This window comes from Coffea eugenioides, chromosome 2 (assembly GCF_003713205.1).
Source record: "Coffea eugenioides isolate CCC68of chromosome 2, Ceug_1.0, whole genome shotgun sequence".
NCBI lineage: Eukaryota > Viridiplantae > Streptophyta > Magnoliopsida > Gentianales > Rubiaceae > Coffea > Coffea eugenioides.
Genome location: NC_040036.1, coordinates 30,406,133 through 30,549,921, shown reverse-complemented (window position 1 = coordinate 30,549,921; position 143,789 = coordinate 30,406,133). Strand labels below are relative to the sequence as shown.

The 143,789-nt window shown below is 34.9% G+C and overlaps 11 protein-coding genes across 14 annotated transcripts in view; 5 read left to right on the top strand and 6 right to left on the bottom strand.

Annotated features, from left to right (window-relative positions):
• Window positions 1-4,756, bottom strand: part of LOC113763700 (beta-glucosidase 13-like) — a 7,061-nt gene extending 2,305 nt beyond the window's left edge. The window contains exons 1-8 of the mRNA XM_027307600.1: window positions 4,538-4,756; window positions 4,195-4,264; window positions 1,735-1,793; window positions 1,361-1,436; window positions 974-1,051; window positions 779-866; window positions 331-583; window positions 1-111 (exon numbers count right to left, since the gene is read on the bottom strand). The exon at window positions 1-111 is cut by the window's left edge and continues 5 nt beyond it. Coding sequence (XP_027163401.1) covers window positions 1-111; window positions 331-583; window positions 779-866; window positions 974-1,051; window positions 1,361-1,436; window positions 1,735-1,793; window positions 4,195-4,264; window positions 4,538-4,690 — 888 coding nt within the window. The 5' untranslated portion in view covers window positions 4,691-4,756. The remainder of the gene's footprint in view (window positions 112-330; window positions 584-778; window positions 867-973; window positions 1,052-1,360; window positions 1,437-1,734; window positions 1,794-4,194; window positions 4,265-4,537) is intronic.
• Window positions 4,757-15,462: 10,706 nt separating this feature from the next.
• Window positions 15,463-21,447, bottom strand: LOC113762269 (box C/D snoRNA protein 1-like). Its single transcript, XM_027305645.1, has 5 exons — window positions 21,104-21,447; window positions 19,900-20,101; window positions 17,652-17,720; window positions 17,387-17,519; window positions 15,463-16,290 (listed from the first exon to the last, which is right to left on the bottom strand). The coding sequence occupies exons 1-5, from the start codon at window positions 21,339-21,341 to the stop codon at window positions 15,979-15,981; spliced, it is 954 nt and encodes a 317-aa protein (XP_027161446.1). The 5' UTR covers window positions 21,342-21,447; the 3' UTR covers window positions 15,463-15,978.
• Window positions 21,448-24,837: 3,390 nt separating this feature from the next.
• LOC113763722 (probable serine/threonine-protein kinase DDB_G0280111) lies at window positions 24,838-30,480 on the top strand. Its single transcript, XM_027307628.1, has 8 exons — window positions 24,838-25,126; window positions 27,022-27,512; window positions 27,798-27,963; window positions 28,049-28,099; window positions 28,200-28,382; window positions 28,519-28,618; window positions 28,746-29,509; window positions 29,594-30,480. Exons 2-8 carry the CDS (start codon window positions 27,049-27,051, stop codon window positions 29,951-29,953), a joined length of 2,088 nt encoding a protein of 695 aa, XP_027163429.1. The 5' UTR covers window positions 24,838-25,126; window positions 27,022-27,048; the 3' UTR covers window positions 29,954-30,480.
• A 5,316-nt stretch (window positions 30,481-35,796) lies between these two features.
• Window positions 35,797-38,214, top strand: LOC113759452 (G-type lectin S-receptor-like serine/threonine-protein kinase LECRK3). The gene has a single exon (XM_027302028.1). The coding sequence runs from the start codon at window positions 35,797-35,799 to the stop codon at window positions 38,212-38,214; it is 2,418 nt and encodes an 805-aa protein (XP_027157829.1).
• A 22,329-nt stretch (window positions 38,215-60,543) lies between these two features.
• LOC113762847 (protein EMSY-LIKE 3-like) lies at window positions 60,544-67,012 on the top strand. Its single transcript, XM_027306464.1, has 10 exons — window positions 60,544-60,822; window positions 63,166-63,380; window positions 63,475-63,584; window positions 63,705-63,957; window positions 64,042-64,263; window positions 64,340-64,408; window positions 65,449-65,691; window positions 65,770-65,838; window positions 65,922-65,985; window positions 66,616-67,012. The coding sequence occupies exons 1-10, from the start codon at window positions 60,795-60,797 to the stop codon at window positions 66,657-66,659; spliced, it is 1,317 nt and encodes a 438-aa protein (XP_027162265.1). The 5' UTR covers window positions 60,544-60,794; the 3' UTR covers window positions 66,660-67,012.
• Window positions 67,013-71,795: 4,783 nt separating this feature from the next.
• Window positions 71,796-78,138, bottom strand: LOC113759511. Its single transcript, XM_027302087.1, has 3 exons — window positions 77,433-78,138; window positions 76,616-77,294; window positions 71,796-73,063 (listed from the first exon to the last, which is right to left on the bottom strand). Exons 1-3 carry the CDS (start codon window positions 77,963-77,965, stop codon window positions 72,020-72,022), a joined length of 2,256 nt encoding a protein of 751 aa, XP_027157888.1. The 5' UTR covers window positions 77,966-78,138; the 3' UTR covers window positions 71,796-72,019.
• Window positions 78,139-87,262: 9,124 nt separating this feature from the next.
• LOC113762299 (zinc finger CCCH domain-containing protein 14-like) lies at window positions 87,263-91,109 on the top strand. The gene is made up of 3 exons (XM_027305687.1): window positions 87,263-87,583; window positions 88,567-88,627; window positions 90,053-91,109. The coding sequence occupies exons 1-3, from the start codon at window positions 87,505-87,507 to the stop codon at window positions 90,795-90,797; spliced, it is 885 nt and encodes a 294-aa protein (XP_027161488.1). The 5' UTR covers window positions 87,263-87,504; the 3' UTR covers window positions 90,798-91,109.
• Window positions 91,110-91,657: 548 nt separating this feature from the next.
• Window positions 91,658-99,890, bottom strand: LOC113759602 (protein N-terminal asparagine amidohydrolase). Of its 2 annotated transcripts, XM_027302181.1 has the most exons (10): window positions 99,675-99,890; window positions 99,404-99,507; window positions 96,963-97,148; window positions 95,922-95,986; window positions 95,722-95,821; window positions 95,579-95,617; window positions 95,298-95,483; window positions 93,493-93,671; window positions 93,276-93,395; window positions 91,658-92,181 (listed from the first exon to the last, which is right to left on the bottom strand). In XM_027302181.1, exons 2-10 carry the CDS (start codon window positions 99,455-99,457, stop codon window positions 92,031-92,033), a joined length of 1,080 nt encoding a protein of 359 aa, XP_027157982.1. In that variant the 5' UTR covers window positions 99,458-99,507; window positions 99,675-99,890; the 3' UTR covers window positions 91,658-92,030. The 2 variants fall into 2 exon arrangements, with proteins under 2 accessions (XP_027157982.1, XP_027157981.1); XM_027302180.1 differs by having other exon boundaries at window positions 99,404-99,890.
• A 3,126-nt stretch (window positions 99,891-103,016) lies between these two features.
• Window positions 103,017-106,955, bottom strand: LOC113763587 (vacuolar protein sorting-associated protein 51 homolog). Of its 2 annotated transcripts, XM_027307431.1 has the most exons (7): window positions 106,797-106,955; window positions 106,667-106,706; window positions 104,532-104,798; window positions 104,301-104,417; window positions 103,818-103,889; window positions 103,672-103,722; window positions 103,017-103,384 (listed from the first exon to the last, which is right to left on the bottom strand). In XM_027307431.1, exons 3-7 carry the CDS (start codon window positions 104,610-104,612, stop codon window positions 103,145-103,147), a joined length of 561 nt encoding a protein of 186 aa, XP_027163232.1. In that variant the 5' UTR covers window positions 104,613-104,798; window positions 106,667-106,706; window positions 106,797-106,955; the 3' UTR covers window positions 103,017-103,144. The 2 variants fall into 2 exon arrangements, with proteins under 2 accessions (XP_027163232.1, XP_027163233.1); XM_027307432.1 differs by lacking the exons at window positions 106,667-106,706; window positions 106,797-106,955 and having other exon boundaries at window positions 104,532-104,668; window positions 104,755-105,609.
• A 1,849-nt stretch (window positions 106,956-108,804) lies between these two features.
• LOC113761974 (formin-like protein 7) lies at window positions 108,805-119,485 on the top strand. Of its 2 annotated transcripts, none has more exons than XM_027305188.1 (7): window positions 108,805-109,497; window positions 113,996-114,048; window positions 114,154-114,208; window positions 114,897-114,974; window positions 116,254-116,358; window positions 117,519-117,598; window positions 118,733-119,485. In XM_027305188.1, the coding sequence occupies exons 1-7, from the start codon at window positions 108,850-108,852 to the stop codon at window positions 118,842-118,844; spliced, it is 1,131 nt and encodes a 376-aa protein (XP_027160989.1). In that variant the 5' UTR covers window positions 108,805-108,849; the 3' UTR covers window positions 118,845-119,485. The 2 variants fall into 2 exon arrangements, with proteins under 2 accessions (XP_027160989.1, XP_027160990.1); XM_027305189.1 differs by having other exon boundaries at window positions 114,163-114,208; window positions 118,733-119,484.
• An 8,546-nt stretch (window positions 119,486-128,031) lies between these two features.
• Window positions 128,032-130,325, bottom strand: LOC113762506 (homeobox-leucine zipper protein HOX11-like). Its single transcript, XM_027305979.1, has 4 exons — window positions 129,784-130,325; window positions 129,274-129,629; window positions 129,047-129,126; window positions 128,032-128,893 (listed from the first exon to the last, which is right to left on the bottom strand). The coding sequence occupies exons 1-4, from the start codon at window positions 130,202-130,204 to the stop codon at window positions 128,452-128,454; spliced, it is 1,299 nt and encodes a 432-aa protein (XP_027161780.1). The 5' UTR covers window positions 130,205-130,325; the 3' UTR covers window positions 128,032-128,451.
• Window positions 130,326-143,789: the final 13,464 nt, after the last annotated feature.

Here is a 143,789-nt window from a genome sequence, read left to right as displayed (position 1 = left end):
TAACATGAAATCAAGGGCCCTATATGGGGCCTTGAGGCCTTCTGGTGTCTTAATCTTTGGCAAAAACCAATGAGTTGCATAGGTGACTCCAATCTGTCCTTTTTGAGACTTCTGAAAACATGCATACATAGGTGAAAATGAATAGCTAATATAGGTTTTTGCAGTTTTTTTATGATTTTTCTTTTAATTTTTTTTTTCAGCAGGGGAGGAATGGGACTTAAGAAGCGGGGAGAGGCAGGGGAGATTTTGCAATTGGGTGAATTTTTTTTTTTTTTTTTTTTTTTGGGTAAGTAGTTGCGTGAAGATTTTGGTTAATATAGAATTTCTAACCTGATAGTTTTCCTTGTACAATTTAGCTGCAGTAGCATGAGCAAGAAGTAAGTGGTGTGCTACAATATAAGGCTCTTTTCCAGAATTTCCATTTGTGCAATTTCCTGCATAAACCGAGCATCGACCAGGTGCATATGTCCCTGTTGTATATGCATACATGCTAAAAGATATTGGCTCATTCAAGGTAATCCAATGCTTCACTCGATCGCCAAATTCTTTGAAGCAGATGTCTACGTAGTCTTTATAATCCTCCCTGAAAATTAAAATGGTCCCCAAATAAATCAATGTATAAATCCATAATAAGTAGTCCCCGTACATGGTCCCAATTAGTACTGATAAGCATCTATTGCTGTTTTCAACCAGAAATGGTCCCTGTACTATGCACATTGCAGATTCTGATAATGGCTTTAATGTTTGAGGCTCCTATAACTATAACATCAGAACTTACACAATGTGGGGATGTAGCCATCCTTTATATTCATCTTCAAGACCTTGGGGAGTATCCCAATGAAAAAGTGTGACAAAGGGTTTTAATCCTGCACATTGAATAGATGGTATGATCGATTGGTTATATTGTAGGTTATTCCACTAGGTAAAAGCAAAATACAAGAGAAAATCGTACAGGCTAAGTAAAAATGATTACCCAGTGCGATAACTTCATTAATCACGTTATTGTAGAACTTGATACCTTCTTGATTCACGCCTTCGCTTATCTTCCCAGCTACAAGAGAAACAATTTAACTTGGTTTGAGACCAAGAAACCAAAGATTAATTAATTATCTTCCCAGCTCATGGGATTTTCTTGTAATAGCATTTCTACTTGCTTCATATTTTTATGTGTAGTACAAGAGTTTGGGAACAGCGAAAGGTGATAATGATTAATTGTTGTTTCAACTGAAATGTCTCTCTTCTACTTCTCATTAAAAACTTTTTTCTTGTCTGCAGATTTTGTAATTGACTGGTTTCTTCACAGTGTGCAAGGACTGATAGGGTTAAAAAAATATAATTATGCATGAAAGGTAATTCTTACTTGGTACAATTCTGGTCCACGCGAGGGAAAATCTAAAAGCGTCCATGCCCATATTCTTGACTAGACGGATGTCTTCCTGGAATATTACCATATGATTTATTTCGTTAAAAAAAATGGAAAAGTATAGAGATAGAAACAAAAAAAAAATTGTAAAGAAAAAAAGTGCTGCACAAACATTTAGTTTCTGTTAATAGCTGCATTTCTGTTTGAATATCCTTTTTTAAGTAAGTGCAGCTGTGCTCCTGGTGTGTATCTCACTGCTAATCCATTAGAAAAAAGAAACAGATTTTTTTTCTTTTTTCCTTCCTCTTTTTGAGCAACAATAAGAGAAGAGTTTAAAAAAAAAAAAAAAAGAGTAAGAAATAAGTACTCACCTTATAGCGGTGATAAAAATCGATAGCTACATCTCCATTGGAATGATCCCATATTTTCTCTGTAAATGTTTAAGAAAATTGACAAATAAAAAAATTGATTGTCAAATGTCACCAATAAAAGGCTGGTCAAAAAGAAAGGAAATTTGACAGTCTAGACCTTTTAAGAATGTCTCTATTGCTGTAATTATAAGAATTCAATCTTTTGATTGTGACAAGAAACATAGCTAGTTGCAAGAAAAAATTATGGTCATGACAAACTATTAAGGTAACTCATTCTTTAATTTCTTCTAAGAGTTGATGTGCCAATCAGACTTACATTAGATTTCTATACTAGATTTTATAGGGATAATTCTGGTAGGAAACAAAGGACTGCTTCTATCATCAATCTTGTAATAATTATTTTTTTCCTAGTATTGAAAAAGAAAAAATTAATCTTTCTTAGCATGAATTAGTGATTTGTAAACAAGCACAAAGGGAGCTGGCTGGTGGGCTCAGGATTTATTGTTTTGTAGCTAATATATGTAGCTATCGAAGTATATGGGAAATTTAAACCAAAAAAAAAAAAGTGATGTCCTAACAGAGGACAATCTTGACTGAATAGTGAAATATCATCCAGCCGGGTCGAGCACTTTTAAAATGAGAATTTTTTGGCCCGGCTGGCATTGTTAAGGTTAAGGTATGGTCTCAATCTGACAATTTTCTTGCCTAAAAATTTTGCTAAAATGCACAATTTTTTTTGTTCAGATAATTTTTTAAAAAAGAAAGTTCGTGTCGATCAGTTTATCCGATTTTCATCTACGTAGAAAACCATTTTGTAAGGGAAAAATTTCTTGTTATACTGATTCGTCAGATGCTAATACAAGTATCAAAAGTTGATGCTAGTTCTTCAAGATCAAACATTTTACATTTGTTTTTGCAAGTTTGTTTTTGAGTTAATAATCTTTAAAAAATAATTTAAGTATTATAAAACAACTGAATAAGGATTATGTACGTGGGCACTGCCGCTCCTTTCAAAAAACCGTTCTTGATGCTGGCAATATTGACTATTGAATCAGCTGTAAAAGCTTTTAAATAAGGGATAATTTCAGATACTTACCTTGATGTTTCTGACAATTGCACTTAAATATCCTCTAAAATTAAAAATTACACTCACCTCCCTTTGACGGACATATTTGATAAATATTGCACCCCCTGTCACTAAAAGAAAGTTTAAAAAGTGGAAAAAATGTATTGACATACAAGTTTTTGCCAACTTTACCCTCTTTATATTCTGAACGAAACATTTACCACTTTGTTTATAAAAATTAATTAAAAAAGAGCAAAAAATATGAAAATAGTAGGGATCCTGTCAGTACAACAAAGAATATATATACAATTCTGCACTTTTGACTGTTAAAAGCAAGAAGAGTTGGACAAGTTGCAACGGCTTTATTTTGGCAGTATATAAGATGGATAAAGTGTAAAAAAAAATGAATGCTATTTTTAACTCTTGGCATTCTTCCTCCCTATGGCAGTTGAGGAATAATAAAATCAATTTTGCTTCTCAACATAACAGTTGAGAAATGACAAAATCAAATTTTTTTTTTGCAGATGCTTGCGCCAAGAAGCAAATAAAAAAAATATTATTGTTGTAGGCAATTTTTTTTCTCACATTTTTGCAATAATATTAGCCACAACATTTTCAAGGCAAGTTGGTCATTAGGAGGCTTTTGGAGCTAACATGTTGTTACATCTATCACATAGGGGAGGTAAGTGTATTTTTTAATTTTAGAGGGAATTTAAGTGTAATTGTTAGAAACCTCAAGGGAGGTATCTGAAATTATCCCTTTAAATAATTTCCTATCTGCTAAAAAGAGTCAATTGATTTTCAACAAGAAAGGTAGAAATCAAGGGAGTAGTACTCGTATTGGCCTTTCCATTGCTAGCAAAATAGTCACAATCACTAAGTATGACGGTGATAAAGATGGCAATCATGGCACGTGAAATTTTGCTTCAGAATTAACTATGCAGAACAGTTAATTAATGTCAGTTATCATTTGTTATAATTAATTAGACTTACCATGATAGGTAAACTATTCTTTACATGCTATTGCACCAGTAATTTTTCGGAAGAAATTGGCAATAAATGTTACGGGCGAGAGACAAGAGTTGCAAATTTCTTGGTGATTATTTGTGGTTGGTGACCATGATTAATCGATTACCATCAAACAGTTGGGATTTTTTTTTCTTTTAAGTGGAATTGTGGTAAAAGTTAAATGCAAATTAGTCTATTCCTTGTCATTTTCTATATTTTCTAGTTTGCTTCCAAGGGTCATTCATGCCTTTGTTAAGCTATATGACTTAACATTCTTGTGTTCTTGACGAATTACCTGTTCAATGAACAAGTAACTTGGGGCTTCATGGTAATTTTAAAAACTAGATTGATGAATGCAGGAAAAATTAGATGGATGTTGATTTAACCTGGATGCGTGTGAGTAAAATTGTCCCATATACTAGGTCCCTTCCCTCCTTCATAAGCTCCTCCCTCAATCTGATTAAAAAAAAAAAACAAGATTTAAACAAAAACAAAGAATTTGACAAGTTTGTATAACTTATTAGAACACAAAATTCAAATTATAGCCAGTAGCCATCAAGAAAACCCTGCTTCTGTTTTGTCAAAGAAGAAAAGAAAATTTATGAAGGATTAATCTTAGAAACAGAACCCAAGGGCAAAAGGGTCGGGAAAATTTGGTTTCTTGAATAGGCATTTCTACCATAATAAATGCATTTTACTTTCCAAGCGTCTAGGTTAACCAGTGTATACCTGATAAGCAGCAGTAGCTGCTCCAAAAAGAAAGTCATCTGGGAAACTACTTCTGTTGAATGGAGGTCTGGAATAATGACTTGGTGTTGCTGCATAGCTATGACCTAAATAATGAGCAAGGAGGAAGACGAAGAGGAGGCTTCTTGCAACCATTGCTGCTAAATTAATGTTTCTATGCACCCTATCTATACTGCACTATAGCAACATGCGAGTTCTCTATTTATAGAAGAGAATTGCTAGCAGAAAAATCTTTTTCTTATTGTCTAAAAGCATTATTGAATACTCCCAATAACTATGAAAATGACTGTTGGGAATCTGTATTGCTCTCAAAGTCTTATCTTGAGGATTAGTCAAAAAATGAGACTTCACGTGTTAAATATGATGAAAATGATAAAATCACATTGCAGAATTTATTTCTGATGAAATTGTCATTTGAGAAGTGTATCCATCACCCATAGGTATTAATTACACGGGATTTTTTTTAATTACATGCGATTTTAGATGGCTGTGGACATTAAATCTGGCTAATCAAAGTGTATGAGTATAACATGGTGTTGCCACTTGCTTTAAGAAAAATGTACTGTCTCACCATTAAATCAATCAATATATTTCTTGATTTCCATTCCACAAGTTTCTCTTTCTCGTCATTAATCTTACGGACACTAGGCATCTGTATCCACAAGGTCATTAATTATCCCATACTTAAACATTTCAATTTGCAGACGCTGAAGATGCAAAACTTATAGATAGATATTTTTTTCTTGTTTTGTTTTTGTTAACATCCTAATAGGATATTATTATTGTGAGCCTATATTAATTTCTTAATAGTGATTCCATGTCAATTATGTTAAATTCTTTTCTTCTTGTTTTTCTCTTTTTTTTTTTTAATCTGAACCTTCTAAAATTTTTTAGGTTCTCGGATAAAGAGGATGAGAATAATTTGTTAAAAATGTCATAGTATTTACATTCATGAAATTGACCACTAGATCTAGTAGGCAGCTTGCTTGTATACCTGCTTCATGATTCTGATCGATAAAGTCCAATAAACTCTTCATTTAGACAACAGAAGTTGAAGTGCAAATGCCTTAGGGCAAAATGAAGCAGCATTTAAAGTCACTAAAACACTAACGGATACCTAATGCAAAAAGGAAAAGAAATAAATTTAGTAGTCTTGTAATACAAAGATGATGTGAAAACTGGAAAGCTTGAACAAAAATGAGTGATGTACAAGACGTATTCTTTTCGTGTTCGAATACACAAAATACTGGAATAAAACTCGTGTTTTGCATGGGCGATTTAAACATTTTTACCTTCATATACATTGTGTTACTTCATCAAGAAAATTATTGTCAGGAGTGAGAATAAGTTTAATGCTGCGGTGCAGTTTTCTTGTCAAGCACAGTTACAATGGTACTTGTCTGATGTCTCTAACACTTTTATAAATGCAAAACTAATTTCTTTTACTTTAATTACGAAAAGAATTAATTCTACGTACTTACATCATGCATCTGAAGAGGTTTACTGGCAGTTCCTACTTTACCAAGAATAAACTTTTCAACCAATTGAATTATTGGATTCTACTTGGCCAGTTTGACAGTGGAATCATGCACAGATTAACATACATGTGGAAGAAGGTGGATTGTCAATAATAGTTTACACAAAATTGTAGATGTCCTGGTCAAGTAATTGACTGCAGATATGGTAGGATTTTGCTATTCATTCTCTCAATTATTAGATGAATCATGAATGGCCTCTTAAGGACTTGCTGTAAAAAGTACAAAATCAGCTAGCTAGTATGGTACACCATTTTCTGCTCTCTCTCTCTATATATATATATATATATATATACACACACACACAGGTACTGCTTGATTCCTACTTCCTTGGGCAGGCAACATTTCTTTCTTGCTTTTTGTTTGCTTTCTAAGAGTTACCAATCCCACTTTTTTCCTTTGTCTTTAAATCACAAAACTCCAATATTGTTTGTCCCTTCTACTTGGCAGATCCAGTTTTACTTTTTCTACACCACAATAGGCCAATACTTGCCAGTTTGTGTTTTTCAATTACGAGGACCTAGAAATTTCCTTCATTAACTGGAAAAACTTGGCATGGAAAGTGTTAGGTAAAATAAACGCTGAGATGTACATTTTGTCAAACTTCACTCTCTAGCTCATTAGCTGAATAAAGAAAAACATGTAGATTACCAATGGAAGAAGATGCATTGCTATTAACTACAAACTCTGAAATGTACAATCTTCTGTAACCCCAATTCTAGGTCACAAGCTGAATAATCTAAAATATCTAAGTACCATTCAATTCTGGTCCTCATATTTCATGCTCAAAATTCAAAGGGACGTATAATTGAAGAGAGAGGGAGAGAAAATGATAAGGCATTGCATCACATCTATACAGCTGCAACTTCTCTTGAATGCTATAGATTGAGCAAGATCCTTGGCAAATTGCTTTACCAGAACATCTAGAAAGCAAAACATAAAATACGACATAATATTGTGTAGAAGATATTGACTTGAATGCAATTGATGTGGAACTCGTGTAAATAATATCCTTTAGGATATGTATGCTTAGAAACTGAGAAGAAGAACGAAATATCTCTCAAGCATCATGCAGGAAATTGAAACAATTTAATGAGTTTTAAAAGCACACCGAGAGATGGGTCTCCACAACTAAAAGCTCAGTTGAGATTGATGCTTGCTGTATGCTTGGCCATGCTCTTAATTAATAGATGCAACTCTCTTCCAAGCAGATGATGATAAGAAAAAATATATGGATATTTCGAAATATTAGGTTCATGAGCAAACGATTATACCCCACATTGGTTCAAGAGATGAAGAAAGAGCAGTTAATATGTAAGTAAGGGTCCAAGACCTAATGATTTAAGTTTTTGGATTAGAGTTGAATTTCTAACTTACATATTAGACTATTTGGTGGACTCTTTCGAAGTGTTTCTTCCTATCATGAAACCTGATAGCTGACAGTCGATGTGAATACATCAACAGAAAATAGTCTATCAACCGACGAAACCAGTTAAAGACTGTTATAACCGAGGATATTAAATAGACAGGAAATGAAACACCTTGTTAGTGATCCTTGCGTAATCTTTTTTTCTTATCAATGAAAATTAACTGTTGCTTAAAAAAAGTTTATAGCAGTAATTTTTATTTATTACATTTTTTTCCACTTTAGCTAGTAGTTTGCCATTATTATGGTAGCAACAAGGTAACAGAGTTGGCAGTAGTGGTGTTGGTGGCGGTACCACCTACTCGACAGGCATTACAGTAGGTTATTTTTTTCACCTCTTTCGTTCCTTTTTAGCAAAAGGGTAGTTTTGGTATTATAATTAAAATTACTGCTATTTATTAGGTTTCGTTACCGAAACAACAAAAATAGGGGAGGTCTGTGCAATATTCAAAACAAGAGGAGTGCTAGATAAAATTGTTCTGATCTTCAAGGGAAATATGATTCCAGTTGATTTTAAATCATAAGAGCTATTGAGTTTCAATGATTGCTTGCTTTTTATAGCTTCTTATTGTACTAAAATAGAAGCTAAGATTTTCATCATGCATTTGGTGCATATTTAAATCTGATAAATAAGCTTGCCTGGAATTTATTAAGTTCTCATTCTTGTAATAATTCCACTGATGAATAAAGTGACCAAATCCCTTGTTGTAGCTGTTGACGGGATTTTTATATCAATGCAAGTTTATTTCTGAATTTTACCCGTTGAACTGCAAGTATACAGGTCACTTAGTAGTTTTGGGCAAATATCAGGTCGATCCCACAAGGAGCAATTTAAACAAGTACTAGGCTCTTATTTTCTCTATTATTTAGACTTACGATAAATCTGAGCAAGAAGATTATAATGCTATTGTCTACAAATCTGGTTTAATAAATTGAAATGGAGATTTCTTTACTAAAGACTTAAATTTAGGGATATAGATTCCACATAAACAACACAAATGAATAGATTTACCTCTTGTTATTATTCTTGTTAAACCAGGGATTTATTTCCAAATATTACCAAATCTCATTCTCATGATAAAATGCCTAGAGTAGTTCAGTTTTCCCTATCTTCATGGTGAAATACTAGTTCTACTCTGTTTTTCTTCATGAAATGCTAAGTAATCCACTTAAGTGTACCTCTATTTTCATGAACATACAACTTAAACTCTACTCATGTGTTTCCATTATTACTACCAATTCTCATTGAATAATAACAACTATAAACATGCTATTGGTGATCAAACAATAACAAGTAATTACAACTACACAAATAGACAAGTTAATACAAGATACAACAAGTGTAAATCACATTCAATTCATATCATTTAGCCATAAGTTTCATCTACTCCCTAGATAAAGAAGTTTAGCTACTCATGAATGATATAACAATCAAACTCACAAGTTTATTAATGCAAAACATCATAAAGTACAAGTACAAGAAAAATAAAGGAAAGCTTAGCCAAGTAATGGTGAAGCTCTCAAATTTCTGCTATGTCTTGTTCAAGATGATTACAAGTGAAGTCTCCAAGTGCTTCCTCAAGAACTTCTAGCTAGAGAGAAAAAAATGTTACAAGAAGAAAAACGAGCTACGTATGGTCCTCCTTGGCTTCTCCTTGTTTCTCTGCATAAAAGGTGGTAGAAAGGCACTTTTTTTCTCCTTCATGATTTTAACCACTCAGATTTTGTAGAGGAAGTCAAAAGATATGTTGTTTTGACTTGTCAATAACTCATTTTGTCTTCCTTTTTGTTGCAGAAGCATGTGCCACCGTATTCTCTCACCCAAGATAGCTGGAAAGTTGTGTGAAAAATGAGAAAAAATGGCTGTGCCACTTGCAGAAGAAAGAGGCAGATCCGAGGGGTGAAGAAGGATTCGAGCTCGGATCATGGCGGATCCGAGGCCTTTCTCTTATGGATCCGAGCTCGGATCGTATGTCCTCGAATGCACTGCTCCAGAAGTACAAACGAGGGCTCGGATCACCGTTTGTTCACACGGATCTGAGCTCGGATCCGTGCTGGTTAATTTCCAGTTTTTTACTTCTTTCCTTTTTCTTCATTTTTGCTCCTAGTATCCTTGTATTTTATCCTCCAGATGATCCTTACATTTTTCGTCATCTCGTGCATGAATTCCATCTATCAATATCCTTCAAAATTTCACAAAATTAATGCGTTAATCCACTCATTTATCAAGTTTTGAACACTTAAACAATATTTAAGCAATTATCACCAAAAGAGTTCAAATATGACTTTAATCTTCTCAAAACATACCAAAAGTTCATGCCAAATTTGTACAAAATGTACGTTAAATATTCATTTATCAGCTGTGTCTTGGTGTTGAAAGAGTCCTCCTTCAGCTTCTTACCAAATCTTTTCCTTCAGCAAATCGATACTTTGAGGCCAACATCTGGTATGTAGTGTTAACTGCTTTAGAGTAATTTCACTAATTACAAAGCCTTGCTACGTGTTTATGTCTCAAAAATCCAAACAATAATGTTGGTGTAGAATTCACAATGCAGGTAGTTTGGTTGCCGTAATACTTACTAGCTTTGATTTGTTTTTTTTTTTTGTAAGTGGAAAGTTTTGAACGCCAAATTTTTCGTTTATACTTCTTTTCCTGTATCACCTAATCCATCCCTTCCCTTTTACTGGCTTCGATTGTTTAGCTGTATAGCTGCAATTGCACTTTACTGCTACAAATTGAGCAAGATCCTTGGCAAATTGCTTAACCAGAACATCAAAAGAAACAAAGTAAGAATAAGCTATGAGATTGTATTTATTTTGACTTGAATGGACATCATCCTGTGATACTCATGTGTAAATGATATCGTTTAGAATATGGCTATCATTTATGAGCTCAGAAGAAGAACGAAAATTCATTCAATCATCAAAGCAGGAAGTTGTAACACTTAAATGATAATTAAAACCACATAGAGAGATGGGTCTCGGCAACTAAAAGTGCAGAACTGTCCACATCAATCATAAATCATCGATGCCTAGATGTTCTTTCGATTCATTCCAAACAAGAAATTAAGAATCTGGCACTGTTTAATGTTGGTAGGATGCTGTACATGGAACCGGTTACCAGACATGAATTCTCCCCCAATCCTTATCAATCATTTATTGCTGGACGATTTCCAGCAATTTTAGTAATAAAATTACTGTTTTTATACAAAAAGAAAAAGACATGAATGGGCATTTCTTTTATATATTAATGATCGCCATACCAACTCTACAAAAAGCGCGCCTTCTTAGAAATAGCACATTTTATGCATCTTTGTATAATCGCAAAGTATTAAGGATTGTTCTTGATAACTTATAATGAGCTACAAGCATCAAAAGTTAATTTTGAAAATCAAATATGAAAAATAAGCACATGTTCTCCGATTTCTTCCTCAAGTTTCATACTTAATTATTGAACTTATTTTACATCAATTGTGAAAGAGGTAAGATACTTGGTTATGAGTGTAAGAAAAGGTTTCACTCTTTGAGCTAGTTTTTCGGGCTAAAAAACCCAATACTGGAATCAAAATAAGAGAGATTGTTGAATTTATTCCACATTAATTGCACGTACAAGGGGCAGCATGCTTAGTTATAAATGCGAGAAAAATCCTCACTTATGAGCTAGGTTTTGAGTGGGCCTTTGTCACTCCTTATAATTTTATTTGTTCTTAAACTATTCTTCTTTAATATTGCAACTGACGCACAATAGCAAATGAGTTATTCTTATATCTCAACCCCATTACGTGCCACCGACAAACAGTGAAATAAACACTAACACATAGCTACATAAACCCCACATATCTTGCCGATAAAAGGATGAAGATTTCTCTATTCACAATTCAATTGTCATACTTTATCAAGTTGTAATGACCACGTTTTCGAGATAATCTGAAAAGTGCTTCAAGAATATTAAAAAAAAATTGAAGTGTAAATTAGATGTAATTGACATCTAAGATGGGAAAGGTGAGTTCAAAAGAATGAAATTGGAATGTTTGGACAATGAATATCCCAGAGCTAGTAGGAACAAGAGAGAGAACAATTGAACAATGAAATTGGAAGATTGGTAATCTGCTACACATCATTAGCCCAAACTATTTAGCAGTTAAAGACTTTTATAAATGCATCTGAATCCGTCGGAAAAAATAATATGTATTGCAACATTAAAGATTCATCTTTCCCCCTGTCCCTATCTTGAATCATACAGGCGAGACAAGGTGAATAGCCATGCATGTATTGCACCTTTTTTCTTCCAGACAACAAATTTGCAATATATGTAACTTCACTTCTAAAAACCATTTTCCTTTTTTCTTTTTTCATTTTCCATGAAATTCTGTTCTCTAAACTTTGCTTCTAGAAAATTATTCAGAAAAAATAGCCACCGAATGAGTTACCTATAATATAGCGGAATATCGCTGGAAGCAATTTTGGAGGCTAAAAAAAATGTTCAGACAGATTGTCAAAAACATTTCCTAAATTTGTGTCAAGCCTCATTAAACTCGCATCCATATCCAATAATACCAAGAACCCTTGTCCTATTAGTATAAATATACATCTGAGAAACATGTATTCACCAGCTAGAACAATTACTAGTCCATTGCATAAAAGGTACGCACATAAATATCGATTGAAATGGCTCATGAGTTGAGATTGACGATTGCTGTATTCTTGGCAATGCTCTTGTTTAGTGCAACTTTCTCCAAAGCTAATGATGAGGAAAAACCTATGCCTTATCCGCCGCTGCAGAAACCTGATGGTACTCGATGTGAATACATCAATCAGAAGATAGTCTGCCATCCCACAGAACCAGTAAAAGGTGGTTATAACAGAGGGTGCAACGCGATCACACGATGCCGAAATGGCTGAATATTCTTGACATTGTTCCATTTTTGCAAAAAGACAGAAATTTGTCAAACATCTGTATTTAATTATCTGTGCATTAATCTGATCTGATTTCTACTAAAGCAGATTTGTTTCTGTGAAGAGATATATATATATATATATATCCACGTTGTAAAGTCAAAAACTTAAATGAAGTTGTTTACTTGTATATGTTCCTTAACTAAAAGTTTAATTCCCAGTTTTACATCTCTAAAATCATGTCTCCAAGTTGTATACTTGTGTATATATGTTCCTTCTTTCTTATCTCTTCCAATTTGCTAGAACTATTAGCTTTGCGAGCAGTCATGAGAACACACCATCCAAACGGGCTCATAGTATCGTGCACCATCATTCAAATTATTCAACTAATCTAGTTTTGGAAAAAATGAAATAAAATGTACTAGTCTGTTTACTATTATCAACTTTACAATGAAAGATTTTCTACCTACCCAAAACAAAAGATTGTCTATCAATTTTACAATGAAGTGATCTGTTTATTTTTATCATACTAAAATATTTAGAATTTTCAAACTTATATATTGTGCATGTTTTTGTCATATAAATAGTAGAAATTTGGAAAAACACTAGCCACATGCGATTAATTCCAAAGCTAGTTAAACAAAAAGGAGATGGAAGAAGGAAATAATTAAACTATTTTTAAGATTAGAGTAGAAGTGCAATTATTTTTCACATGGTTTGCACGTAGAAAGCACATGAAACTCATGCTTAACAATATAAGAAAATATTATACTTCTTCCTTCAAAAAAAGAAAGAAAATATTATACTTCTTGTACAAAAAGATCATTTATGAAATTTATGCAAATACAATACTACACTAAAGTTATAGTATTTCAATGCAGTGTTCAAATTTAGCTGATTTTTCAGAAAAATTAATATGGCTTTATGAATTCTGCAAGTTATAACTTCAGCATCTACACTTCAATTTTTAAATTTTATCAAATGACTCCCAAATCACCTACCTCTCTCTCTTAACGTAATGTGCGTCGAATTTTGCATCATTAAACTACAAAGGCCATGGCAAACTGAGGTTGGAGCCCGGTTTCTTCTAGACGATGAATTCACAATATGCAACTTCAGCTCTAGGAACATTTTCTTTCTTTTTTCTTATGAAATACATTTTTAGAAACTTTGCTCATAATAATGAATGACCAATCTATGATAATATGTTGGAGGTCAAAAAAAAAGTCCAAGATATTATCAAAGACTTCTCCTAGTCTCACGTCCAGCCTCAAATTACTCTTCAACCTTAAAAAACTCACAATCTAATCCATGGTTTAAACCTTGTGTCCCGGTTGTGTATGTTCCTTCTTCCTCGTCTCTTCATATTTTACCAGAATTATTACCTGTGTGGGCAGAAGAAAGTGTCCAAGACCGTCCAACGTGGTAAACAAATTTTTATCTTGCACCCTTAGAGGTTTTTCTTCAATTTTCTATTGGGTTTTTTTCCCTTTCTTTCTTTCTCTTGTGATAAAAATCGGAAAAAAAAAATCGCTAGGTTTCAGCATGAATCCTTAGAAAAATTTTTTAAGAAAAAAAAGGATGCAACTTTAATTTTGAACTAATGATTCAAAGTCTCGCAATGGTGGTCAACTAGTCATTGACAAGGAACAACAATATTGCACAAAAATATGAAAGCTTAATTAGCAGATGATTTATGATTTTCACGTGAACAAACCCCAGATTCTACAATTAATAATCTAATTGCCCAGATTTAAACTTGACCTTAATTCCATGCACAGAGCAAACGCCTTCAACAATCCTTACTTTGCAACCTTTTTGGTACGTAGCAGCACATATTAATTCCCTTTGTTGACAAGAGAACCCGCAGTCGTTACCCGAAAGTATACATTGAGTAAACTCTGTCTCATATAATAGCCCGCCAACCATTCGGAGGGGTAAAACGCACTAGACAAACCCTGTACGATAGGCAGATGTCACATTTAATTCCTCTGCAATACTACCACATAAGAAGGAACAAAATGAAGACGAAGGATAGGATGGACAAAGGTACAAATGAGCATGGTACAGCTACCACTGCAGGAAGTTCTGGGGGCAAATATCTCCCAAATATGACCAAGATTGAAAGCACTGCGAGTAAAAATAGGGCAAAAACTTGATTTTCCTTGGACATTTTTTCTTCTCTTTTTCGAGCAAATTTTAACACCCAAATTTGAGAAAATGAGAAGAGCAATAATGACATAAACAAACCAAAACCTTGGCCGTGGCTTTTTATTTCACGCTAGATGCTTTTTTTTTTATTCTCTGACCTATAATCCCGTAGCATCAAAACTTTATATACTACATGTTTCCCTGAATTATCCATTTATAGAAAGACGAGACTGCAAGAAAGATAGTTTGGATGGTCAAAAAGGATTTGATTCGATTGAAGAATTTTTTGAAAATTTTTTAAAGATAATATTGCAGCACTTTTTGATATGTAATGCACGTAAGATAAAAATATGGTTAAAAATTTTTGTAAAAAAAAAATCAAAAAATGTGTTTATAATGTAACAAAACATTTCAAAAAAAAAAAAATCTCAATCCAACTGTTTCCTAATTCCCGGTTGGTTAAATCCTAGGATAGCTAGCGCAATTTCTAGTTCGTTTTGGGGTGGTTCTTTTCTCTAGCTTGTGCTTTGCAAACCCCGATTTAGCGTTGGATCTGGGACTCAACAGTCGCTATAAATTATTCGTGGCCCAGGTTGGCTTACAAAAGTTCGGCCTAATCTAACAAATCACGAATCACTTTATCAACCCAACTTTTATTTTCTATTATTATTTTTTGGTCAAATCCATACTTTAATGTCCCCTTTACATATTTCACCTTGCTCAGTATTGGTCCAAACGAAATATCTACTGTCTAAATCTCATCATAAAAAGAATTCTGACAAATTTGTCACGTCGGGGGAAGGTTTTAGATGTGCAATGAAAGTCTTCTCTCTTTAATTTCTTCTTCTTCTTCTTCTTCTTCTTCTTCTTTTTTTGAGTGTTTCTATTACATAAATGAAATGAGCAAAATATGGAGATTTGTATTTGGAGGTTCCTTGAAACACAATTGTCTGACTCATATTTTACATCCTAGACTAACAGGTATAGTAATTGCAGAAGCTTTCTAATGTAACCATCTCCACTATTCCAATGCTCCTCCACTTGAATCCTGCCTTATCAAATGCGTAATCAGTAAGGCAATCATGATATCTCCCCTTCCTCTAGTCCTTCCTCTATAGGGTTGGAATCTGCATGACCACAACTTCCGAGTAGACCTCCATTGCCATTCACAACGCCATCAATCTCCAGAAAGTCACCCCTTTTAGTATGTGCAATTAAGTCTGAGGGAGCGGGAGCATCAACCAGTCCTTGCTCAAAACCAGTGACTGCATTATCACATATAGCAGACTTCTCTTTATTCTTGACCTCTTCAGGATTACAATTGCAGGCATTGCTGGTTAAGTATGACATGGGCCCTTTATTTGCCTTTGCCAAGCATGTCCTTCCAAATGACTTGGTGGGTTTTTTATCCCTTCTCATTTTCTGCCTGTGAGTCTTGATTTTGCGAGTGTATTGTTACTCGCAAGATCCGAAACTTGGGTATCCCAAGAGCCATCTTCTTCTATTTCTTCTTCTTTGAAGGTAACTCCGTTTTGATTAACATCATCAGTGCTAACAGATTCCTTTACTCTGGCTTTTTGAGGAATGACATCCTTGATAACTTCAAAATCATAGCTTTGAGAAGGAAGAAAAACATGGATGACAGGATACTCGAGAATAACTAAATTGGCTAGTTGTTCACGGATTGGGGCATTGATGTCCAACTGACGAAAAGGTGATCTGGAGCCCTGCATAAAGAAAAACACTTAGCCCCTTATTCAAATAAGAAATTTGAAGCAGGAGGACAACCCCCAAAAAAAAAAAAAAAATTTGAAGAAGTTCTAAAGTAATTACAGTCTCGGTGCTGTACAGGTTGTCTAAATGGTTGGGCATGAGTTGATGTTTTCACTTGAACGTGGTTCCTCATATTTTCATTTGGAATAGAAGAGCAGAATAAACTTATTTTTCCTGTCTAATTTTACATTTCTCACTTTTTTCTTCATATCACTTTGGTCCTGAGTATTAACTGTGCAACTATACAACATCCATCAGTTTGCCTTGGAACTACCTAGTACTATAACCTTTTCGCCAAAAATTCAATATACTGAAATAACCACTCTACTAGCTTTTGGTTGATATGCCATCCCACAGTTCCACTGGTTAAGAGCCTAATGCAGAGGGGTAAACAGAAAAGTATAGAAACAAGCATGAAGAAAGTGCAGACATACCAAAAAGTGGTTTGTTACACGTACAATGTAGGTAAGAGAAAGCAAATAAGCCTACTGCAGTCAGCCAGAACTCCAGCCCAATGTGCCCGACCAATATGTTCTCGCTATTGTCTAAATACCAAAACTCTTGGAATAAACTCATGCCAACTATTTACATACTATCTTGCCACACTACACGTACATTTTGTATGAAATTTTCAAGAGTAAAGGACAAAGATGGGAATGCATATCCTCAAAGAAGTTTAAGTTGGAATGATGAATATATAATTAGAGTTACTCAGTTCAGTGCAAACAGACTCAAATAAAGGTCTATAAATGGCATAATGTTTTAATAGATTTGCCTACAGTACTATATTCAGGCAAAATTTATTTGGATTTTGACTGCAAGGCAAATGGATTCCACAAGTCCAACTAAAGATGGCTTGATAGAATCCAGATGGAGGATTCATATTCAACCAGATAATTATTTGGTGCGCTCTCAAAAAAGTGGTAGGCTACATACCACCATCCAGTGAGAAGTAATCATCCAAGTAATTATCCACGTATACTCAAGACAAGCATGTAGGTCCCATGGCAAAAACTAACATGAAAACATCTAAAGGGAAACTGGGGGTACCTTTGGATACTTGCGGATGAAAAATTTAAGAGAATCGAGTGACTCCTCACGGAATCGCTTTAACTGATGTTTCCACGGACCAAGTTGCAAATGATTTTCAATCACGGAGTAAAGGGTTCTGTTTTCATGTATGCTATCACAAAAAACATAACATCAGCGAAAGCTTATATGGCAGACCAGCGTCGATGAAATAGCATCTCAAGAGCGACACCTAAACTACATAATTAGAAAGGTTAGCAAGACAATTGTGCTGACGATTACTCACCCATGATCCAGTAATACCACATTAGTTGAGTTAAATCGCCATTCAATGGTCCAAGATATATACTTCCTCCTGGAGAACAAAATTAACAGAATAAACAATTCATTAGAACTTCACTCTGGTATGACCAAATGCATGAGATTAAAAAATTGAAGGCGGGTACAGTAGCAGATGGAACAAACAAGATAACAATAACACATCCTCGGAAAAATATAATAAGTAAAGAAAAGACTTGTACAAGCTTTTGCAGACTCTTAATAATCAGTTAGCCATTTTTAACCATCATATTCAGGTCAATGTAAGCATTTCTTAAACTTAAGGGAATAACAGAATGCAATTACTATTAGCCTTCTGTGAATCTCAAATGCAGGAGTTCTACAAAACACCAAAGCTTTCAATCATCAAACTAGTGACCTCACTACCACCCTACCAATCGACCCTTCCCCAGTAAAAGAGAAATGAACCAAAATAAATAATTAAAATGTTCACAGGAAAACTTCTAAATCAAAAATCACCAAAAAAAAAATATATATATAAGATAATACACTAGAAAGAATAAGAAAAGTTGACCTTACAAAGGATATGCAACTCTCAAAGAAGATCATTACATACTAAAATACTCCACCAGACTCAGTTTTGCATGCTTAACACACATTCAAGTGTCTAGTGTATGTAAACACCTAGATGGAATCGCTCCTCATATCTAAGCTAATTGAGGTAACAAATACACTACATTGAGAAGTTCTAACAATGTTAACCAAGACTCAAGCTATTTGAGAATGATTTTTTTTAATCAACCGTGAATGGCGTAATAAGTATATGGAAACACATTCATGAGAACTCTGCAATCATAATTAATACAAGGATATGGAGGAAAATACAATACAACAGAAGTATTAACTGCAGACAAGCAGTTGTAAGACACATCCAAACACACTGTGCAAGCCTCTGAAGATTGGTAGTCAAGAGCACCACTGGCTCTTGGAAAAGGAGATAAGGGTCTTGCTTGTAATACTCTTAAAAGCAAGAGAATTGAAACCGATAATGCAAATGTTTTGAAGGCTATCTCAATGAGCAGAAACGTAAAAATGAAAAATCTTGTCCCAGACATACGGCTTCCACAAAGCAAGATAAAGAAAGCCAACTAAAATACATTTTAAAATCTTATGCTCAGTCAGCAATCACAGTCAACAAATTAGTGACATGGAGAAAGTAGATAAAAGCCATGCACGGTCAGATTTTGAAAGACTGGAGAAGATCACTGTGGTATAAGAATCTCAAGCAGAAGTACACAACCAGCTAATCAAAGATGAACTTGAAGGAAAGTTGGCACCCTAGAGTTTTATGCAGTTGATTGATCATGCCACAACTAAGAGAAAACAGATTGGAGGCACAAAGAAAAGAGAGCTACCAAGATCTTGCCACATTGGTGAAACAATTATATGAAGGCACAAAGAAAGGAGTGCCAGTACACCTAAAAGAAAGCTATTACAAGAAAATTTCTTAATTTCCTTCTCTAGATTCTGGACTGAGAAAGAGCTGAATGAAATGAAAAGAAAACCCATGGATTTCTAGTGGAACTTTGCTCACTCAAATGTGCTTCTACATTCTCCTTTCTGACCACTTTGAAGTTGAAGACGTGGATTATTTAGGATAAGAACCTTATTCGGTAAAGAGAGCTCAAAGTTAGAAAGTTTGTAGAAAAAGGTGGAAGAAACATCAGCAAATTTATGCTCATTGTTCATATAAAACTATTCTCTGGTCTAGATATATATCGATATAGAACTACCTGTCAGTGCAATTGCCATCTAAAGTTTATGCACTATATGTGATGTGACCTGTCCTTTCTGTGTCTATGGATCAAAAAGAAAAGGTTGCCTAATGCATAAAGCTTCAAAAAAATTAAGTTTATGTAGCACTTTTCATGAGCAAGTAGGAAAGAAAAACTGCAACAAAAGTGTTTCTTGAACCTCAGAGAATGCAAATATATCACAAAAATATAGTCATAACAACAAGCTCCTATTATGACAGCCATTTCTTAGTAAAACAATGCAAGCATGATTTCAGCAATTAAAAGATTAACAAAGGTCATAAGTTCTCAATTCAAAGAATAATAAAACTGGATAAGTATATGACGAATAATTTGGACAAATTTTCATATGATAATTGTCAAAAACATTGTATGGCATGCCAGACAAAGAACACACAAAGCCTATCAGACAGCTAAAGAGTTTCTAGGATTGACAATTACCTATAATTGTAATAGGTTTTATTTTTTTCTCTTTTGGACATTCCAGTTGAAAAAAAGAGGAGTTTTGTCCTGCGGCTTGCTGCAGCACTTCGAAGACTTTTAAGAGGTAAAGGCAGTCGAAAATGAGAATAGCCACACATCTTGATTCTCATCCTCTGAGCAGATTCGGCAACTCTCTTCACACCCTCAAGCATATTATAATCTGAAAAGTTAGGATAACTTTCAGCAACATTAAGAAAAAAAAAAATCTAGTATCTTACTGGGGATGAACAAAATCGAAAACAAAAAGGAAAAAAAAAAAGGAATTAGTGCTAATACAGCAGGAAAAAGGATTGATACCTTAAAGGATCAACTATGTATGATAAAGCAACTTTTTTTCCTTCTTGAGAATGTTTTGAACAAAAAAGGACTCCAACTTTTCATAATTGATGCTCGAAAGAATGAAATTACTAAATTAAGCACATGAAGATACTACAGTTCGAAATTTCCACCCGCCTAGAAAAATATGCAGACAGGGACAGACACCAAATTGAAGAGCAAAGAAAAGAAGAAAGGCAAGATTTAACATAAGAGATACTTTATGCAATCGGCATTATTTAAAACTAAAAAGTGTAAATCACCTAGATTCCATCAGTTTGAAAGAATTTCAGTATTTGGATACAGGAAAAACTTACATTGTCAAACACTAGCTCATCAATGAATCACATTTGCACTAAATGAAGTGGATAAGTTCTTAAAATTAGCTATAGGACAACCCCCCCCCCCCCCCCTCTCTCTCTCTCTCTCTCTCTCGACACTGGTAAAATTGCATACCAACGCAATTTGGAAATTCCAACAAGAAACTCCCAAATTATCAAAATCTCTTAAACACAAAAAGGAAAGAAACGAACTCCAAGATTCATGCTTTTCGCAAATTGAAATGCAAAGCCATTAACAAATTAGCTAATTCACGAGAAAAAGGAAAGAACAATTGACAATTAAAGTCAGTAAGCAACTTAAAAGAAACCATACACTAATCTTGCAATAAACACCAATGATAAATAATTGAAAAAAAGGGACAAAAACACCAAAAAAATTTCCAGGAACCAAATACGACAAAGCCCATGATTCAGAATTGCAAAAAAGAAAAATGAGAAATAACAAAATGTCCAAAAGATTTGCGGAACAATAGGATAAAAAATTTGACAAGTATTTCAGATTAGACCTGACAAAAGAAGGTTATCGTCGAATTCAGAGAGGGGAACGACGTCCTTGTACTGCTTTTTACCGGTGCAGGAAGTTCTTTGCTTGTGAGCTTTGACACAAGGGAGGCTACAAGAGCGGATTGAGCAACCTGGGCACTTGTATTTTGCTGGATTATGTTTGCACTCTTCGCATAAAGGTGGTTGTTTTGGAGATGGGTTTGTTATTGGAGCTGCTGCTGATTCTTCTTGAACTTCCATTTTTTGATAGAAACAGCAAGGGCTTTGGCAGAGAGGGGAACAGTAGGGGTTATCGAAGGGTTTAGGAGGAGGAGCTTCCTAAGGGACTGCTAAAGTACGAGGTGAATCGGGCACCTCAAAGCGCGTGGTTCCCTTTCTGTCCTACTGCTAATGGTGGAATTTACATACTTTTTATTTTGGGAAAATTTCAGAACCCTCCCTTGAGGTTTCTAACAATTTCACTCGGTTCCACTCAGGTTTAAAAAATTATACTTACCTCCCTTGACATAGTAAAATTCCTATAATCTCCCCCATTTGATAGACAATTTTAAATTTAAGGCAATAAATTTACAAAATCCAAAAATTTTCTATTTTTTTGTCTCTTGTCTATTTTTGCTTCTCTCTTTTCTAATTAATACTCCCTCCGTCCCACTTTGATAGTCCTGTTTCTTTTTTCACACAGTTTAAGAAAAAGTAGTTAACTTTGTTGGAAAAGTAAATTTAGATTGCTATTTTCCTAAAATACCCTCACATTAAATATGATACAACTTTATGGGGAACTTGAATTGACGGTAAAAAAAAAAATCAACTCTCATTAAATGGGGTAGATTTATAGTAACAACTACTTACATTGAATAAGGGTATTTTAGGAAAATTAAAATATAACTACATTCTTCAATTGGAAAGTGGACTACAATTTGGTACAGATGAAAAATGAATACAGGACTATCAAAGTGAGACAGAGGGAGTATAATCTCTTTTTATTATTTTCAATTTTGTGGATATTAGCAAATTGAAATTTACAAAAGCAACAAAGAGCAGATTATATGTCAAATTAGAAGGAAATGAAGAGACTCGCAGTGATAAAGAAATAAATAATGAAATTGATGATTGAAATAGGAAGAATAGCTAAAAATGTGAAAATTGTCATATTTTGTTTATTGTCAAAAATACTTTTATAAAATGACAATAATTATATATGGATTTCTTTCATTGGATTAGATTTTTTATTATGATTTTATTATGGAGGTAGAATTTATTCTCTATTTTTGAGATATTAATATTTTTAAAACCATGGGAAGGTTGTAATGACGATTTTAGATTAAATTAGCTTGTATTGAAAAAGTATTTGAGTATTGATATTTAATTTTTGGTACAACTAATTGTCAATTGGGTTTGTGTGCGTGTTTTTCTTTCTTTTTTTTTTAGTGGCAAGTATTGATATTTTATATGTAATTTTAGATTTTTTGAACGGCTACTTAATTTTAGAACTTATCCTTCGATGGTTGTTAGGGATTAAACTTGTTAATTTATGTAAAGTGTGAAAGAAAATGATTGAGTATACTATATTTTCTTTCTTAATTTTGTACAAAAGGGCAATTTAGGATTTTTGTGAGAAAATCTATTTTGTTGGAGTTACTGTAATTGTTACTAAACATTAAAAGTAAAAGAGGTATATGTAATTTTTAAAACCTAAAGGGAGCTCTTTGTAATTATTAAAAATCTCAGGGGAGGTTTGTGAAATTATCCCTTTCTTTTTTCTGTTAAAAAAAATAAAAATGGTCCTATTTGTTTCTAGGAGTGTATATGTGGATGTGTACAAATCTAATCAAATTGAACACGTTAGTGTTTAAACTTATTTCATTATTTTAATAAATTTAAATTTTTGTTCAAATTTAATTTATTTATTATCAAAATAAAATTGAATGAATTTTATTTTTCAAATTTGAAAGTTTTCGAATATTCAAATTTAGGTAGTCTAGTTCATCTTTTTAGTCCTATTCATTTTTCTTTCTTTTTTCTTTTTTTTTCATTTTTCACTCCACCCCACTCTCTTTGTATATGTTGATTCAAGGAAAGAATATCGCACGAACTTGAATATTATCAAATATTTGAATTTAATTTGAGTAATTGATGAACCAAGCTCGAAAACTCTTAACAAATTGAAATTGAATTAGATTCGAGCATGAGGTCGTGTGTCATCTTTTAGCCTTAATTGCTTCTCTCTCTTCCTTTTTTTTCTTTTTTCACTCCACCCCACTATCTCCGTGTATGCTGACTCAAGGAAAGAATCTCGCACGAGAGCTTAACAAGAGAAAGCTCGTTAATGTCCCTCCGTAGTTGATCCTCAACTAAGAGCTCAAATGGTCTGAGTCACAACCTTGCCAAGGAGTTGGTCCAACCGAGAAATTTTCAATTGTGAATTTCAGAGATCTAAATAAGTTATAGTTTGAACCTCGAAGCCCCTTGGTTTTTGGTTTGTTTTCAATTGGGAGCCATAGGTTCAGCTTTCGTTACATTTGATAGATTTTCATACAATCTTTAGATCAGAATATAAGGAACCTTGTAATCTATTGAGGAAAACTTTTGCTTATGAACACGCAAATAGCAAGATTATAAAGGTTTAATATAACAAAATCACTCATTGTAAATTGAAGTGGAATTGGCCAAAAACATTAGGAGTTGATTATATGGACATTGAACGAAACACTATTGAGGGGTGTTCAGGTGGAATTGCGGCCAAAAACATTAGCGGGAGAACTTGTGATTCATGAGAGGCGCTGCCGCTAGACATTGAACGAAACACTACTTAGATGTAGCAATAAATTTGTTCTTTTTTCTTTTATGAATCGATCATAATATACATTTTTTCTCTTTTGAACAATAGAATGGCAATACTGACTGTGACATTTTTTTTTCAGAGACGATAACTGTTGTATAATCTAATTTATCATACACTTGGGGGAGGGAGCGAATCTAAGGAGGTCCAGGGATAATCCGGAGGGAATTGAACTACCACTGGACTAAATGAGTACACTACGCACCCACCTAGATTTTTTTAAACAAAGCCACTTTTTAATGTGTTAATTGGTGGGAGGCAAGGGTCCTCCCATCCCACAAGTTTTAATGCTTTGATTGTGACCACCAGTCCAAAGGCTATGACATGTAGGTTAGAAGTCTTAGTACAAGATAAGTTGGCACATTACTCTTTTTCTTTCTCTCTATTGACTAGACATGAGAGAAAATTTTTCAAGACAATTGGTAATTGATTTCTTCGATAAAGTTGAATTGCCTTCTTCACAAACTCCTCATTTATATTTACACAACTGAAAATGAACTATGGTAAAGAAATACATGTTCTTGATTTCTCCACTTAATTATAAACACGAATTTTACAACTCAATCCTTAACACAAAAGAAATTAATATGTAGATGATTCACAACTATTAATTTCAAAAAATGTCTTATTAAAAAACATAAATTATCAGTGTAATACACAAATATTGGAGCCAAAAACAATTCTCCCTTGTTTACTCCTTTCAATAAAAAGACAGAAAAAATTAAACAAACAAAAAGTTGAAGAATACAAATCACAATGGTGGAGTGATCAATCAAGAATCAACCTCCCCAACAACCTAATGGGATAACTCAGTCATTGCAGATTGGAGTCTAGTGTTAGCACAAATTATACATTGTGGCCTTAGGAGAGGAGGTCCACTAGACCCGCTTTCGACGATCTCTCCTTTTTGCTGCTCCCCCTGCCCATCCCATCCCAATCCAAGCCAGCCCCAGTTCTTTTTTTCTTGCTAACAGTTTTCAATCAAAAGAAACAAAATTTCAATACCACTTTGGGTTCATTTTTGCTACCCCTTTTGCAGATCTATCATCCCCAATCCAAGCAGAAGTCCTAGTACCATCTATATTTTGTCTTTTCCTTAATTCTTCCAATCACAAAATCTCAGATCAAAGCTGCGGAACCTTAACCCCATTTGCTCCTGTGGTGTCCTTGGTTATTGTTCCTACAGGTATAAAGCCTTTATTTGTTTCTCTACAGTTTTAGCTTTCTGAGTACTATATTATTTAAAGTCCTTGGTCGGTTATAGATCAATTGGAATCTTGCAGATTTAACTAAATTTAAACAAGTTGAAGAAGAAAATCCTAAAAATGAGATCTTGAACTTGCATTGCTTAGTATTGGCATATTTGTTTTTTGGTTTCTACTTTCTTTCTTCGATTCTAACTGTTGGATATGTTGATTGTGTAATTGGTTAATAGGGGTTCTGATTCATTCATTGATTGGAATCGCTGTACTTCCCTTTTGTTTTATTTGCTGTTGTCTTTTTACTCGATAGTGTACTTGCATTTCTTTATTTTTAGTTGAACTGTTTCGGGCTGTTGCAAAAGATTGTACTTTGATTTTGTGTTTTATGGAACTGACAGAAATCCCCCTCAAGGGCTGTAGATTGTGGTTGTGTATGATTATTGTGCTAAGTTGATCTGCTGGCTTAGAGTAATTGATGATGATTAGATGGATAAATTTGAACTTTTTTGGACCGGGATCATTAGATATCTAGATTAGTCATTTCATATGATTCTTTGGGTCGATAAACCTAATTGAAAATATTCATTTGGCTTGAATGATTAAAATTTAAAATATTCATTTGACTTGTATGATCAAAATGCAAAATCGTGGTCTCATTTTGGGTATAAGGAAGACAACTTTCTTGTAATTTTACTTTGCGGTACCTCTATGTCCAATGAACAGCCCCGCCAACTCTTGTTGGGATTTAGTTAGTTTCCAAATATAAAATGCATACTAGTAGAAAGTCTACTGCTTTTGAGGTTTGTTGATTGGAGCTTAGATAATGGATGGGGAAGAATTTTGATGAAGAAAGAATTTGCTTATGTGATTGCACATGGACAATTGTCTCATGGAAAAAGTCTAAGAAAAGCTAAGTTTGATGGAATTTTAGCCATGTCTGTGGAATATTAGTGAAGTTATTTGGATGAGAATGTTGTGATATTTTCCCTTGAAACTGAAGCTTCCACAATTCCCCTTTAGTTGTTCACTTCAGGTTCAAGCTCTTTTACGTTTAAGTAAATTGCTAGAATGTAGGGAATTACGTTGGGCAAACATTACTCTGAAGGGTGAATTTATTTCCTTGTATTATCCTGTGAAGCAACATCATGGAATTCACGAATTCAGAAATATGCAATGTAAGAGTTTCTTTGGTTTCTTTTGTGGATTAGTTATCTCCATTTGCAGAAAATGGTAGAAGAAGGTGCAATTCAACAAATTGCAGGGTAATTCCGTGATGTATAGAAAACCTACTAAAAAAAAATTTGTATCTTTAGGTTTCTTTGACAAGTAATAACACATAGAGGATTTGGCTACTTGACCCTATCCAAGAGCAGAGTTTGCAAGTATATATATGAGAAACAAAATGTATGGCAAGCCCAAAGCCCAGTATGTAGCTAAATGTGGAAACCTTTATATGTTAGGAAGGTAAGTGAAGGGAGAAAAAAAAAAGAAGAAATTGCTGCTTTTTTTTATGCTTGTTTCTAAAAGATGCATACTAAATTACTTCCTGCAACATTTCATACCTTCAATGAGTTGGTTCTGTATTGCTGGAATTTGAAGAAGCATCTACCTAAGACAATACAGTCTCTAGTTAACTTTCTAGTCCTAGGAATTATCTGCCGCAATGTCCTTGGAAGCTATTGTACTTACTTAGATTGACTGAGAAGTTTGTTGATTTGCTAAACTCAACTCAATGGTTGTGCAAGAAGGGGTGAGCAACAATAATGTTGTTTATTATTGTTGCATTGTGTATGAATGTCCTGCCTTTTTGAAAAACCAGTTATTTTGATTGCGTCTGTGTTCCTCATATTTGGCTTATAGATTTCACTGATATTTGCAGAAGTTCAATTGAATCTACACATCAATTATGTGGAGATTCAAGCCCTTCATGCCCAAGGAACAGGCTGGGCTTGAAGGTCGCACTATTGACATAGGTAACCTCAAAATTCAAGTTCGCAACGCCATCGCAGAGGGTGGGTTTTCTTGTGTTTACTTAGCACGAGATGCTATACATGGTACAAAGCAGTATGCTCTAAAGCACATTATATGCAATGATGAAGAATCTCTTGAACTAGTGATGAGAGAAATTTCTGTCATGAAATTGCTCAAGGGACATCCTAACGTCGTTCCACTTTGTGCGCATACCATCTTTGATATGGGCCGCACAAAGGAAGCTCTTCTTGTCATGGATTATTGTGAGAAGTCTCTGGTGACCATGCTGGATAATAGGGGAGCAGGTTTCTTGGAGGAGAAACAGATTTTTACGATTTTCAGAGATGTGTGCAATGCTGTCTTTGCAATGCACTGCCAGTCTCCACCTATTGCTCACAGGTGAGGATAAATTTTCTTTTTTTTTTTTAAAAGCTTGTTGACTTCAGGACCTAGTTTGAAAATTGTTGCTACAATATTGTTGGATATTCTTAGTTGAGAATTCTTGATAGAGTTTGTCTTCTGCTCCCCCCCTTTCCCCTTCTTTAGTTTTCTAAGTTTGATTTGGTATAGCTACTCTCAAAGATTTGGGATCGTAGCATTGTCCTTTTCATTATCATTCATGTCTGCATCTTTGAAGTGACCAATCATCTTCACTGGTATGCCATTCTGCTTTGCATTCTGTAGAGACTTGAAGGCTGAGAATCTTTTGCTGGGACCTGATGGATTATGGAAGTTGTGTGATTTTGGTAGTACGTCTACTAATCACAAGCGCTTTGAGAAGCCAGAGGAAATGGGAATTGAGGAAGACAATATAAGGAAACATACAACACCTGCCTATAGGGCCCCTGAGGTTGAATGAGGACTTACTCTTGATAAGTTACTGTTATCATTGGTGGTATTATGGTTGACTTCTGTCCCTTCTTTTCTTGGCTTAGATGTGGGATTTATTTCGGAGAGATATTATCAGTGAGAAGGTTGATATATGGGTGAGTATGATGATCTTAAAAAAAAAAAAGAAATTGATATTACTTAGGATCTTGTCAACTAGGGCTATTTGAGTCCTTATCTTAATTCTGCTATTTGCAGGCTCTTGGGTGTCTATTATACCGCATATGCTATTTGAAGTCAGCTTTTGATGGGGAATCCAAGCTACAAGTCTTAAATGGAAATTATCGCATCCCAGAATTACCAAAATACTGCACTTCTTTGACAGACCTTATCAGAGATATGCTTCAATCATCACCAGATTCCAGACCAGATATAACACAGGCAAGCACTTTTCTTGATTGGCTTCTTCTTCTTGGATTTTGATTAGTCTTAGATTGTCTTTGCACATGCCTATCACAATGGCTGAGCACGTGTCTATGTTTACTTGTATCCTTTTGGTTGACTTCTTCCATTACAGGTCTGGTTTCGTGTCAATAGCTTGTTACCTGAAGGTTTGCAAAAGTCATTGCCTGACAGACCTCCAGAAATGGATCAGCGGGCTACCGAGGGTCATGAAGGTCTGTACTTGTTAAAGTTCATGTTATTTGTTCTGAAAGTCAATGGAATGAAAAAGATGAATCTTTAATTTTGGATTTGATTTTCAATTGGAAAGCTTGGACATGCTATATCAATTGTGGTTTGCAGGAATTCCAAAACCTACTGCCAAGACCCATCCTATGCCACGTAGAAATCCACCACCTCCTCCCTCAGCAGCTGAACCTGCTAGGAATTCGCAAACAACACACAATTCCAGGCCAGCTGGAAGTGCGGGTCCTTTAGGAGCCTTCTGGTCCTCTCAACACGCAAAGGATTCATACCTTTCTGAGGACAATACCAGACCTAAATTTGATGAAGAGTTAACTAGCCATTTTTCATCAAGAAATGATATTAATCGGTTGGAACAAATTCCAGTTTCCAAACGAGCTAGTACTCCTGAAAACATCAATATCTCAAACTATCCTGTCCAAAAGAATGTGCCTGAAAAAGTAGCAAGCAGGTCAGGGGATGGTTCTTCAAACGACTTTGAGATCAATCTGTTCAACGATAATTTGGGCCGTAGTACCGAAGGGGTAAAAGCACCAAAGTCAGAGAGTACAGCTGGCTTTCCAGCATTCACTGCTTTTGTAGCTGAATTTGGTGATAAGTTGACCCCTCAAAGTAACAGTAGGAACTTAGCGAAGGAAGAGTTGTTACAAGCTGAAATAGAAAAGCTAAAGGAGCAGGTGACGCAAATAAATGTGGAAAAGGCGGAAATAACCTCCAAATATGAAAAGCTATCAGCAATATGCCGATCACAGCGACAGGAGATACATGAGCTTAAACAAGCTCTTGCCGCAAGAACTCCTTCACCGAAAAGAGAATCCTTCAAAACTCAAGCGTCTTTTGCAAGTCATCCATCTACTGCACCGGTACCTCCATTTTGCAATTTGTATGTTTTCCTTATTGTGGTACTTTATATTTGATATTGATTTTCTTCCTTATCATTGCTGCAGAAAGAAAAGATTGAAGGAACGGTCTGGGAACTACAACAAGGATTACTTGACCAGAGTTCTACAAGCCCTGATCCTAGGGCTTGGCAGGCTTTTGCTGATGATCCTCCACCACTGACATCTGTAAACAGCAATTCCAGATCTGTTAGAACAAGAAATGGGCGCCAAACCAATCATGTTTCTGAAGTTAACTCAGGTGCCAATACATGGGGATTTGGAACAGATAATTTCAAGGCAGCTCCTGCTGCCAGCTCTCATATAAATGCACACACTGTTGAAGCAACTAATTCTCAGCGTTTCAGTGAAAGAAAGGATATAGAAAGCAGTCAAACTTCCCAGCCTGCAGGATGGGCTGGTTTTTAGTCTAGATATTTGCAACATGTTTGTCAAATGTTGGGAGAATGAAGATACAAAGTTAAAAAGAGTCCAAAATAGAAGAAATGTCGTTACCTGCAGTTGTTTGTGACATTGAAATGGCTTGTCATGCAGATTTTGCTTGTGGATTCAACTATCTGATATCCCATGTCCTTCCAAAGGATGAGGAGATTGTAGAGTGTAAACCTTATACTTTTTGCGGAAACAAATAACCATAGATTCTTCACTTGGAAGCTGCTGCTTCTTTTAGAACATGATGGTGAACCACCATGATGCAAGAGCTGGCAACTTGTAGACTTCTGTAACTCTCCGAGTGCGAGAAGCTTGTTTGTATTTTTACTTCAACTCCCATGATAATATCTGAAAACCAAGCGCTATAGCCAGTTTCTTGCCAGTCAGCTTCCCACAGATGCTAGACTAATGACAAGACTCAGGCAATCCACCGTTGTAATCAATCTTTCAGCCAGCTTCTACAGGAGCAAGTATACTACCACTTGTGTTGGCATGACAGTTCAGCCTGGGTTTTTTTTTTTTTTTTCTGCAACGGTAGTTTTTGTATTGATTGGCAAAAAATGTACACTTATATGAGCAAAAGCTCAAGAAGTTCTATACAAAAGTGTTAGACACATTGAGGGTTGATTCATTCCTCATCTCAAGAAGTTCAGCCTGGGTTTGGATCGAGGGATTTGACAAAGGATTGGAAATCCTCTCAAATTTTTCTCTGTGTTTAGATTACTTAGGAGGTATCTAGATTTGTAAATCATCAATTTTTCTAGTATTTAATCTATATTTTAATAATTAGTGAATTATAAACCCAAATGCCTTTTAAGCAATTCAAAAAACTAGAGCAATTTGGTCGGGTTTCAAATCCTAACTGCATTTGGATTGAGGAATTTGACAGAGGATTTGAAATCCTCTCAATTCACTCTAATTGTTTAAATTATTTAAGAGGTAGTATATGAATTTGTATAATCACTAATTATTGTAGTACTTAAAATGTATTTTAATAATTGGTGAATTGCACATTCAAATACCCCTTAAGTAATTCAAACAATTAGAGCGATTTGAATAGAGTTTAAATCCTTCATCAAATTCCTTAAATTGGAAACTAATTTGGAACATTAAAAGAATACAGGAAAATGACACAAATATTCCCTTGCATATTGCATTTATAGTTATTTAGTCCCTCACTTTTAAAATGATAGTACAAACTACCACGTGATAATTTTTTTAGGGGCAAAATAGACATCACATACCCAATCCCAGACAAAAACACCACATTTTAATCTGTTTGCTTAAGCACTATTAGAATTACATGATTGAATAATTAACAAACACTTTTCTTTCAAGAAAATAAAAAATTAATTAGCATACAAATCCTCTATTCTGCATAAAATAATCTAACAAAGAGACTCGCAAATTTTTCCAAACATATTTAAACTCAAAATCATGTTAATTAATAACAACAGTAACCAATTGGACTACATCAATAGGGAAACAAAGGAGGAAAAAATAAAATACAAAAATACAAAAAAAAAAGTGATGAAAAATTACGAGTATGTAACACTTTCTCTCACCCCGACATTGTAATCATGTGATAGCCACGGGATGTTTTCAAACCAAAAACTCGCCTGAAATGGGTTTTAGGAGTAACTATAAAATAACTATAAATGCAATATGTAAATTACTATTTGTGTTGTTTTCCTATAAAAAAATAAAAAGGCTTATCACACATACAACTACTTTCAATGGAAAGTCTGACTCGTAATTACATTGGTGTAAATTGAAACTAGCTAGTACACATCTGCTGTCAATTGGAACCGGGGAAAGGAAAACCAGTGATAAAATTTCTTGTCAAAGTAAACTCTTATTTTGTGTCAGTTGAAATGATAACCTTACTCCCATGCAACACTCTTAAAAGGAAAAACGTAACGACCAGAGACGTTTGAATTGACCAGTTCAATCATAAAAAACCTTAACAAGTGACGCACGGTTTATCTGCACGCAAAAGCTTTTATGTGACCACGTCCATCGGCCAACCACCCAAAGGTGTAGTCAACATGGAAGAACAATTCTCAAACAGTTGACTCGAAACTGAAGTGAAGTTTACCCCTATACTCCGAAAAGCTGGAGAATTGGCATTCCTTGGTCTTGGCAAAAGATGGAGTGGAGAACACGAAGTTGTTGGAGAACACGAAAGGGGGAGCATGCAAATTTTGCAAGAAGAAACCACTGACTTAAAATCCTAACAAATTAAGCAATGCCATAATTGATTTGTCCAGCATTGTGAACACATAATCCAAACTGGGGAGAGCAAGATTTTTCAAGGGAAAAATGCTTCGGAAAAAAGATCTTATCTGCACATTGATCGTTAATATTTTTATTCAATGAAATTTTAAAACTGGTTCGAAAAACCACATTTACCATTTTATGACACACTTTGTCCACCCCATAATCTCAAAGGCCTTTGCATTATCAACTTGAGGGGATACGGACTCAGAACAATTGTATTGTGTATAATTTCGTTCGATCATTATACATGTTCAAAGTTTGAGTGTACGAATATATCGTAACATTATACTCCCTTCGTCCCACTTTGATAGTCCTGTTTCTTTTTTCACACAGTTTAAGAAAAAGTAGTTAATTTTGTTGGAAAAGTAAATTTAGATTGCTATTTTTCTAAAATACCCTCACATTAAATAGAGTACAACTTTATGGAAACTTGAATTGATGGTAAAAAAAGAATCAACTCTCATTAAATGGGGTAGGTTTATAGTAACACCAACTTACATGAATAAGGGCATTTTAGGAAAATTAAAATACAACTACATTCTTCAATTAGAAAGTGGACTACAATTTGGGACAGACGAAAAAGAAAAACAGGATTATCAAAGTGGGACGGAGGGAGTATTGAATATATATTAAATATTTTATTCATGCAAGTCATTTTTACTTCGAATATATAATAATGTGATAGAATGGTATACCTAATAACATGAAACGTACAATAATTGGACTGAACCGTATCATACGCAACTGCACTTAGGCCGCTCTCAACTTGTGGAGACGGTAAAGAAGATACGTGTATCTTAAGAATCCAACAAACGGACTTTAATTCGGTCCAAGTCCAACTGCCAGGTCTTGATGTGAGTGAAAGCAAAAAGTAAACATCAGCGGCCATGGTCTATGATAAGGTTTCTTTTCTCTACAATGAACTAACGAGCAACTAAAACATAAGGAAAAATTTTTTTTTTATTCTTTAATATAAGCAAAGGATTTCGAATTTAAAACCTCTCGTTACATCCCTTTCAATTCATGCCTCGCCCTTTAAAAAAGTGTGTTAAATCTCATCATTGCAATACAAATGAAAAAAAGGACGAAATGCAAATAAAGTCTAAACGATTCTAAGCAAACACTCTCTTTTTTAAAATGCCTGAGGATGCAATGGAGTGGTCAAAGGGTACGGCAGTAGGATTGTAACAGTGGCCATGGATGGATGGGTGGGTTGTGGAGGAGGAGGAGGAGGAGGAGAAGGAGAAGATACTGCTAGGGGTGGCCTTTTCTTATTCATCACATTTACCTCCCATGAAGTTTGGCCAAAGTGTGGATTAACCCCTAAAGTTTGGTGTCTCTTTAAAAAAATTTGTTTCTATCAGAATAGGACATTTTAACCATTTGTCAACGTATAATAGCCGGTCAAATTTGCGTTTTTTTCAATTGGTTTACTGGCGGAATCGGTTAAAACAATCCTAAAGGCACGTTTTATGGAGTTAGGTGACATTTTTGGTCAAAAAAAAATGTATGATAATCAACTCATGTCATTTTCAATAGTTTGATGACTATTTCAGCCATTGACTCCCAAAAAAATTATACTAAATCTTGTAAAAATTACATTAATCTTGACAACTTAATCAGAGAAGTTCGACAAATGGACTGATACTCTTTCAACGACTTCAAGTAAGGGTGTCCAAACGACCAAAGATGGCTGCAGTAGAGGTATCTGGATTCTGGAAACAACTGCCATCATCAAGAATAGTAGTAATTCTCAAAAAATTTCAAATCAAAATTAAACTTCACTGGAGAGACTCGGTTGTCTCATGGATAAGGATGAGAGGTGGCAAGTTACAAACCACTGCTCCTGTACTCAGGAAAAACCGGAGAGTTGGCACTTCTTGGTCGTGGCAGCAGTTTAGCCTTCTTGTTTAGTGTAAAAGTGACTTGAAGTCTACTGACTCGTACTTCTGTGAAAGGAGGAGGGGCAGGAATGATTCTAGAAATCATTCCTAAAGGTTCATGTCCAAGATTTGGCCAAAAAAATTATATAAGATCCAAATTGCATCTTGTATATCATTTTTCACATTATATGTGGGACTTATGAAATTTTGTTCTATAGTTACACATTATTGAAAGTGAATTACATACACCGTGTGTGTACAAAGTTACATTTTATGCATTTTGCACAAAATTGGTTCACACACCGTTCGACCTGTCCTCTGTGAAAGGACTTCCGTTCAATGGGGCTCATTTTCAAGACCAATGTATTCCAATTTTAAGAAACAGATGTCAAAAATGATTCGAGTGGCTTGAAGTCTACGCTGTGAGCATCATAACGAAGCTGCTAGGAAGCATAGTAGTAGGAGGAAACTCTGAAGGTAAAATATTGACAAAGTAAGCGGTACCGTGATTGATTTGTAGTGCATTGTGCACACATAATCCTCAACTGAAGTTGAGAGATTTCAAGGAAAAAATGCTCCAGAAAATATCTTTTTTGGGATTTATTTATACCCAAGAGTAAAGCAACATACATGGCAAATCTGCAGTTTACAACTCAAACATGCTCAAAATACACACTAATTGATTGCAACAATAATCTAGTACTGCAGAAAAATCTAAAACACTTATCGACCTAATACACTCTACGTATATGACTAGAGCTGCAGAATATGAAGGCAACTAGTACAACATATAATTTCGGACCACAAAGACACGCTCTGGTAGCAACTAGTAACCAATTCATGGTTCGCCAACTCGGCCGAGTCCGAGACGACTCGGCCGAGTCGTAACCGGAACGGTCCCTACCGTTCCGATACCGATACCCGAAACGCGGATATCACCATATCCGCGATGACTCGCTCTGACTCAACCGATATTGACCGATTCGAATCCGTGATGCATGATATCGGCCGATATACCCGAGTCAACTCGGAGTCGACTCCGATATTTTTTTAAATTATGTCTTTTTTAATATTTTCTAATTTTAATAATTTTTCAAAATTTTTGGAAACTTTAATGTGTTATAATGTTCGTATCACCCGATATTCAACCGATATGTCGCAACGGATGTGGAACAATCGAGACCGCGACGCGACCGCGACCCGCGATGGCGAACCATGGTAACCATACACTTGGTAGCCATCTACTTGTATGGGTCTTGTTCTGCAGAAAAGATCTTTGTTCTCGCATCCGGGAATGATCTTGTTCTGTAGATTACTTGAAATTCCCTTAATCTGGACAAGTTTTAAACATTTATATTTGAAGAATAAAAAATTTCATCTCTGCCATACGAGTTAGAGTTTCACCTCGCAACCTCAAAAGTAAGTTAGTCAATCATACAAATGAGAATATAGATAAAAGTAAATAGACCGAGGGGTGCAGTGTCGTTTTCCAGTCATCAGGCGAGATTACGTACATGATTTTTTCCTTTTCTTTTCTGGACTTGGTCAAGAAAAGGGCGCATGCATAGAGCTTGCAACAATAAGTATGATGAAGCCCGTATATTACCACTTCTAAGTTCCCCAACCAAAGCAGCTGATTAGGATCTACCTACCAGAATGGCTTCTAGTTTTCTTCATCATCTTGGCCTCATTCCTCTCTTTGCCATGCTATGTGTGACAGTTGCTCAAACTAATTATCAAAAAATTAGTTTGGGAAGGTCACTTGTAGCCTCTGATGATTCAGATTCCTGGCCATCACCTTCCGGTGAGTTTGCCTTTGGATTTCATCGTCTCGAGAACCAAAACCTTTATTTGCTATCCATTTGGTTTGACAACATACCAAATAAAACACTAGTTTGGTATGCAAATGGAGATAATCCAGTTCCAAAAGGATCCAAAGTCGAGCTAACAAGTGATGGTCTGCTCAACCTCAAGGACCCTGGAGGGAACATCGTCTGGCATCCGAATCCCATCCCTTCTGGCGTTGCTTATGCTGATATGCTTGACACTGGCAATTTTGTTCTCGTAGGCACTAATACGAGTAACGTTTGGCAGAGTTTTGATAACCCTGCAGACACTCTCTTGCCAACTCAAACACTAGGAGTCGATATATCAGTTTCTGCTAGGACAGCCGCAGAAAATTTCACAAGGAGTCGGTTTGAGCTTCGCCTGATTCGAGATGGGAATCTTGTGCTTAACACAATTGCGTGGCCAAAAGAAAATAAATATGAAGCTTATTATTGGAGCAATACTGTTGATTCACCAGATGGAATCACTGGAAACAAGCTTATTTTTAACGAGTCAGGTTACCTTTATATTATCAAGACTGAGGGAGATGTTGTTAATGTTAACTCTGCAAGCACTATTCCAAGTTTTCCAATAAGAGATTATTATCACAGGGTAACAGTTGACTATGATGGGGTTCTCCGCCAGTATGCTCATCCCAAGACTCCCAAAAATGGGGAATGGACTGCCATCTGGTTTGCTCCCAATGATATATGTTCTTCTATGAATGGTGAGAGAGGCGGTGGCACTTGTGGTTTCAATAGCTATTGCTCCCCTGGTAGTACAGATGGAAGCCCAAATTGCCAGTGCCTTCCAGGCTTTAGGTTCTCGGATCCAGGCAACAAGTTCAACGGTTGTAAGCGAGATGCAATCCAAAACTGTGATCTTGGTAGCCTGAGACCAGAAGATATATATGACATGCAAGAGTTGAACGTGAATTGGCCCAATTCTACAAACTACGATTCTTTGGAGTCATTGAGTGATGTTGAGTGTAGCAAGTCTTGCTTGTATGATTGCCAGTGTGTTGTTGCTGTCAATGTCGATGGGGCCTGTCGAAAGAAGAAATTCCCTGTTTCCAATGGGAAAATGCTCCAGCCTAACAATGGAAAGGCTTTTGTTAAGGTACGAATCTCTAACACTTCATCAAGTGATTCTTATACAAGAATAGACTGGCCAAAAAGATCCCCGGCCACATTTTCTATGGTAGCAAAACTTCTGCTAGGAAGCTCAGTATTTCTTAACTTGCTGCTAGTGGTGGCTATATTGCTCATCGTCCTTCGATCATATGATGGAAGGACTAAACTTCACAGACCACCAAGTCTATTGGATAGTAATCTTTGCACCTTCACATATCAAGACCTTAAAGTGTCTACAGATTGTTTCAAGGAAGAAATAGGAAGGGGCTCTTTTGGTACTGTATATAAAGGGGTCTTGCCATTGTCAGGCACACTAACTATAGTTGCCGTCAAGAAGTTACACAACATGTCACAAGATGGCGAGCGGGAATTCAAAACAGAAGCAAGTGTAATAGCAAAGATCCACCATAAGAATCTAGTCAGACTAATCGGATTCTGCAATGAAGGGCCACATAAACTTTTGGTGTATGAGTTTATGAGCAACGGATCACTTGCTCGCTTCATTTTTGGAGAGTCAAGGCCTGAATGGGGCAAACGAATCCAGCTTGCATTTGAGATTGCCAGAGGGCTTACGTATTTGCATGAAGAGTGCAGCACACAGATCATTCATTGCGATATTAAGCCCCAAAACATCCTTGTGGATGATTCATTTACAGCAAGAATCTCTGATTTTGGATTGGCAAAGCTTCTGATAAGTGATCAATCTCGGACACTGACAGAAATTAGAGGCACAAAGGGCTACGTGGCACCGGAGTGGTTCAGGAACACACGAATTACTGCAAAGGTGGATGTTTACAGTTACGGTGTGATGTTGTTAGAGATCATCTGCAGTCGGAAATCGATTGATATGGAAAGACAAAATGAAGCGGAGCAAATCCTGGTAGATTGGGTGTCTGATTGCTACAAATCAAGAAAGCTAGATAAACTTGTAGAAGATGACGAAGAGGCAAGAAGTGACCTGAAGCTACTGGAGAAGCTTGTAATGGTGGCCCTTTGGTGCATTCAGGAGGATCCCACTGTAAGGCCGTCCATGAAAATGGTCTTATATATGCTTGAGGGAGTATGCATAGTTTCAGCACCTCCATCTCCTTTCCCCAATGGCTCAATCTCTTGAAACCGTCAGCTTTCCTGGCATCCAGTCCGTACTAGTTCTTCCCTATCTGGACCAAAGTTCATCCTGAATAAGTTACAAGATTGTTTATAATAGTGAACTAGAAAGAGCACGTCCGTTGCACTTGTCTATGACGGAATAGTAGTGTGTTTCTTTTCTTAGTTCATTTATGATCTTTCCTTATGAGTTGGCAAGTAGTATAACATCTTCTTGATCATCACCCTATTTGCTCAGATGGTCTGCTCCTCCTTGGGTCATAACACACACACTTCGTCTTTTTAGAAGTTTTGGTTCCCAATGGCAAAAGAAGTTCAAATTTGTTTTTATTTTTCATTCATGTGATACACAATATGAAAATTTTTCTAAGATTGATGGCACAAACTATGAAGCCAAAAATCATATTCAATTGAAGCTTGTCAAGTGGAGTGCAACTTTTAATTGTCTAATAGAAAATTTTGTTGTTTTTCAATTGAAGCTTCCCAAGTGAGGTACAGATTCTTTAACTGTCCAAAGGAAAATCGTGTTGCTTTTAGTACTTGTGTGTCTAAGTACTTTGGCAAAGTGTTTTTCTTTTATCCCCTACTTTCATGTATGTCTTTGTCGTAATAGTTTCTCCACAATGTTCTTGGTGGTTTACTGGTCTATTTCCTATATTTCCTCAACTATTTGATAATCTATAACTTATCGAAACTATTTGGACTACTTATTACATCGATAAAGAGGGAAAAAAATAAAACGTATTCATTTATGTTTTTTACTACCGCAACTGATCATATGTTATCTTATTACCTTCAAATTAGTTTGGAATGGTCACTTATAGCCTCTGATGATTCAGATTCTTGGCCATCACCTTCAGCTGACTTTGCATTTGGATTTCCTCGTCTCAAGAACCAATACCTTCATTTGCTATCTATTTGGTTTGACAAAATACCAAATAAAACACTAGTTTGGTATCCAAATGGAGATAATCTAGTTCCAAAAAGGTCGAGCTAACTAGAGATGGTGTGCTCATCCTCACTGACCCTGGAGGGAACACCGTTTGGAGTAGAACTGCAAACGAATCTAGAGAAATTTCTAAAATTATGATGAATTTTAAAAAAATTCTACAAATGGGGCATTTTGAGTGTGAGATTCCGTCCAATGGGTATTCGCTCGCATTTATCAAATGCGAGGTCAGGGTTCTGCATGTTGTATTACGCGACCACACAATACGCGACCTTATGGTCGCGTATTGTTGTCGCGTTTTCTGCACTGGGATTGCGGAGTGTAATACACGACGTCGAAATACGCGATGTAATGGTCGCGTATTGTTGTCGCATTTTCTTCTTTGCAGGCGCGAATTGTAATAAACGGTCACCAATATGCAACCTTGTTGTCGGGTTTTTCAATTTTCTGCAGTTTCTGCAGGAATTCATGCACAACCAATTTTTTGACTATTAACCCCAAAAACCAACAATGCATTTTAAATCATTTGTTTACTAATTTGTACCTTACACGCACATGCAAAATGATAAATACATGCATTCTACCCCTTTTTAACAGATCAAAAATACCTTTAACACAAATCAAGGGGAATCCTGTTGAGGTAGTAAAAGTGGCAAATTGGGAGGGGAGGGGGGGAGAGGCGCGGCTTGGTTTCAGCTTGGCAGAAATGGGTTCCGAGCAGGGGTCCAAGCTCTACAATGGCGGAGAGCTTCCGACGAGAAAGATGTGAGGGATTTCGTCTGCCGAGATGTGAGCGATTTCGTCTACAATGGCAGAGAGCTGAGATGTTTGGACTGGTGTCTACCTCAGCAAAAGAGAAGAGAGTGTGAGCTCCAATTTCTGCCTGTATGAGACAGATTTGAATTCCGTAATTAGGAGCTTCAGATTGAGTACCTCGCATTCGAGAAATGCGAGGTATACCTGTACCTCGCATTTGCCGAATGCGAGCTTCGTGTTCTCTTTTTTTACTTTTTTCCAAAACAATTCTTTTTTTTTCCTGAAACACTGACCTCACATTTGTGAAATGCGAAGTCTTTGAACTCGCATTTCACAAATGCGAAGATCATAATGCTAGAATTAGCTTCAAAAATTACCCCCCTTGTAGAATAACTTTTTTTTCCATCACAATTTAAGAATTTTCTCAACGAATCGAGCTATTTGCAGTTCGAATCAAAGTTCAATTCGAGTTCGGTCAACATCGAGATAGAACTCGAATTCAAGTTCAAAGATACTCAATTCGTTAACTTGCGAGTCGGTTCAATTATATATATATATTATTTTTATTTTAATAGTAAAATTACATATATATCCTTAATATTTTATTATTTGTTAATAAAAATTATTATTTTATTCATTTTTTAAAAAATAAAATCAATATTTTTATTTTTTTAAACTCAAACTCGACTCGAATTTGAATCGAGCTCAAGTTCGAGCTCGAGCTATTATATTGAGAGCTTGAGTTTGAGTTTGATGAAACTAAGTCGAGATTCAGTTCGATTAGCTCAAATTTCGACTTGATTCGAATCATTTACAGCCCTAGTCTGGATTCCGAATCCTAGCCCTTATGGCGTTGCTTATGCTGCTATGCTCGACACTGGTAATTTTGTTCTTGCAGACGCTAATACCAGTAGCTTATCTCTTGCTTTTCTTAATTGAGAACCATCTTCCAGTAACCCTCTCAAAAGTCTATAGGAAGGCGAAAGAAGAAGCCCGTTTAACAGTAGAAAGTAGACACCCAAATTTACCCAGAAAACGAACCCGTTAACAGAATTTGCAGAGGCAATTCCGGGGCAAATATTGGGTCAAGAAAAATGGCAATCGTGAGCGATGTGTGCAATGCTGAATGTCTTTCCATGTCCCAGGCGGAGTACCCTGCTAGCTTTTAAATTTTAACGGGTAAAGTTTCAAAAGAAATAGAATAGGAAGGCAATTTAATGGGAGATGAATTGGAGCTCAAACCTACACTTAAATTTCAAGTGTGAATTTGATTTGATTAAATATTTGATAAACTTGAGTTTGATTCAAGAGCTTGAATCTTTATTTAATATTTTAGTTTTCGATATTATTTTATCAATAATTCATAATAATATCTATATTAATAGAATAATAACTGTATAATCTTATATACAATATTGATAAATATACTAAAATAGAAAATATAGAAAATTATTTGAGCCTTAATGAGTCGAAGATATACAAATTCAAATGCAATTGAATACGTTAATCAAATCATTATTCTTGTTCAAATTCGAATTCAAGTTCGTTAAAACTTGAATCCAAATCAAGCTCCTAACTAATATAACTCCACCCGTTTATAGCTTTAAATGATGGTAAGTATTCTTTTCTTTTTCTTTTCTAACCAATAAAGGACTAAGGATTGACCTATAGAAATTGTGGGTCTCTTGGTGTGAAATGACAAAATTACCCTTTCAATTTTTTCTATCTTATATCATAAAAATAAATATTATACATAAACTTTGATAGAAATACCAACTAAATAGAAGAAAACTAGGAAAAGATTTTGTCATTGAAATTCCAGCAATCCAATCACCACAAGGATTTGCGCTATCATCTAAAAAATTTGCAAAATATGAAATGTACGAGAGATGGACGAAAAATAGTGCAACATAGAATATTACTATCAATCAAATCTCACCAAGTCAGTAAGGTGGCTCCTTTAGCTTCATATCTACCGCTAACTAGAATCAATTTGATTGGATGAGACTCACTACGTACCAATTGAAACTAGAAACCGAAAAGGATGCCAACAACATTGGAGCCTAAGGGAGAAAATGAACATATTGCCATTAGCACTTAAAATTTGGGATTTTCTAATGACCTTCACAAGTAGTTCGTAGGACAAAATAAAAGTGTTTTTGCAGAGAAAATCTTCAAATGATAGTAAAAATCCAATGTTTAATATATAAACATTCAATAAAATTTTTCTAACGACCGCTACTATACACAATTTACCATCTAGATATGCACATTCAGATTTATTGTCTCGACATAACTTCAATATGCCAAAAATATCAACACCTCCTAGGCATTGTTAGTTAATCACGTATACATATTTATCATATGACTGCAAAACAGTGACCTGGCCATTGTTGTAATGATTGACTATTCCATTTGAAAAGATATTCCTGCCATCTCAGAGCTGATGGCATTTTCATAGATAGAGAAGACAAGAAAAGGGTGAAAAAAAAAACAAAGAAAAATAAAATGCTGGTAATGTTGGAAATTTTTAGGCAGCCTTTCACATGACAAAGGAACAACTTGGTCTTGCCAACTTTTGAATTCTTTGTTGAAGATGAAGAAGCTGTGCATGTTGGCCTTGAAAACGATCATGACAGTAGTGTCATGTATTTGCTTGAGTTGAATGAATGAACGAGATGCAAGTTTCTTCATTCTTTTGCAAGTATCGATTTCTTATCCAAACAATGCGCAACGGATCATCTGTCCTACATCCTGTGCCACTCTCTGTCCCACTTTTTATTGTATTGCTATTTCTCTTACATAAATATCATGTTTTAATTCTTTTTTGTTTCCTAAGATTCAATAACTATTAATTAAGTAAAAAATAAATACAACAGCTTCAAAAAAGTAATATATAATAGAAAATTAAAAAATACAGCAAAAAATTCATAAAAAATCTCATTTTTTATGCATTTTGATTTTTTTGAGTTTGTTAAATTTTGTGTATTACTCAATTAATAGTTATTGGATCTTAAGGAAACAAAAAAGAATTAAAACATGATGTTTATGAAGGAGAAATAGCAATATAATAAAAAATGGGACAGAGAGTGACACATGGTGTGGGACAGAAGATCCGTTGCAAGTATTTATCCACCGTTTCATACGGACGCGTTTATCCGCATCAACAACCAAAGACCAAAAAAAATAAAAAAAATTAATTTTATCTTGTCATTATAAGTCCAATTGCTGTTAGCTTTTAACACACCAATTACTCAAATTTTAGTTTTCCTTGTTTCGATAAATTCTCTCCCGATCTTTGCTAAGGTAGTGAGAGTTTTGTTCTCTCCCGATCTTTGCTAGGTGTTTTTTCCCCTTGTATTATACCTATTGGAACTTGAAAATGGCAGCATAGAAAGGCCGCTATTTCTGTCTTTTCTCCATCGGTGGATCTGATGAGAAAGTTTCAAGATGGCATTTGGCCCTCGTTCGAATTGATATTTTTTGGAGTTTTTACATAAAATGTGTTGTAATGGTTTAATGTATGTAATGTAAAAAAATGATTGGAAAATAAATTTACGAAAAACTTAAAAAAAATTTTGAGAAAAAATGGCAATATAGACGGGGATACAAGTTTTCACTCATGATTAATTATATTATATTAACATATTAAAGAGCAATGGGATTTTAGTGGTCGGCTGCTTAACCTGACGACAATATTCTTGCACATTTTGGAAATGTCGGTTGCAGGGAAGGTACCAAAGAACAAAAATGTGAATATTCTGCTGTCATTCATTTTTCTGTGGTTCATTTCGTCATTTTCGGCAACATTTTATCACTGCCAATTATCTAAACCAGTTCAGCACATTTCATGCAACAGTTCAAAATGTATACACTATAATACTAACTTCACAGTTCAAAATGTTCTCTCTTCTCTTCCGTATGTAACTTTTTGTTTTGCGTCATGATGATTAGTAGTCCTTTTTGCCAGTGACTTCCAATGCTGCTAATTTTCTTCTTTTTTTTTTTTTTCCTTTTCTTTCCATTACTTGTAAGTTTCTCTGCTTGTTATAACTAGATTTTTTTTCATTTACATTACTAATGAGTTTCACTGGTTTATGACTAGATGAAATGAACCTCTACTCAACTGTTGCATTGTCCTACATATATATAAAGGATGAGTCATTGCTTTTAATTTTTCATTTTTTCCCATATATAATCAAGATTTTAAGCTTATACAACCAAACGTATCATGAACAATTATTAACTTTCATTAACCATTGCTTTTTTCTTTTCTTTTCTTTTTTAACTTCCAATAGGGTCAGGATCTTCTCCATTGGATTTCTATCCATTAGTTTCTCCATTTATTTATAATTAAGTTTATATAATGTTATAACATTATTAAATTGTGTCACTATTCTTTTGATCTCTAGATTAACGTACCAAAAAAAATGAGATTTTTAAAAATATTTTGACATTCAATTTGCACAAAATATTTGAATGGTGAATAATGGGTCAAAATTGTGATAAAATTAGCAATGATTAACCAGATGGCAAACTTGATCAATTTCATTTAAAATTTTATGTATAGCTAACATAAGTAATAAAATATATTGTGAATGGCGTTGAATTTTTAAAATAATTTTATTAAAGTGTAATAGAGAGAAGTTCGCCTAGTTCCTAATATATAACATCTACTACTATTCCTTTTTAAACTACACGTGTTGGGTGAGTCTTTCCTACTTGTCATATATTAGAAGGATATTGATTGTTAACACCCTGGTCAATTTAATTTTTTCTTCTCTGATGCTAAGAAACAAGTAATAGTAATACTTGTTCTGCTAGAGGGTGCTACTAGCGTAGTACATATACCTCCTTTTCCTCTGATCAAGTGGACCAACAGCAAGAAATTCTGGCTATTATTAAAGATCAGAAGATTAAAATCAGAGAAGTTTCTGTTTGCAATATTAGTCTGAATTTCTTCCAAATTATCTCCAATTTTGATACACCAAAATCAACAATGGGCAGATTGGAATACCAGACCAGTACATCTTTGAACCTCTCAACAGCAATCCATCATCTGAATCTTGCCAAATTTCTGTCCTAAGGACTCTTTGATGGAGCCACCGTGGTTTCCAACCCCGGATGAAGGATCAAGCACCAGCCCTTCTGACCATTTTGAGTCAGGAAATTATCACTGCAGCATAAGTTTCTCAGAGTTTGAGCATCAAGATGATATCATGCCATCAATTGTTCATGGTTCAGTTATTTCAGAGCATAGACCTTGGACAAGTGTTGGTTCTTGGCCGCAGGAAGTTTATTTGAATTTTCAGGCAACAGACATATTACAATCACTCGTTCAATTATCTGCTGTAGAGATCAGTCTTTACACGAGAAGAAGTTCATGTCTGAACCAAATAATCTGCCACCACCACGAGGGAACCAAGTTGAATACAAGATGATCACCGAGTCAGAAGCAAAGATTTCCAGAAATCGGAACAATTCTTGTACCACTATAAGTTTTGAGAAAAATCACGAGGTATTTTAGTGAATTAAAATATTTTGCCCACATTTTAAGATCACAAGTTTGGACCTCATTCTTTGAACTCCTAGATAATGACACTTTTTCTTTTCAAATTTTAGGTTGAAAGCCAAGGAGAAATGCAGTATCATGGCTTTACTTCTTTGGGTTTTGGCAATATTGATACTTCAAAAAGACTAGCTATGACAAACAAAAAGCGAATTAGATGGACTAGAGAACTTCACAACCAATTTATTAAATGTGTAAATCATCTTGGAGGGGCCAAAAGTAAGTCATAATACATGGCAAATTTCAAAATTTGGTTCCACATGTTTTAGATTTTGGTGCAAGTTTTAACTTTTCCCTTCAGGATTAGTTATCCATCTCTAGAGTAGCTCCTACAGATATGGTTACCTGCAGTGTATATATGTTTTAATCCTGGTTTTTCTTCATTTGGCTAAGTGCAAAGGCAACACTAAAGCCAATCCTTAACTTAATGAAATGTGAAGGATTGATTGATAAGACTATACAATCAAATTGAGAAAATCAAGTCAATCAGTTGAGAAAAATATTCTATAAATATTTTACTAATATCAATTACAATATTGTATCAATTAAGATATCAATTAGTATTATTAGTATCAATTAGGATCCAACCATATATTTTAGTTGTCTAGATTCATTATGTACTACCTATAAATATAGGTATTGTATTGTTGCATCATTCATCCAATTTTTTTTTTCCAAAAGTGATAGATGTATTTTATTCAAACAAAATTTTAAGTACAAAAGAGAGAGCAACTGCTCTCAAAATCTTCCCTGACTGCATGCATTAACCAGACAGGGAAGGAGGTCCTCCAAGAGGTTTCCTCACAACAGTTAAGGGCAAAATGTGCCAAAGAGTGACTAACAAAGTTGCAATTCCTTTTGACAAAAGAAAAACAACATTTCTCAAAGAAACAACTCATCCTAGAGATGTCTTCCAGTATCATACCAATCCACTTATCGTTCCAGTCTTTCTTCATTAGTTTTTCCACAATCTCCTTGCAATCTGATTCAATCTGCACCCTTTTCCAGCCTTCTAGTGTAGCTAATTCCACTGCTCTCCTTATAGCTATGGCTTCCTCCATCTTGACATTCCTACTAAACAATCTTGAGACTACCCATGTTGCTAGTAACCTTCCTCTGTTATCTCTTACAACAATTCCCCACCCTGCCTTCATAACATTTCTGTTGAAAGCTGCATCAGTGTTGAGCTTGATGCTCCCTTGTTTTGGGGGTTTCCATGTTTTGCAATCAGTCCTTTCTCCAGTCCTCCTCCCTTCTTCCTCTCCCTGGCTCTTTGTTGCTTCTTGGTATTCCTTCCACTCTTCAACAGCTTTGTTAACTGGAAGGAAGGGGTCCCCTTCCGCCCCATTAAAATGCCTCTCGTTCCTTGCTTTCCAAATCTACCACAGCAGGTTTGCTGTCAAAACAATATGGTTTCGCCCATCCTCCCTCTTTGTTGCTTGCAGTAGTTATTCCCACCAATGCTAGAAGGAATGTCTAAACCCCTCTAGTCCATCCCACTGTAAAGGTGCAGCTTTCCAGGTCAAAGCAGCCTTATCACACATGAACAGTATATGTTCTATAGTCTCCACAGCTTCTCCATAGCTGTTGCACATAGGACTTCCTTTACCAATTATTCTCAGTACTACTTCATTGACAGGTAGTACCCCTCGTAAGCACTTCCATATGAAATGTTTTAGTTCGTGCTTCATATTGAGCCCCCATAATTCCTTCTAAACTCTAGATCCCTGCATATTCTTACTCTGGTTTGCTTCACTCCCTTGTTGCTTTCTTCTTTGCGTGTGCATCTGTTTCACCCACCTAGATTTTACACTATAAACTCCTTTTTCATTCCCTATCCAGTACAAATTATCCCTCCTCCCTGTTTTACTAATGGGAATTGTCATGATCTCATTGGCATCTCTTTCCTGAAATATCTCTTGTAGCAATCTTTGGTCCCATTCCCCATTTTTTATTAGCTCACTTACCTTCTGCACTCTACTCTCTCCCGTCCTTGTTGTCCTGACGTTTCCATCCCTTCCTTCTGGCAACCATCTGTCGTTCCAGATGTTAATAGCCTTCCCATCACCAATCCTTTTCCTCATTTCTGACTCTAGTACATACCTAGAACTAAGTAAACTTCTCCACATCCAAGAATCTGATGGCCTGGGTTCCATTTCCCATAAAGATTTCCCTTTGTAGTACTTGGATTTCAAAATCCTGCTTACTAGCAGATTTGGCTGTGACATTATCCTCCAGAGCTGTTTGGCTAGCATAACATTATTAAAACTCTCTATGTCTCTAAATCCTAGTCCCCCTTTCCCTTTTACCTCTGATAGTTTCCCCCAGCTAACCCAATGTACCTTCATACTTTTCTCTCCCTCACCCCACCAGAATTTTGCCATTCCGCTACTAATCTCTCTACATAACCCCTTTGGTAGCTTGCAGCAGTTCATTGCATAAGCCGGCATGGCTATTGCTACTAACTTGAGTAGCACTTCTTTTCCTATTGGACTGAGCAGCCTTTCCTTCCAGTGGTTCAGTTTCCTTGCGATCTTTTCCTTGATATATTTGAAGACGGGACTCTTTGATCTCCCCAATCGCCATAGGCAGTCCCAAGTATTGACTCTTCTTTATTTGTTTCATTCCCCCCATTACCTGTAGGATCTGCTGTCTTACCTCCCCCTCGTATTCTTGCTGAAAAAGATTGAGGATTCATCAACATTGATCACTTAGGCAGAAGCCTTTCCATAATCCTCTATCACCTGTACTACTGCTTTTGCTTCCTGCACACTTACTTTACAAAAAATTAGAGAGTCATTTGCAAAAAAGAGATGGGATAGGGTAGGGCCTTTTTGAGCAATTTTCATACCCGAAATTTGGTGTTTATCCTTAGCCCGGTGTAGGAGACTAGTAAAACGTTCTACACAAATTAAAAAGAGGTATGGGGATAGGGGGTCTCCTTGTCTTATTCCTCTAGTGGGTCTAAAATGGCCTCTTTTCTCCCCATTTATGTTCACACTAAACGAAATAGTAGTTATGCATTCCATAATCCATTTGATCCACTGCATACAAAAACCCATTTTTTCTTGGCTAAGAAGCCCCATTCTACACGATCATAGGCTTTTAACATGTCCAATTTTATTGCCATGTAAGATTCTTTTCCATTCCTTTTTCTATTTAACTAGTGGATGTATTCATGAGCCATGAGGACATTGTCAATGATTTGTCGTCGATATTGTCAATGATTTGTCATCCAGGCACAAAAGCTTATTAATTCTGGCTTATACATTGTCCCAGTATAGGCTTTAGTCTATTAACTAGTATCTTGCTAATGATCTTATAGAACACATTGCACAGACTGATAGGCCTAAACTGAGACACAAAAATTGGGTGCTCTACCCTAGGGAGCAGAGAAATGAGAGTTTCATTAAAAGCTTTCAGAATTTTACCAGAGCGAAAGAAACTCAAGACAGCTCTTGTCACATCATTTTTAATGATATTCCAAAATCTTTGGAAAAAGAAAGGGGACATACCGTCAGGTCCTGGTGCTTTATTTGGATGCATGGAGAACACTGCTTCCTTTATCTCAGCTTCATATATTGGTCTGATCAGTCTCCTGTTCATCTGGTTAGAGATAGTCTGTGGAACGTTCCTCAAAAGCTCACCCTCTCCCCTTGGATTTGAAGTAGTGAAGATATTCCTGAAGTACTCTATTATCTCTCCTTGCATCTCTCCCTTAGACTCACACCAGCTCCCATCTTCTCTCTGGAGTGTAGTTATATTATTTTTCTTCCTTCTAGCAGCCACATTCACATTATTCACCCAATTCAATAAACATTTTTTTCTCTCTCATGGTATCAGAGTAAAGGCTTGCTCTTTGCTCTTGATTCTTTTCTTTTCGGTCCTATTCTTCAATCTTCAACAAAATCTCCCATTCCCTTCACTTCAATGGCTAACAATAATACTTAAATCACCATTCCCAATGTTCAAGAACCCTCAAATTCATTAACCATGATTACTATTCAAAACTTCATTAAACTTACACCCACCAAATATCTTTCTTGGAATACCCAAGTGAAAGCCATTTTCATCGGCTATGATTTACAAAAATTTATTGATGGATCTCACCCTACTCCTCGGCTCACCATCACCATCAATAACGCTAATTCCACCAATCCTACATACCAAACATAGTTATATCAAGATAAATTATTATTTGAAGGTTGGCATTCTCTCTTCTTCTGTAGTTCTTCTGATCTCCCATTCTAAAGCCTTTTATGAAGCCTAGCAAATACTTGGCAACACCTATGTTTGACCATCTCGTGGTCATATCAAGCAACTCAAAGATCATCCTAAAAATATCACTCAAGATTCTCAATCCATTACAGACTACATGTAGTCTATTAAAACCAAAGCCGATGAACTTGCTACTCTTGGTAAGCCTGTTGACCACGAAGATTTGATTGAAAAAGTACTTGAAGGCCTTGATAAAAATTATCAATCTGTTATTGATGCTGTCAATAGTTGTCATTCTACCATCTATTTTGATGAACCCATGAAAAACTCATTAACAAAGAACTATCTCTCAGTAACAAAATAAGTCTTCCACATCTACTGGCATCTGCTCATCTCATTAATGTTCGCTTCACTCCATGGCCAATTGCTAATCACACTCCTCAACTTCCTAGAACCACACCAACACCCACTCAAGGTATCCCAAGAAATACTTCCACCAACCCTCATAATACCCATCCTCCTACTCATCCATTCTTGGTCGTTGTCAACGATGCAGTACTTAAGGACATGTAGTCTCATATTGTCCCTTTACTAACAACAGTTCCCTCATGTGCAACCTTTTCCTTGTCTTGATAATTCATCACAATCTTGATCACAACGGCTCCCTAGCAAGTTCAAACAACTATTGCAACCACTCCTCTCTCCAACACGACATGGCTACTTGATAGTTATGCCTCCCATCATGTCATCAGCAACCTTAAGAATCTTGCTCTCCATAGTCCTTATGATGGTACATATGAAATTATGATTGAAGATGGCTTTGGACTTCCCATATCCCATACTGGTTTTACCTCTTTTACCACTTTGTCTCACTTTTTTACCTTATCTAATGCTCCCTGTGTTCCTACTATGAAACGTAACCTTATTTCTATCTCCCAATTTTGCAAGATTAACAATACTTTCATTGAGTTCTTACTCTCTTCTTTTCATGTGAACGATCTTCGTACCAGGGAAATCCTTTTGTAGAATTAGACTAAGGATGGGATTAGACTAAGGATGGTGCGTATGAATGACCACATCCACTGCTCAACCATATTTAATAACATTTTCTGGTGTCAAGATCACTTTGTCGGAGTGGCATCATAGGTTAGGTCATCCTTCATTATCAATCTTCAAACATATTATTTCTTCGTCCAATTTAGATGTCTCTCATTCTTCCAACTTAAATTTCAATTGTAATTCATGTCAATGTAACAAAAGTGATCAATTATCAATTTCTACTTCTACTCTCTCTACCACTCCACCTCTTGAAATTATATTCACTGATATATGGATATCACTAATCCATTCTGTTGACAACTTTAAATACTATATCATCTTTGTCGATCATTTTACAAAATACATCTGGTTTTATCCCCTTAAACGCAAATCTGAAACACATGATGTCTTTGTGTGCTTTAAGGTTCTAGTAGAAAATTTCTTTAATCGTCCAATCAAAATACTTTACTCTAACAATGGGAGGAAATATCAAACTCTCTCTTTATTCTTAACCGTCAACGGGATCTCACACCTTACTTTTCCACCTCATACTCTTGAACAAAATGGGTACTCTAAAAGCTGTCATCGTCACATTATTGAAACAGGTCTCTCTCCCTACCCATACATCTATGCCTTTATCATGCTGACCTTTTGCCTTTTCTACTATCGTCTATCTCATCAATCGCCTCCCTACACTCACTTTAAACCACCTTTCCCTATATTTCAAATTTTTTAACACATTTTTCAACCATTCCAAACTCTAAAATTTTGGATGTCTTTGTTATCCTTGGCTTTGCCTATACACATTCCACAAACTCAAGTCTTGATCTTCTCCTTGTGTCTTTGTCGAGTATTCTCCCACTCAAAGTGCCTATCTGTATTTTGACACATCTACCGCTCGTTCATACATTTTTTATCATCTCTGCTTTGTTGAGTCCATTTTGTCTTTGCCACTTCTCATACTTTTCTTCCTCATGCCACTCTATCTACCATCTCCGAGTATTGCTCTATGAGCTTACCAAGTGGCCATGCCATTCCTAGATGCAAATCTTGCTTCTTCATTAAATCTACCAACTCCTACCACTTCCAGCCAACCCCCAGACCCATCTCAAAATTCTGCCTCTAGTGCATCCATTCTAGTGCACCTACACCAGAACCTGATATCCATTCTAGTGTACCCATACTATACCAAAAATTGAAAGAGATCATGACAATGACTCATCACTCCTACCTAATCAAACCAACCCTAATCACTCACCTGACATCTCATTCTCACCTCGTGTTAAAGTCACTTACTTCAAACACAATATCTATAAATCAATTCAGAAACTTAACCTCATTACCCACCTCCAATAACTTACCTTTGAACCCACCACTATTACCCAAGCCATCAAAGACCCCAAATGGCGCAAAACTATATCCAACGAGTTTGATGTTTTATTTCGCAAGGGGACATGAGAACTAGTGGCCTCCCATCCTACTCAAAATATGGTTGGTTGTAAGTAGATATTTGTTGAGCTATGCCAACTTTTCCTACAGATTTTATCAGATTGAGTTTGATATCAAAATAATTTAGTTATTAGAAAAATAAGAATATTTGTTAACCAAAGATCATGTTAATTTGTTAACAAATATTTTAGCTAAGATTTGCTAGTAGAAGAAAATTATATTTTGTTAAGATTTTTAAAATAATTGTTAGTTAAATATTTTGTTAGTTTATTTTATGTAATCGCTATCAATAGTGAGTTGATTAATGAATAACATAAGCTTATTTTCCACCTTCAATACAAGTTTCTTGTAAACTTTTTTTGCTACACTAAGGTGTTGTTTCTTAGTGTATGCTCCAAAAAATCAACAAAATGGTATCAAAAGCCTAAATTTTAAGGGCCTGTTTCTTTGAGAGTTAGTGAATCTGGTGAGAATCCCTTTTTCACTATAAAATTGTACATTAAGCCTTCAACATCAAAATGCCAGGAAACAACTTCTTGTCCAATTCTCCAAGTTTCACTAGTGACAACTACCAAATTTGTGCTGTCAAAATGAAGTCATATTTGGTGGCTAATGATCTTTAGGATATGGTAGAGACAGATTCTATTCCTGAATTGTCAGAAAATCCAACTATTGCAGAGATGGGAGCCCATAGGGATGCAGTCAAAATGAGATCAAAAGCCATGACATGCATTCATTCAGTAGTTTTTGATGTAGTATTTACAAAAATTATGGCTTGTGAAACTGCAAAGGAAGTTTGGGATTCTCTCAAAGTGGCTTTTCAAGACAATGACAGAACAAGACAGATGCAAGTTTTGAACCTTAGGAGAGAATTTGAACTCCTTAGGATGAAAAACAAAGAAAACATTAAAGAGTATTCTGACAGACTCTTAAATGTTGTGAATAAAATTAGGTTGATTGGAGAACAACTTTCGGATAGCAGAATTGTAGAGAAAATCTTGGTAAGTTTACCAGAAAGGTTTGAAGCCAAGATTTCCTCCCTTGAAGATTCAAGGGATCTCTCTCAGATAACCTTGCCAGAATTAATCAATGCTTTAGAGGCACAAGAACAAAAATGAACCATAAGAACTGAAGAAGTCATTGAAGGTGCTTTTCAAGCAACAAATAAGGATCAAATTCGACAAGGTGGTAGAAATGACCAAAAGAAAAATAGCAAAGATGAGAAGAAAAATAGCAAAAATCTTCCATATTCATACTGTAAGAAAACCTCACATCTTTCAATATATTGTTGGTTTAGACCTGACATTCAATGTAAGTTTTGTAAGCAAATGATACATATGGAGAGAGTTTGAAAAAATAAAAGAAAAAGAGGACATCAAACTCAGATGGTTGATGAACAAGATGAGGAGCAACTTTTCGTGGCCACTTATCTTGCAAACAATAATTTCAGTACTGAAACTTGGCTAATAGATAGTGGTTGCACTCATCACATGGCATATGATGAATCTATATTTAAAAATTTTGATAAATTGCAAATCTCCAAAGTCGGAATTGGAAATGGAGGTTATATTGAGATGAAAAGCAAAGGTAGTGTTACTATTGATTATGGTTCAGGTAGCAAAATTATTTCTGATGTTTTGTATGTACCTAAAATTAATCAAAATCTATTAAGTGTTGGACAGTTATTAGAGAAGAATTATTCTGTCATCTTAAAAAACAGGACCTGTGTTATACATGATCCAGTTGGAAATTAGTTTTCTCGGTGAAAATGAGGGGCAAAAATTTTTCTTTGAATTTGTCAGAAATTGACAATTCTAAGATGCAGTACTGTGAACCATCAAATTTAGATGTTGCTAAAATTCAGGAGGAGATCACTGATAAGACAATTGAAGGAGTTTATGTTGTGAAAATTCATGAAAAGCTACCCAAAGATGATGGTGGTGACAAAGTTGATAAAAGACCATACAAAAATTTGAAGGATTATTTTATGTCTCTTATAGCAATCATTTTTTGTATTGCGAATTTCTTCTTCAGGTTCATCTATTACGTATGGGAGTTCCACTTTCAAGTTGTAAAGAAGTCACTTGAATACATCAGAAAATTTGGTATTGATTTTGAAATTTGGCTCAAGAAACATTGCAAGACTGATGACCAGATTACAGACATTTTTATGAAAGCCTTGTCCAAAACAAGATTCGAAAATTTGAGAAGATAATTGAAAATCTGCAGCAAAAATGGCAAGAAGGAGTATTGAGATATGCCAACTTTTTCTATAAATTTTATCAGATTAATTTGATATCAAAATAATTTAGTTATTAGAAAAATAAGGATATTTGTTAACCAAAAATCAAGTTGATTTGTTAACAAATATTTTAGTTAAGATTTGCTAGTAGAAAAAGATTATATTTTGTTGAGATTTTTAGGATAATTGTTAGTTGAATATTTTGTTAGTTTATTTCATGTAATCGCTATAAATAGTGAGTTGATTAATGAATAATATAAATTCATTTTCCACCTTCAATAAAAGTTTCTTATAAGTTTTTTTGCAACACTAAGGTGTTGTTTCTTAGTTTATATCCCAAAAAATCAACAATATTCCGCACTAAATATTTACCTGATTGCTCTATTGACAAGTATAAAGATCGAATAGTTGCTAAAGGCTTCCATCAATGCCCCAGACTTGACTACACTGAAACTTTTAGTCCTATCATAAAATTCACCACTGTCCATCTTGTTCTTAGTCTTACCATTAGTCAGGGTTAGCAGCACTAAGGTGTTGTTTCTTAGTTTATATTCCAAAAAATCAACAATATTTCGCACTAAATATTTACCTGATTGCTCTACTAACAAGTATAAAGATCGAATAATTGCTAAAGGCTTCCATCAATGCCCCAGAGTTGACTACACTGAAACTTTTAGTCCTATCATAAAACTCACCACTGTCCATCTTGTTCTTAGTCTCACCATCAGTCAGGGTTAGTCGCTCAGACATCTTGATGTCAATAATGCCTTCCTACAAAGTACTCGCATTGAGAATGTGTTCATATTTCAATTTCCGGGTTTCATTGATCATGACCATCCTTATCATCTCTGCATGCTCTGCAAGGTTATCTATAGTCTCAAACAAGCCCCACATGTCTGGTATCATTAATTGCGGCAATTTCTTCTTCAATATGGCTTTACCAACATTGCCAATACTTCTTTGTTCATCTTCAATTATAGTGGCACCATTCTTTATCTTCTAATTTATGTAGATGATTTCTTTGTAACTGAAAACAATACCAAAGCTACGCATACTTTCGTGGAACAACTTTCTCAGCACTTTTCTCTCAAGGATCTTGGTCCCATAACATACTTCATTGGAGTGGAAATTACCTCCCACACCAATGGTTTTTTCCTCAGTTAACGCAAGTACGTTGCTGATTTTCTTGACAAAACTCGACTGAATTAAAGCTTGCTTCTATACCACTAGCAACCTATCCATTTCTCACCTTGTAATTGGGGACTCTACTATCTGATCTAACCGAGTATCACATAGTTGTTAGTAGCCTCCATTATCTCTCCCTTGCCTGGTTGGACATTGCCTATGCAGTGAATAAACTCTCAATTTATGCATCAACTGACAAGTGACCATTAGAATGTGGTCAAGCGTTCACTGCGATATCTCTATGGCACCTTAAATCATGGTATCACACTTTGTCGGACCTCTTCACTAGCACTTCAAGTTGATTTCGATGTTGATTGGGCAGGTAACAAAGATGATTTCATCTCCACTGGTGCATATACAATCTATCTGAGTCACAATCCTATTTCTTGGAGCTCCAAAAAATAGCGTACTATGGCTCACTTTTCAATTGAGACTAAATACTGATATGTAGCCTTCATCGCTATACAACTCAGTGTTACTCTTTTCCCATAACCTGTTATATGTTGTGATAATGTTGGTGCAACAAATCTCTATTCTAATTCGATTTTCCACTCAAGCATGAAACATGTTGCTCTTCACTATCATTTTATCCATGAACAAGTTCAAAATGGTTTCCTACGAGTGTCACATGTTTCTGCCACTAATCAACTCATCAACACTCTTGCTCATTCTTAGTTTGACTCTCTCAAGGCCAAGATTAGACTTGCTCTACAGCCATCCAAGTTGCGGGGGCATGATAAGACTATACAATCAAATTGAGAAAATCAAGTCAATCAGTTGAGAAAAATATTTTGTTTTATCAAATAGGATATTGTATCAATTAGTACTATAAGCATTAATTAGGATCCTACCATATGTTTTAAGTGTTTAGATTTATTATGTACTACCTATAAATATAGGCATTGTATTGTTGTATCATTTAAACAAAGTGGTATCAAGACCCTATGTCTCAAGAGTCTGTATTGTTTTTTTTATGTTATAAACTAAGAAACAACATCTTAATTAATATTGCAAAAAATGGCTTACAAAGGATTTGTATTAAAGGCTAAAGATGGCTAAAGATAATCTTATGTTCTTTATTCATCAACTCACTATTTATAGAGTTTACATAAAACAAACTAACATAATTTTCATCTAACAAATTTCCATAATTTTCATCTAACAAATCTCCATACAAATTAGGAAAAATGACCTGTTTCATCCCTCACATTTCACAAAATATTCTTTTCGTCCCTCACTTTTAAAATGAAGCAATTTCATCCCTGACATTTAAAAATTAAAGCTATTACATCCCTGAACCTAATTTTCAATTTGAATCAAACCATCCAATAACCCAGTAATAAATTTCGGAGATAGAATTGATAGGTCACTCGGTCAATTTCATCATATTCACATGACATTTATCAAACCAAAAAAATAAACATTATAACATAAAGACCATTATTTGTCTTGGAATAGTCGAATTTTTCTTTTGGGTAAATCTTTTCATGCATCGTTAGTATATTCGCTTGCAAGTCTAGATGTGTATCATAAATACAAAATTTGGTGTTTAAATTTAAATTGAAATGATATGGTAAGTACATAAAACCATCAGTGTATACAATAACAATATAGGAATTCAAGTTGAGTTATATTCAAGTTGAGTTAACCAAGTGATCTACCAATTATACCTTCAAAATTTGTAATCGGGTTGATAGGTGGTTTGATTCAGATTGAAAATTGGATTCCAGGATGTAATAGCTTTAATTTTTAAATGACAGGGACGAAATTACTTCATTTTAAAAGTAAGGGACGAAAAGAATATTTTTGTGAAATGTGAGGGATGAAATAGGTCATTTTCCCTACAAATTAATGTAATCTAAATCTTAGCAAAAATATTTGTTAACAACTCAACATGATTTTCTGTTTCAACTCAACATAATTTTCTGTTAACAAATATTCAAACAATAACATTTATTCAGCAATTAATTAAATTATTCTAGTACCAAATGAATCTAGAAAAATCTGCAATAGTTTGCATATCTCAACAACTTTGTCTACACGAGATAATTTTTGGAAATGTCTCACTAATTCTTTTTAATTTAATTAATTGACGTGAAAGGAATTATTGAAGCTGCCACTCATAAATATTTGTTTCATAGGTAAAGGGGAAATAAGCAATTAATTTGTCTATTATCAGTAAAATGGTGTTGAATATCTTAAAAGCAAAAAGGGACCCCAAAAAAGATGTGCTAATTGATTTTTTAATTTAAAAAAAAAAAGATTTTATTACTAAGGTTACAAATGAATTAAACCACTCATGAACGCTTGTGAGTCGATTTGGTCAAATTTGGATTCGAACTCAATCAATATCAAGTTCGGGTTAAGTTCAAGCCAACTAAATCGAGTTATCAAACTTGAGTCGAGCATAGAGAAACTTAACTCGTTAACTCGCGAGTCGACTCAATTATGTATAAATGTATGTATATATTATTTTTATTTTAATAGTAAATTACTTATATATCCCTAACATTTTTATATTTATTAAGAAAAAATGAATATTTTATTCATTTTTTTAAAAAAATTAAATATTTCCTTTATCCCATATATTTAATCATGTTTGAGAATATGTACTTTTTATGCACAGTACACTCAACCAAAAAGTTTTTTCTTTTATTTCACTTTTACCCTTAATCATGTGCTGGTCAAAGTAAGAAGTAAAAATCAATCTCATCACATTTGTTTTTATGCATCATTAATGAATGGCATAAGGAGAATTTCAGAGTATAAAGTAGTTAAAAATGCCAAACATGACAAATATTTTGGAATAGTCAAAAAAGAAAAGTATAACACTTTTAATGGGACGAATGAAGTAATTATTTTTTCTTTTTTTTTTAAACACAAGTAGGCTCGAGTATGAATTTGACTAGGCTCAAATTTGAAGTCGAACTCGAGTTTTATATTGAACGTTTATCAAGTTCATGCTCAAGTTCGAACTTGATAAAATTGATCCAAGACTCATTCAATTAGGAAAAAACTCAACTCGACTCACTTCGTTTGCAGTCTCACAAATAACAATACCTATACCATAAGCATCTTTAACCTGGGAAATAGCAGCATCAAAGTTAACTATAAAGTGGTCTGTGTCCAGGAGGACCATCGAGCAGCTTCGTGGTTCGTCAAATGATTTGTGGGACTCACGTTAGCTTCTTTGAAGGCGGCATTGAGACAAGATGCAAACGACACTAATGCCAAAGAATCCTTGCATTTTCTATTGAACAAATATTGCGCATTCCAAATCTCAAAGCATAAGATGGCAAAGTACTCACAATCATTACTGGAAAACTTTCGTATCATTTCCTTACTGCGATACAGTAATTGAATTTTCCATTCTAAGAATGCTAGCGTCCAAACCTGAGTTGACACTGGACAATAAATTAAACCATGCAGAAAGTCTCCGTCAGCTTTGACGTACGGTACACAAGTGAGGTCAGTTAACACTCCCCTATGTCTTAGATTATCACAAGAACGAAGAGAATTGTGACAAATGCACTAAAGTAGATGCTTGCACTTGCTGGCAGCATTAAGAGTCCAAATTTTCTTCTGTACACGATCCCATTCTCCACTGTAATTCCCTTGATTAATTAAGTCGGATTGAGTAATCTTTGAATTCAAGGTAATATGGTAAGCACTTCTGACAGTAAACTTATCATTCTTTGTATAGTGCCAAATCTATCTATCTTTAGCTCGTACTCGGCCACGGGAATCGATTTGATGAGCTTTTGCTTCCTCGGAATAGAAAATATCATCAATTAATGAAACATCCAACACGACCAGTAGTTCAAATGAGTCAAATTCAATCAAATAACTCAAGAGCATGCTCGGTCAACAGAATTTCGAGCTTAATAGCTCGTACTCGGCCCACGGGAATCGATTTGATGAGCTTTTGCTTCCTCGGAATAGAAAATATCATCAATTAATGAAACATCCAACACGACCGGTAGTTCAAATGAGTCAAATTCAATCAAATAACTCAAGAGCATGCTCGGTCAACAGAATTTCGAGCTTAATATGTAAAATTTGAAAGTTCCTCGAATTTAATCGAGCACAATCGAGCTTACATATATGTGTCTTTTTTATTATTTTTTTGTTTATTAACATGAAATATCTACTTTGTCCATTGTTTAAAATTATATAAAATATAAATTTATATTTATTAAATTTGATTAGACTCGATTGAGTTTGACTAAACTCAAATTAAAATCGATTGGCTTGATTTGCGCAAGTTCAAGTTCGACCTCGAACTCGATCAAACTTGAGTAAGACAAAACAAAATCGAACTCGAGTTCAAGTTCAAGTTCAAGTTCAAATCCAAATTTTTTAATTCGAGTAGCATACTCGACTCCATTCAACTCGATTGCATTCCTAAACATGAAACTCATTATCTATGAGTTCACAAACACGAGTATCATTATCTATGAGTTCACTAACACGATTATCAAGAGGAAGAGGATGGGGAGGTCAGTGAATTAGAAATGAACTTGATTTTTACAGCTATTTATCACCCTATATACATATAAGTATGGAATTACCATACTAGACTTTCAATCAGCAACCAACGTTTAACGCCTTATCATGTTCAAGAATACCATACCAAGTGATGTATATATATATATACACTATAATTGGTGATGAATTTATATACACTATAATTGGTGATGAATTATTTAAACTTTATATCGACTCATAACTCATCACAAGAATATGTGCTATAAGCATGGGGCTAAATACTAGTAATTCGGGTTTTAAAAAAAAAACACTCTAAACGCCTGAGAGGGCACATGCGACCATGCGAGTTCGAACCCGGAAAACAAAAAACGCCAAAACTCCTCAACGCAAAAAAGCAGGCGGAATTCAAACCCCACTCTTAATTCAAAACCCATACCCACTCTGAATTTTTTGTTTCACGTCCGCGTACTCACTCCCTCTCGCCCTGCCTCTCACAAATCACATATCATCGATTCTACTCTCTCTCCAAACCCTAACCCCTGTTTTTTTCACAGATATTCCCATAATTGTTCACATTTGTGGCTAATTTGGCTTCTATTTCTCGGATTTCTCTTTCTATATTTCTTCTCTGTTTGAATTTTATTAGGGTTTCTCTGCTAAATCGGTGGGATAGAGTGTGTGTAAAAGCTGGCTATGGATTATCCGCCGTACGATAGTAGTGGTGAGTTGCTTTTTACCTTTTCTAAATTTTTTGAGATAAAAAAGATTGAAAGATTGTATTTTTGCTGCAATTATTGGTCGTTATATGGTAATTTTGTTGGTTTAGTTGAGTTAATTGTTGAATTTGAGCTATTTTATGATGAATATCAGTGTGCATTTGTTGGTCATGGAGAAATTTTGTTTAATTTTAGTGGTAAGGAGTAGTTGATTTTGTGGGTTTTGGTTTTATGGGGTCTTTGTAGTTTTTTCAGACCGCGAATTTGTGGTGGGAAAGGGGCATATTGGTTCTACTCTTCTGTGAAAAAGTTTGTTATTGATGTACTTTATCGAGTTAAGCTTTGTCCTGTTGAAGATCAAGTTGATTTTTTTGGTTTTTTTTTTTTAAATGAAGTTGAGCTTTTCTTCTGATAGAGCTAGAAGTAACTCCAAAAAAAGAAGAAAAAAACGAAAGGAAAATATCTTGGACTTTTTATGGTCATTGGGATTACGAATGACTATGAAGTTTGGTGATTGATTTAGACCCTAACATCCTCTAAAGCTATAGTCAAGTTGTTATTTGGAATATTGAGTGGTTTTTGGTCAAGAGCTAGTTGGCATTATCGGTGCCTTGCATCTATGGTTTCGAAATTTATCATAATTTTTAATTGGAGAGAATTGGGACTTAGCTTGTGAAGAGCTGGTAGTTCATTGATTCATTCTGATTGGGTGTTCCAAGTTTTTCTATAGCAGTGAGGTGGTTAAGGTAGTCTAGACTACTAAGAGGAAGCTGTCCTGTGGAATGTGGGCAATTCACATGGAAAGCACTAATGTTGTAAAACTGCCTGTGGGATGTGCACTAGGATGGGGTTGTTGTGAATTTGAAGTGATGCCTAGTTGATTTTCAGTTGGTTCTGGTAATCTTGCACTTTGAAGTGTTTTGGTACTGTACATTAGTACCTTTGCTTATATATGTTGTTCTTTGCATGTTTAAATTGTTATTGAAATCTTTGTCCATCATCCTAAAAGTATTAATATCCAAAATCTTTAAGAAAAATTAGTCTTCTAATTAGAGTTCCTCAAATACATTGAAGATGTCACCTCTCTGGCAGTCTAGTATACGTTGTTGATGGGCTGCAACAGGAACAAATGTTGCAGATATTAAAGCCATAGTTCACATCGACTGTATGAATCAACACTTTTAACTATAGCTGTTTCAGAAAGGAATAACGTTTTTATGAGAAAAAAACATGTTTTAGTAGTAATCTTCGTTAAACATGTGATAATTTGAGCTTATGCATTCTATTCGTTGGTACTGGAAATAGTTATGTACTTTTCTGAGCCACTGCTCTGTCAAGTTTTTTGCTAAACTTTACTTGTTTCTTGGGGAGAATGAACAGTAGGAGATTTTTTTATGAGAGATATATGTTGCTTGGAGGGTATCAATTATTGAAAGGATTATGGAAAAATTCAGAGCTTAAACTGGAGGTAAGTTTAATAGTACCTTAAGTTGGCTAGAGAAAATATTGATCAGATGGAGAAACACGTTGTGAGATCATCAACTTTTCTGAAATTTGAAATATGCACTGAGGTATTTGATTTTTATATATTGCTAAATGTCAATGTTCTGTTAGATGGAACAGGCTCTTCTCTAGTAGAGTAACAAGGTTGGCACTTCTACAGCTAATTTTTTTTACTGTGCTTTTTTGTGCTGGTAAATATATCAAGCAAATAAAATGGGTCACTAAATTGATCAACTAGAGGATAAGAAGGTATAAAACTTTCAGGTTTGTAATTTAGTTTCGAAAATCTCATAGTGTTTCTTTTCTTCTTCGCTTCACATTATGTGCATGTAAGAGAACAGGACTATAAAGATATGAAATTGCTAAACTTTAATGGTAATGCTATTTTTTATGCTGAAGATCATCTGCAGTGTTCAATTTTCCTTTTATTTATGGGTATCTTCTGGGTTGCTAAAATCCTCTTTTGATGAGGCTTCTTCTTGGAAATTTGAAAGCACATGTCTAAGAATTTTGTATCGTATTCTGTTATGTATAGCTATGGTGTTATCTCTAAGCAGATTTTAGGCCTAAAGGTTTCACTGGATCACATAAAACCATACGCTGCATGGAGAAGTGTACCCTTGATGCTGGCATTGAGTTTAAAGTTAATTTATGTAAAGATGATTGCAATGAAATCATGTAATAATTTAAGAATACTTTAGTTAGTAAATTAGTTGTTCTAAATTGCAGAGCATCATTAATCATTTGACACCATTCTACAGACAAAGCACTTTCTTGTTCTGTCCTGCTTGACTGCTTCACCATCAAGTAAGATAACTTCTCTGTGCACAATGAATCTAATGCAGGAACAGATGATGATCTCCCTCCATCACATCAGAACAGAATGCCAAGAGGAGGTGCCCGTGTTGCAGGGAATGGCAGGCCACCTGTTATGGGATCTGTACCATATCCTAGGATGATGGGTGAAACGGATATGGAGGCCCAAATTCACCAGCTTGAGCAAGAAGCATACAGTTCTGTCCTAAGAGCCTTTAAAGCTCAAGCTGATGCCATTTCTTGGGTACCTCTTGACTTAAACAGCTGCATCTAATCTCTGTATATTTGCTTGATCAGGTTGAAATGAGTGGTTGCTAAATGAATTGTACTTTCTTCAGGAGAAGGAAAGTTTAATAACTGAACTCAGAAAGGAGTTAAGATTGTCAAATGAAGAACATAGAGAACTTCTTGGCAGGGTTAATGCAGATGATGTTATCAGAAGAATAAGGTCTGGTTGTTGTAAAACAGAATTCCTTTTGTCAAGAGTCATACACTAATTTTTGACTCATTAATCGATCTGTTCTACCTGTTATCTTTCATCTTTGTAATGTGTGATAAATGTGATCAGGGAGTGGAGACAGTCAGGTGGGCATCAACCGGCCATGCTTGGTGCAGGTCAAGCTGTCCATGATCCAGTGCCCAGTCCCTCGGTATCAGCTTCTCGCAAGAAACAGAAGATAGCACCTTCATTACCTTCTCAATCTTTTGGAGGTCCTTCTCCTTCCTTCCATCCCCAAGCAGTGGCTGGAACGAACCAGCCATCTTCATCAGCTGGGAAGCGTGGACCTATGGTTGGGACAAAGGGCAAGAAGCACAAATCTGTATGTCAGAAATGTTTGATGTTCTGTAACTTAAAACTTCTGATTGTCTTATTTGAGCTATTTCTCCTATGGTTTTCTTCATAGGGTCAGATGCTACCTAATGCTTCTTCCATGAAAATGCAATACCCTCCCTCGGGTCCAACTGGGAGGAGTCAATTTGGTAATCGGGTTAGTTCTGGTGGTCATGCAAGTGAACCTGCTGAAGCAGGATCATTCAATCAATTGATTGGGAGGAAAGTGAGGACGCGATGGCCAGATGACAATAACTTTTATGAAGCTATTGTAGCAGACTACAATGCAATTGAGGTATATCTGAATTTTGAATCCAAATTCACGTCTCTGCTGGTCCATTAGTGACAGTTGTCTTCTGTGCCATCTTCAGGGCTTGCATGCTCTTGTCTATGATATGGGTACTGCAAATGAGACATGGGAATGGGTCAATCTTGCTGAGGTAGATACAAGTTTTGCTTTCTTTATTCAGTGAATTTGCACAAGAAACTTTTTATCTATTAACCTTGGTCACTCTGCATAATTGTAAGATGTTTATTAATTATTTTTTTTCATGCTTCATAACTCTGAGCTGCTACTTATAGACTATGGTAGGATCAACATGTTCTTTTGCCCATTGTGTAATGCTAGGCAATCGTTTCAAGTTCGAGCCCATTGTCATGTATTCATGATTGCAAACTCCCATGCCATAAGATTATATGAACCAAAGATACTGCAGGGATTTAAGGTAGCATAGGGTTAAACATAGAGTAAGTTTAAGAGTAATTGGAAAGCAAACATACCCTGAAGTCTGGTTTATGTCTCTTGTGGCATATCTTTTTGCATAATTTTTATTGTTGGTTGATATTGGAAGTTTTGAGGGATCACCACTTCTCATATGGCTTAAACAACAAATCTAGAAATGTTAGCAGAAAAAGATGTTTCAAACTTTGTATTTCAGATGGACCTGAAACTGTTGCAGTAGGGTTTGGGTTGGACTGCAGTTGGCTTGATAGGCAGCTGCTAACAATATAAGTTTGTTAATGAGAACAGTTGTCAAATTATCTCCAATATGCTTGAGTCTCCTGGTGAGCATGGATAGGCATCTTGTTTTGAGACCTGATTCTGGTTGCTGCTTATGTTCCACACAAGGTTCTTTGATGATTTCATGGTGAATTTTTGAGGTCTAGTGGGGTCAGACTGGTCTGGAATTGATTCAAATGTTCCACTTCGGAAATTTTGAAAGTTTATCATCAGTTGGTGACATGCCTTGTGAACTTGGGTATTCCAAGCTCAAAATTCTGGAATGCTGCTTGACTTCTAGCTTCCTTCAAGGGCGAAAGTTTAGTCAGACAGTATGTTGTGTTTTGCCCTATATTAATAGTCAACAGTGACTGATAATAGATAAGCATGTGATGAGTAGTTCTCTCAATTTGAAGATTATCATTGTTTTTGTGCTGAGATTATCACGACATTTATTCATCTATCTTATTTTTGGATCAGATTTCTTCTGAAGATATACATTGGGAAGGTGAAGACCCTGGAATATCTCATCATGGAGGTTATGGTGGATCAGGCCGTGGAATGAATAGAACTGTTGGACGTGACGGTGGTCCGGGTGCAGGTAGAGGTAGGGGAATGTTAAAAGGTCAGTCACGCAAGGATTTTCTGCCATCACAGAATGGCATAGGAAAGAAGGGATCAGATGATATTCAGTTGCTTCACACAGATACTTTAATTAAAGAGGTAGCAACAGCATTCATCAGTAATTTTACAGGCAAATTTTATAGCATCTGTAGTGTCCTGACTAATGATCCTGGACAGGTTGAGAGGGTTTTCAGTGCTAGTCACCCGGATCCTCAAGAGATTGAGAAGGCAAAGAAAGTGCTCAAGGTAAGAAATTATGCAAATTTGGTGGTTATTCTTGTTTCTCCACTTGTTTACTCAGCAAGGATGGGATGTCTTTTTTGGTACAGGAACATGAACAAGCACTGGTAGATGCCATCGCAAGGCTTGGAGATATTTCTGATGGTGAAAGTGGTAAAAATTTCCTTAAAACCTATATTTTTAGTTTGGATTGAAATTAACTATCTTTGTTCCTGAAAAATTCCTTATGTTAAACTGTTCAAACATTGCTTCAAAATGCTGATGATTGCTTCATTTGTTTCCAACTTCAATGCTGTTTTGGCATCACACGTCTGAATTCAAACTGTGGAATGAGCTTTTCCAGAATATTTAGTCATAGAGAACTTGAGAATAAATTCACATTCTTGATACCCTGAAAGTGTCTTTACTATTCGGGGCTGGTTATGTCTTCCCAAGCAATCTGCCCACAGTAACTGTTGTCAATGACCAGATTCGTATTTTGGATGAATAGCAAAATCAGTGTGTGTGTGTGCGCGCTCATGTTCAGAAGGTGGTGTTATTCCCTATAACCAAGCATTTTAAAGGTCGATGATTTGTTTTTATGCAACAAAGCCATTACAAGATCAATTGGCTTCAGGTGTGAGTGTGCTAAGTTGCATATGTTTGCAAACATCAACATGCTTGTCAAATTGTTGGTGTGGTTTTCAGTGCAGGCTACTGTCTTATCTGAAGTTTAATTGGTAGTAGTGTGTTCGAGCAATTCAGAGTCTTGAAGCTGATGGTTCTGTTTCCTATTGATGACAGATGGAGGCCATTTCTTGCACGGACAATCAATGGTCAGAGAATGACAGCTCGATAACTGAATTGGAAAATAGTATAATAGCAGATATGGCTGAGAAAAGAGACATTTTGGTTTAGCAGCTGAATGGATCAGACAAATAGGATTGTACCATGAGGGTTGATTGTGATGAAGTGCCGAGTTAAAATCTGGAGCTCTGTTGTATAATGTGGTCTTCCATTTATTTGCCTTAGCAATTGAATTATTGTAGGCCTTAAGTAATTTAGAAACAGGCTAATTCGTAGCTGGGTGATAACAGTTTATCACGGACAAGTGATGATGTAAAATTATAATAGTTGTTACTGACACGTAATCGTGTACAAAAGGTTTTTGGTCTAGAGCTGGGTAATTTCTTTGCCTAAATTTTTGCAGCCCGATTTTTTTTTTTTTTTTTTAAATTCAAAGCAGCCCCTGGAATGATTGTGTTAAAAGTGCACTTTTTTAGACGCCTGGAGCCGGGAATTGTGTTGCTTCTGTACTTTTGTATTTTGGTGACTTGGGTTTCGTCACTTAAGTCAAGGTTTGTGGGCATCTCCAATATTTGGAACAGATAAATGTTATGCAAATTGTTGGCTTGACTGGACTTTTTTTTTTTTGGGTAAGAGACTAGACTATTGTTACAACAGAGAACTTGACTGAAGAAAGTAGTGTTGGCCCCGTTCGCTACATGCTAAACTCAGCTCTTCATTTTAGCTCTTCATCGTACTTGAAGCTTTTTTTTTTATTTTTTTTAAGTGAAAGGTTTTAAATTCAAAACTTTTACATACAATTTTTTCTTCCTTATCATCTAATTCAACCAACCTTCCTTCCTTCCTTTACATTATAATTCATGTTATATAGTGCAATCTTATATATATATATATATATATATATATATTTTTTTTCGGGTGCAATCATATTACTAAATAGCGTGACAAATTTAAACGTACAAGTTTCTTTTTCCTACTCAAAATAATCAAACTTCTTTTCAAAATATTTTCATCTGTACATGATCACTGTACTTGTTCAATTTGATATCAAAAGCACATGGTTGTGGAAATAACATACACTACTATCTGGTAAACAACAAACACAATTCCCAGCGACAGTCAAAAATCGAAATGAAGGATTAACATATAGTCATACAGTAGTTGATATCCTTGAATCATGTTAAAATTGACTTTGATTTGTTTAAGAAAACGAATTTACACGGTTAAGAGTAGACAGAGGGGCCAGAGGTAACTATCTTACAAGATTCTTATCCATGACATCATCTTTTATGCTGCTTTTGAGGAAGAAGACCATCTGTACATCTAGTGAAAGGCTAAGACCTAAAACAATGAAGTTAAATCAGAACTTTTAATTAAAGTACTTTGCATGCACTTTATTGTACACTACTTTCCAACTTACTCCCATGGCTAGTTTTGCAATTGAAGATTTCCTTATGGACAGTACTTTAGAATTACTCAAAATGATGAACGTTTTAACTTTTCCTGTTCAAAGATAAAGATTTTGATCTTCTTTTGCTTGTTTTCGTTTAGTTCACTGCTGGAAAACTGTATAGAACTGTTTCAAATGGTAAGTTCAGATGCTTCTTTTTGCCACGACTTGTCACCATGTCTGCTTTGGCTAATAGATATTAATGCTTTTTTCTTTTTATCCTACTGAATGAAGTGCCTGTACTTGTGAACTAAACCTCAATTGATTTTGGGATAATTTCAAAAACCTCCCTTGAAATTTTTAACAATTTCACTTAGTATCCTTGAAATTTTAAAAGTTACACATACCTCCCTTGAATTTATCATTTTGGTAACAAAAACTATTCAATGGTCAAATTTTTGAATGAATAACCCAAATTGCCGTCATAAAATTGTGAAGTTCATTTTACCTTCTTATAAAATTCTATTTAAAAAAATATGGAATGTGCACAAAATCTCAAACCTACTTTCAACCATCATCTCTACTATTTTAAATCTTTCATATTCCTACATCTCAAATTAATAACATTATCATCATGACTACCGCTACCATCAGTTCTTAAATTCTAAAATCTCAATCTAATTTACAAAAGAAAAAAAAATCAATATTGTTAAACTTAAAAGTTTTCACTAGCTGTATTAATATAATATCCCATCCCTCAAATGTTGGACTACCATTTCATGCCTATTATATTTAAATCTTCAACTTACATCTTATTCTATTCATCTTTAGATCTTTCAAGCCAAACCAAAATTAATTTGTAATATGTTAAAATTATGTTGAGGACAAAATTAGTTATTCTATAAGTGACCTTGTTTTTGTTTCCATTAAATATTTAATTGTGTGGTGCATTCCTATGTACAAGATTAGGAGCGTATTATTTAATTGAATGAAAAATATTAATATATTAAGGTTATTATGGTCATTTTATAGGGTCAAGGGAGGTAAGCGTAATATTGAAAATCTCAAGGGTACTAGATGAAATTGTTAGAAACCTCGAGCGAGGTTTCTGAAATTATCCCATTGATTTTCTAACTGTTCTCTTTCCCAACAAATTCAGCTTCATAAGAAAATTCTCAGGTACAGTCGGTTTACAAACCCGTGGGAATTTGTGATTGTAAATATTCTCGAGTAAAAGATTTAGTTTTGTTAATAGTATGGACTAATCCGGCCAAAATTATAGTATATCATTAATATGGGCAAGTTAGTCGAATAACTTACTATTAGGAGTAAATGTGTTCAAATTTTTGTTATGTTATTAAGAAAAACAAATTAGTCCAAAATTTAGATAATATTATAGCAAGAGAGTAAGTTTGCATAGTTGTTAGAATAAAGCATTATCTATAGTATGAATAAACAAGTCCAAACTGTTATTATCCTATCTCTTACTCATTTCAAGAAAGCTCGTACCATCTTCTCCAACAGAATTATTTTATTGCCTATACGGGAGATTAATTCGATTATATGAGATATAACATGCAATCAAACATGAGATCACAGAGAATTAGGAATCCAATTATATATCATTCCTTGAACCAAATGAACTCTTTAGTACATTGCATCTATCGTTTGACATTACAATATCGAGTTAGGTACTTTTTTTTTTTTTTTTTTTTGTTGACACAGGGGTGTCCGGGTCATTTCTTACGGGGCCCGACTAATCCCCTGCGGTCCGGAAGAGGAGGCCCCACTCCACACCGAACACGTTAACAGCGGGACTCGAATCCTGAACAAGCCAGAAAGGTCGCCATACCCTAAGGAGGCGGAGCGGACCGTTCGAGCTATCCCGTAGGGACAAAGACCAGCCATGTAAGGTGGCAAGTTGTGGGTTGAACTCCTGACCTCCAACATCCCAAAGAAAAGGATGACCACTGGACCAAATGGCCAGTGGCTGAGTTAGGTACTTCGACTGCCACAAAGTTCACGTACGGGCTTAGTCTAGCTATGCCAAGTATGCAACTGTAATACTCACAGTTTAATTCCTCCATTGTACCCACATTCCAGGTAATATACTCGCGTTTCTTAACTCTAACCTTCTTGCTCATACCAAGTGATTGGAGTTTGTGTTCTCTTGCTTGGGACAGGTAAATTAGCTAGAACTTATGAAAAAAGTGATAATTTTGAAAAGCTTCCCTGAGGTTTCTAACTATTTCACTTAGCTATTTCAAAAGCTTTACAAATTACACTTATCTTTCTTGATTTGACACTTCTGGTAACCAAACCTTAAAATATGGCCAAAATTTGTAATGTATACCTTAAACCTTATCTTATAAAGTTTAATTTGTTCTTCTAAGTAATTGTAAAGTAATTTGGCACAATTACAAAAGAAATGAGTGTCAAGTTTTTCATGCCAATATTTGCTATTTGATAATTAACTATAATAATAAATCTATAGTTATAATAGGTTACTTTTTATAGTACTTTATTGGGGATATAGATTCTTTTTAAAATAGATAAGAAAGTGCTATCTTGATTTTTTTAAAAAGATTTTACGATGGTGGAACTAGTATAGTTTGATAGTGATTTTAGACCATTTGTTTTTAGGTTATTGTTGATTTATTTTAATTTTGATACCAAAAAAGTGCTACAAAAAAATTGTGTGATATTAAAAATTATTTTAAAAAAAAAGTTATTTTTCTTTTCACTTGGGGGTATTCTAACCTTGCGATTAGACTAATCCCCCTAAGGCTGTGTAGAACCTTACTCCAAGGATACATAGCGAGGTAGCACACAAGAATCGATCACGGGATCTGCTAGTAACTATTAAACTATGAAACCAATTGGACTACTCGCAAGGGGCCAAAAAAAAAATTTATTAGTTGGACGTTTAATCGGAATAGAGGTTAGGGACAATAGTAATAGTTTTTTGGATTTTCCAATGAAATTATAAAGAGAAATAAATAAGAAGGAGAAAGGGAAAAATTATAAAGCTCATCCTTTGTATAAGCATGGTAAGCAAGGGAGTTTTATTAGAATATTAAGACTAGTGTTGTCATTTCAAATGAGTGACGGAAGTATGTATAATTTTTGAAATCTCAAGAATGCTAAGTGAAATTGTCAAAAAGCTTAGAAAAGTTTCTAAAATTATTGCACGAAAAAAATGTTGGAGCTATAAAATCATAAAATGGACTTGGTAATTGCATGGTTGACAATACGTTACTATATGTTGTATTTCTACTTCAATCTTTGTTGTCTGTACACTGTAGACATGTTTAAAACTTTTTTTAAAAAAAAATTAATTAACAGTAAGATTTGGCTTAAGCAATAGAACAACTTTTCACTTGAGCCACATGTCAAGGTTTAGCTGTGATCTCAATTCCCTTCCACTTGCACATGCATGTAATGTTGTAAAATAAAAATATATCATAAAATTATTTTTAACTAATGCATTCTGGTCAAGGGAAATAAAAGACAAAATTTCTGGTCAGATGCAGATAATTTTTTTTAATCATCATTGGTTGAAGAAAATTGGCTTCACAATAAATACACGTAACTGAGGAAGGAGAATTACTTTGGAGAATAGAAAGAGGAAGGAAGAAAAGGCAAGATAAATAGATTTAATTGTAGCAATAGGAAGCCAAGCCAAAGGCTTCCTATCAAAAGATGTATAAATATGTAAAGTGGAAACATAGTGCTAATACACTCCAATAAATAAATACGAAATTCAGCTTTAATCAGAGCTTCTATATGTTAATTAACATAAGAGTTCTTTTTTTTTCTGGCAAAAAAAAAGAATAAATAAAAGGTTATACAGCCAAAAAAAACACGTTTTTACATGATACATCCTACAGATCAATAAACCTAAGAAGCAAAATGCACAGCCAACCTAATGACAAGACTAACTTGTGAAATCTAATGGCTACTACAATATACAAAATCATCAATTCTGCAACTTTTTCCATCTAACCTAACCTACCTCGATCGTTTCTTAGGCCGTTTTGAGGGCCCTTCCCCTTCACCGCCTTCCCTCCCACGCTTGCCCCCGGTTACCACCACATCCTTCCCTTTCTTAGGTGGCCTCCCAGCGTTCTTCTTCAACGGACTACTCTCCTCCTTTACATGTTTCCGTCCACCTCCGCCACCGCCACTTCGCCTCGCCGGCCCATCTTTCCGTTCATCAACCTTTTTCTTCGGCTGATCTTTTCTACCACCTTTATTACTATTATTTTCCCGTGAACTCTTCAGGGCCTCTACCAGCGTTCCCTTGGCAGGCGAGTTCTTCTTCATTCTCTTCAAGAAGTCTGCAGCACCACTCTTTTTTGTACTGGCAATTGCTTCAGACTTCTTTTTATCCCCTTTTGCTGCCTCTGCTTTATCTCCTTTATCCTTTGAACCCGGTTGCTGGGAGCTTGAGCTCTTGTTGTTGCTACTGTTAGGAGTAGGCTCTGGCTTGCTCACATTAGGCCGCCCTTTGCTGCTCCTTCTCATGCTTCTCGCGCCGGTCACCGGCTTTTCTTTTAGCTTTAGCTTTGATGAATCCTCATCATCATTTGTTGATGTACTTAAAGGAGACTTAATAAGAGTTTTCGAATTGATAACCGCTTTTTCGTTGGTCCGCTGCTTTTCTGCATTGTTGGCCGATGAGGAAGAAGCTTTGGCTGAAATCGAGCTTCTCTTGCGGCTGAAGATAATGGGGTTTGTGGATTTATGCTTCGCGAGCAGCGAGTCGGATCTTTCGACTTCAGGTTTGGGTTTTGGTTTTGCAAGCAAGGAGGGTTGAGGTGAAGGATCAGATGAGGCGTTCTTGAGCTCTTTCAGCACAAGTTGGCGAAGCTCTTGAGCGGCCAATGCCTCGGGAGATGATTTGGGGAAGAAGACAATGGCATTGGTGAAGAGAAGAAAAAGGTCTTTGTAAAATTTCATAAAGCATAATGTATAGGATCCATCATCAATCCGGGCTTGAACGGTTTCAAGATCTACGTGACGTCGGATAGTGCTCTTGTACTTTTCCGTTTTCTGCATTTAAAGTCAAAAGGTTTATCAGTGCATTATTCGACCTTTTTTTGGTACACAAAGTACGCACTAGTACATGTTGGATGTGAATAATAAGCAATAACACAAATCTAATGAAGATTTTTGATGTTGGTGGCAATTTTTTTTTTTTTTCTCAGTCCGAATTCACCACTTCCACCTCAACTACTACTATAATCTATAAATGAAATTATGGAGTCCTTGTTTGTCCAATTGATGGTAGTAACTGATTTTAAGGTAAGGTTTCGCTTTGACCTTAAAGAGTGCCATTGACAAAAGACCAACTACTAGACTTGTCATACCGCTAGTTTGGACCGAAATAAAATTTCTCTTAATCCATATATATTATCTAAAGACTGAAGCATCCAAGTGATTAATTACTCCATGTATACCATTTGGCTGGCAATATTATGTGGCATATTAGTAGTAATTATTGATCAGCAAATAATAGAGATAGATCATACCTTATTTGTTAGATAGTAAATAAAATATTATCCACCTCTATTAGAGAATAATAATAATAATAATTAATACTAGTACATCACATCACATGATGTACCATAGGATGCATGTTGAGAATGGAATGCCTTTACGTATTACTAATATCTTAATATATATTGTTTGACATAAAATATATATAGTTCTTAAGACGAAAGAGTAGTATGTGGAAACAAAAGAGTAACTATATGTATTTATATTAATCATATCAAATTATCAATATCCAATTCCACTCCATAGATACGCTTAAAACAAGACAAGATATTATGTCCACTCTATCAGTTAACTGAAACTCAAAACAAACATAAAATAAAATACGTGGACCTAAACGATGATGTTTTTAGTATAAGAGTTTTGAAAGGATAGAAAATAAATTTCCGATCAACCAAAATGGAAATTATGTTGGAACAAATTAAATCGACAAGGAAAACCTAGAAATTCGAGTAAAGTATTTTACCACTAGTATTTCGTAAACAATAAAAGTGCTCGAGACTTAAAAATCGTGTACCCCGTTGACTCCTCAGCTGGAAATACTGGTGACGTATACTAAATTCCAGCCGACAGCGACGGGTGAAAAAAACATCAAACCCGCTAAGCTTGGGTTGCTTTCGAAACATTCGGAGACTAAAGAAGCTAGGCCAAGCCCAGTATGAATTGAATGCAATCCAGACGGACTTTTGGGTAGGCATTCTATTGGCTCCAATATCCAACAAAAACCATTGGATATCCATGGACAAAAAGTCCAGAACACCTAAAAGACATTTTTGATGGGGCCCTCAACCCAAAATCGATCTACACGCTCCGCCACGTGTTTAAGATTACGTAGCGAACGGTCCAACTCTGATCCAACATCCAAGCAGTCCACTGGTTAGCATTTCGACGTACTCTACGGGGTCGTTCCTAATTTCCCCAGCCTTTAACTAACTCTCACCAAAATTCTTTCCAACTATTTAGATATTTTCTTCTTCTTCTATCCTCTTGTTGGGGTATATAGCCTATAATCTACCGCTACAAATTTTCCACAGAAAGATTGAACCGTACTGAAAAGTCACGAACTGCATATTTCATGCAACTATCACTCATATCAGTGGAATAATAAATAAATTAAATCGAGAAAGCTTTTTAACGGGTGTCAAAGGGGTACTAATTCAGTATGCTAATTTGCCCAAAAATAAACATGCATACCATATTTATTATACTCCTCGAAATTAAATATTTTTTCTAATTTTACATTTTCGAAAATAAGAATTTTAACTTGATAAGGGGCTCAGATTGTTATCACACACAGCCGGAGATATTAACAGCCAACATTAGGTAAAAAAAGGCAAAATTCAAAGTCCACGGTCTACAGCCTAGGCTATTAATGTATTTTTCGCTAGGCTATGAAAAAGTCGCAAGCTTTTACATCCTTGTTCTAAAATCATACTACAAATTTTAACTGTTTAAAAACGATTACACGTGCAATCGTTACCAGCCCACAAAGTTAACCAATGCCCGTGGAATATGCTTAGCAGTTTAAACCCTTGAACCAATTAAAAGAAGTCACCATCCAACGCCTAGTGGGGGTTAACTTTTCACTTGCTTCGTTCTAGTCACTAACGTTTCATGCTTCTTCCACGCGAGGCTACACGATACGACCTGTGTATGGTTTCCTAATGCAAGTATTAATTTTCATGAACCCAGGTACACAGGAGGAGACTGTTTAGAATAATATTTTAAAAAAATACCATAACACTTTTATAATATAATATATTATATTTAAAATAAAAAGATAGTTGAAAATTTTAAAAATATATATTGAAAAAAAACGTATTTGCAATACAATCGAAACACATATGTTTCTAGGAAGCCATCTAACCTAAACTATCATGCTGCTCAATGCCACTTCATATGTACACCAGACTAGACTAATAAGCATCCTCCACTTGTCACCGTTATCTCTCCTCGAGATTTGAGCCAACAAGCAAAAACACAAAAATACGGTGGCCCCCAAGTATAAAAGATCCCAAAAAATAAAACCATCGAGTTCAGGCTAACAACGGTGGAAATAACTAACTGTTTTGGCTTTTTAATGGAACTAAATGTGAAGTAGTATTTATTATTTTCACAAATTTGAACTCAAAGTCTCAAACATCCTCCTATGGATATCTACCCCGAAATATCCCTTGGAAACAAATCCTAAAGATAACATATTACAAAAGCTTACCCATCCCATACTCTAAAACACAAATATGTTGATACTTAGTAAGTCCAGATTCCATAGTCCACGCCAGGTACTTCATGCGTACGTGCCATCAGGTACGGATCTAGACCCTCTGGCCTTTGATTCATCCATCCCCTTCCACATACCCCCATTTGGACTTTAAAGTTCACACGCAAATCCCCTCTATCCTTTGTCTTTAGTTTGGTAACTTTTATTCACCATTCTTCTTTCTTAAATTTAAAATATATATTTTTTTTTTTTACCATATTTTCGTCTCTTACAATTCTTCTCATTCCCGTGAGTGAGGTTTAGGACCTCGACCTAACTTCACCGGTTTAAATTTAAACTTCGCGCTAGCTCATAATTGATTGACATAGCCTGACACCAATAATATATTCCTTTTTTTCAATAAACTCCTTGGACTGAAATTTTTAATTTCTTTCTTTTAAATCTAAAAGAATTTTCCAAAATAGGGCTAACTTATTTTAATATGGATGGACCCGTCAAATCAACCTTGTCTTTTTTTTTTCTTTTTCTTTCCTGAAAACCTATCAAACTTTTTAAATATTTTCACTCCTTGTTTATTAACTTAGACATTTTTTCCACGAAGATTTTTATAGTTGCCCCTTTTGTGGATCAATGAATTGGTAAATTTATGTGGCGCGTTTCCTTCCTCTTTTTCTTTCATAAAAGCGCACAAAAGTAGCAAAGATAATCCTAATTCCTAAGTGGGACCGATCAAATAAAAAATATCAATCAATTCTATGCCACACATTGGACGATGATTAGGTATTACCAAATTGGCAAAATTGAACCGAAAAGTACTGGATCATTACCTGACTTTCGAGCCGGCGCTCGAACACCGAGCCATGTTTTTGCGACCGAATTTTATCTAAAAACCCAAACGCTGACGGCTCTGATTTCACCGCTCCCCCCACGCCACGCTCCCGTTTTATTGGGGCGGTAGCGGGCGACAAAACCGCCACCCCATCTCCACCACCTTCACCGCCGCCTCCGCCACCGTCAACTCCTCGTCTTCTCCTCTTCCTTGTCAACAAACTCGCTGAACTCTGCACGTCGCTGCTCTCCTTCGTCCCTTCCTTCGACTCGTCTTCTCCCACCGAGTCACGCAACTCGCGCGAGTCTCCCCCACCCTTCCCCCTCTCCTGGCTCGCTGAACTGTCATTGCACGAGACCTCTTCCCCGACCGGTTTTGACTCGGATTCCGGTTCCACCTCGGCCGGTTCGTTCTTCGGTTCGACTTTCAAACCGGCTCGCTTGCTCTCCGTCGAATTAGACTCGTTGTACGACATGTTTTCGTCGTTGTCGCCGGATAGAAACTTTCCGGCGACCATCTCCGGCGGGTCTTTACCATCGTTTTTGTCGTTTTCTGATCTCTCCTGCTTTACTTCCTCGTCCAGATCTGGTTTCTTCACGTCGTCGTGTTGGTCGTCGTCCTCCCTCGGACTCTTCTCCCTCTCCTCCTCCATCGTCTTCACTTTCATCTGCAACGACCTGTTCAATTCACAGATCCGATCCACAAGCTCAATTTTTCACGTAAAATATTTTTGAAAACAAAAATATTCAAAATTTCTTAAAAATTTAAGTAAAAGCAGATTAACGTATAAATGATATCATATCCTCGAGATTTACCGGATCGAAAGATCGTATCGATGAACCTCTTGTTTAAGTTCGGCTACGCGGAGTTTTCTTAACTCCTCGAGCCAAGGAAAACAATCACCCTCACCACCACCTCCACCGCCGCCGCCGCCGCCACCACCACCAAGACCGTCGTTTTCATCATCATCATCAGATTGAGCCTCACAAGGCAGCTCATTATTCTCACTTTCTCCTCCGCCGCCGCCGACACCACCAGCTCCGGCTGTTACGGCAGTATTATTACTAGCACTACGGTGGTTGTTGGTGAAGCGACGTCTAAGGTGTTTGAATTTGTTTTTACAAATTTGGGCGGTGAACAAGGTTGGCGGCAAAGAGCTGCTGCTACGGTGGCGATGGCGGTTCTGGAGCTCCCTCGCCACCGTATCCCAGTCCTTCAAGCCATGCCGCTTCACCGCGGACGCTAGTAATAGTTCTTCCCATGTACTCCATATTAACTCCTTCGTATCCACATCGGCCGCGTTTGACATAATATTTTCCTTCACCCAGATAGCATATGCATAATACATATATATACATATATTTATATCTGTATTTATATGGATTCAAAAGACGCAAACAAACAAGTCCTTGTCTAGAGGAGGATATGAAGGAAGAAAAGTGGAGTCTGAGTCTCCATTTGTTTTTCTGAAAGTTAGGGTTTTGGTTTGGTTCGAGTTGTTGATGTTCTTCGTTTTCTTTAGATTTAGAAAGAATCTTTAGCTCTCTTTACCTTTTAAATTTTGTTAATTTTGGTCGTCTTTTTTATTTTTATTTTTTTTTGGGTTTTAATTTAAATGTTTTCGAAATAAAAGAGGAGAAAAAACCGAAGAACAGAGGGAGTTTTAAGAATGGGAGTTACGTCTCGGCCTCGCAGTGTGTGAGTGCGTGTTTATAATATATACGAGCGGAGAGAAGGCCTAATTTGGGGGCACGCAAGTTTTTCTTTTTTCCTTTCTCTTTTTTTTTAAAGTACTATTATATTTTTCTACCGTGTGTTGGTGATTTTAAAGGACGGTTTTGGCCTTGGAGATTTGAAGAATTCACTGCTTTGTCCATTCTTCAAATTGTTCGTAAAGCGCCTGGATTGATATGGTAGGTGGTGTGAATTGACTAAAATGGGTTTGATTGCTATAGTTGTTTTGTCGCCGGGTTCGTTAGGTAAAGTCTTGCAATTGGATGTGGAAATAGGAGAGGCTTTTCCATCAAAAAAAAAAAGACCAAGTGGATTAGTAAGTTTTTGGTTAATTCAATTAAGTTCTTCAAAATATATACCTAATTTGTTGGAATAGCAAACACAGCAGGAATATAAGGAAACTTTCTTTGGATAGTGTTTTATTTGCCAAATTTTATATACTTGCATCATCAACGCATTTTTGAACCGCCTTTTTTTTTTTACATACATTATATCAATAGAGTCTTACAGTATTTTATATTTCACAAAAATATCCCAAATAATCTACTATCCAAACATATAATTTTCTAAATAATGCTTTTGGCGATGATTATAGGTAAGAGCTAAATTTGGATAAACTTGTTTTTGCTTAAGTTTATTATTCAAAAGGAATACAAACATATCTTTGGTAATAAGATGGTGTACAATGTATAATATATTACCGTCAAGTTCATTTTCACAAATTTGATTTGGGTAAAAATAAAAAAAAATTCTTTAATATAACGGGCTGATTAAAAATTTTCATGGATGAAACTGTCTATAATAGCGGAGTGAAAAATTGTAAATTGACATTAGAGCTTTGAGTATATAAAATGGACATGTAAGTAGAATATTTTGAAAAATATATTTCAATCTTAGTACCCCTTAACAGGAGAAAAGTCAATGCATGTTGTATTTGAGATGGATGGAAAAAAAGTTTACAAAAATAATGGACTATCATGGGGATATTAATGAGTGCATTTCTAAAAAAGTTACTCTTTTATATTTTTTTGGACAGCCAACTTTAGAATAAGAATTTTGATACAATTTCGGAAGGTAAGTTACTTTCAACCAAAAAAAAAAAGTGCTACCCATGTAGAACTATCTTTTACGTAAACTTGAGATAATAAATCGTATGGTCTGTTTGTTAAAAAAGCAAAAAAAGGAAAATCCTATGGGCTGCTTCACTGACCAAGGTGACTGTGTAGACGAAGAAAATTTCAGGATTTGATCATGGAGCACATGGTAATGTTTAGCTGATTTCTGTTGGGAATGTAAAAGGCCTTGTTAATGGTATTAGTGACATGATCCTTCAATTACACCCAAATCTTTTCGGCCCTAACCTAGACCCACGATGGAGAAACTTTTGGGCCGTGTTCAAGAGAAATGGCCCCTTCTTTTGGGTTCCTATTGGCCAAGGAACGGAGAAACCGAGTATTTTTTTAAAAAAAATAAGTGAGAAATCTTAAATTCAAAATTTCTTATTTACAATTCTGTTCATCTTACCACCCAATCCAAATCTCTCCTAAGAAGGTGAGGGTATGAACTTGGGGTGCAAATGAGTCGAGTTTAATTTAGTAGTTGGCAAGCTCGCTTAATCCAAATTCAAACTCGAACTCGCATTGACCAAGTTCAAACTTGAATTCAAGTAATTCAAACTACTTGACAAGTTGAGTTCAAATTTAATATGTGAAACTTGATAGGCCGTCGAGTTTAATCGAGTTCAATCGAGCTTTATATATATATGTTTTTCTTAATTTTATTAATTTATTAGTATGAAATTTCTATTTTATCTCTTTTTGAAATTATATAAAATATAAATTAATATTTCTTAAACTCGATTAGGTTAAACTAAACTCAATTGAGCTCGAAATAAGTTTGATTTGGCTTGATGAGCACGAGCTCGAATTCGAGTAATGCAATTTATAATTGAACTTGAATTCGAGCTCAAATTTCAAGAGTTTGAACTCTTGACCAAATTTTTTAATTCAAATCGAATTTGGGCACTCAATTACACCCCTAGTTTGAATTAGGAGTAGATAAAATCCGCTAATCCAAAAATCCGTCATATATGATCCAATCTAATCTGAAAATTAGGATACCCAATTCATATTATTTGATCGAATCAAAAGAGGGTCGGATATCAGCTTAGATGTGGGAAGGGTTAGTGTCACATATTTAAAAATTCGTAAGTACCCAACTCACCCCTGCATACACATTTTTTTTTATTTTTTTATTTTTATGCACATACAATAAAACAATAGTTTTAAAGCTAAATAAGCAATATCATTGAATAAATCACATTAAAAATATGGGAGACTATAGTTTGTTTATAAGTTTCATTTGTAAAGGTCATGATCTTATATTTTTTAGAAAAGAGTTTAATTAATGTGGAATATATAATTAAAAAAAGGTGCTACTTATTTCAAATTTTTATTGATTTTGAACTCTTTTAATTTTTTTCCTTTTTCTAGTATTCGCTTCTCATGTTTGTTTCTTGGTGAGAGACTTTTTTGAGAAAAAATCTTTATTAAATCTTAGATAAATATGTAAAATATAAAATTAAATTAGTATAAATCATTTTTTTTTAAAATTAAATGATAAGCAGAGTGGGATGGGTGCCCATTGACTCGACCTTATCTCAACGGGCATTCGATAACCAAGTACCCACTAATATGTGGGGTAGGTAAGGGTCAAAAAATGGTTGATTCGCAATATATGGGTCGGATCAGCTAAATGGAGCATTAGGCATCGATAACCAAGTACCCACTAATATGTGGGGTAGGTAAGGGTCAAAAAATGGTTGATTCGCAATATATGGGTCGGATCAGCTAAATGGAGCATTAGGCAAGTACCCCACACGTGCCCACCCTAGTTTGAACTAGCAGTGCAAACAGGTCGAGTCAAGTCGAATTTTGAGTTAATCGAGTCGAGTCTCAACTTAGTTTTATGAAGTTCGAACTCAAACTCGAGTTTGACAAGTTCAAAATATAAAGTTCGAGCTTAAAAAATAAAAAATATAATTGTTTAATTTTAATAAAAAATGAATAAAATAATAAATTTTCTTAACAAATAATAATATATATAATTTTACTATTAAAATAAAAAATAATATATATATATAATCGAGTTGGCTCACGAGTTAACGAGTTGAATATCTTTAACTTCGAGTTCAACACTACTTAACAAGTTCAGCAAATGGATTTTCATTTATCAAACACTCAAAACATCTGAAAAAATTCAGATTCAGCACTTTTTTATGTTATCAAACAGACTCTTAGTCAGTTCAAACTCGGACTCGAGCAACTCACGAGTTGTTCGATTCGATTGCAGCCCTAGTTTGAACAAAGGAACACATGATTATCTGGATGATATATTTACTGACTTAACGAGAGTAAAAGGAAATAGAATAGACAAAATTGATGTTCTCCATGTTATTTGGATAGATATAACAAAAACAAAAGCAAAATGAAATGTTTTGCACGCTACAACAAAGAGAAAAAGAAATAGAGTAAATGATAGCTTACAGTTTTACCTATGCTGGATAAAATGGTATTTTGTGACCTTACTACTTTTTTTTTTTTTTTTTTGGATACAAAGGAGAGGCAAATGCCTCTTAACACGGTACTAAGCGCGGGACTGTTACCCCAATTACATCAGCTCCTAAGTAGTACTGTGACCTTACTACTTTAATAAAGAAACCATTTAGCTTTTTGACATGTTTACCGCACCTGAACTTATCCTCCAATGAAACCAAGCCGAGGTCTTCTATCCTGAACCATTTGTTTTAGAAGGTGATACCGACATATAACATGCAAGAACGAAAGAACCGGGGAGCGCTTGCCACCACCCTTTTCTTAGATGTCTTGTACTGGCTGAAAGAAACCTTGACAAACAACAAAATAATCCATGAGCTGCAATGACTTTAACACCTGCAAAAGCGCTGAAAAGATGCAGCAAACACATAAATCGAAACAGATACCAAATTGCTTCCAGTTACCTCTTTGATCCTTAGCTTAACTATTATTCTGATTGCCTTCCGTTGGTAATTCTCCTCTATAATCCACAACTAAAACTATTTTCTCCAAGAGTACACTATCAGGATGGGCGCCTTTGAGAATAGCATTGCCTATTATTTGTCTAAACCTCTTGGAAGATTTGTTTCATCAGAGGCTGCAGGCAGGTTCATCCTTGATAACATTCTCCGTGAGGAGAAACGAAAGGTCCAATGCCTGTAGTTAAGCGTTTAAACAAGTCAAAACTTCCGATTGTGTGGCTTGATCGATCAGGAAGCCCCCTTCTAACTAACAAGTTGCCCTGCTGCTCCCGCCGCGGCTGCATGCTGCTGCAGTTAGGCAGTAAGAACCATCCATTATTTGAGTCCCACGTTCATACTGAAACAAGAACTTGTGCTTTTGCTAGGCAAACTCATTCATGACCACTGGTCTTCATGATCAATGGCTTTCTGGGGTTCATTATTTAGTCACATTTACTCCAGTCCAGAGCCTTTTTTTTTTTTCTTTTGGTTTGCTAAAATACATAAATGTTGTTAACTTACGAATGCTCTTGGCTTGGCCGTTCAAATTATATTATGGTGTCGCGTCAAACTAACTGTCAATCGAGTTGTGACTTGTAAAGTGCTAAAATGTACTACCATATTCCGCCCTTAACGGCGCAATTTGTTTGGGTTTGACCCCGTATTACCCTCAACGAACACACAATCACATTAGTTGTCCGGACCACAATCTAAAATTCAGCATAAATCTTAACTTGAACCATGCTATCAATTTTTTTTCGGATGCATGCGTGACAACACAGTGTGGGAAAATGATTTCAGTCCACTAGGATCTTGGACGTTAACTTTGGCCCCTTTGAGCAAACCTGGCTAGATCAATTATGAATCATCAGAAAATGATTTTCAACAATTCTTGATCTAATGAAAACTTACTTGGATTGAAAAATTTTGATGAAGGATTTGAAATCCACCCAAATCACTGCAGTGGTTCGGGTTATTTAAGAGAGACTTGGATTTGTAATTTACCAATTATCAAAATATAATTGAAGTACTAAAATAATTGATGATTTACAAATTCAAATAGTTTCTAAGAAATTTAAACAATTAAAGGGATTTGAGAGGATTTCAAATTCTTAATCGAATCCTTTAATCCAAACGCAGCCTAAAAGTTTCTAAAAGTAAATGGAGAAAAATATATTAGAATTAAAATTTTCATTTCTTAAAATAAATGATATAGTAAACCAAAAACAAATTCCCCCCAAAATTACCCTCAAATGAAAGAAAACTAATTACATAAACAGCAGGTAACACATTCCTTTTGCATTCACTGGTTTATTTCCTTTTAGTACTACTACCAGTTTTGTCAAATTTCTAGCCATCATCTCAGATTTTAAGTCCTCCAAGTCTTTCTTCATCTGCTATTTTTCTCTCTTCAAAACATTCAGCTCTTTCTTCACATCCAAACACGCCTCTTGCATGTCATCACCACTCTCGCCGGTCCCACTCCCCCGCGCCCGCAAATCTTATTCTCTCCCCATTTTACCCCCTGCCATCTGCTCAATCCCAATCTTCTTCTTAAGCACAAGGCAGAGGCATTTTTCCCCACGACTTTCGTCAGCTGCCTCGCCGGAAATCTCAATCCCCACAGCAGCTTCACCGACACCTAGTCCATCACCGGCACCACCATTCTCACACATACCTCCTCCTTCCCTATTAAACCCTCCACTTCAACAAAACCCTCGAAAACGTCATCTTCTCCGACGCTTCATCACTCTTATCTATGGCGTTGCCGTTTTCATTATGTACAACGGGAACTAATAAATCCGGCAAGCATTGAGAAGGGGGCTGAATTTCTAAAATTACCCTTCATCTGATTGCAAAATCACCAATCCGGGCTTGAGTTGATGTACAAGCTAGGGCTTCTTGTACTACTATTGTTTAGGGGCGGCAATTGAGTTTGGTCGCGAGTTGGCGAGTCGGTTGAGACTCGAGTATTCTAAATATCATGTCAACCCGAACATGACCCAAAAATTTAAATTGATCAACTTTTTTGATCTAAACACGATTCGTTAATTTCGCAGATTACCTAACCCAACTAAATAATCCGTTTACTTAACTTTCTTTTTATTTTTTAACTTTCTCACTTTGGTAGTATGGTGATTTTTTTTTATAATGGAGTTTTCATAAGAATATACAAAATTGCAACCCAATCTTATAGTAATTTTTTGGTTTTTTTTTTTGTACAAAAACAAAATTACGACACTTTCACAAATAAAATACCTTATTTTCGCATAATATTCATGATTCCGTTCTCATAATACTAATTTATAAATTTAGGTAGTTTTCTTTTTATTTATTTTATGCCTCTAATTTATTAATAAAATTATAAAATTACATATTAAATGGGTCAACCCGTGTTGGCCTAAGTTGGTTCTACTTGCTTAGCGGGTCATTCGGGTCTAACCTGAATTTGATCCAAACCCGTGAAGAGTAAATTTATACCTACTAATTTCGTATTAGGTTCGAATTATGTTTTCGTATCGTGTCGAGAATTGTCACCCCCTATTGTGACTATTTATTGGAAGATTATATTCGACACTGATTGTAAATGGGGCTGAACGGGAGACCTGAGAGAACCGATACCTGTTTTAAAAACTAACCAGAAGGTCTAGTTGGGAGATTGGGCCGATAATTGAGCTTGAATAGCAGACCGGGTTCCCAAATGAGAAACTTAGGCAAAGCTCCTTGGTTAAAATCTTTAATGGGATTTGGATTTGAGAATTGGGCTTTGATTTTCTCGAAATTTTAAGGAAGCTTCCATTTTTTTCTTCTGTTAGGTGGGAAAAAGAAGTCGGTTTGGGGAAGCAATCATTTAGGTATGGATTTTGTTTGAGTGATTTGGTGGACAGAGGTCAGTTTTCAGTGAATTTAATTTCTGAGCTCACAGCGGGAAAGGGGAGGGGGAAGATGGAAACGACGACGTCGTATCATGACCAGAATAACTGGTACTGGCGCGTATGATTGGGGTGAATTTAGTGAATTTGGAGAGTTGAGAGGTTAATTTGTAAATTAGTGTAAATCCATTCACGTGGCATCAATTTCAGCCATTTGTAAGGCTTGCGCCTTCACGTGCCCTGGAACAATAAGAATATAAATTTTTTTCCTTTAAAAACAAAGACACAAGAACAATGATTGGGCTACGTTGTATTCCGACTGGGCCAAATTGACAGAACAGTATGAATCCTGATTGGGCTTTATTTTCCATTCGCTTTCTTTTTGAATTAGAGGAGACGATTTTTTCCTTTCAAGGGTAAGGAATTGAAACAATTTGATACTGATTGAAGTTAAAGTGGAAGGGGAGATTCAAGACATGAATTTGATTCTGGCATGCTCAATTATCTCTTAACCTAGCCATGTTAGGCTTCTCATCGGATTTATTTTACAAAGACTTGCCAAGTACCCGTCTCTCAGAAATTTCATAGAATATCCACGAGTATTTCATTGTACGTGTCCATTGCATAACTCTCTTATGGAACTAGAATTTTGCCTGTACCTTAACACAAATTTTTTTATTTATTGTGAATTTATATAGATATAAAAAATTTAAATAAAATATTAACAACAATCCTACATATTCATCTGTATTAACTTTAAAAAATTAACGTATTTTAAACGTTCAATTGTTTACTAATTTTTAAAAACTTGTTTACATACTTTCACTATAATATGATAGTATACATCAAATTATGTACTCCATATTAAAAAAGTGATAGATATTCTTTTTTACAAATATTCTTTTAGATAATTTAAATTTTTTTAATGACCATAAATCTAGAACTATATGTTCATATTTAATTAAGTAGAAAAAATCCAGCAATTCATTTTTCTTCATCGATAAATATTTAGTTTCCAACAATATTGGTAAATCTGTCGATATAACAGTTAATTCTCTTTTTTACACTAAATTAATTCAAAATTCAGAGAAGAAATGATGAACAATTTGAATACTAATCAACGGTATGGTGGTAAAAGGAAGTAATTTGGGATATGCAAGAATTCAATAATTGTGATTAAGGAAGTAATTTGGGATATATAAGATTTTAATAATTGTGATTTGAAAAAGGTTTTACTATAGTTCTATATGTAATAATTTGATAGAAAGCATAATCATTAAGATAAAATTAGTTATTTTTTAAAACAATATCATTAAGATAAATTTAGTTTTTTTTAAAATTATTTTTAAATTAGAAATAATTTTTAAACACGTAATAGAATCTAAATATGATTTAATATAAGCAAAACCCAAATGATCCATAACCCGTTAATTCTCTTCAATTAGGCATGTCATGTAGGAATGAGAAACAACTCTAATTAAAATAACTACTTTCATATATATACATACATATATATATATGATATCAGGAAAAGATTCTAATCGAGTTGAATAATTGACTTGTTTAATTTCTAAATTAAATTGAAATGAGCTCTTATCATTGAAATTTGAATAGTTTGATGTTTTCACCAATAATCTTAACATTTTATACTCATGCATCTAATTTCAAAGATATATAAAGTTTAAATCTTTTTTGAATACTAGACTTAATTATTAAAAATTAGTATAATTTATTTATTTTTTTAGTATAAACGAAAGATCTCAAATTCAGAAATTCTCGCGTAATCTAACTTTTAGATTCATCTTTCACTGCTAAGGCATTAACTTGGTTCATCTTTCACACCATATCTGAGATTGATGAGAAAGGAAAGGCTGCCCAGAAACCTTGTACCAGATCAGCGGAATTCATTTAAATGGGCCCATGGAAAAGGCCCATACAGATATTTAAGAAAAAAAATCAGCGCGGGATCGAAGTAGCAAAATGAATAAATTTGAATCGAAAATTTGAGTTCCGTGGGAACCGCCTCTCTCATTTCTCTCTCTCTCTCTCTCGCTCTCTGCGGCTCTCAGAACCCTACCTAGGGTTTTGCTCTGCGTTAATTTATTTTGATACGAATTTATTGATTTATCCAAAATTTTTCATCTTTACACCAAAGTGAAAAATTGTTGTTAACACAAAATTTTTCAGAGAGAGTATTTTTTGTAGCGCAGATAAGGGGAGGGGGCGATGGAATTTGGGGGGCGAAAGAGAGAAAGACCAGACGGCGCTTTTACCGGTAACGGAGGCTACAAAAAGTCCAGAGATGGTTAGTTTTCTGGGGATACCACTTTTTCTTTTCTGGGTTTTCTTCGAGTAATTTTTTTGGGGAATACTTTTTAGATTTCTTACGGTGTATACTTTTGAACTTGTTGCCCTCCTTGTTTAGCGGTTTTGCTGAGTTTTGAATTGTAATTTTACTAAAGTCAAGATTTTTAAGCAGAAAAAGTGATTTTTTTTTCAGTTTAATTCATCCATCATAAGACATTGAAATTAATTAAAGCTGTGGCAATGTTCCTTTAAAAAAAAATTTCCTGTTATTTATATAATTTGTTTTCTTTTTTGTAACTCTCTATATTTTTTTTAAACTTTTTTCAGTTCCGTGATATTGTACTTTTTATTTGTTATTTTGCTAAAATTGATAGGCGTTAAATTGATGGACTGATTCATATATAGGAGAATTTTTACAATAAGTTGATAACTGCGAGTCATTGATATTGATCAGGGTATTGAGGTTCCACATCTAGCAATGTATGCATTTTAAGTATATGATTGGGTGCGTCACCTAAGCTTAACATTCAATTCTATGGAGGCCTGGATAGTGATGCACTCTGATATATCAGTTCACTGCACTGAAATTAAAAAACTGGCAGGATGACAGAAAATAAGCTGATGAAGACTTGTGGTTTTAATAATTTACTGAATACAAAGTCATTTAATTAACCCCTTATGCATTTTGTTTTAAAAAAAAAGGGTGAAGTTGTTGTTTCTTCTTCATACAAACAATATTTGGCACATAGTCATTAGAATACTCAGTAGCAGCCCGTGTCATGTAAAGGTAATGATTACTTGCAGAGGAAATGATTAATTTGCAATAGTGAAAGTTCAGCTAAATCAGGCGAATGAGTTTTAAGTTTTTAATCTGTATATGATGGATTCCTCATTTTCTTTTATTCTTGCTAAATGGCCATGAAGGTTATCTAGTTAGAAAGCTCAAATTTAACTGAAAGGGATAATCAATTTTTGCAACAGAACTGGAGTCCTTTACAACTGGTGTAGGAAGCAAATCAAAGCCATGCATGAAGTTTTTCAGGTTTCAATCTTAATCCATCTAAAACAAATATCGCTAATTCGATCTTTTTTGTCTTCACATATCTTTATATCTAAGAAATGTTGCACGTATGACAAGGATGATCCTATTGCTCAAGTGGTTTCGTGCTGGTTATCCATGTAATGCTATCGATATGAGTGGAATAACCGGATAAAAGTCTTTCATTACCTGAGGTTGCTGAGTAAAGGTTATTTCGGATAATGGATAATTCCTTTTTGGTTTTCTTGGTGATTTTGCCTTCTTTTCTTGCATGTTTAGACATGATCTCAATCAGAATGATCAGCTGGTGATGAGTGTGCTTGTGCGTGCTTTTTTTTTCTCTTTTCAATCTGTAATCTAATCTGCACAATGCCAGTCATGCTGATGGTGGGCCTTCTATTCCATAGTTACATATGTAAGATTGATCTCATATCCAAAAATTGACAAGCTGGCATTAAGTCAAAGTTTCATATGGCCCTATAACTAATATCTAGAGTAGGTTGAACTTTTGTGTTATTCGATATTCAAAACATCAAATGCTCAATTAATCCCATTTACTCTTGGCTATATTGGCCAAAATATTGGACTTTTGTAGCAATTGTTGAGTGTGTGTCTTTTGTTTGCCTGTGATTTTAGTGTTGTAAATTCTTGTTCATTGGCTGTTTTGCAACATCAAATTGTTTAACCAGTAAACCGAAGGTCTTAGATTTTTTCTCTTAATTCTATCTTTTCTTTTTTCCTGAGGATGGTTCAAGACTTGTGTTCTTTGGGTAGGAAAAATCACCTTAACTAATTATTGCGAACAAGATTCATGTAGTTGTGTATACTAGTGCTAGAAATTTTACATCAACTTTAGGTGGGAATTTTTGGTGTTTTTAACTTATATAATGGACCTTCTTTGCCCTTCCGTTCTCCCAATAGCTTTTCTTTGTTCCCAACTGCAGAAAGTGGAGCAATTAAATGGACATTAAGCTGACTTTATTCATGTCAACCACTTATCCTTTCTTTCACTTTCTTCTATTTAAAGGAGTACTCCAGTATAATGTTTTGGTGAACTTAGTTTCCTCAGATCATGGAATGGAAATGTTTTTGTGAGAGATTGCATGTATTTGAGTTTCCTAGTTCTAGTTACCAATAAATGAGTGAGGTACGCATGACAATACGTGGTATTTTTGTTGGGTTCCAACAAATAAGGTTTCAGTACTTCGTAGAGGTTAGTAAATGGTGATACTGTTAAGGATAATTTTCTAGTTTGGAAATTTTATCCAGCCTAGTAAGGTGGCTTTTGCTGAAAAGCAATTTCAAGAGTCATTTTTTCCAGGGAGCAGTTAGGATTTGTGTTGACTCTTATTTTTAATTTGTTCAACTTTTGAGAGAATACATTCTCATTGCATTTATACAAGTTTCTTTTTCTGTTGTGTAATGCAGCACATCTGGATGCCAGTTTGGTGAGGGATGTCATTTCTTGCACTATGTTCCGGGTTATAGTGCTCATTCACAGTTGGCAAATTTGGGTGCAACTCCAGCTGTGCCAGGTGGTAGAAATGTGCCGTTCAGTGACGGTCCTACTCTAACTGTCAAGACCAAGCTCTGCACCAAGTTCAACACTCCGGAAGGATGCAGATTTGGTGACAAATGCCACTTCGCTCATGGTGACATGGAGCTGGGGAAGTCACTGGCTCCTGGGTATCAAGACCCACGATCAATGGGACCAATGGGCAGGCTATCTGGACATTTTGAACCATCCCCTCCAGGCTTAGGCGCTGCAGCTAGCTTTGGTACATCAGCGACAGCAAAGATCAGTATTGATGCCTCCCTTGCTGGGGCTATTATTGGAAAGAATGGGGTGAATTCCAAACATATTTGTCGAGCCACAGGTGTCAAGCTTTCTATAAAAGACCATGAAACTGACTCCAATCAGAGGAATATTGAACTTGAAGGATCCTTTGATCAAATTAAGCAAGCTAGTGGCATGGTACGTGAACTCATAGCGAATATTGGTGGGCCTACAAGTCGTACCAGTAATACATCCGGTTCCTTCGGTCGTGGTGTTCCTCCAGCTAGGCAGTACAAGAGTAAGATGTGTGAAAATTTTCCAAAAGGTTCTTGCACATTTGGGGATAGATGCCATTTTGCTCATAGTGCTAGTGAGCTACGCAAGCCTCCAACATGAGCAAACACCCTGTGCCTTTTGTGTTGAGCTTTAAATTTTACATAATAGCAGCTTTGGAAGAAAGAGATATGGTAATTTTTACTGTATTAGAGCTCATTGAGTTGTTTACTTGCTTTTATCCTTTTAAGCTTCTATTATTCGAGCCTCATCTGTTGCTTTACGGGCATGTAGCTTTTGATACTTTTTTGTGGTCCTTTTGGAATCTTGGGGATCTAAAATGCTTCTATATTTGTTTCAGATGGAACCTTCCTTAAACAAAATATTATCCAAGTTTCGCCAAGCTAATTTCAATTGAGAAGTTTACTTCCGTGTTGCCGTATGATTTGTTTCTAGTCTACTTCTAAAAGGTCTTTGTGCTGTTGCAAAAACTGATAATCTGCGAAAAACTCAATTCACTTCCTTAATATTTGGTATGGCGATATCTATTTCTTCATCTGGTACAAATAACAACCGTTTGCTACCAGAAGTGCTTCCTTTAAATACAAGTTCTAGTTGCAATCACCAAAATCTCAAATCAAGGCCAGAATACAATTCATTACTTTCTCTGCCCTGAGTTGAACATCTTAGTTAAGAAAAAAGAAAACAAAACGAGTTGCAAATCAGAAAGATTTAGATTCTAGAGCAAAGTGGAGAAAATGAACGCCCATGGGCTAAATTGAAATCTGAGGAGATAAGAGAGAAATATGCGAGCAACTAGCTGAAGGCAGGCGGATGGTAAATGGTTGATTTAGAATGGTCAGAATCAATGCCACATGTTTGACTTTAGGCGGTCATGCTAGTAGTTTCACCTGGGAAGGTGCCAAATCTCTTGGAAAGACATGCTTTTAACTTGTAAATTTACGTATATAACAGCCAGCCACCAAAACTATGTTTCAAAAAATGGAAAGCATCTATATTCTATACAGAGACGCTGAAATGGGCTTATTTAGGAAACACTGATCTCTCCTATTCCCGTGGTCGCATGACAGGAACAGAAAATATCCTCCTCAAGCTTGCCAAAACCAACATGGTAGACGCCTATTCTTCACAATTACTTGGTCAAAACTTTGTACCATAAGCTTCGTGCATTGTAATATATCATAATTTCCATTATCAAATGAAGAAAAACTGTGAAGCTCATGTTTAACAGTCTCTTTCTTATGGGTTGAGTGTATCCTGATCCAAGCTAAGAAATGGTACACTTGCCATATGATCCAAGAGGATAATATGAACCAAGTCATAGTCATTTTCATGTTACTCTGTGGTACACAGTTTAGATTCAGCATCTGCACGCGCAACTGGTGATCTCTTCCATCTTCCAGAAGGAGTTCTCTCAAAAATTCGCGGCTGCTTCATTGGGAACGTCTCTTTCCGATCTGGGTGTTTTTTGAGATAGTCCCATTGTCTGCAGGAATTAACAATTCAAAAGTTCATATTGTGTCGAGATCTGAGTTAAACAACTATTAACATCATGTACCTCCTTCCATTAGCCAAAATTATAAAGAGCTTTCAAATGATGCACACAACAAGAAATGGAATGTAAAATGAGAACATTTGGAAAGGCTAGCATTGAAGAACCAAAAAATTATACCCCATTCCCCCACCATGCCTATGAGGTTTTTGAACGTGATCAATCCATCTAAAATCTATTTGATCTACAATCAGCTGTACAAGTCCAATCCAAAGTCACGTTCCTCATGATGGTGACAGATTTTTACAGTGTGTTCATTTAGGATTTCATCTTCTCTTTCCCAGCACCATATTAACATCTCTAATTGTTAAATACGACCCTGATGGTTACCAAGTTCACAACTTCAAATATTGTTTACATAGAAAATTTTGCTTCATGGATGGAAAAGGGAAAGGCTGGAGAGGGATGAAAGAACTTCAAAATCTATACCTGATTGAGGTGAGTAAAGCTATTTTCTTCAGTACAAGGAGCGAAAAAGAGGCAACCAAAAAAGTCGAATAGGAGTATCAGGGAAAGGACCTTAAATTCCTATATTTTACTTTATAAAATGAGGATGATATTGGTGACATATAAATCGATAATATTGGTGACGTATCTGCTCCAGCATTTACTTCTCTCCCCTCTTTCCCTAATTCATAGAAATAAAGGATTGAGCTATTGACCCCTGCTTTTACTTCTGCTCATTTCCAGAAGTCTTGTCAATCTATTCAAAGTAACACTCTCACACTGAAACACAAATTTCCTAGACAACAATTTCAGAATGAGCCTTTAGGCTGAATACTTGTTTTCCATAGATGGACAGGTAATTAACAAAGCAATGAGCAGTTAACTACGACCTGCTGTATGTCTATCAAAAGAGTTACTAAACAGGTGATAATTTCCAACAGATCATTCTCTACTTCTACCTCTCTTTTTTTTGGCATAAAATTTATTACAAAGCCACTATCCAAACGTTGATGCTTTGGGAAATGGTAAATGATGTCATATGTCATGTTAGGCTATTAAAACCACAAAATGCATGCAGATACCTTCTTTGATTTTCAACAAAGTCAGGAGCCTCGACAGAAGGTGAAGTGGAACAGGTGCGAAGGATTTCTGCATCCGATAGGTTTTGCAGCCTCCTAGCAATCTGTAATTGGCGTATAGTCCTATGCGGTATGAAACCATTAACACAATCAGCAAAAAGATCGACACCATGAAAGATGAAACAGTTAATAAAACAAACAGGAGAAAAGAGATTATTACCACGCACATGGACCAATAACGAATCGATCAGTTGGAGTGTCATAGGTCTCCAGCAACCTGCCATTCCAACTTGGGTCTTTGTAAGATGAACTCAGATGGATCCTCCTTACAACTTCATCTGGACATCTAGAAGTTCTGTCAAAATTGGCAGGAAAGATTGACCCGGTTGAAGGTTCAACCTGAAGATAATGGTTTGAAAGTACTTAAGGATTTCCATGAAGGAAACTTTGAGGAAAACAACAGCTATTCATACTGGTACTAAAGCCACTACTTGCATGGAATCCTTCAACCGACACGTGCAAAATCTAAGATGGGTCTCACACCATCCCCAGATTTAAAAGTTTTAACACAGTAACCCTGGACTACTTGGCAATGCCAATCCACCAAAAATATTAGCTCAATTTCAGGAATTTAGTTTTTCATTACACCGCTCCAGGTCCATATGTGGTTTACTTAGTAATCAATATTCAGATAATTACACAGCCTTTTCTCCATACAATCAGAACAAACACAAACAAAAAGAATAGAACTCCTATGAGCAACTATGTTTCTAGAACGGACTTGTGTTTACCACTGCAGCAGTTATCAGACTTTCAAACTGCAGCTAAATTTTGTATATCAGTTGTCACCAATAAACAAAGCGCCCTGTTCAAAATTGATTGACCTAATTTGACTATGCAAGAATATTACAAAAGAGGTGCAACAAAAGAATGGTTCAAAGAGAAATCACAAATTTTTGTGGACCCCCATTTTAGAAATCTGAAATTTAAAGAGATGATGAGGACAATGTGAAACAACTGCCTTTTTTGGTGAAGTATATAAAATGAAGAACGTGTCAAAACCTTGAAGTCCATGTAAGAAAATGCGTAGTCGTCAACAGAGTAAAGGGAAGCTAAGTTCATCTAAAAATATAGGTGGTAATTGATATCCAGTTGCAACAGGTGTGCATGTACAATATGAGATCTGTTTATTTGCCACTTTTTGTTAAATGCATGAGACTGGAAAAAAAATGAAACGTTTAAAGGTACAAAACCAGAGCAAGCATTAATCTCCATAATGGGTAATTTCCTGCATATTATTCCAGATAAATTATGAAGGATTTAGTGTAGCAGTAGCAGTGCATTGGGTCTTGTGATATTGTTGGGTTTGTCATTTACAGATGCTCCTTCCCATCTGAATGGCCAAAACTAGCATCATCTATTTTGCCATTGAAGGGCCACGACCAATCTGTGATCACTATAGTTGAGATCTTCTAACCTCTTATTCAATCGGTTTTCTGCCATGTTACCCAGACTCGGGTACCAGAATCCCCACTGACGTGGGGGTATGGCAAGGCAAAGTGAAGAGTCCAGGTAATATAGATTTTCTGTGGATGGTCACTTCAACACCTCTCACATTGAGTAAAGCCAGTCAAAACTCTACCAGCATCATATAAAAACCACATTTTCCATTTTGGTCTTTACCCGAGGCAAAGTTTAACTACTTAGTACATCTTAGCAATGTTCACTATTTTTACAGAAGCATGACCTTCTTGCTTACCAGCCAAAACTTTTGAATTCTCCTGGAACTACTTAAATTTGATCAAAAGTCAATGAAATCTGTAAAGTTTATTTCCTCCAATAAGCAAAACATATCAAGGTTTAAATGATACTCTAATACAATATGAACTTCGATAATGCACTAGCAATGTAAGCAATAAAATCCTTGTTTTCAGTTACTTCCCACCTCATAAAACGTGAATCTTAATAGCCAAGAAAGACTGGGGGAATAAGGGAAAGAAACTAAATTCAAAATTCAAGCCTCACCATGAAGCCATTAAAGATTGGGTATGCATTTCCTTCAGAATCTTGCCTGGTATTATTCTCAAGAACATGGAGAGTTTGAAGGTGAAACACCCTATCACTCTTCTCCAGGGTCTCAACTATCTTGGCGCACAAAGGAAAGGAAAAGCCACTGTGGTCTGTATGATTGCTTATGACACTATCCGTATCCTGCATTAAAAAGTCCAAGAGATATCAGTGTTGATATTCTTCCTAGTGAGTAATCTCTTGAAAATCAAAACAATGCAGGCGTCCAAGGCTCAGACCTGTGGAGAGGAATCATTAAAACCACCAACTAGATGCACCTGCATATTGTGAGCTTTGCATGTTATTGTCCATGATGCTAACCATCACTGAAGATTATTTACGTTAACATACCAAATCTTTTAAGGATTAAAGAATATAGTACCTCCAACATCTCATCAGAATTTTGGTCTACAACTAAAGATAACATCTGAGTAAGACCAATTTCAACCACATCTGGTGAATCCAAATGGCCAACCGAAGTCCTGCAATCAAGGCAATAGGAAAGCTTAATTGGAGATTCAGAGTTAGACACTGGATCTACAGATCTTAAAACTCCCAAGTCTAAAGAAGTTTGATTCTTACATTCCACTTTTATGGTTCCGAATTGCCAGGCCCACGCAGGTTGTAGCCTCATCAGTGCCGACTAGCTTTCCACAAACACAGAAAAAATGTTAACTAAGTTTAAATGAGAGAGAGGAAAAAATAGTCAAAAAAAAAAAAGGGATCCGGAACTCAATATCATCACCACCCTGGGATCTCAATTAACAGTCAAGAGGCAACCAAATTAACTATTGGAAGCACATCAAAACAAACACAATTCCCAGTTGACAAACCAAAATACAATTGAAAACACAATTTTTTTTAATGCAAAAATTTTGCTGTCAAGGAGAAAATAGGTTCGTAACTGGATTCCTTCATTTTGTTTTTAAAATCAATAACAGGAATGATATAGTGAAAGCAGATAGCAAGAAAGACAATTGGGCTAACAAGGAACATGTAGTGCCTTCCTGAGTACAGAAACTAAACTGTTAAAACAAAATGCCAGAATACTACTTGAGCCTGAAAAGCAAACTGTTTCTAATAGAAGAAGAGCAACTCAAGTCTAATGTCTTTAGGTATACATGCCCAAGAAAGGAGTAAGCTGAAGCTGCAGCCTAATTAGATAAGTATATTAGCATCCAGATAAAGCAGAGAAATTACTTAATGTAGTTTTTTGAGATACTTAAAATTAGATTCAATAGTTATAGGAAATTATCAAGAAGAAATAAATCTGAAATCTCTGACGTCCAGAGAAGTATAATACATACATAATGTATGAACAGTATGACATCATGGTTGATTCCTCTTTGGAGGCTACTCCAACATTTTGTCTTTTCCTCCTCTAAAATTGTTGTGGCATAACTTGCCTTCTTGCATACGCCAAAAATTGCATTCAAAGCTAGAGGCTATCATAGTTTTAAATGTGGGACCCACAATATGCTGCATTGCTCAAAAAAAATATTAAAAACATATTCTAGACAACTAGGTATCTCAAATCTTCCTGTTGTTTTCATTTTTATGTTAGGAGTTAAGGTTTATTCCAGATAAATTTCAGCTTACTGCGCAAACATGATATGAACATACATCCACAAGAGCAGGATCAACTGTTGCATACTCTCTTTGGAAAACATAGACCCATTTACATCCTGTCACTCGCTCCAAACCAGAGTCTTCAGAGGCTGAAAATTTTCTCTCTGGCGTAGACTTAAATGAACATGAGGCAGATACCAAAGTAGGATGCTCCATCAAAGCAAGTAGGATTTTGCTTCCCTGTTGATAACAATTGGAATCAAATTAAGATAGCTAATCTCCACAGAAAGCAAGAAGAAGGGCCTTTCATTAATAATGAAGAAGAGCACAAATTTCTACTTATTCAACTTCCACTGAGAAAGCATTTTGGCCACATAATAAGATGGACAGAAGAAGACGATTAAGTTGCAAGTTGTGGCTTGTAAGATAGAGAAATATTAACTTTTCTAGCCAGAGAATTAGTTTTCCAGAAGTACAGATGCATTGAAACAGGATTACTTAACGCAGCAGGCTATAAATGGATAAAGCTTTTCACTAACATTATTAACACCCTACAACGAATGTCTAAATTGGGGAAGGAAATGATGGATGGTTCAAACAAAACAATTGCTGAAGCACACAAAATCAGGTACCAGCAGAAACTCAATTCTTAAACCCAAGGCTGCAATGTGGACTTAACTCTTGAGATAAGCTTTATACTTAATAGTATCTTTTTAATACTTCACCGGTATGATAGTAATCTTGAAGCCAAAATCTGGTACCAGCAGTAGCTCAATTCTTCGAGCCAAAGCTGCAATTTGGATTTAACTCTTAAAGATAAGCTCTATACTTAATAGTATCTTTTTAATACTTTACCGGTATGATAGTAATCTTATGTTCTCAAAGAAAAAACAAGTTTTAGCTGCATAAATGCATGTATGATCTGTAACAGGTTGGCAATCAGCAAGGGTGAACAGCAATACTTTTGAAGAAATCTGTCTATTTAGTTGCTCAAAATGCACATAGAAAGAGTAACCAAACACCACAACTAGAATTTTTTCCCCTGAAGTATATCCCATGAGGTGTTCATGGAAGTTAACAAACAACAGCGCTATCAGCAAGATCTGTTGATGCTCATAGTTGCTTCCAGAACATTATGTCAGACAAATGTCTAAGACAACTTTATTGGTAGGAAATATTTTATATACATGAAGCAACCAAATAATAACCAATACAGGACCAGAATGAACATGCTGTCACTTCCACCATATATACAACTTAATTACAAGATTTCTGTGTTGCAATACAGGGAATAAATTAACTTGACATGACAATGCCTGTTCTTCTAAGATAGGACACTGTAATCAAGCCCACCCACCAACTAGAAAGCGACTAGTGCACTTGTTCTACATAATCTACAACAGCCATTGCCAGCCCAATCTGTACCCATTCAACAACCTAGAAGAAATTGTATATGAAGAGCTATGAAGTCATTGACTAATAATCAAAAGAAAGTGAGATGTCATACTTATGTCAACAAACTGTTCCATTCAGAAGACTAACGCAAATGTGTTATATAATCTTTTGGCCCTTAGGCAACAGTTGAACGATTGCATGTGAGAGTATGAACATATTAATTTAGTCCAAATTTTTTAACTTGGAGAAATTCAAACCCCATTGCAGATAGAGTCCTTCTGACATATATTACCTCAAGATACCCTGATCCTCTCTGTAAGTTCTCTCACAGTTATCAACCTTATACTCTGTGCGTTTGTGTTACATATTTTATTTTATTTACTCAAACTCATTAATTATTGCAAAGTTTCACCTCTCTCCAATTCTCATGTTCATAACTGATTCATGTTTGAAACATTTCTGCGCCCAATATGAGGGACTCTCTTAATTATTATGGACTTCATGATAACATGATTCTTATTCTTATCAGATTCAGCTACTTGGGATTCCTACCACCTTGTTTCATTCAAGAAACTAGTTTCTGCATCATCAGAGTGTAAATAAACACTGCACTTAATATCCTGCATGAAAACTAAAAATGTACATAAAACGAGATATTCCTGAATTTTTACAGCTCACATCAGGAAGGTTCTTTCCTCACTTATATCCAGGTTTATAAAAGACACTAAAACCTAAGGAAAAAAGCAGGGCCTAATGTTTCGAATACACCCCATCTTCAATAAGCCACAGAAATCCTTAATCGAGTTCGTCAAAACACTAACAGATAAAGTATTCTAATAACAGTTGCTTCTTGAGAATGATAAAAATGAATCAATCAAAAGGGTCTCCAGCACAGGGTTCGGGTAAGACAATCATGCAGTCCTTGGGGCCAGATTGGGAATAATACAACTGGGTTCTGATAGAAGTCGGCTAGTTTCAGATAAAGTTATGAACTTGTAGTTGTATCCCAAGTACATGATCACAAAGACTGATGCAAGATTTCATAATGTTGCTTTCATACTTCTTGGTTTGAAGACTGTGGAAGTGGAATTTGAGGTTACCTCGGAGGAAGATGGCCCATCACTTTGAAAGGGAACTCCACCAACATATATCATCTGGTAATGAAGAGAAGGGTGGAATGAAAAGAAGACCTTGTGACTTGCGCCTGCAATCTCCGAGGGGAGAGTCAAAAGGGATGCAATTAAATTGTTGAATGAGCTCCAGATATCAATTTCTTAGGTATATCTGCCCCAATAACGCGATATTTACAGAACTTGGGCGATAGAATCTCAATTCTAATCCTTAAACTGATATAATCAGGAGTCTTCGTACCAGCAGTTTCCTCTCTGACCAGAGTCCTGACACCGATACCAACATCTCAGGATTCAGGACTCTGTTACAAAGCGTGGAGAATAAACTCAACCAAGGTCCAATAAAAAGTTGTATTTGTGGGGATTGTCAGATAACACTTTGCTGTTTACTTCCTCCTCCTGCTGTTAATTTCCAAGAAGCCTCTTTAATTTTTGGAAAATTCTTAGCCTGGCCCTGTTCTTCTTTAACTAGGTTGAGTTTGAATGTTTGATGTTAAGGGTCTGTTTGGTTGGAAGTAAAATGTTTTCCTTGGGAAAATATTTTCCGTGGAAGTAATTTTCCATGAAAATCATTTCCCTTTCATCATTTTCAGGTGTTTGGTTAGCTTATTGAAAATATTTTCTTACTTCATTTTTCTGGTGTTTGTTTAACTTTTGAAATATTTTCACTTTTATCTCTATCTTTACTTTCTACACATTATAACTACATACTTCTTCCCATGCAAAATAAGAAAATTTATCTCATTGTTTAACTTTAAAAAATCTTGGAGAAATGTATATATGAATAAAAAATATCTCCTTAAGCAATAAACAAATTGCTGGCCATTTAGTGTCAAATATCAATCACATGCAATGCTTATTATGACATATATCTTGCACTCTCACTGCTAAAAATTTCTCTAGAAAAGAATGTCCCTATTATACATAATTAATTACTAACATAGGATGAACAGGATGAGATTTTTTTTTATTTTGAATATACTAGGGGGAGAGTTGGGTTGGGTGGTACGGGGGAGGGAGTGTAAGGAAGAGGTCTTGGGTTCGAGTCCTCCTGTTTACACTAAAAAAAAAAAAAGAACATACTACAAGATGTTTTCAGTAAGTTTGGAACATACTACAGGCGGGATGCATGCATTTCGGAAAACAACTTCAGTAAGTTTGGAAGGGAAGTTGTTTTCCATAAGATGAGTGAAAATATTTTACATAGGAAAATGTTTTCAGTAACTTTTGTGCAACCAAACACGGGAAATTAGGAAAATATTTTTTTGGAAAACATTTTCACCCGAAACAAACGGACCCTAAATGAAGAGACGACATCTCAAAATATTCGGAAGGCCTCGTTCCCAATCATCTTTTGGCATATTTGGAAGATGCAACTACCTCAAATATAAAATTAAACCTTCCATTATGACTCAGTGCTTATGACTAATTATGTAAAAAAATTTCATGAGGTTTTCTCCACACATAAATCCTTATTTGTTATTTGTTAAGAATTAGTTTGAACTAATACAATGGAATTTCTTTCAATTGATTGTGTAAAGTTAAAAATGACTTACACGACAAAGACAATACAAATCAAGTTAAAGGAGGATAAGGTTGAATGATAAGATGAAAGGATTTATAAATAAGAGATTTTCAGTTAAAAACCTCCCACTTATGAAAAAAAAAAAAAAAGAGATTAGATGGTAAAGTGGAGGGATTGCAAGTAATTTTAAAAAAGAGTTGAATTAGATGTTAAAGTGAACGGATTGCAAATACAATTATAGGAGGTTTTGGATTCAATACCTCCCACATACATATTTGGGTTCGATATCCAGGTTCAAGTTAAAGTTAGTTTTGGCAAAATTTTAGAGATACTAAAGGTGAATGACTGATTCGATTTTATGGGAAGTTTGACCAAAAACAAATTTATTACCCTAGACGATAAGAGTCGGTCTCTTAATTGTCAAAATAAAGAAGCACGCAAAGTTAATTATCGAATGTGATTAAAAAATTTGTGGAAAACATGCATTCCATTTCCAAAGAAGGCATTTTTTTTGTAAAGTGAGTTATGGCCTTCATCAAGTTATCACGGGAACTCAATTCATGGAGAAACATTATTGAGGATCAAAAATAGAAATTGTTACTGCAGATGCAATGCAACAATTAGAATTTTAGAAAGTGAAAGAAATTCAGATAGATTATAGTTCTATTGTGCCAAAATGTGACTTTTTCAAGTGGTATAATGGTAACTAAGAAGCTAAAGTGAGCAGATGAAAACGACAGTTAGTTTGATTTTTCACACTAGATGAAGGATCACCAATTTGAGAATGGATTGGTTTCTTGAGTTCTCTCTCATCAAAGCTAGTTTGGTTATTTTTTTTTTTCACAACAATGGCACTGTATAACATCTTAATTCCTCAATTTGTTATAACGCCAGCAAAATGGCACCAAGAAGTAGAAAAAAAAATTATATTTGACTCAATTGCATTTCTCAATAGCAGAAAACGCACAACATTTGGTCACATCTATCTGAAAAAAGAGGATAGTGTAATTTTCAGCATTAAAGGGTATTCAAGTGCAATTACCGGAAAGATTTCTAAAATTATCCCTATTTATATTTGTACAGAATCTTCTTATATTTACATCATGTTAAATTGATTATATTTACATAGAACCTACTTATATTTACATTGTTGTTCAGGGTTTATTGCTGGCAAGATTGATGAATCATTTTTGCAGTCTATGCTGCTGGAGTTAGTTTTACAAAAATACTAATATTTACCGTCATTTTGAGAGTTTTTGGTTACTTCTTCTATTCTACTTTGTTTTTGGACCTTGGCATTCTGAATGATCTTAGCTGCTCATTTTTTGGAGTGCAAATTGGCTGTTTCTGCTATACTATGTTCTTCAAGAGGAAGATTGATGGTAATTGAGGTGGAGTCCTGTTCAGATTCCAGTTGTTGTGTCTGGTAGAGGTCAAGGAAAATCCAATGAATTACCACCGGTTCAGACGGATGCATAGTTGGCGAAATATTTTCAGAAAAGTCTGGATATTGAAATGCAGGCCAAGGGATCTACACCCAAGTAAAGTTTTAAAACTCTCTTGCTGGCGAACTACTCTAGGAGTAACTGGTTCTTTTTTTTTTTTGTCAACATAATAGATTTTATATTACAACTATTCCTACTCTGCACTGGGAGGAAGGAGAGTTAAAAGAGGTCAAGAGGAGGAATCCAGCAAATTACCACCCAACCAAGGCTGTGGGCTCTTAATGTTTGGTGCTTTTTATGATGACTAGGAGGAGAACACCGCGACGATGCGCGGTGTAATTTTCAGGCTTGCCCAGAAACATCCTGTTATTCAAATTAAAATATTAATTATAAAAAGTAAAATCTTTGCAACATTTACTAAAAGGACATCAATTAACCCATCTTATTTTGTAATAAAAAGATGGCTTTAGAGTTCAAACTATTGTTTTACCAAATGACATAAAAAAAGTAAAGTTCAAGACTGTGACAAAATATTCATCCAATCAAACAAGAAAATTTCACGAAGAAATGCCATTGAAGTTGGCAATATAAAACTACATCCTCTAATAAACCATCAAAAAGTCAGAAAATTTGATTTGTTGATGTCCTTGATGTCCTTCAAGGATCATCATCATTACAAAGAACTAAAAAATAGCTATATTACCAGTGGGAATAATGTAAATTACCTAGCAACAAGCACTGCTACCAAACCTGTGTGAATTCAATTTTTCTAAATATCTCCATTTTTTGTTTAAACAATTTTGCTAGATGGGATTCCAGTAGCTGGCTCGTGGCCCTTTGGGTATTTGACCGGTTCATTCTGTTGTCTCTCAAAGGATTGCTGCGAGAAGAAGTGGTGCTCCCGTTACTGTCTGTACGACGATGTTTACGGCTAAGTTCTGGAGGTAAAATCTGCTTTACTTCGCCTCTTATGGCTTCGAACTAAAAGCAAGATTAATGAAGAAAGTAAGTTCCTTGATTATCAAAATGTCAACGAAAGAATGAGATGAAGAAAGTTAATAACTTTCTCAGACTTGAACTTTTGTGCTAAACACACACTCACGCACACGCACTCTGACAGCTCCAACATCTTATATTCTCATTTCTCCCTCATAAAAAATATGCACATTGCAAGAGGTCAGAAACTGATCACAGCTTAAGAAAACATTTATATGTTAAGAATCAGAGTTTACAACAGAAAGATCATGTTAGAAAATGAAAGAAATTACCTCTTGAAGCAGCAGATCAACAAACATATGAACCTCTCTTGGCTCCTTGTGCTATCATAAAAGAAGAAGCTCAAAACATTAGCCAAACTTATGAAGGGTATAGATTTTGAACTATTCACTGCAAAAATTTTACAGAATTAACTAACCTTAACCCAGTTTGGTGTTGAAAACCTCGTCCGCAACAGAACTGATATCTTTTGAGTTCTTAACCTTACATACTGAAAGAAAAAAATAAAGTACTCAATGGCTACTTTTTACATCAGATTCAGAAATTTATATTTACTTCAAGCAAGGATTCCACTTCCATCTTCCATTCTCTTAGGCAAGATATGGCCTCAAAGGATCTGATTGTGTCCATAATCTAGCGAGCTAGGGTAATAGTCCTCCAAAAATCACTACACAAATGTGAAAAGTAGAAATTTTGCATGTAGAAACTGAAGTTTTGAATGAGAACAAGAAATTTGGCTTCTTTGAAATAATAATATGAGATAGATTTTGAGTCTCGAATCTAGCGAGCTAGGCTAATAGCCCTCCAAATTTCACTACACAAATGTAACAATTTTGCACATAGAAAATGAAAGTTTTTGAGCAAGAACAAGCAGTGCAAAAGATGATCCAAAAATCCATACATGGTCCAAGCACTTCTCCCCAGCTACCCGGAAGGTGCGACAAATCACTGCAGGGATGAAAGCAGGGCCATACTCATAACCCCGAGCACCACCAAAAGAAAAGGAAGAAGCTATTTCCTGACACCGTTAAAGATAGGATTTTTTAGAAAGTTTTCAGAATCTAATGGACATTACATATTCTCTAGTAGAATGCAGAAACAAACACAATAAAAACACAGAACAGAAAGTGACCTCGGTAATTCTTGGGATAGCACTTTGCTCAATGAAAAGAGATAGTTGAGCAAGCAGAAGAACAATCCCAGGAAGGACCATTTCTCCTTGCACTCCCTGCGTCAAACTTAGATCTTGGCTACCTGACTTACTCTTGCCTGAAAGAAAAAGGAATCACTCATTGAGTTTTCTGAAGAATTCTTGAAATCCTTCTTGTACCCAGTGAATAGTTAAGTCTCTCAACTTCAATGATAGTTCAAGTTTTTCATCAAGAAGCTGACGGAAATCCTGAAATATGAAATCCATGGAAAAGACTGAGAACTAATCAAGAAGAACATAACAGGTAATCTTCCATTCAACGAAATCAGTATCATGCATTGCAGAATAAAGAACGAAGCCTCCTTTGCCACCCAAAAAAGAGAAACATGTCAAGAATTATGCAAATACGAACTTATGGGACCTGTTAAGCAACAACAATTGGTCACTGCCTACATAGTGTAGGACATCAATAGACTTCAAGATGTGGCTTTACAATATTGCAAGCATATTCATTACAATAAGCAATTCATTTAACACAAATCAACTAAGCATCAATACAAAATAAGTTTGTCTTCCTACATATGACAAAAGTTGTTCCCCGTGATGCATAAATCCCTAAACTTGTTAAACTTAATGAGTTTGAATCAATGTAATCTGGGTAGGAACACATTACCAGCATATGGCATTCATAAAATAGTGAATTGTATTTTATACAGAGAGAATCCACATTGTAGCTTTTCTGTTTTCTCCTCATAATTGGCAATTGATGGCAGGATTTGTGGTTGTTCAAGCTAGCAGGTGAAGGTATATTTACTTAAAAAATGGAACAACAAAACCTACTCCTCACCCCTACCTACAACACACACACACAAGCACAAAGGGGGAAAACAAAAAGAAACAGAGTTTCACAATGAAGTATAGCAGCACAGGCATTCATGAAAACAACCTTGATCATTACCCGCCATCCTCGAAACAACCTAGTTATTGATGTCCAACAACACTCTGTAGGCAGTGACATCAAGAGACTTCAACCTTGTTACACAGTGTAGGGGCAAGCAGAAAATGTAGAAAATCAGAGCATAGGCATTCTAGAAGACAACCTTGTTCATTACCCTCATCCCTGCCCCTCCTATTCCTTTTGATCCCCATATTTTAAAATTTTATTGAGAGACTTTCAAAGGAAATATGACATGCAATTTCAGAAGTCCTGGCTTTATCGAAAGCCACAAGCTACCAGCTCTTATCAGCAAGACATTCATACAGCCTTGAATCTGCTATACAAATTTTTCATACATTATTCCCAAATTTTTAAGCTGTTTTTTAACTGGCTAGGTTGACATTGCCAACCAAAATAAAGTTCCAACAAAAGGCAAACTACAAATTACCTAAGAAAACAACTTAATTTACTCTTCTTGCCACTACTGAGTTGATAAACAAAAAGAAAAGTAAATTATCAATAAGGTTGACAAATAAACAAAAACTAAAAAAACAAAAACAAGACATATCTCTAGAAAAAGGGAACAAGTAAAGCTACAAGCCAAACAGCAAATGTACAAGCAATAACATGTCTGAGTTGAATTCTGCAAAAAAAGAAATTGAGCTTTAGGTTCTGGCAATGTATGATTCTCAAACAGAGAACTCAAAACAATAAAAACGGAGCAAGTAAAACAAGTAAAAGAAAATAACTTCGGATCTAGAGGAAATAGGATGCCGTCACAAATTTTCACCCTTTCACTTTTTTAAAGACCAATAACAGAGGATAAAGAGAGCAGAAAGTTACAGTAAGTTACAATGAAAAAAAATCTGTTCACAAAAAAAAAAAAGAAATTAAAACATATCGTCAAGGCTTATTGAAGAAAAGTAGCATCCATTATCTTTTCTTCGTTAATCTAAGAAAGACTTAGAATAAGCAAGGCTGGCAAGAGCAAATTTATTAGGGGGAAAAAAACGAAGAAGACAAAACCTTGGATCTACACTAAACAGATTAACATAGTCGAGACCAGCATGAACAATATTGGATTTTCTCATATTATAGTTGAAGAAAGAAACGAGTAAAAAAAAAACACCATATTATCACAACCAAATAACCCAAAAAAATGAAAGGGCAAGAAACTAACTGTAATTCCTCCTTCAGTGGCCTTCCTTGTGTTTTTTTACCTGAGATAATCACACAAAAATTCCATAAGAACAAAATAATCATAGTAAAAAAAGTCACGAGAAAAATAAACATCATGTGAGATTTTTTACCTGGCGGGTTCTGTAGAGATTGAGGATACCAGATAATAACATGCAAACCTTAAACTTGCTTACCCTGAAACAAACATGAAAAAAATCAGTCAAAATAAAGGAAAATTTTAAAACTAAAAAATGGCGAGATCAGCGGAGAGAAAATAAATCAGATAAGAAAGATCTCCAAGGTAATTATATACAAATAAAGAGAAAAATAACTGAGAGAAAATATAAACTTTTCTGCGCAGAAAGAGGGAAAAATCACAAGTTTATGAGGAAAAGGGATGTATAAAAATCAGAAACGGAAAAAGAAAAATCAATCGTGAGCAGTTGAGCAAACAAGATCGACCAAATCTACAAGGTTCTCCTATTTCAGGATAAGAAGGAGACAAAACGGAAAAAAAATAGAGAGAATAAAAATGTGGGTTTTAAGTGTCATTTTTTTGAATAATCTTTAAAAGAGGGGAAGAGGGGAAAAATGAAGAACAAAGAGAGAATAGAAGCTGTGTGCCGTTATTCTGTTTCTTTTCTTAGGAAATCCATGGAAGGAATGGAGGAGAGAAAGAAGCCAGAGAGGCAAGAGAGAAAATGGCTCGGAGAAGAAGAGATACAGTGAGCGGCGTAAATGAATTCTCAACAACCCTATCAATCCAATGAGGAGGCGAAATCTCAATTTTGTCCTCATCTCAATTGATTGGGGGACGACCATCACTCTGCCAATCAGAAGATGCCACGTCAGCAATTGAAACTCAATTGAGAACCAATGGCACGCGAGCCCCACGTGATGGACGACGACCCCCCAGCGAATGAAATGCAGCCACATCAGCACAACCACCGAATCCTGTCATGCTTTTACTATATAGGTTTCTTAGGAAATCCATGGAAGGAATGGAGGAGAGAAAGGAGCCAGAGAGGCAAGAGAGAAAATGGCTCGGAGAAGAAGAGATACAGTGAGCGGCGTAAATGAATTCTCAACAACCCTATCAATCCAATGAGGAGGCGAAATCTCAATTTTGTCCTCATCTCAATTGATTGGGGGACGACCATCACTCTGCCAATCAGAAGATGCCACGTCAGCAATTGAAACTCAATTGAGAACCAATGGCATGCGAGCCCCACGTGATGGACGACGACCCCCCAGCGAATGAAATGCAGCTACATCAGCACAACCACCGAATCCTTTAATGCTTTTACTATATAGGTTGATGACGATACTTCACTAAGCTGAAGATGGCATTTCAAGTAGTGAATCAGAGCTTGGAAAGCATCCTATTATATTATTGTATCTTGTGGTTCTGTCAAAACTCTTAGCAGAAGTCATATCCAATTTCTAATGCAAATACGAGACATTAAAGACAAAGAAGGACAGGATAGTCAAAAGCCCAACAAAATGAAGAGCAATGTGGACAAAAAGATAGAACACCAACCAGACAAAAGGAACCCTACAAACTGACCTTCATCGGCCACCAAAAATCCCTAGCTCCCGCTCCTCCATTTTTGTGTTCCTTTCCGTTGGATTGACTATTTTTTTAAAAATAAAATTTTTAAATATAATATTATAATAATATATAATAATTTTAAAAATATCTTATTTATATAATATATTAAATATTTTAAAAAAATTTTATATTCAAAAATTTTCAAATACACTACTATAATAAAATTTTTCAAAAATAATTAATTCAAGAGTTACTGGGTTTGTTTGAATAGGAGTTTATTTGAATGATTTATTTGAGATAATTATTATAAAATTTTTTGTGATGTGGTGTATATGAAATAGAAAAATGATTGAAAAAATAAAAAGGTGATTGAAATTTATGAAGCAAATGATTGAGGTGGAGTCCTGTTCTGATTCCAGTTGCTGTGTCTTTTTTTTCGAAATCCAAACGGACCCACAACATACTGTCGTTTGCGCTGCCCATTGGAAAGACGATGTCGTTTCTTCACCCAAAACCCGAGACTTTGTCCACGCCAAGATTTATAAACTACAAAAATTTAAAATTTTCTCTCTCCCAAAACCCGAGAACCTGAAAAATCAAAATTCCGCGCCACCAATCTCCTCCCTCCGGAAATGGCCCTCTCCGCTCCTCCACCACCAGCACCTGATCCTACTCCGTCGTCGTCCACTACCACCGCCGTTGCCACCACCTCCACCACCACAAGACCTCCATATCCCCCAAATCCCCGAAACCCACCTACTCCTCCTCCTCCTCCGCCTCCTCCTCATCTCCATCCCCATCCACTACACCCTCACCATTACCCAGCACCTTTTTATCCCCAGCCGCATCCCCATCTAATAAATTCCAGACTCCCCGCAAGCCCTAACTCCAATTATCCTCCCCCATCCCATGATGTCACCACCACAGCTAATGCCACCACCACTCTCTACCCTGTAGCTTCCTCCGGCAGAGGGTTTCTTCAAAAACATCCCCATTCTTCTGTTCCCGTTAATAATTCTATTAACCCTAATTCTCATTTGTACGCAGCTGGGGCAGCTCGTCAAGGGGTTGGGATTTCGTACCCCAGGCCGTTGTTTGGGTACTCTCATCCGGATCCAGGTCTGGTTGCGGTCACGGGAATGGGTATGGGTATGGGGTATGTTAGTGGTAGGTCCATCCCCCATTTGCAGCACCCGGCTGGTGGTGGGGCAACTGTCATGCCGGGTGTGATTAAAGGTGTCCCAATTTCTGCTTCTGCTTCTTCACAGCCTCAACACAAGGTTTGTGGAATTTTTTGAGGAACTATTTTCTGATTTCTTTCAATTTCGTTGAAATTCATTTTTTCAGCATTAGAATTTCTCTCTCTTTCTGTTGTATGTTTTTTCCCATTTTTATCATTCTTCACTTGCATTACTTGGGAAATATTTTTAAGTTGGGTTAGGTATCTATGTATACTTGCAAATGTGTAAATAAATGTTGGTTATAAAGAATGAGTATTAATAGGAATCTTAAAAAAAAAAAAAACTTCTTGAAGATTCTTATAATTTCTTTAACCAAAAAGGGAAAAAAACCAGAAGAAAGGAAGGAATGCTCTTAGAGTAACTTCTTTTACAAGTTTTCATTTACAGTGAGCTTGATTTGCATTTAGCTAAATAACTGTGTGCTTTTCTGTGTTTTTATTTAGCTAAATAACTGTGTGGTTTTCTATATTTTTCGTTGATGAGAATTACGGTTATTTTGGAAACTGGTAGGACTTTATTATATTAAACTCCAGCCTGACCTTTTAGTGATCTGTTAAAATGCTAAATTCTGTCCAGAGTAGGTGGTTTTGGTTTCAAAATTTAAGCTGTCCTGCATCACTTTCTGTGCTTTATGCTTCATTGTTTTGGCTATCTAAGTTTTTATATGCGCTTGATTTGAAGAGACCAGTACAAGCGTGAGTTGTAACATTGAACATTCTTGGAGTAGCTGATTATAAGATGCATATTTTACTACATTCATTGCAAATATATGCATTGTTTCTCTTTGGATCCAAAATTTTTGTCTAAGCTTTCTTGGTCCTGAAAGCGTTCTTGCTTATCCTTGTATCTAATTCCTTTCTGATTTTTGGTTACTGATTGACCAGTAATGCTCATGCAGTTTTGTGCATGACATATATGGAGGTATAACTGTGCTTCAATTCATAATCGATTTAAGGGTTTGAAGTAAGATGAAACATTCATTTGCATGCAAATGTCATAGTGAAAAACCTGTATTTGTATTTGACGTGTCTTGTCTACCTTCGTATATCTATTTTTATTGCGAATAGGATTCAGCTTTGTCACTTTTCTAAAGGAATTCTTTTGTCAGGCATTTGAGGTCCCAACAGAATGATATCCAATTATGCAAATACAGTTTACTCCCTGATGGTTATACTAATAGGAGATGGAAATTTTATCACTTGCCAATTAGAGTAGAGCAAACACTTTTTTTCCATTTGTCGAGATTCGGAAGATTATGAGTTATTAAAAGCTCAATTGCAGTGGAGATATAATCTTTATCCATTTTTTCATTAGACATTTTCAGGAAGAAAATGATGATGCATCAGCTATTACTGGGAAATCCTTTACTTTCTCTACTTTTGGACCTCTCAGCAGCTAAATCTTCTTCTAAATTGCAAAGTTTCCTAATGTCTGAAGAAGTGACATTATTGAGTCAACAGACCAGGCACATATAACATTTCTATCATCGGGTGTAAAGCTGCTAAGAATTGAAAGTAACTGACCAACTTTGAGCTTGGATGGAGATTTGAGCATTTATATCTCTTATGGGTGAACAAATCGGTGAATTGAAAGTTGCTTGATTCAAGTGTAAGGAGCATGGTATTGAGTATTACCAATTTCAGTTTCCACATCCAATTTTAGATGGGCAGGAATTGAACAAGGGGAGACATCAAGTGTAAAATAATTTTTTTTTCCTTTGACAATGATAGTTATCCATGCTGCAAATATCTGTTAAATGCTGCATTTAAATATTTATGGCCTCACATATAGACTATAGCATCTACTGGTGTAACTTTGGATCTTCTAACCATTTTTGGCCAATTTACTCACTATTTTCAATTACTTACTGTTTATTAATTCCATGTTTAAAATGGAGAGTGGTCAACCAGTTCAAATCACAATTCTGATAACCTAGTGGCTGCAGATCTGTCTTGTGAAAATTGACTTATCATTTGTGCATGACATCTGAATCTTTTAATTTCGATCATTTTTTATGTTTACTTTAAAACACATATTTGGGGCTTCTCCCTAACCCATGAGAAAAAGAAAAGAGAAACTGAACTTTAATATAGAATTGTATTTGAACTTTGATCAACACTTGGGACAAAGTGTAATTAGAAGAACAGAGACGAGTCATCAGATAATGACATCGTTTTTTTCTGAGACACCTCTTAAGCCTCGGAGCTCGATTACTTGTGGTGAACCAGCCGTGGTTTCTTTGACTTTCACAACCGTGATAATAACAAGAACCTTGTTTGTGATCTCATTAGAAGATCCCAGTTAATAAATGCACAAGCTGTTTAAATACAAGCAATATAACGTTTCCTGCAACATTGGACATTCTCATGTAGAGCACCTTGCATAGTTCTTTACACCTTTCCCAAATGGCTAAGATTCTTGAGGACCTTGACCCTGTACCTTTTTTTAGCTTGCAATTAAATAGACAGGTTGTCCCAATAAACATTTTTAGAGATGTGGCTTTAGGTTTTAGTGTATAAGGTGTATATTTATGCTGGATCCTTATCATCATTGAATTATTTTTGTGAATTGTGGGAGATACGGAGAGTGATAGCATTTTATAGCATGAAAAGGCACTATGAACGTTGGAAATGGTTAGCATTTTCTGAGGTACTGTTTTCTACTCAGCACTGTGAGATGTTGTTTAGGGGGATAGGAGAAGATTCACATTTTGGAGCTATTAGAAATCAAATCTTTTAATGTGGTAATCATTTTTTAAGGCACAAAATTAGCATTGTCAATCTTTTGTTCAGGTATCTGAAGATAGGGCAATGTTTCATGCTGAGGAGTTTTTTTGGGTTACGAACTTATATGAACTAATCATTACTCGAAGTAGTTAAGCACTTTTGGTATTTGCTTTATATATTGGAGGACATAGGGTCTGCTTGGAAGCCCTGTTTCTTGACGGGTTTTTATTAGACAAGTTTTTTAGCAACTTTGTCTAAGCAACCTCAAAAAACACCCCAAAGTTTTAAAATACAGACCTGAAGATGGTGTGTGTTATGTTTTAGGGTCTGTATTTTAAAACTTTGGGGTGTGCTTTTGGTTACTTAGACAAAGTTGTTAAAAAATTTGTCTTTTAAGTTTATCCATCGCATCTCTACATGCCCTCTGTAGTTGGAGGATGATTCTTATCACAATACTTTTTCAGTACCAAGCTGCAGCGGATAAAAACACGTGCAATTTATCACTAAGTGCATGTGCTGAAAAACAACCTTTTTTGTACATTTTATATCCACTGGATCTGCTTTATATCCGTTGGATCTGCTTTATATCCATTGGATCTGCGTTAGGGTCTTTGGTTTCTACTGAGTTGTATAGAAAATGCTTAGGTTGAGTAAGCATCAGATCGTTGGTGGAAATTAGGGTTTCCATGTTGTTCTGTGTAGATCATTGCTCACTCTCTTTCCGCTCATTCTCTGTAATTTTCATTTTGTTCTGACTTCTGATTCGCTTCCTACCTCCTCTCCTGCTTTTCCTTCTCCATCATCTTTTCTTTTCTTTTCCCCTTCTATTTTTCCTTTCCTTCCTTCAATATCACCTTATGCCTTTCCTCCCCTTATTCTGTTTCTGTACTCATTTAGCTTTGTGAGGTTCTTGAAGTGAATGCTTTATTATTTTCTGAATTTGTTGAAATTTGGAATCTGAAACTAAATATCCTTCTGCGTCTGAAAGCTTGAGATTTTTCTGGAGAGTTGGTGAAATGAGCACAAACCAGCGTTTCTTCTTTATTTCCTGGTTTACATGTTTGTTACCCAGTCACTGATTTCTTGCTTGTCCTAAAAAGGCCACATCCTACCACAGGAGTTGGCTATCTTCCAACATGACCCCATTACACTGTTTTAATGTAGCCTCCAGTTTTGAATTTCCAGTGGACAATTAAGAATCTCTTCTGAAAGTAAATGAACAATTTAGTATTGTTTAAGTTCTTGAAAATGGAAAAATGATATCCAATTGCTAGATTTCCCTGGGGATAGCTTGCTATAAAGCCTACTACTGGTTAGAAATTTACATTTCATAAGGTTCTCAATATTTGCTAGGAAAAACATGGAGATCTCATTACTTGCATTTGGTAATTGTCTAAATAATCAGGTTTGTTGATTTCGTAAGATAATTTGCAATTTTTGAACTTGTTGTGTGATATGATTGTCTGCTGAGCTTCACAGTGTCTTTCAACTATTTCTTCCTCATCCATTTATTCTGCTAAGTGAAGTGAAAGATTTCTAGTTGTGCAGTGATGATAATATTTCACTCAGAGAGCATTTATATGCATTACTTTTTACTTAAAGACAGGATTAATCTATCATTTTGTGTTGTTTTGTCTTATCTTTTTTTGTTTATAGTATTCCCATATCAATTTGACTAGGGAATTGGATCCATCTTGTGAATTAATTGCTTGGTGCATAGACCGACAGTGTATGGAATCCTATGATGTAGCTCCTTGATTTTGGTGCTATCTTCTGAACAATTTTGGTTTTTTCTTTTTTTTGGGTGCAAGGTCTCCCTTTCATCTACTCCAGTTTCTGATAGTAATGGCCACAAAGAAATGAGGTAAAGCTGCACTTTGAACTATTTTTGCTTATGAATTAGTATCCAGGTTTCTCTTTCCTATGCACTTGTTTCTTTGCAGAACAAATCATACATCTGCATTTTTAGCTTTTGCAGGGAAAGAGGCAGGGATGATTCTTTGGTAACTATTAGAGATAGGAAGGTAAGTAAGCTCTGAGTCTTTTCATTGCTCTTAATCGCGATAGTGGATGCAGTTCGTATGCATTTTATAACCATTCTTTTGGCTGCAATAGAAAATTGTAAGGATTTTAATGTGATAAAGAGATTATATTCTGTAGACAATGTTTTGCATTTTCGACTTCCAGTGATGTATGACAAAGTTGGCAAAAAAACATTAACAATTGCTGAACTTCCTAATTTTACATCTCTCTCTCCATGGAAAAGGCACAGAGATAAATTTGATATACCTTGACAATTTTGCTGTCTAGTCTAAGGTTGTACATCTTGCCTTTCTTTCCTGCACTGATAGTTGAAGTCTCATGGCTTGGATTTTGGATTATAGTTTTCATTATGCTGGTCAATTTTTAAATGAAAGATAACTGGGTACTCCATTTGTTTAATGGGATATGCCTATTAGATGAAGAAAGTCTTTATTTGGCGAAGGAAGAGAAGTAGGATAAGCATCAAAGAATCAGTCACCCATAGGATAGTTTCAATATAGGGTAGATTGTCCTAATGACTTGCCTTGATCTCATTAATATGTATCACATTTCTCTTTTTGAAAACTTACTAGCACAACTAACTAAGTGTGTATTGGGACCAATTTTGCTGCATTCAGACTATCACTTGTAGTATTTGTTGGTGATTTTTACCTCTTTATTCTATGATAGGTCCGAGTATCTCAGAGTGCTTCTCTTTATACCCACTGCCGATCGTGGCTGAGGAATGGTTTTCCTGAAGAAAGTCAGGTTTGCAATTATTTGGAGCACATGTTTTGATGTGCTGCTATGTTGCAGTACTTTTTTGACTTAATAAATATCAGTGGCTGGTGTTCAGAGGACTTAGATTTAGATGTTCATAAAAGATATTTAAGGATCTAAAATGATTAGCTCTGAGACTAATCCCTTTTTTAGGAGTGAGTTTAGTGTTTATCATTCTTGATTGGATTGCAGTTTCTGTTTCACATTTATTCAACTAAGGATTCAAAATTTGTTTTGAGGAAAGTTGGGTCCCTTTCAGCTCTGAGTTGTTTTACTGTTTTGAAGAGATCAATACTAAAGGCCATTTTCCATTTTCTTAGTTACTTCTCAAGAGCTAATTCATTTGACATAAGAATTTAGTCCTATATAAAGAAGAGCTGAAACTTAATTTTTAAACCAAAGGTTTAGGATACAAACCCCAAAATAAGAAATCTCAAACATTTGCCTTATTTGTGACATTTATTTGATCCCATTAGTCTACTCCCACCTTACTTATTCTTTTACACACACAGGCTCATGAATATGAACACACACACATATACACTCTGAATCTTTGACGTGTATTTGATTATCTTTCTTTTTTCCCCTAAAATTTTCAATTTGGTGTTAATCAAATATATATAACAGAAGTCAACTAAACCAATGTTCTCTTCAAACTGTTTACTATATGATTTGTACTTTCAGCATAAGCATAATTATAAGATCAAAATCATTAACCCAAAAGGTCCTTAGTTTGGTGGAATAGTTGTAAAACTCCTTTCCTACTATGTGACTCTAAAATCTTTCTTTTCTTTAAAAAAAATTATTTAAATGCAAGTTGTAGTCTCAACTATATGAAAGATAATAATTTGTTGGAAAAACTTGCAATTGTTCTTCATTATCCTCAAGTGATGGTTTGTATATTGTGGCCAAAAGCCGTCTGAAAAATGTATCTTGTGTACAGATCACTGATTGTGCAAATACCTGTTTATGACTTGCCATTTGGTTTTTTGACAATCCTAGGATACTTAATTTCAAGAGTGTGTGTGTGTGTGTTTTTTTTTTCCTTTTTCCAGCTCAAATGGATACTTTATGTGTTTACTATCGTCAATTATGTTTAAATATGCCATTAACTTCCTCTGCAAAACCTCTTTTTTGAACAATGCATAAAACATTTTCCTATAACTTGTTGATATTGAACCATTTTCTTCTCTTTCTTCTCTCCTCTTTTTAGCAGTGTATTTTTTTTTTGAGGTCTATGGTGGCATAATTTATAATTTGCTGGCAGCCAATAAACATGGATGCAGCTAGGTCTCTTCCCCGACCTTTGCCATTACCTGTCCAAGGTAATGTTTCACCCGTGAAAAAGGACGATCCTAAGGAAGAAGAGGAGGTTAGTTTAATCATGCACTGCAAATGTAGCACAAGTTTACCTTTCTATGAAACATGACCTTTATATATGACATTTCAAGTGTTTCCTTTTGTTGTCATTATTGCTCAAATTTGGTTGAACATATCATCTAATTGACAAGGATTGATGTTTTCAGCTGATAAGTTTCTTTCATGGTGGCATAGAGGAGCTTAATTGTTGCCTTTTTGGTTATGAAGAAGAACCAATGTTTAGGGAACATTATTTGTAGCTATTCAAAGGAATCCATATAATAACCTTTGGATCTTCTTTGCTATTACAAGAAGATATTTTGAAGGAATAAGAATATCTTCTTTGCTATCCATCCATTGGATTTCCCCCCACCCCACCCCACCTCCTCCCCAAAAAAAAAAAAAGCCTTTTCTTTCCCTTGTTGTCAAGGAATATATTTGAAGGAATGAAAAGTTTAGAATTGCTGTTCAAGAATTTTTTTCTTTCTTTGTTAAGGGGGTAGAGCTTGAATGCCCTTTTTATTTTTCGGTTTTGGGCTGGGGGTGGGGGTGGCGGAGATACAAGTTCGGATTTTTTGCCAGAAAGATTAATCACTTCAAGTACCAGGTGGACTTGGATCATGTCTGCTGCTACCTTACGAATGATGTAGCTCATATCTTTTGCTAATATTCACATTGTACAGGTACTGTAGGAATTTGTTTGTGTCGGCTCTAATGACACTGGTGGGTAGTACTAATAGGTTAGTGACATTTGAGGTCTTCTATGCATTGATGGTTGGGTAAGTAAAAGGGAATAGCTCCTTTGGAGCAGATTCGTAGCAGTTTTGTTAGAGCTCAGAAGCTCAGAAGTTTATCGCAGCTTAAATGATTGTTAAACCTCTAAAAGATCTTTTTATGTCTGCAACAATGTGAAGTGCGTATCCATATCTGCTAGTGTCATAGCAAATCATAATGAATTGTGATATATTTTTATTGCAACATCTAACCAACATTTTTCTTTCTCTGTCAATTGCAGAAATATGTGTCATCTTTAACTTTGTGTATTTTTGAGTGTTGCACTTTAATAATTGCTGATTTATGGAAATTTTGTTCAGTGTATGCACACATCTGTTTCAACCCCCGGTACATTTTTCTGTCTATTAACAATCTGAACGGATTTGCTCCAAGTTTCAGGTAGAAGGATCTGTGGACAATTTAACTTCTGAGGAGCTGTTACAAACACATATCAAGCGTGCTAAGAGGGTGCGATCACGGTAAGTGTCCTTTCCCCCTTGATTTCTTATGATCAAATCTGTCACTATATGATAATTATTCTTCCCAAATGCCTCAATGATATATGCATTGTTAATTTTGTTCATTTGGGTTATTGACAATCTGGAAGTCACCTTATGAAAAATCTTTGTTTACTACTGGCTGACTATATATTGACGTGATAGGAATATGCTTTTGCAATTTTATGGTGCTTATCACTTAATTTTGGGAGCAAGTTTTGCTTAGAAAATTCAATGTTACTTAATTAATTCAGATGTTCAATTTTTGGTTATCAAACGGCCTGAATATGTTAAGATCTGATTCTATTAAGTTTAAGTGCTAAATTGGGTTGTCAAATAGGGCCTCAATTTGAATCCTGGTGGTTTCCAATTTGTGATTTTGAGAATTTGACTCCAGCAAGATACAATTTCTTGTGCATTATTCTTGTGGATAAGATAGGTTGCTATAGTGCCCTAAAAACCAAAAACTCTCGTGCTACATATTTCATTAGAGCTGATAACGTTTAAATGATAAGCAAGTTGATTGTACTCTAGCCTTGTTCTCACAGTGTTTTCTCAGCATGTGCTCTCTGTATGCACCTATCTGTAGACAGTCTGAGTCTGCTTTTTTCTTTCTACATTTTAGCTTCCAAGCACCTTTAATTTTTATGGCTTGACATCTCCATGTATTACTGCTAAGCTTTCCCTAGTTTGTCTTCAAGAGGAAACTATTGGTAAATCTCTTCAGCTTTTATATACAAAAATTTGGGCTCGACTTTCTTTGGCCTAGTGTGATTATTTTCCTAGGTGATGGAAAGAGGATCGTTACTTATGTGTTGAACATTTATAGATGATGCTAGTCAAAACTAAAGCATGAATTACTACATTTTAAATCTTTCAACAGAATCTGAAAGCAAATAAATTGGAAATGAGATTACTTTCAAAGAAAAATTCGGCATGTGTAAGGTTCAAATTGGAGTGGGTACTGTTTCGCTTCACATTTTGTTATTAACAATTTTACAACTATCTACTCTCAACCTGCTGCATAGTTTGACCACTCTCCGTGAATACCTAATTCAGTTCACCTTTTAATTGGAGAACACTAAAATCTGTTCGGCTCTTTACTGGATGTTGCAGATTAAGAGAAGAAAGACTGCAACGAATTGCGAGATACAAAACCAGATTGGCACTTCTCTTGCCTCTGATGGTAGAGCAACAAATGAGAAATGATTCAGCCTCTGGGAACTGAAGTGAGCTATTTGGTCTGACATCCTCCTAATCAGAGTTGAGGTTTAGGCCATTACTAAACATTAAAAGGGAATTTTGATATGGAGGTTTGTTGAAGCATTAGAACGTCAATATGCTTCTTGATAATTTTCATATTGCTTTGCATAGATGATATACTAGACTTTCTACAGCCTTGGCCATGAAACTGAGTGCTTTACTAGAACATAGGCGGTAAAGGATGGACAGCTGATGAGTTCCTTCTCTGCTGTTGTAAAATTGAGGGTTTTTCGCTAAAATATCAGCTAATTGGTGATGTAACATTGTAACATTTACATTCTTTTTCTCCTCAAATGTGGTATGGTGTCTCTCGGTATGTTTGTGTGTGTGTGTGGGTGTTTTGGGGGAGGGTTTTGTTACAACGTATTATTGTACTGATGAATACGTTGTTACAATATGATTCTTGTATATTACCTGAATCCTGTTGGGTTGTGGGTTGAAATTGTAACAGGCGTGAAGAAGTTATGGGCTTGAAGAAATTTGTTAACCGGGTACCAGTGAGAAAACTGAGAAAATTCCAGCATAAGTTGAACTTAATACAAATTTTGAAACCTATGTAATTTGTAGATGATGAAGCTACATGAAGCTGTAAGGAATATGTGTAGAATATGGACCCCAAAGTTAAAGACTTAAAGCTCATGGCCATTGTCCTAGTGGCTCAAGCTCCAAAAAATCAGAGCTAGAGTTGACCTGGAGCTCCAGCTACCTGTCAATACATCAAAATTGAGTTGAAAGTGTGCTATTCTTGGCAGATTTGGTTCTTACTTGATTCCGGTGATACGGGTATGTATTTTATATTTGGATTCTATACTTGGCGGCAATTATTGCAGGGAAATATACCCAATAGACTCCACTGCAGTCTCCCTCCGGGGTTACTGTAAACCAAAACCTTTGACCACTTGGAGAAGGATCAGTTTCAGGTACTAAACTTAATACTGATTGGTGCAGTTGACAATTCGGGTATTCGATTGGATTCATGGATTGTCATGGGCAGAACTAGGGAGGGGCCCTCGTCCGACAAGTTTTGGAAATTATGTATTTCTCCTCTAAAAGTTGAAATTTTTAAAAAAATTGTGTAAATTTAAACTTTTATCCCCGCAAAAGATCAAAAATATTTTGCTTCCTTTTTAAGAAGTTTGATTTATTAAAGACGTGATGGATTGCATTGATATTTGGGAAATCCGTCAATTCTCCTTAATCTGCTTCAAATTGGTAGCGGGAGACCCATATTTATTCTTGTCAAAACTTTGGGAACTAAAATTGCATATGTGCTGAACATTGAGAACTAACTTTTGCCACAACTAAATTTGATATATTTAAATACATATCACATCGAGTGAGTGATACGTGAATAGATCATCATTTAATTTTGGAAGCAAGTTTTGTTTAGAAAATTCAATGTCACTTAATTAATTCAAATGTTCAATTTTTAATTATCAAACGTATCTGAATATGTTAAGATCTGAAAGTGTCGAATTGGATCATCAATCACGCAGGATCTAAAACTGCATTTTTCCCCATATTTTTTTCCCTCAAAGATGCATGTTTGCAGTCTATACTGGCGGCAGTATTTATTCCATGGAAATCAACCGAAAGAACTCCAGACTGGACCCGCAGTCTCACTTCGGGGTGGTTGTGATATGTAAACAAAACCTTTGATCGCTAGGAGAATGGTCATTTGTGGTACTTAATACAGGAATTAGTAAAAGTTGACCATTAGATTATGTTGATTCTCCTCCAGTCAACCATAAAAGAATTAATAAGAAAGTCAACTGTATACTTCTCAACCACTTGGGCAACACCTCTTCTTCTTCCCAATGCCCACCACATTATTGTTGATGATAGCACCGGAGAAAATGCATACTTCAAGAATTACTTCCTCCTCAAGGCATGTTTCTGATTTGATGATTGTTCCTTCAAGTCCTCTTTTATACTTGTCTTCTTTGGGCTAGAAAAATACATAACTGTGGCATTATTGTGATAAGTCAAGAATACAAGGATTAGTGGTGGTGAGCAGAGGATTTACTTTTTCAAACATGCAATAATGACAAAGTAATCATCAGTCGTCAAACAAGGAAAATTTTCTCCCAGAAAAATATATTAGAAGATCACAAACACGCGTAAACGGTATTATTGAAAATTGCTTTGTCAACCTAAAAATCCATCATAGATTGCGAACACGGTGGACCAAATCCAATTTAGCCCTTCACATTTCGTGGTCATTAAGTTTTTTGACCTTTCGGTTTATTTGCACATTTGGCGATCATCTGCCTCCACTACATGCGAATTGTGTGGAATGCACTTGGCTGATAAGAAAGGAAGTTGAGATCTTTTAGTCTTGTTAAATATATTTAATAATTACAATAATTATGTCATGAAATATATTCTATACACCGAAATCGATAGGATTCACAGACGAATCAAACTACTCAATATTCGAATCGAGTATTGAGTTGGTAAGAGATCATTAGAAGTTGGTTTGCCAATTAGTCACAACAGACTTGAACGGCGTATTATGTTCGACAGCTTTCAATTTCGATAAAACTCTTGTTCAAATTCGGTTCGTCAAATAAATAAGTCATATTTAAACAAAACTTTAAATTCGTTAAAATAATCAAATAAGTTTGAACACTAGAACGTTCGGCTTGATTAGAATCGTTTACGTTCTTACTAACCGGTGCTTAATGAAAACTTATTAAGAGGAGTCTTAACTATTAGTTTTTTTTTTTTTTTGAAAAAAATAAAACTAAGCACATAAAGTGTTTAAATGCGAAAAAAGTAGAAAAGGAAAATGAGTATGTGCATACGTATGATAATTATGGCGTAAATGGCACATCGGAAGAAGACGTACCTTTTTTCCACTCTTGAGTTATTTTATTTTGATTTTGATATTTTGGACTTCAACTGCAATACATGATATTTTGAAATAAAAACTAAAGTATAACTAAAACTTTGTTTGCGAGTTGATATTTCTAAATTTGCACATGACATATATGAAGAAATGGTACTGTAACTGCATTAAGCTTGCTTTCTAATGATTCTTGTTACATGGGAATAAGTGTGTAATTAGTGCGCTTGCAAATTTTTCAAGAATAATGATGGCCACATTATATAACATTCTTCTAACGAGTCCACCAACTAATTATGCTGCCGCCTCAAATCTTCAAATATACTAACAAAGTTTGGTGCTTGTTCTATCCAAACTCAAATTTTCTTTCCTCGAATCATTTGTTTATACATGAAATTCAACGGATAAAAATGGGTTGAAGTCTCGTAGTCAAACCAGTTGTAAGATGGCTTTTTTCTCCTTCAAATTTCAACTCTTCACTATTTCTATTGGGAGTCCAGATTGTGTATTCTCCTCCAATTTTCTACTCTTCAACGTCTCCACTGGGAGTCCAGATCATTATACATTGCGTATAGAAAGTGCCACCTTTTGTCAGGCCCCATTAAGGGAGGCTGCATGAAAGTTTCCTTGAACTTTCGAGGATATTCACATTCCTGTCTTGTTTCGTCATTACATGGATTATTCAATCTTGAAAAGATAGGTTTAAATTCTCTTTCCCTTGCTAATTATTATTATTATTTTTTTTACAAAATAAGATTATTGATTTGCAAAATATCTCTTGTTCATTGATTCATTTCACACAGTACCTACCTGGAATATATATACTCAAATCGTGGTGGTTCGATATACAAAAGAAGTGCTGTTTAAATACCGTCTTGTGCCTCTTGGAGTTGGCTCGGATGGTTTCGAAGTAGTCTAGTTAGGTCCCGAGATCGTGTGTTTGAGTTACCTCTCTACCACTTGTGTATCCTTGGGAGGCGGGATGCACAGACGTAGGGAGATTAGTCTGGCAAAACTGGGATTCTCCCTGTGTTTAAAAAAAATAACGCCTTATCAAAATTATCATTTGAATGCACAAACTCATATTTATTGTTTCTCTTGTATTTAATTAGATACTCATTCGATGTGATCTTATAGTATTTTTGAAAAATTAACACCTCAAAGTCATCTTAACGAGTGTCGAGTGTCGAGAACATAAACATTGAAATATGGCGCATTGCTTTAAGGTTTCATCATCCAAGTGATTGAACGACGTTTTAAAAAAATATTACCACATTCAATATTAAACTTTATTAATAGATAATCTGCTGTATGTGATCAACATCAACATGGTTTCTTTATGGCTGATTTTCAATTCTGGTAGGCATTTTCGTTTCACAACTTTTCAGGGCGGCAATCTTGATGTTCAACCTGTTATCTTATCCAAATCAAAACAGTCGGGGCTGTCATAGCGTTAAAGTAATGGGTAGATGGTGGCATGAAAAGTTTGTCAACAATTAGCAAAGGGTAAAAAAGCTCCTTTTTCTTTGATTTTTTTTTGTTTTTTGTTTGGTTTTGTTTTTGGGGTGACATAATTACATAAATAACTAGAAGCTAAGACATGTCTACCATCTAGCTTATTGACACAATTTTTAACTTTTATTTTTTATCATTTTATCGATGACAATTTCTTTTATTGTTTACAAGGCCGTGTATATAGTGACAAACTCAAATAATAAACAAATTTAGTGACCTAATTCGAGGTCACAACGCAATGAGTAGAAAGGTAAATTAAATTGAACGAGAAGCATGATTTCCTAATTGGGTTATTTGAATAATGATTTAACTAATTATATTGTTCTCATGTCGATCTGCTAGTGAATTCATGATTAGATTATAAAAAAAAAAACTTTGTGGCATACAAATTTTATATATGGTTGTCACCTTTGTAAAAGAGCAGAAGGCAAAACGTAACTATGGCTAGTCATGCAGAAAAAGGAGATGTATCACACTAATTGATTGATATGATTAAAAATCATTGTTATTATTATGGACGCCCCCTTAGGGAAGAAAAGGACTAGTTGTGTGTGTGTGTATACATATATATATAACCCCAAAGAAAATGTATAATACTCCATAATAATAAAAAAGAAGCTATATTTGTATCTACTGCCTTTCTCTTCAAATTGATGATGCCTTTGCAATCAGTGAGATAGACAAACCAACGAAGCACAAATGATTGGATGACATGTAATAATGGCAGTTGAACTTTGCAATTTGGATGACTAGGTTAAGTCCCTTTTAACTACTAATTCCAGATTATGAGATGGGGTCCAAGGTCGGTTCTCCATAACTAGCACTAATAAAAAATAATCATGACCCTCTTCCCATGAGTTTCGGTTTTTCTTCCCATGAGTTTCGGTTTTTCTTGATGACTTCCCACACCCACACAGCCAATGCATGTGGTACATGAAATCATCCAGTTTCTGGTGTTTAATCATACAAATTATAACTGTTTGTATTTGAGTGTAATTCATGGTAGGCAAGGCAACACATGATGATGGAAGGAAGACACTTTACTACATCTACATGACATGCATTTCTTGTTTTCTATTTTCCTTAATTTTCTTTTCATATATTTCGAAGGTCCAATCAATAAATTTATATTTCTTGGAAAAGAAAATGTGCATTGGAAATTGGAATTGCCCCAATAAAAAGTATGTCCCAAAAAATATTCTTTTAATTGTACTACTAGAAGATTAGTATTATGTAACGAGTATGTCCCCAAAAAAAATTTATCAAATGTAAAAAATATTAAAATTAATTGCTTTATTTTTTTTTTCTTTTGGAACAAAGCCATTCATTCATTTCCATGGGTATATATATATATATATAAAGGATGTGCTTTATTGAGGAATTAATGATGATGTCAAAGAGATAGACATGTTGCAATTTGGAGCATTGCCTCAACCAACCACCGAGCAAATCATGCACCTACCTCTTGCATATTTGTTTGTAACATTCCTACGTAGGGTTTTGATTACATGTCTGCAAATGAGTTCATGATTGAAGCGGCCAATCTCATAAAAAAAGATAATATTATGAATGACACTTAAGGATGATGAAGGTTGATGATTAAGAGAAATAGAAAGCGATCATTTTGTTGCCTTATGACGTTGACCATGCATAATGGTGAGAGGAAACAATAATAATATATGTAATTTGGATATCAGTACAAAATTGATGTTAAACCCAAAAACAAATTTGGGCATATCCTTTTTCCAGATGTCATCAGTTATATAAAGAAATCTGAAGGATACTTGAAGCTAAAATATCATATCTTGTTCCCATTTCTTTCCTTATATATTTTGGTTAGTTAATTTGCATGCAATAAGCTCCAGTATAGACATGAACTAGCTAGGGATAATGATTCTTTTTTTGTAAAAGCTGTTTGTTTGGATAGTGTTATTATCCCAAATAATATTTCGCTTGCATCATAAACACATTTTCCAATCTACCTTTTTATATTCCCAATCACCTTTTTATCTCACATACATCATATCACAAAAAGTGCTACAGTAATTATTCCAAATAATACCCTATCCAAACCCAATTATGAAACCCCACAAGAGAAAAGAAAAAACTATAATGAATATAGAAAAATAGGACCAGGAATTCAATTACGTGCTTCTCATGTAATTAGAGAGATTACAGAAATACTAAAATGAAAATAATGATGATGATGATGATGACATGGTAAATGTAGTAATGGTCAATGATTGAAGGTACTAATAAATATCATATCGAAAAGCATTTGAATTCCGAGCATATTTCCGAAGCAAGAATCTGATATTATTCAACTTAATTTGTGAATCCTAAAACCCTACTGTAACTCTTTTCTTCCGTCCATCAATCAAGGATGAGATGGAGAAATATGAGAGGATTCAAATCAAATCTTCACGTCCTGAGCTGAAAGTCCAAAAAATTTTCTTGAAAAAGGGTGGCAAATAATGGTCAAGAAGAGCCCCCCATTATGATCAAAACCAAATGATTACTTTTCAGCCATGCATTATAATAATATTTGTAAATCTCACTGTGTTGCCACCCCTCAAAGTCATTTAATGAGATATATTTGCTAAAACTTTGAATAAGTTTTCTAGAACTTTTACTAAAGTCAGCTTGCATCTGCTGTTGAATACCTTTTTTTTTTTTTTTTTTTTTTTTTTGTCGAAGCTCATTCAAACATGACATATGTATACACAACTGTTGTTCAACAAGTAGACTTTTGTTAGTTTAGAATAATATGCAAAAGGAAATTATGTAGGATTTTGACAGGTTTGGTCTTCTTGATGCAAGGAAATTTAATTTGGCGGTGTTTCAAATTAATTGTATATCATTTTGTACTTTGTTGATTAATTGTTTGTAAAACAACTTATCAAATTTATACGGCTAGCATTTCATGGCCGTTGTATATGGTATACTAATCATAAATAATATGGTAAATTCTTTTAGCATGTAAACTGTGAAGTTTTAGCATGAAAAGCTCTAATTCTTACCTATGGAATTCCCCATTCCTAAGGAATTCCCCATTCATACATGGAGTGTGTGTGTGTGTGTGTTTTTTTTTTTTTTTTAAAACAAGTGCTTATTACCAATAAAAGATCCCACTGAGTTGTTCACAGAATTTAGTACTTACAAAACATATAATGAAAATTAAAAAGAATACGCCTCAGAATTGTTATTTAGACATCTGTTTTTGGTTCGAAAGTTGACTCGTACAAGTCCACAGAATATCTATCAATTGGAAAAGACCAAATGATAGTTCAAATTAGATAAATGATACTTGCAATTAGACAACGTTCAACCATCCCACACAACCCTGATAACTAATCTTAGAAAATTGATAGTTCAAATTTTCCCAAATTGAGCTTTCAACGACTAATTCAATGCAGGAAAGAAGAAGAAAGAAGTAGCAGTCACGAGGGTTGTCAAAACTCACAAGAGTATGAAAACGTTACCAGGATAACGAAACCTTGGCAGTCAATTAATGAGACTCTTGGGAAATGCAAGAACAACGTCCAATTTCATTCAACATATTGAATAGTCAGTCATCTACCATTTTCATTCCTTTAGCCCCTTCTATACAATACAATCCAATCCAGTTGTGTTTTCCTTCTCATTAAAATAAAATAAATACTAAGAATTAATCTTATGTGCATTGACTGACAGGTGTTATACACTTTCATCATTTTAGATGCATCACACGTAATTTGAAATTCAAATTTTACATGTGTCATGCATCTAGTCATAAGAGTGTATATATATACACTATCAGTATATATAAAATTAACTCATAAAATAACAGAGGCGTTTTCATTTGTGTTTGAAAAAAACAGAGAGAAATTATCGCCTTATTTTTGCTTTTACGATAAGAGAAGAAAAGAGTCCAAAATAAATAAAAAGAACCGTGTGGTATATTTAATAATCACCTAAGATCTAGACGAGCACATTATTTATGATGTATGATGCTATGAGAAATCTCCACGTTAATGTAATATTGACGCATGTTTGTCGAATAAAAACTAGGAGAAGAAAAGACCAAAGTGATATGGTTAATCTACATGCTTAATCATGTATTAATAAAATGCACTATCAAAACGGAGGAGGGGAAGGCGTGTATTTATTAGCACTTCCCAAGAGGAAATCCCTAATTCCCAAGCCAAAAAGAGGGAACTAAAGAAAGAAAGAAACCAATGCATGTCACGTGAGAAGTCACGTGACCCCAGCAACGTTAGGAATCATCATCAATAATGAAGAATGTACTTGGCCCGTGTGTACTCATTATTGGTGGTCATAAAAGGGTTCCTCACTTTTGCAGACACATTCATCAATATGCCATCTTCGTCCCCCCCTAACACGACTGCCATCAATAGTAATTCAATTCAATTCAATTGGCAAAGCCAATCAAACAAACAAGTAGTCAGTCAGATTTCCCTCCTCCCCTGATTCATTCCGCCACCCAACCCACAAAGCCCCCCACGCCTCTCAGTCTCATCAATGTGGTTTTGAATGAAATCATTAAAAAGGGCACAAATAGACAACCTTTCTTAAAGCATGCCTTGAACCACGGGACACACAAAAACAACACTACATGATACTACTTGCTTACTCTCTACAACTAACTACTAGTACTATATTGATTGATAGATAGCTACTACTACTACATCATGCATCTATATCCATCCTTCAATGCCAAAAAAAAAAAAAAGTAATATACATTGATTAAAGAAACTTCACATTAACACTAGTAACATTTGGTAAGAAGTACAAGTAGAATAAATAAAATTTCCCCAATTTTTACTCCCCAAGAAAATCAAGAAAACAAAGGAACTTCTTGTAAATCACCACTCTAAGATTCTACGTCCTCCTCTAATGTTTTCTCTTTCTTTCTACTGCGCCTAAATACTTTATAGAGTATGGAACAATAATTTAATACATCCATGAGCTAAAAAAATGCTCCAATTTGAGAAGGAAGAACCCTTCTTCCCCCGGAAAATGAAAAATCAATCAAGCCAACAACCAAAGATTTGTAGTATGTACACATGAGGAGACATACCATCCACTAGCTGGTAAGGAGTAAATGCCAAAACAAAGTCACAAAGATTTTAGTAATATTAATATCTCCAACTAATAATAATAGTACTCGGGACCATTTTGGGATTCTTTTCTTGTTTTGTGTCCATATTTATGAGGCTGCAGACTGGTGGTGGTGGTGGTGGTGGTGGTGGGGATGGTTTGTATGTGCAGCAGCAGCAGCAGCAGCAGCGAAAGGGTAGAACCTTGGTCTAGAGATGGGAAATGGGATGGCTTTTGGAGCATTGTCACTAGTTGTGGTGGTGGCCGTGGTGGTACTTTTAACATTGGTGGCAGGCGTGGTGGTTGTGGTGGTGGTGGTTGAGGGAACAGGGGCGGCGGCGGCGGCCGTGGTGGTGGAAGTTGTTGCCACGCGTTCACAAGAGGGACACATGGTGAGCGTGGTGGCCGGGAGTTGCATGTAGAATGGGTTGGAAGTCTTGAGGGCTCTCAATTCTTGCAGTTCCTTGTGCAGCCTTCTGTTCTCGTCTGTCAAAGTTTCGCAACACCTCTTCAAGTACTCGCAATCCACCTCCGTTTGCTTCAACTTTGTCCTGCAAATTTTACAGACAAGAATCATAAGAGGATCTAAACATGGATATTCAAGAAACTCAAACATCAATCACCCCAGGAATCTCACGCAACGAGACAATCAGAAAAGGGTTGGGTTGGATGAAATATCTAATTAATTGTAAATTAGTACACACCTTGCTCTTCGGTTCTGAAACCAAACTTCAACCTGTCGAGGCCTAAGATTAAGCTGTTTTGCAAGCGCAAGCTTTTGCTTCTGCCAAAAAATCATCAAAGGCAAATATACATACATCAGAAACTAATCATCAAACAAGATTTTATTCTGATTTTTTAAACAGGAATAATAGAAAAAGGCTTCAAGAAAAGAAAATCTATCCAGTTTTTTTTTTTTTTTGTTCTTTACCGGATTGAGGGTGTTGTGCTCTTTGAAGCTTTCTTCAAGATAAGCAGACTGTTCTTTAGACAGTCTAAGTTTCTTCCGAGTATTAAGACCATTTTCATCCTCATCACTGGCTCTTGAGGATGTTCTCTCAGCCTCCACGACGTCGTTTCCAGCAGCAGCTCCGAAGTCCCTTTTGTTTCCACCATTCCCAAGATTTCCACCGCCTCTGAAAATGCTAAAATCCATCTGAAATGACGACGCCACACTGTTTGGCGACGACACCTCCTCCGCAACCCCACCTACCGCCGGCACCCTGTTCACGTCAAATCCCCTCCCCACCACCGGTAACCCCACGTTCCCCGACGACCCAGAACTCCCTATAAAAAAAAAGCCAAAAAGAAATAAAGATTAGTACATCACCCACAAGGTAGGTAGGTAGCAATGGATAGTACGAGTTTTCAAGGCAACTGTCTTAAAATATATATCTGTATATATATATATATACCACAAAAAATAAATAGAACCATGTACCGTTATCAGATGACCAACGGAGTGGTTGGGTATGGATTGGTGTACGACGAGGGACAGGAGCAAGCGGAAGAAGATTAAGCTGAAGAGGGGTATCAACAGAGATCCCTCTTCTTCGATCATCGTCATCTCTAGTGTGTTCAGAAGAAGTACGATCATCATCTTCATCTACATCATCAGCATCAGCATCCATACCATCATTGTCTTTAGATTCACTATTTCTCCTTGATTCCCTCGTCTCATTTGAGTTGTTGTTGATGCCCAAGGCCATGCAGAACCCTAAGCCAAGTTTAGCAGATGAGGAGGAATCTTTGTTGTTGGTGTTATTAGGATGGTTTTGGTTTTCAGACGACCCATTGGCTTTTGCTGTGAACCCAAACGGTTTTGACGGATTTTCTCCTCCCAAGCTCAGGCCCAGCTCCATAACTTCATAGCAGGAGAGCAAATGAACAAACAGTTGATCGGTAGACCAAGAAAGAAGGAAAGAGAAGAGTGAAGAGGAGAGAAGGCCAGAAGGGAAAAAGGCACGGGGAAGTTGGGAAGGATAAAAGATCGAAAGGATTTTTGGATTGAATGCACTGGAAAGAGTCTTTATAGAGATTCTATCCAATCTGTGAATTCTTTAAATTATTAAATGCTGGTCACAGTGACGGACGAGGGATGGAGGGAGGGATGGGGGCCCACAGGGAGTGTGTGACTGTGTGTTGTGCGGTAGGCGTAGACCCAAACAGTCCCTTTTCTTTGCTTCCCTTTCTATTTTGTTCTTTCTTCCTTTTTCTCTTCTTTGTTCCAATTAGGCAAATGTTTTTTGGTTTTATTTACTCTTCATTTTTGGTTAGTAGTAATCTTTCTAGCCAAGTGTCGAAATGAAAGTTGATGAAATTGGCCCTATTCAATCATACTGCTACTGTTCACACTCCTCATACGGTTTCTTTCTTTCATTTTCTTTTCGATGTCACTCTCTATTACTACCATTTCTAATCATACAAATTAGACAAGGTTTTTTTTTTTTCTCTTTTTTGGTTGCTTTCGTATATGTAAAGTAAAGTATCCCGTCAACTAAGCTGCTGATTACTTGGTTTAAATCCAATTATGTCAATTTTATTTGAGAAAACATCTCATTATGTTCTAATATTACGATTTAACGGTTTATCTCCAAGTATTTGATGAAGGTGAATGATATTGCCAGAACTCAAATATTAATGCAATATCAATCTTTGCAAAAATAAAAAATTTGCGTTTTTAATTTGGGATTTTGCAATCCATTCAAAGCTATAAGTTTTATAGTCTAAGGTTTAGTTTGGATTGTTATTTTTTGAAATTTTTATAGAAAAATATACTATAACGATTTGATATATATAAAATAAAAATGTAATTAAAAAATGTGTTTCAAGAAAAATGTAAATATTTTTTTTAAAAAAAAATTACAATCCAAACAAGGCCTGACTTCTTCTGGTATTAACGTTACACTTTGATAGATATTCTAATGCTCGAGAGCGATTTATGAAAATTTGATCCTTAACATTGATGTCTAATATAAGTCTAATTAATTGCTATCGAACCCAAATGTGAGAGTTTAGTTTAGAAAAAAAATCTAATTCTCTTTGTTCTTTAAATAATTGAAAATAAGAAAAAAAAATAGTAGGAGTATCCAAAACATTTCATTAAAAGAGGAATAAAATACTACTTTTCTTACATGACGTATATAAAAGAAAAAAATAATTAAAAATGGGTTGATAATATAAACAAACAAATTCGTGCATATAATTTAAAATCCAAATAATTCAATTCGAGGTGGCAGTGGCATGTTAGTCTTTTTGGTGGCACTACTGAGAAAGTATTCGTGTCCTATGATTTGTGGAATTCTATGTGTTTGACCGACAAAAGCCAAGGTTGACAAACACACGTGAAAGCTCTATTGCTTTTTAAATCTTTTAGAGTGAGAGGCAGAAGGACCTGCCCTTCCATCAAGATCTTGGGGGACCCTTTGGTCCTCTTCTTTTCTTTTACTACTATATATATATATATGTATATGTGTGCATGCTTGGGTTTTTAGGCTTTTGGTTTTCTACCTATATTCGATTTTGAGGGTGGTTAGGTAAAACACTACTACTACTACTACTTGGATCAGTTTTTGATCAATGCAAGAATTGCTTTCTTGTTCTAATTCTTTGCCTTAAGGCATTATATCAATGGATGGGCGAATCTTGGTTTATTCTTATAAGTTGGGCGCCCCTAATGATGGAATGTGTGCAGAAATTCTGTGCATGTTTCATTATCATATCTGCCAACCCGAAATAAAATAGAATAGGAAGAGCAAACACTACTGAAATTGATAGGAGAGGTGGACTATGTAGTATATTAATTTTCCTTGATTATGCATTCAAATGTACGATGGCAAGTTGGGTTTTTTTTTTTTGGTTTTCTTCCACTATATATATATATATATATATATATACACACACATATACATATAGCATTCAAATGTACGATAGAGTATTATTTGAAATATTATTTGGAATAATTACTGTAGCACTTTTTGTGATGTGATGTATGTGAGATAAAAAGGTGGTTGGGAATATAAAAAGGTGAGTTGGAAAATGTGTTTATGATGTAAGCGAAATATTATTTGGGATAAGTTTAGTATCCAAACAAAGACCGAGTCAATAATTTTCGCTTGCATTGGATTATTTGGGATAAGTTTATGATGATTATTGAATTGGATGGAAGGGCACATCAATAATTTTCCTAGACGGAGTGCTTAGTACCAACTATAAAACAAGATATAGATCCAACATTAATTGTCCCTATGTGCAAGGAAAAAGTGACTTAATCACTTTTGTTAACCTTTGTTGTCTTTTGATTTGTACTTTTGATGTCAAAAATCATGCTGCTTTTTTTTTCCCACAATTTACATGACTTTGCAATGTAGTTTAAAATTTGCCTCTAGAAACTTTGCACAATTTTTCATGCTTTGCATAAAGGGGAAAAGGTGAAATTGGTGCTTTTGCAAGTTGAAAGTAGAATGATCTACTTCATTCTCACTAAATTATCTATCTCCAAAAAGGGAAAACATAAGGGGTCCTCTTATAATTCAATTGCAATTGAATTGTCAACTTTATGCTCGTGGAATGAAACAACTTTGTCAATTCTAAAGTTAATCACAATTAAAGTCCAAATTGAGGCACTTCTGATGTCATCTAAATACAATTCACTCTTCAGAAAATTCAAACTTTTTTTTATTTTTTCCTGAAAATTTGATTTTATGTGATCCAAAACTGGATCACCTGATTTTTAAGTTTCATTTGGATCACTAATTAACCTCTGCCATTACACTTAAATAACTACGTGCGGGCCCTGAACACATCAATCTAATGTATGCTCTATGTGAAACCGCTTTCTTTCTCTTATTCCTTGTTTGGAAAGTCATTTTTCCACCAAAATTTTTATACGTTTTCCGTAAACACATTTCTCAATTATCTTTTTATCTCGCACATATCAAATCGCTACAGTATATTTTCTACAAAAATTTCAAAAAATTGCAATCTAAACAGGAGTCTCACCCATAACAAGTAGAAACTAAAAACTAGAAGTAAACATTCATCTGGGCACTCTAAATTATTAACCACAAATTACTATACAATATATAAGTTTTAATCGTATTGTTTCTTTACTTTCTCTTAAATATTTATTTTGGAAAAACATAAGAATTAATCCCTAGGACATGACCCGGACAAGAGTATTTTTCTTCATTGGGCAAATCCTTTCTAATCATTTAAAAGTAATAAGTTTATCAAGCTATTTTTAGATGAAAAGATTTAGTACCTAAATTTTGTTTGGAAAAATCGTTCAAAACGTCTCTTACATTTTACAAGATGACTTTTTTCGTCCCTCACTTTTAAAAGTGTAATTTTACGTCCCTTACAAATTCACATTGACCAAATTTGGTCCCTACCTAAGTTTCTGACTAGTTTTTGTCGGAATCCACCATGTGACTTGCATGTGATTAATTTTTAAGGGCAAAAGTATCAAATCAAATTTTTACATAATCTGATTCATAGTCCCTTACATTTCACAAAATGAATTTTTTCGTCCTTAACATTTTACAAAATGAGTTGCTTCGTTCCTCACATTTCAAAAAATGAATTTTTCCATCCCTCATATTTTTTAAAATGATTTTTTTCATCCCTCATTGATCATGTATACGAATAGCTTTTTTTCTATAAATCCACGTATATGTCTATTTGATTTTACCTGAATAGTATGAATAACATGTAATTTATCTCTATTGAATTTCATCTAAACATGCTAATTGTAGTTATACACATGCTATTCAATAGATATATATAGGGGTTTTAAATTAATAATTTTGTTTGAAACCCATGTATATATTTATATGATTTCACCATTGAACCTATTCAATATTTGTGACATTTCTCTTTTGGTAATAATTTATTTATGGAGTTGTATAATAAGGTCATCTAATTAATGGGTCCTAACTCGAATTCTATAATTGTGCTAACAAATTTCAGTTTAAATGTGAAATTTCTACTCGACACTTTTAAGACCAACAGTTGAATTACTTACCTTGTGATTGTGTTAAAATTTGAAAGTGCCAATCACTTATTTCTTTTTGTCATACTTTTTCTATCCAAATTTAATTCGATGTAAACACTCGATAATATTTAGGATTAAATGTCTTCTTTATTTTCAAATTTTGAGTAAAAGAAAATGAATATAAGTGAAAAACTAACAATTTTTTTAAACCTATGTATATATCTATTTGATTTCACTTGAGCAATACGAATAGTGTGTAATATATTTCTATTTGATTTCACATGCTATTCGTACTGTTCAGGTGAAATCAAATAAATATATACATGGATTAAAAAAAATTATTTATACATATGATCAATAAAATATGAAAAAATTCATTTTGAAAAATGTGAAGGACGAAAAATTTTATTTTATGAAATGTGAGGGATTATGAATCGAATTATATAAAATTTGATTTGACAAATTTGCCCTTGAAATATGATCACGTGCAAGGTATGTGGTGAATTCCGATCAAAAACTAGTCGAAAACTTAAGTAGGGACCAAATTTGACCAAAGTGAATTTGTAAGGGACGTAAAATTACATTTTAAAAAATGAGGGACGAAAAAAGTTATTTTATAAAATGTGAGAGACGTTTTGAACGATTTGCCCATTTTGTTTTTGTTGACTTCGACAAAAATAGCTACAATGATTGATTGATTTTTTTACAAAAAGAGAAAGATTGATTGATTTTTAACTGATTTGACCATTATGCTAAAAGTCATTAATATGAGGTATTTGAGTGCTACAAGTTATAGTTTAAGGTGCAAACCACTGATTGATGACAGTTTAGAGGGTGCAAATTGCAATTAACCCTTTCCTTTACTGGTAAATATGAAACACTGAATTTGTGAATCCACCAGACCCTCAATGGCAATTCCTTAAGTATTAAAATCATAGTTGCTATTTAGGGCTCATAAACGTGTTAAATACCTAAAAAGTCGTAAGATTATAAATGCATTTAATGCTTAGTCTTTGAAGGTTATCCTTTTCTATTTAGTATATATCTTTCCCACTTTATCTAAAGGGAAGTAAGGCAAAATGAATAAGAAATCAACAACGACTTTGCTTGTAGCAGCCAACCAATGATCACGAGGAGTCCTCATCAATGATCAAAGTCAATTTGACCTTGTCCACCACCAATTGACTAATGTATAATGTATTGTTTTCTTAAACCATATTTAAATTGTAAAAATGTTTGTCCTCATATTACTCCAATTACATCGACGGTAAAAAAGAAAAAAGGTTGAAACGTTACCGCAAGTCAATGGTTGCAGCCCATTGTTGTCCTCAAAACCTTAGCCTTGTTTGGCAGACACGTTTTTTTGCCAAATTTACCTGCTACAAGTTTTTTAAAAACTTTAGTTACAGTAACATCAAAAAAAATTTCAAAGTTTTTAAACTATACATTTCAAAATATTAAAAAAAAACACACACTTCAAAAGTTTTTTAAAAAAACTTCTACAGTAAGGTACAGTAAAATGTTAGATAAATACCAAAAAAACTTACTTGCCAAACGGAATTCAGTTGGCAAGAATCATGAAGTTTTTTTCCTCTTCTTTCCCACGTGCAAAACTGGCTCCGTTTGGATTAGTTGTTTTAGAAGTGTTTTAAAAATATTTTATTATAACAATATATATGAAATTTTTTTTATTGTAGATATTTTTTATGATGTTTTTAAGATTATTTTGGGGTATTTTAAAATTTTAAAATTTTTTGTAATATGTTTTAAAAATTACCACCACCACTCCTTTCCTTTTAAAAATATTTTATTATAGCAGGGAAGGAGAGGAAAGAGGCAAAAGGAGATAATGGTGGATGTGGTGGTTAGGGGTGGTAGTGATAGATGGAAGAAGAAAATGGTGGAGATTCTATTTTTTAATTTTTTTATATTTGGAGTTATTTTTATATATTGTATGAATGTGGTATTTTTGGAATTATTTTTATTTGTATATTACTGTAACATTGTATATAAAAAACTTATTTTTCAAAAAATAAGGAATCCGAATGGAATTGTACCAAGAAAAAGTTTAAGAATTTCCTAATAATGACTTATAAAGTAATATGAACTTAATCACGTTTAAGTGCATAATAATTGTCAAGGATGTCTTAATTTAGTAGTTAAGATTAAAAATCATGATTTAAAAGTCTTGGATTCAAATCTTTTTGTCTCCTCTCGCTTCCTAAATCTCACTCTTATCCATTTTTAAAAAAATTAAAAGAAATGCTTATTAACTTATTAAATTGGACTTGAATTCAAGCTTTTGATATGAAATCTCAAATAAAGAAATAGTATTGAATTGGAGCAAAGATATTTTCAAAACACATATGCATATTTTCATTTTTAGTACACACATTTATATTCATTGTCTCATTTATTTATGAAAACGTAGTGAATCTAGCTTCTTCACATTTTAGACACTTTGGAGCCCATTTATTAGACAAAACTTGCCCTCAACCTTTGGCAAGTCAGTGTCTTATCCCATCATGCATCAACTTCATATTTCTCTTCTTTTTTTTTTTTGGCACAACACGTATACTTACTCCTCCAATAAAATACTAGCAAATATGTTATAGGATTAAATTAGTTGAAAATTGGAATAATTTCGCATTTAGACTTGGTCAGTTCTTTTTTCACGATAATAATAACATTTCTATAAAATAATTTATCCTAATTTAAGGAGGAATCTAAAGAAATTATGTATAAAGGATTAATAGGTATAACAATCTATTAGATTAAAAGATTATTTTAGAACCTCTTTTAAATTTTTTAATTACACATAGGGTTCGAACTCTTAACTCACAATTCAAGGAGGAAGTCTAACTTCAGTGGCCACCGAATCAAAATTCAGTGGTTAGACTCGTTCATCTCTCTTGTTTTTTTTAGAGTAAACTCAAAAAACAAAGAAAGGTAAAGGAAAAGTTGAATTTAGGTTTAACTTTCCAACCAACTGAAATCATTCCCACAACACACTGATGGACACGTGGCCCAACGGGGTGGGGATGATGGAAAACTACGTTGGAGTTTGAGACCCCGGCCGTTGGAAATTAATAGATGATGAATGAATGATAAATAAAAGGGATAAGCATCAGGATTTGACTCATAATAGCTTTAGGCTCCTTTTGACAGGCACAAGTCAAATCGAATCTGATTTTCACTCCTGATCACTTTTTGATTAGTCCAAGAAAACACAACAATGTTCCGCTAATTGATGTTATGGTTCATTAAAAAAGCTACTAAATTTTCTCTTTTACTAGTAACTTCTAGGATATTGGTATTTTCAACGTGAAACAATTTGCACCAATATATAGTGAAAGTAGATGTTTATCTTTCTTACACTACCTAACCTCGTAGGTTAGTCCATCATATATTCAACTACCTTATCACCTTATGTCCACGAAATGCACACAAGCGTCATGTCTTTGGTGCATTCCTATGATTTTTTAGAATTTTTATATAAAAATATACTGTATTGATTTAACACATATATATATAATAAAAAGGTGATTGAAAAATATATATTTATGAGAAATTTAATTTTTTTAAAAAAATTACAATCCAAATAAAGCCTTAGGCCTTGTTTGGATTGCATTTTCTTGGATTTTTTTATAGAAAAATTACTGTAGAAATTTGATGTATATGCAAAAAAAAAGATAATAAGAAAATATGATTATAAAAAATGACGCAATTTTTCGACGGAAATGGACTGTCCAAACGGGGCCTTAGCTTTTCTGAACTCAAGAAATATGTTCATTTTATCAATTTACGTAACTCAAACTTCATGCAGTAGACTTGATTAAACTCGAGCTCAATTGGAGCTCAATATTTTTGAATTCATTTCAATTGAGCTTAATACTAAAATAGTTTTGAGTTAGATCATTAAATCTTTAACGAATTCAGGGTCTAATATTGTTGCTATACTCTTTGAGCTTGACTTGATTAACTTACGTTGATAAGTAATTTTGACACAAAATACCACGGTCTTTGCTTCCTTCAAAAAAAAAAAAAAAATGGAAAAGGGATGCTTGTCGTTGTGTTTTTATGCACGTTTTGTATCAATATGAATACAAAATCCTACCCGAAAGACCCACAAAAATCTGGGAAGTTGTCAATTAAGGTTGTATTCAATTAAAGTGGGCTTGGCTTCAAGTATTGCAGGGCTGCGATAACGAAAAGTACGACAGGTGCTTCACCTCTTTTTACCGTAAACAACAAAACCACCATTGTCTATCGGAAGCTGCAACCTCTTTGCATATAAATTTCCGGGAAATTTTCATTGGTAATCGTTTAACTAATTAACTTAAAGAAAATTGAACAGCTCAGCTCATTAGTGATCGTTTTACCAACTTTTAATCTGTCTAATTAAATGATATGCATAATGTATATGGGATCTTTGAAACAGAATAAACAAGATATATTTTTTTCAATAGCTTTTGGAAAGCAATTTTTATTCAAAAAAAAGTTTTTATGTTTTCCGTAAATACATTTCTCAATCAATTTTAAAACTTATAAACATCATATGGTCACAATATATTTTTATAATTTTTTTACTAAAAATTCAGAAAATAGCAATCCGAACAGGCTCTAATGATTTTTATTAACTTCCCATATGAAGCAATAAGTTATCATATAACTTTCACAAATTGAATCTTGCGAATAGAAATGTACATAAATATTCCTTCAAAAAAAAAAACGAAATGCACATAAATACACAAGGCTCTAGTTTGGTCGAAAATTTCATACCGCAATAACACATTTCTAAGTCGAAAATTTTCTCTGCCTTTATTATTTTTTTTCATTTTATTAACTTCAAGTTGGAGATGTTTCTTCTTGGGGTGGCGATTATGTTGTTCTTATTGTCAATAGTGCCCGGGACGAGAAACCTTTTGCAAACTCATGAACTGCAACTTGGATAGAAAATTATGTGGAATAATATAACACTTTTTGTTATCAGATATACAAAAAATAAAAATGTAGTTAAAAAATAAAATGTGGTTGAAACGTATTTATGATGTAAGTAAAATTAATATTTGTAAATGAATCCAAACATACTCATTTGTTTCTCGGGGATAACGATTTAGGATATCGAATGGAAATTTAGAATGTGAAAAAACAAATCGAAAGTATCAAAATGAAATGAACGGAGTATTAAATATGTCTTTTTATTATGTTTTCAGTAACGGACGAATACGACTAGAAATTGATTGGATGTATACCTCCAGGCCTCTGGTGCATGAATCATTGGGAAAATGGCATGTTTCATCTCTCACATCTTATAAAAATATTCTTTTCGTCCGTCACTTTTAAAATGAAACAAATTCGTCCTTGAAATTTAAAAACTAAAGCTATTACATCCTTGAAGTCAACTTTTAATCTGAATCTAACTACCCATCAACCCGATTACAAATTTCGAGAATATAATTAGTGGTGTATCATTTGGTTAACTCAACTTGATATTCACGTAAAATTTAATGAGCCCAAAAAGAAAAAATAAAATAAAAAAATAAAAAAATAAAAGATTAATCTTTCCTATATTATCATTGTATACACTAACGGGTTTAGATACTTGTCACATCATTTCAATTTAAATTTAAATACCAACCTTTTACGTATGGTATATATCTAGACTCGCAAGTGTATATATTAACGGTACACAAAAAAAATTATCCAAAAAAGAAACCTGACTATTCCAAAACCAAAAACAGCCTGTTTATGTTATAATTTTAAATTTTTTTCTTTTTTGGTTCAATAAATGTCGTGTGAATGTGATGGGATTGATCGAGTGATCTATCAATTTTATTCTCAAAATTTATTACTAGATTATTGGATGGTTTGATTCGTATTGAAAGTTGGATTCAGGGATGTAATAGTTTCAATTTTTAAATGTCAGGGACAAATTTGCTTCATTTTTAAAAGTAAGGAATGAAAAGAATATTTTCGGGAACTGTGAAGGATGAAACAGATCATTTTCCCTGAATTATTTTACACGGCATTTATTTCTGGGGTAAAACTTTAAATGGCCTATGTCCTTGGTCACTTAGCCTAACTTACAATATTAATCAAACCTTATTCATTTTTTATATCCTCAAAAGAGTAATTAAAGTGACAGAATTCAATATGTCAAACTAAACACGCAGGGCATTAGAAGTTGGGATAGAAGAGTTCATCCTTGGAGAGTGATTCTGTCAAATGTGGCGGGATTTCTCGTTTTTTGAAAAACAAGTTTTTCATATACAACATTACATTAATACATTCATAAATAACTTCAAAAATATCACATCCATATAATATATAAAAAAAATAACTCTAAATATATAAAAAATAAAAAATAAAATCTATACAATTTGTTTCTTTCATCTATTACCACTACCCACTACCGCCATCGTCTCCTCATTTTTCTCTTTCCTCTCCTTCCTCCCTTCCCCTTCCCCTCCCCTTTCCTGAGACACCCCATCCCCAAATATGTCCTCGACTAGAGGCTATGATCTAGTTGCGATGTCGTGACCAGAGGTCTTGATTTAGTCTCGACCAGATTTGGGGAGGGGAGGGAAAGGGAGGGGTGAGGCGTGACGGAAAAAGAGAGGGGGACGGGAGGAAAAAAAGCGAGGAGAAAAGAGATGGAGAAGGTCGGGAGGGAGGAGGAGAAAGAAAGAGAGTGAGGAGAAGGAAGGGGGTGATGGTGGTAATTTTTAAAAAATACTATAAAAAATTTTAAACTTTAAAAATATCTCAAAAATACTTTCAAAAGGATCACAAAAAAAATGTATAGTAAAAAATTTTTCATATACACTGTTACGGTAAAATATTTCAAAAATACCTTTAAAAACATCTAATGCAAACGGAGCTATGGTAAAAAAAAGAAAATCAATTCATGAAGTCACATCAGAGAGAATTTTTGGTCCTTTCATTTCTGAATCAAGCATATGCTTGTTCCCACCCTCCAAAGAAAAATAAAATCAATCTACAGCTCTATAAATATATATATATAACCGTTAACGTTATCCTGCTTTAGTTCATCTTAGTGCAGTCTGCAAGTAAATATGCAGTCAGGTGAGTAGGCAAGTAGGGGTTTTAAGAGCTAAGTTTGGACACTTCTGCATGAGGAATCCTCTTGGACAAAGTGTGAAAAAATCTCTGAATAAACTGATATAAGCCCTCCCTAGCGTCTGTTCCCTACATATGATAAGATGGTAGGAAACAGATTAAAGACAAGACGATTTCCTTAGATCTCTCCCTCATCAAAAAAAAAAGAAAAAGAAAAAAGAAAAGAAAAGATTTCATTAGATCTTTGGGATAATTTCAGAACCTCCCCTGTGGTTTGAACAATTACACTGACCTCCCCTGAGGTTACTAATCCTTTACAAATTTAGTCCAAATGATTAAAATATTGTTTTAGAGAGTGAAATTAGAATTTTGTACCTGATTTGTCCTTTGTGCTACATGTCCAATGAATGACAAAGTATTACAAATTAATTAATAATTAATAAACTTTAAGGAGCGTAGTTTATAGGTAAATACGTATTACTTATTTAAAGTACCAACTCTTTACGAGTATTTTACTTTCAAACATTTACTTTATTACAAATATTTATTCTCAAATACAGATTTGTATTTACTCTCAAATATTTAATTTTTGTTAAATACAAAACCTACCAGTTTTTCTTCCATAGAAATATTAATATAACACTTTTTCAATTTTAGTTATAAATATTTATGTATTTAACATAAATTAAATGATTCAGGATAAAATACTCATAAAGAGCTAATACTTTACTCATGTAATGGATGAAAATCATAAAAAATTAATACTTTATCGGCCATTTCTTTTTTTAAAAAATATTTAATTTATATTAAATAGATAACCTACTGATTTTCTTTTTGCGAGAATATTACTGTAACACTTTTTAATTTTTAATTACAAACGTTAATATATTTATCATAAATTAAATATTTGAAAATAAAATATCTGTAAAGAGTCGGTACTTTAAATAGGTTATGTGTATTTGCCTATAAACTATACTCTTTAAAGGAAGGAGTGTAGTTTATTGATTTAAGTAAGGAGTGTAGTTTATAGGCAAATACACATAACCTATTTAAAGTACCCGCTCTTTACAGATATTTTATTTTCAAATATTTAATTTATGATAAATATATTAACGTTTGTAATTAAAAATTAAAAAGTGTTACAGTAATATTCTCGCAAAAAGAAAATCAGTAGGTTATCTATTTGATATAAATTAAATATTTTTTTAAAAAAAGAAATGGCCCATAAAGTATTAATTTTTTATGATTTTCATCCATTACATGAGTAAAGTATTAGCTCTTTATGAGTATTTTATCCTGAATCATTTAATTTATGCTAAATACATAAATATTTATAACTAAAATTGAAAAAGTGTTATATTAATATTTCTACGGAAGAAAAACTGGTAGGTTTTTTATTTAACGAAAATTAAATATTTGAGAGTAAATACAAATCTGTATTTGAGAATAAATATTTGTAATAAAGTAAATGTTTGAAAGTAAAATATCCGTAAAGAGCTGGTACTTTAAATAAGTAATACGTATTTGCCTATAAACTACGCTCCTTAAGTTTATTAATTATTAATTAATTTGTAATACTTTGTCATTCATTGGACATGTAGCATAAATGGCAAATCAGGTACAAAATTCTAATTTCACTCTCTAAAACAATATTTTAATCATTTGGACTGAATTTGTAAAGGATTAGTAACCTCAGGGGAGGTCAGTGTAATTGTTCAAACCACAGGGGAGGTGAGTGTAAATGTCAGAAACCTCAGGGGAGGTTTCTGAAATTATCCCTAGATCTTTAGGGGGTGAAGATCTCTGGCAAATCTTGGAATTTTGGTTAGTGTTTATTTGACGCAATTGACATATTTGCACTTCGACAAAAGCAGTCTTCTCTGCAGCATAAAGGGTTTTTCTTTGGCTGGGCAATTGTGACTGGATGCATTAGTTTGGTCAAATGGTGTATCCCCTGGTCAGGTCAGGCCATGCGTGACTTGACCTCCTCACTTCCCAGAGATTTGAGAGAAATGACTAAAGAAGGGAGCAGTAGAGTACGCTTACAGCGGCCGGCCTTCTTTCTTAACCCGAAACCAATGAAGATACGCATCCCTCAGCGCATTTTTAATCATTGTCACCAATTATACTCCCGCTCCTTCCTTCCTTGCCTTACTCCGCATCTCATGCTTTTTTGTTATTCTTCCTTGTAAATTCTCATCGTGTAATTATTTAGTCAAATTACACCATGGCCCCTCAACTATATATTTACATATGTGGCCTTACTTAAGATTATTTGGATTGTTATTTTCTAGAATTTTCATAGAAAAATATACTCCGTAAAGATTTAATGTATGTGAGGTAAAAAAAACATAATTAAGAAATGTCAT

Bases quoted from the DNA above. Each gene is read 5' to 3' on its own strand.
- LOC113762506 (XM_027305979.1), bottom strand. From the start codon at position 130,204: ATGGAGCTGGGCCTGAGCTTGGGAGGAGAAAATCCGTCAAAACCGTTT. The intron at 129,630-129,783 runs GTACATGGTTCT...TTTTTTTTATAG, and splicing joins CCGTTGGTCATCTGATAACG to GGAGTTCTGGGTCGTCGGGG. The intron at 128,894-129,046 runs GTGTGTACTAAT...TAAAATTTGCAG, and splicing joins TTTCAGAACCGAAGAGCAAG to GACAAAGTTGAAGCAAACGG.
- LOC113759452 (XM_027302028.1), top strand. From the start codon at position 35,797: ATGGCTTCTAGTTTTCTTCATCATCTTGGCCTCATTCCTCTCTTTGCC.
- LOC113759602 (XM_027302180.1), bottom strand. From the start codon at position 99,457: ATGATATATGTTGGTGGAGTTCCCTTTCAAAGTGATGGGCCATCTTCC. The intron at 95,484-95,578 runs GTCTGAGCCTTG...TTTTTAATGCAG, and splicing joins TTAATGATTCCTCTCCACAG to GATACGGATAGTGTCATAAG. The intron at 93,396-93,492 runs GTAATAATCTCT...CATACCGCATAG, and splicing joins GTTATTGGTCCATGTGCGTG to GACTATACGCCAATTACAGA.
- LOC113761974 (XM_027305188.1), top strand. From the start codon at position 108,850: ATGGCCCTCTCCGCTCCTCCACCACCAGCACCTGATCCTACTCCGTCG. The intron at 114,049-114,153 runs GTAAAGCTGCAC...CTGCATTTTTAG, and splicing joins AATGGCCACAAAGAAATGAG to CTTTTGCAGGGAAAGAGGCA. The intron at 114,209-114,896 runs GTAAGTAAGCTC...ATTCTATGATAG, and splicing joins TAACTATTAGAGATAGGAAG to GTCCGAGTATCTCAGAGTGC.
- LOC113763722 (XM_027307628.1), top strand. From the start codon at position 27,049: ATGTGGAGATTCAAGCCCTTCATGCCCAAGGAACAGGCTGGGCTTGAA. The intron at 28,383-28,518 runs GCAAGCACTTTT...CTTCCATTACAG, and splicing joins CCAGACCAGATATAACACAG to GTCTGGTTTCGTGTCAATAG. The intron at 28,619-28,745 runs GTCTGTACTTGT...TGTGGTTTGCAG, and splicing joins GGCTACCGAGGGTCATGAAG to GAATTCCAAAACCTACTGCC.
- LOC113762847 (XM_027306464.1), top strand. From the start codon at position 60,795: ATGGATTATCCGCCGTACGATAGTAGTG. The intron at 64,409-65,448 runs GTAGATACAAGT...TTTTTGGATCAG, and splicing joins AATGGGTCAATCTTGCTGAG to ATTTCTTCTGAAGATATACA. The intron at 65,692-65,769 runs GTAGCAACAGCA...GATCCTGGACAG, and splicing joins CAGATACTTTAATTAAAGAG to GTTGAGAGGGTTTTCAGTGC.
- LOC113763587 (XM_027307431.1), bottom strand. From the start codon at position 104,612: ATGGTCCTTCCTGGGATTGTTCTTCTGCTTGCTCAACTATCTCTTTTC. The intron at 104,418-104,531 runs GTCACTTTCTGT...TAACGGTGTCAG, and splicing joins CTATCCCAAGAATTACCGAG to GAAATAGCTTCTTCCTTTTC. The intron at 103,890-104,300 runs GTATGGATTTTT...TTTTTCTTTCAG, and splicing joins GGGAGAAGTGCTTGGACCAT to TATGTAAGGTTAAGAACTCA.
- LOC113762299 (XM_027305687.1), top strand. From the start codon at position 87,505: ATGGAATTTGGGGGGCGAAAGAGAGAAAGACCAGACGGCGCTTTTACC. The intron at 87,584-88,566 runs GTTAGTTTTCTG...TTTTTGCAACAG, and splicing joins CTACAAAAAGTCCAGAGATG to AACTGGAGTCCTTTACAACT. The intron at 88,628-90,052 runs GTTTCAATCTTA...TGTGTAATGCAG, and splicing joins CCATGCATGAAGTTTTTCAG to CACATCTGGATGCCAGTTTG.
- LOC113759511 (XM_027302087.1), bottom strand. From the start codon at position 77,965: ATGTATTATGCATATGCTATCTGGGTGAAGGAAAATATTATGTCAAAC. The intron at 77,295-77,432 runs GTAAATCTCGAG...TGAATTGAACAG, and splicing joins CGATACGATCTTTCGATCCG to GTCGTTGCAGATGAAAGTGA. The intron at 73,064-76,615 runs GTAATGATCCAG...CTTTAAATGCAG, and splicing joins AGCGCCGGCTCGAAAGTCAG to AAAACGGAAAAGTACAAGAG.
- LOC113762269 (XM_027305645.1), bottom strand. From the start codon at position 21,341: ATGGAAGTTCAAGAAGAATCAGCAGCAGCTCCAATAACAAACCCATCT. The intron at 17,520-17,651 runs GTGAGTAATCGT...TTTTTGTGATAG, and splicing joins GTGGTATTACTGGATCATGG to CATACATGAAAACAGAACCC. The intron at 16,291-17,386 runs GTACCCCCAGTT...TTCTTTATGCAG, and splicing joins TCATCCGCAAGTATCCAAAG to GGCTCCAGATCACCTTTTCG.